This window comes from Mustela erminea, chromosome 1, assembly GCF_009829155.1.
Source record: "Mustela erminea isolate mMusErm1 chromosome 1, mMusErm1.Pri, whole genome shotgun sequence".
Lineage (NCBI taxonomy): Eukaryota > Metazoa > Chordata > Mammalia > Carnivora > Mustelidae > Mustela > Mustela erminea.
The window spans coordinates 37,941,433-38,085,611 of NC_045614.1; the positions used below are offsets into that span (position 1 = coordinate 37,941,433).

Consider the following 144,179-nt stretch of genomic DNA (forward strand, 5'->3'; position numbering starts at 1 on the left):
ATATTTTCTATTGAATGTTTTTCTCATCTGTAAAATAAATAAGAATAATGTAGTGAAGGGAAAATGTTCAGGTTCTCTGGTCAACCCTGAAATATACGCTAAGAGTGCATGGTGAAGTTCATGTGTTAATAGATGGTATTGCAATCCAGACCCAAGAAATTCTCACTCACTTCTTTCCCTCTCAGAGTTCTGACAGAGCAGGCAATACAGAAAGGAAAATAACTAGATAGGGAAAAAGTACCCCTTCAGGTGTGCGGACACCAGACAAGAAGGGTCTTTCTGGCCAAGACTGAACCAAAAAATGTGGGTTTAGTTTTCAAGGTGTAAATAAAGACTACTGCTTTCTACCCCTTGAATCCAGATAGCCCTTGGCTGAGGTCTCTTCTCAGAAATGTGAAGCAGAGAGAGTAAGATGAGGTCAGCTTAGCCGAAGGTCATAGAGTAAGCCTGGGACAGAAGGGTAAATGAGTGTTTTTCTTTGGAGCTGCTCTTTAAGCCAAGCTCCCTGACCTAAATTATACCACATTATAAAATGGGGTCCAATGAATGTCCTGGCCTCTGACAGAAGAAATAAACAAGTCTTCTCTCTCGGAGACAGGGAGCGAGCTGGAAGATCATCCCTTCCAGAGAGCCCTCTTAAATGTGGGCTCTTTTGAACTAGGGCTGCTAGACTTAGCAAATAGAAATATAGGACAACCAGCTAAATTTGAATTTCAGATAAGCGAGGAATCGTTTCTGTAGTAAGTGTGTCACATGCCATATTTGGGACATGCTTGTACTAAAGCATTATTTGTTGTTTATCTGAAATTTGAAGGGAAGTGGGCATCCTCCGGGTTCGCTGGCAATTCTATTTTCAGCCATGTTTAACAGTCAGTTTGGTGATAGTTCACTGAGACTGTTAGGAAGGCTCTCAGAGCTCTTTCTTTGTTGCAAGAGGTATCCTGTGTGTTGTGGAATGTTTACTAGCATTTCTAGCTTCTACCCACAAGATGCTAGTAGAATTGCCCCCGCTTCCATTGGGACAACTGAATATGTCTCCAGATATTGCCAAACGTCTCGGGGGAGGGGGAAACACCACACCTACTGGAGAACCACTGCTTTAGAGATAGTGGCGGAAGCAGGTATGTGAAGCATGTCAAGATGCCACCGGAACGTGGCACTTAACACAGGTTTGAACTGTGTGGGTCCACTCTTATGTGGATTTTTTTTTCCCCAACAAATACAGCGCCGTACTGTAAAAATGCAGCTCTGTAGTGTAAATGTATTTTTCTTTTCCTTATGATTGTCTTTGTAACATTTTCTGTTCTCTAGCTTACTTTAAGAATATAGCATGTCATCCGTATACAAAACACGTATTAATCAAATGTTGATATTATTGGTAAGGCTTCTTGTAAACTATTAGTAATTAAGGTTTGGGGGAAATCAAAAGTTATATGAGGATTTTTGACTGGGCAGGGGCTCAGGGCCCCTAACCCTTGCATAGTTCAAGAGTCAACTGTAGGTCCAAAAAATGATGCAGGCCCTTCCTCTGCCCCTCCCCCCACCCCAGTTTGAGCTCCTTCCCAGTAATGTTAGGGGCTATGTAGACCTAGACAGAGGATCCCAACAACACAATTCTAGTCCCATGCTGATTATAAACACTAGGCCCTCATGCTGTATTGACTTTGCCTGTCCACATAGATCGCATGAGGTTAGATATGGCAAATCTCGAGGTTTGGGCTCAGATCTCTTCTTTAGAAAACACCTAGCAAACTATTAAACCAAGTACTTAAATTTTGTCTCTGGTCATCAGTTTGTGTGGCTGGGTGAACTCGCTATGTCATGGGCAAAACTCTTAGTCAAACTACCTTACTTTTAAGTGTACATATTCTCTCTTAGTTTCATTTTGTAGAGGGAGGGAGGATTTGGAGGCATTGGATAATGAATTCTGTCCTTCAGACATTTCCACCTACACATTTATTTTTGAAAAACTTGCTGCTATGCCTTCATGTGATGTTTCCTGTTTGTAAATTTCCCCTGCCCTTTCTTACTTCCTTGGGAAAAAAATGAAGTGACTTTTGCTTTATTAATTTTGTCCAGCATTGATAATTAATTTTGTAGGCCTATCAGTTTATTTAATAAGAGGATTTCATTAGCAAGTTAAATGTAACTTTTTTTCTTCCTTGCTTCCCATATTTTGTTGGCTTTTAGAGAAGCAATGGTTTTATAAAAATCCACTGAGCAAAGCAAAGACAATGTAACTATGTTGTTATAGTGCTGCGGGAAGAGAAATCTCTGTTCTCCATTCGCTATACATGTGGTATGTTTTCAAAATTTTTTAAATCTATTGTGCTTCCTTAAATAGGAATACTCTGTTCCCAAAAAAGCCCATCCTAAAGAATAATATTGTCTTTACTTGTAATCACAGGCCTTCATCATTGCAGAAAAAAAATCCTAGCCTTTTCAGATTCTGATACCTATATTTAATCAATAACCACATTCCTTTTTCTTCTGTCTTACCTCTGCAAGTGCGTTTTCCCAGCTGTGTATGTTTTATTGTAAGAATTCAATTGAAAGAGCCATTCATGTTTGCAAAAAGGATGATGTTTTATTATTGGTTATAAAGAAAAGAAATTTCATACTTTGTATAACCGACCCTTTCTGTTATAGCACGGTGAATTCTGAAAGTGAGGAACAAGTTAACTAACCATGGAGAGACCACAGAAAAATCTTGTAGTACTCTGACCACATTATAAAATCAGACCTGGCAATTTTTAGGTCTCTAATTGACAAGCATTTGATTCACATTTGAAACGCATCCTCTTTGCACCATTTAAGGGCTCATAGACTGAAAGGAATAAGTGATGATGGCCAAAATATTTTACACAAATTCAACATGGCCTAATCAGTAATACCAGGTACCATCGTACTGGGACAGGATGCCCAGAGACCCTGGTGCTCCACATGTTGTTTTAGGGGCTGGACCATGGTGCGGTGGGATGGGTGCTTGGAGTGGGGCCAGGATGCCTGGGGGCTTAGAGGAAACACTAAGGAGGTACAAGGTAACAACTGTTTATGAGCCAGTCTGGTAGTATTTTAATATTTGGGCCATTGGAGCAGCTGTACCACTGTGTACCAGCTGGACTCAGAAGTACAGAACTAAGCAGTGAAGTGCAGTTAGAAAATCAGACCACCAGCTAGAGTTCTTAACAGTTCCATTAACTCACTGTGTGGTCCTGGATAAGTTGGTTCTTGGGGCCTCCCTTTTCTCTTATGGAGAATGAGACTATTGGATCGGAACTGTCCTAGGTTCCCTTCCTGTTCTAAGAATCAATTTCTACCCCCCCAACCCCTCCACAAATGAGCTGCCAAGTTCTATGCATAGAGTGTAGAGTTGTCCTTGAACTTCTGGAAAGCAGAGAGACCGAAGGGGTTCCTAGGCAGTGTAGGGCACTGTCATGCTCTGTGGTTTGTGGATAAGGCAATAGTTCAAGAGAAACGCAGCCGCATTAACCACACATGCGCTGTGTCGTCGGGACAAGACAGGAGCAGTTAAATACCTTTCTATAGGCAGCTTAAAAACATTTTTAAAAGATTAATAGTTTTCAGTTTTTGGAGGAATTTTTTTGGAGAGTAGAAAAATGTGCTAGTTTACTACAGAAATTAAACTAATGTTGCTTTTGCCTGAAATTACCTAAGTCGGGCAAAAACAGTTACTTTGGAATTTTTTTTTTCACTAGATTCCAGAAAGTTCCCTCTACTCTTTACTTCACTTTTGTTTTCTTTGTTTGAATATATATAAGTATATACATATATATGTACATTCAGTGAATATATTGAGACATCTCCATGGGAATATATAAGCACAGATTAGTGAGCAATGCCATGCCTACTGAAAGAAAAGAAGATGCTGAAATAACTCCAACCTAGATGTGTTTCCCCCAAAATGGTTTGTTTTAATTTGTTTGAGTTGAAAATCACTTTCCAAGTTGATACCACATCTTTAAATTTTTTTTTTGTAAGTACGAGGAGGTACACAGCATAATTATGAATTACTGTAATTATCAGAAAAGAAGAAAATATGATTTCTGAAGCACATGCTTTATTAGGTGCTGAGTAAGTAGCTAAACATGTATTTCTTTCAGGTTCCTATATAAGTAATAGTTTAGTGAAATGATATGATTCTGTTTTAATATCCTGTTGCTTATTGTACCTGACAAACAGAAATGAGGAAAATGAAGAATTGACTATCTGGGGTCATTTTCTTGAAACTTGCATATAATTCCCATTTATGCTCATTGGAATAAAGAAGAGCATTTCTGTAACAAATTAAGAACATGCATAACCTGTTATGACATAGTCATAGACGTATAATAATGTGGTCTAGAATTACAGTACTCTCTTGAAGTACATCATATTCAAAATTCACTGGAGATGTCTTAGAGACATCTGTTGTAATTACAGGAACATGGTTTCTAATTTATTTAATTCCCTTTCCTACCTAAACTGTACATATAAGTGAATTTTAAGAGACTGTATAAATAAATTTTTAATTACGAAATCATGTTATACAATACATTATTAATAATAACCAACAATGCATAATGTTTATGCATGAGTCCATTACAAAGACAAGCTAATGTATGTCAATTCTAAAAGAATGCACTAATTTGTCCTGAATTTGTGAATGAAGTTGAATCCATGACGTAAGCCAATGAATGCAGTAACCCAGAGTGGGTTAGCATGCTCTTTTACAGTCAAGAAATACCTTGTACCTATGGCAGTTAAGAGGTACTTAGGATTTGTTCATCACATGTGATCAAGATCTTATTTTTCAGCGAGCCATGCGGTTACAAAATTTGGAATGAGACCATAGAGTTGACAGTATTAGATTTGTCAGGCAGGTGCAGAATAAAATGGTCTATAGCATCCAAGAAATGTGTACAGTCCTTACATCTCGGCACATAGAAATCACAGCCTTGTTGTCACAGAATTTCCCCTTGGGGCCAGAGGGTCTGGAGGAATGTGGTTAATTTCACTGGGCTAGCGGTAACAGATTTCGGAAATCTCCATAGCTAGCTCCAGACACTCACTGGTCTCGTGGCAAGACTCAAACAAGCTGCAGTCCACGTCACAGTTGCAACTGCAATCGTTCCGAGAGTGGCTTTCATCCGAGGTGTGGTGATACCTGTGAGAGGGGCAGCACAGGTTGGTACACACCGTTTCGCACGTATCCGGGAGCATCAGGAGACAGTCCCAAAACTGGCAAAACAGACAGGTGAGGATAAGGGAGGCACACTCCTCTGTTTAAAGAAGAAGAAGAAAATGAATAGTGGCCCATACGGGGGCATCTCTGAAGGACAGGCATGTGCAGTGACTTTATAGCCAACTCTTAATTGTCCGTATTAGGGGTAATGTACATCATTATTCTCTCAAGCTTCCCCACCCCCCACGCAGGACTCCCTCTGCTTAAGTAATTGCTTTATTAACTTCCTGAGCATTTCTATTGATTCCACATAATCTGATTGTTTAAAATGCTGTCACTCTTCTGAACTCCTTTATTTACTTTGCCTGCAGAGGTGCTGGGAAACCACACAATTCACTACCTATCTGGAAACCTTGCAACTGTCTGAAAACTAACAGGTCCTCCCCAAGGGCAGAGAGCTTTCGGGAGCAATTAGGATTGGGGACAGGGAGAGAGACTGTACAAACTTTTGGCTTCTTGTCTCAAGGATTTGTCATTTGTATGGTGTGGTTTCCCAGGAATCCACCACATCCGTATTTCACATGCAAGCAAAAAGCACATTTCAAAACCCAATACAAATGATTTTTAAATAGTTGTAGTTTTGATGTTAGTTGTATTTTATTTTTAATCCCTGTGTCCTTTGTGCTCCAGTTAATGTGAGGCCTTGATTTTATGTTCATGTTAAATGGAAATGTGTCATCATAGGCCTTAAAGAGTAGAAATCTTCTCAATCCTCTTTAAGAAAATTGGTTTAAAAATTTACCACGCAGACTCGTGAAAATCTGAAAAGTATCTCCAAGGTATTGAAGGTAATTGGTAATTCTAGCCAAACAGCTGTGATGGGTTATAGATTATTATAGTTTTTGTTTCCATAAAGGGAATTAGTTAGAAGATGTAGCAGTTCTCTTGTTAAAATTATAACTTTTTTTTTTTTTTTTTAGTCACAAAGGTCTCAAAAATGTGTGAGCATTTTATAAATGGGTAGGTAAGCAATTACATGAGACATCATGTAATTAATTGAAGTCAGTATCCTGAAGATTATTGACGGTTGAAAGTAAAAATCTGGCATGAATTGGAGAAAAATTCTTCCTCCTGATGGGTTTATCAATCAATTAAAGTTAGATGTTCATCGGGATTTATAATTCTTTCACCAAGAATGTTAATGTTAATAACTTCGGGTTTTCAGACTTCAGTTGGCTGAGACTACACAAGCCTGCAGGAGTGATTTTGCTCCTGGAGTCCTCCGCTAAAGGGTTCTGAGTATTCTTAGAGCCCTGTTCATTTATTTCCAAGAGCGTTTTCCAGAAAACCTTTCCACTTTTGTTGTTCAGCTATTTGTTAACCTGTAAGAGGAGGGAGAACATGGAAACTTGCTCTAAAAGGAAAAAAAAATATATTTTGAAGATTTCTTTTAAAATACTTATATAAAGGTCTAAAGTGACCTTGCTTATAGGCAAACAAAAATCTTCCTGCCTCCATCCTGTCCTGCACCCCTCCCTCCATCCCTGCCTCACAGCCTCCTTTTTTTTTCTTCCCAATAAGACGGTGGTAAAGAATCTCACCATGACTTTTATGATGACTTTAATTGCCATATATTGTTGCAGGTGCTGTGGCCATTACTAAGTATTTCTGGGGTAGGCAGCATATCCCATAATACCCCTAGGGCGTGTGTACTCATCTCTTTGCCAGACAGGGTACCGTTTTTATTCACTTAGAGCCACTTTCTAGCATGTGGCTAACTCACCCATATAAGTCAGTGCAAACCACCCACAAAAATTCAGGAGTTCCTTAGCACAGTACCTAGACTCCGTTTCATGTATGTGTTTCTGAAGAGGGCGTGTTTGTCGTCAAAGATATGGAGCAGAAAACCTCATCAAATTTTACTAATGCCAAGAAGGCTATGCTAGCAGCCCCTGGCAAAGAAGTTCTCAGTAGAAAATATTCTCCATATCCTTCAGGCTGGACACTCGAGAGACTGACTCAGGCTATGATCATATAAAAATGATCCAGTGGGATCACATCCTTTGTAGATGGAGATGTGAGGCTGAAAATTTGGTTTGCAGGCAAGTTAGGGTGGGGGCTGGTGTTCCCTATCAAAGTATGAAATACCTATTTGGTATTGGACTTATACTTTCCTGAAAGCATATATAATCTTTTGGTTTAATTCTTCTTCCCAGCGTTTTCTCAAGCTGGCAGATTCTGGAGGTCTCCACTTCTGATGTACCCCCTAGATTTTATTTACACACACAGACACACACACACACACACACACACACATCCATGTTTGGCCTAGTATTTTTGCCAAACTGGCATTTGTTTTCGTCTACCTCTCTACTTTGCATTTGAGAATAGAAGAGCTCTTTTTTTTTTTTTCCCCTTTTCTGTGTATAAGTCAGTCCTTTTTATTTGGTCATAAAAGGCAGAACCTCTTGCCCAAAAAAACATGGCAACATTGGTGAATTGGAAACAGATTTTTCCAAACTTTCAAGAGCATTGAAAACTTTTCCTAAAAGGCATATTACATAGTTCTACATGGCCAGGCAAAGCTGTTTTGCATATGGACAATTTTTGTTTGTGCAAAAGTAGCCTAAGAAGTGGGGGGAAATTTGCAACTGTTTGAAAAGAGAGTTGGGCTTCCCCTATTCCGGAACGGGTGTGTTTTCCTTTACGCTATTTCTTGGGGCTTTCATGTTTAATAAACATGATACCCAAAGTCATAGCTCATGATTAGCACCCCTGCTCTCAGCCCATCCAAAAGAGTACGTTATGCTTCCGCTGCCTACTTTGGGTCTCGTTGGCAATGTCTTCCTTCAATCATCTTCCCATTTACCGAGGCCAGATTGCATCTAGATCTCCCCTCTCGCCCCATTCCACACACCTGTCCTCCTGACCTCCTCCTGTCAATGACTCGGGCACACTCAGATGAAATCAGCAGAAAGCTGGGACTCGTTCTTGTCATTTCCTTTTCCCCAGGATACCACCATCCTCCCTCCGGCTCCTTGCTGAGTTCTGCTCGTCCTGTCTCAAGTTGGTATGTGAAAATCAGAAGCCTCTACCCACCTCTAGGGCCACCTCCTGAGTTCTGGCCACTCTCAGCCAGCATCAGGTCAACAAGCAATAGGCTCCTATCTAACACATGGCTTTTACAGGAGCCCAGCTCAAGTTCATCAGCTCCTGTGATGTTTTTCACTGTAGGTGGGAAGAGCTCACTCTCCCCTTAAAGTCCCACATTCTTGCCATAGCCTGTGAGTCTCGTGATAGGTTCCCGCCTATTTTTCTGGCTTCCCATCCTTCTGTCCTCCTTGCTCACTGAACTAATTCAGCATCAGACCCTGACATACCCCATCTGAGAGACTTTGACCGTGCTCTCTCTTTGGCTTGTGTTATATACTTCCCCCTCACAGCTTGACCTGATTCTTACTCAGCCTCTGAGTCTTTTTCTTGAAACATCTTCCTTCTGAAAGTCTCATAGCATCCTGTTTTTTCTTCATGGTACAGACCATTGGAATGATATGAAACTAATCCGTGTATTAATACAGAGTTTCTCCCCCTACTAGAATGTGAATTACAAGAAAGCTCTGTCTGTTGTTGAGTGGATGAATGAATAAATGAGTGATGGGAGATAAGGAAAGTCATCCTCATTTTGTGGGTGAAAGGACTAACGCTTAGGGATTGTCCCTGCCTGTCCTGAATCTTTCAACTGTAGGGTGGTTGGGGGTGGGGGAAGAGAGGTTCACATCTCAGTCCTTCCGGATCCAAAGTCTGTGCTCTCTTTGCTGGTGTTATACTGGAAGCAAATGCACAGTCCTGGGCACTTTGTAGGTACCTCACATAGGTCCTGAAATAAACCAGAGTTGAGTACTATCATGTTCTTTTACAGACCAGGAAACTGTGGCTCAGGGAATTTAAGAAACACAGAAATGGAGGAGCCATGATTTGAGTCAAACTGTCCCCTCCAGAGCTCTGAACCCTGCAGCTGGCCTGCCCTTCAGAAGACTCCCACTTCTCTGTCACAGTCCAACATGGCGCAGGACATGGCTGGCTCCTGGAAGGCCTGCTACCCTTTCTCTCCCTGCTCTGCTCTGTCTTCCCAAGAAGGCTAACATCTGTTCTCCAAGTTCTGTCAAGTGGCCTCCTGCTTGCTTCAGCCAGTGAGAAGCAGTGGCAGGAAATGGGAAGGTGGGAAGAAGGGAATCCCAGGGGTGTTTCTCCTCCTCGCCCTCTGCTTTGAACGTGTCTCAGTCAGTACCTGTATCTTCCCCTTGATTTTACCTCTTTCTGGATGTCCTCCTTTCTGCGGCTCTTGTTAATGCCACTTGCTAGTTGTCTGCCTATTAATGGTTAGCTCCTAGTGGCCCATGAGTGGAGTCCAGGACTAGTCCTCTACTAGTGGCCTGGAGGGGACAAGGGAAGAGGTGGCAGAGCCTTGTTGCTGACGTCTAGGTGGCCTCACTGTTCCCTTACTTGGCTTTTTACCTCTCCTGATATCTTGTTAGGCGGTCTCTGCGTGTTGAAGCCCCTTTAAGGACGCCCCTGGCATCCTGGCCTGCTCTCAGAGTGGTGCCCATCGCTCTTTCCCTCCTCTTGCCTTGTTAAACCTGGATCAGGGAGGTTCCAGGATGAGCTAAGACCTGCAGGACAAGCAGCCCAAACTGGTACTTGACTGTGAACAAGAAGCCATGACCCCCCCCCCCCCCTCCGGTCGCCCTTAGGTTGTTTCATTTCCTTTGTATACCCCTAGGGTACATTTAGGACATCGAGGCTGTAATGTGCTAAGTGATACTCAAGTGATACTGAAGGATGAATGCAGCCTCCAGCCGTGCTAAATGTGCAGCTGGGGATTGGCTAATTAAGAGGGAGAATCTGTCTCATTAGAAAGGATCATGTTTAATTATAGTGGAAAAGGTAACGATGCAAAGACCTTCCACCAGTGTACCTGAGGTCAGCCTCATGGTCACGGTCCTGAACTCTCTGGGCTTGCCCTCCCTCCCCGCCTTTGATCCTGCCACCATGATGCCTGGGATTAAGAGGAGAGAGGGACAGAGGCAGGTTTAGCCGTCCACTGGAGTTCTCATAGCTTTCCTCAGTTCCAGAAACATAGCACCTGCTCTTTGGGGAATCACTCCCCAAAATAGCAAGAATATGGTTCCTCCAGAAGTGGCTCCAGAGAAACAATAATCTCCCTAACCCTCCAGACAAAAACCAAACAAACAAAAAAGGCAAATAAACGTGGCCCCAACCCAGTATCCTAATATGTTCATGGTCACTGTGCTGTCCCAGCAGATTCAACAGAATCCTGAGATTCATGATACAGTGACTCCAATGAACTACTCCAAGATTTTGGTCACAAAGTAGAAAAATTGGTTCCTACTTCTTCAACACTACTGATTTCTTTTTTTTTTTTTTTTTTTAAAGTCTGTAATGTAGAATAGGAATAAATAAAGTGTGACTGAATGCCTTTCTCTAGCTGGGGTATCATCCCTGAAGTTATCAATTTTAATAGCTACTTAAATATGTCAAGATCTATTTAAGTTCAGACAAGCACAACTAACGTTCAAGTCAGTTCTTTAGAATGAGGCTGACTAGATTTGGGTGATACTTAGTAAATTTGTGCTTATGTTTTTTTCTGAGCAAATGAACTGAAATAATTATAAAATTGAAACATTTTATAAGGTGACACTACTGCATTTAATTGTATGAAATTTACAGTGTAGAAAATGTAATCATTTTATTCAGTAGTCCATGGTGTAATTAAGACTATTCTTTTGAGGTATCTTGTATTTATGATTTTCCTCTTCCACCTGGATGAGATGTCTCAAATTCAAAATTATACATCAATTAGGTACATTCTCAGGCTTCTTTTTAAGGCTCCTGTTTTCGAGCATTGTGTGTATTCCTGATTTTATTACCCGCAGGGTTGCCTTTGCAATCAGAATGGAGCAACAGAAACAGAGACACAGAGAGTGCTCTGGACTTTTTCCATTTTATTCGGGAAAGGGACCACACAGGATGAGCCACAATTTACTAATAAAGTAATGTTGCAGCCCATAGTGTGTGATGTGCAGTAAAGATCCTTTTAAATTCCCATCAGAGCACACACCATGAACTGTGCTAATGGATGTAACACATTTTACAAAATCTGCATGTGTGAGGCTTTTCCATTCTGTTTTAAGTGGGGCAATGTATATAAATAATAGATATTAGCAATTAAGCATCCATTCCTATGCACTCATTTATACATTTGAAAATAAATTAACCACAAACTACATGAAAGTGGATGCAATCTTCTCTTTTCCCTTCTGTTTCCCCTGCTGTTCCTGAAAGATATTTCTGTATTTATCTCAGTACGAACAATGACCCCAGCTCTCAATTTCTGCATCCTTAAATTAATTACTATAAAAATTCTCTGACTTAACTCTTGAGATCCTTGATGTTTGCTGTTTAAGATAATGAGAGCTTCTTAGACACACTCGTGGGCCTTCGTTTGGATGTTTTGTTCTCTTTTTGATCCAGGTATCCCAAACTCTTAACTCGATGGGGGGATTTTTTTCACCATGTGGGAAGGGAATGGTGGGTTTTTACCTGTGTTGTCAGCCTAAAATCATGATTTCCTGGGTTGTGACGGCCTCTCAGGCAAGGCTTAAGAAAATCAGACTAAGTCAACTGTCCTTGTGAGTCTCCTTTGATCTTTTGAAAACAAAAAAACAAACAACCAAAAAAATTGCCCCAAAAAACCAGTAAGTCATGTATTTCCTGCATGAGACCCTGAGAATCAGTTGCCATTTCAATGGAGTGGTCCTTTGGCCCTTCCCTGAGAATACAGGGTTTCGGGTGTCATGTTAGCGGCACCAGCCCTTCTCCCTCTCCCAGAATCCCTGCTAGGACAAATCCGAGTGGTTCTGGAGGACACCGTGTTGTACTGTGTGGATGTGTGTACAAGGGCAATTCCTAATTCAGGGGTCATGACAACCAAGATCCGTTACGTGCATCCCTGAGACAATCTGACAAAATGCTCTAGTGTCACAGTGCTTTCTGGTATCTCAGAGAACTCTCCTGTATCGCCCGTCTTCTTGATTGGCATCAAACTCCAGCAAAGCCAGAAATGTGGGCATCATCTTGAATTTGAGGTTGTAACCTGACAGTCCACCGGCCAAAGTTATCCCCAAGCTGTGTGTTGTTGGGAGTGTCTGGGCTTCATAAAAGAAATCAAAGTATTGCCAACACTCAGAAAATTTGGCGATTTCACAAGATACTCTGTAGCTGGCAACTCTGAGCCTTGGTTTCCTTCCGGCGGCAATTAGCTGGAGCTGAGTAGCTGCAGTGCGCTTCACTTTATCCCAGTCCTCACCAATCCCTGTTGCTCACTGCCAGTCTAACTCATTATTCATATATCTCCTGGCACCTGCAAGCAATCGTTTCTGTAGCCTCTGGTCTAAAGCAGCCATGACAATGTTTGTTACAAGACCATAAGGAACACATGTTAGGGGGCACCTGGGTAGCTCAGTGGGTTAAGCCGCTGCCTTTGGCTCAGGTCACGATCTCAGGGTCCTGGGATCGAGTCCCGCATTGGGCTCTCTGCTCGGCAGGGAGCCTGCTTCCTTCTCTCTCTCTCTCTCTGCCTGCCTCTCTGCCTACTTGTGATCTCTCTGTCAAAAAAATAAAAAAATAAATAAAATCTTTAAAAAAAAAAAAAGAAGGAACACATGTTAGAAATTTCTCCCCTTGCTTTTTGAAGCCACAACCATAACAAAAGCAAAAATCTAATATCTATTATGTGCCAGGTCCATTATTGGAGCCTTTATACACGTTATTTCATTTGGTCTTCAAAACACCCTCACTCCATTGTATAGTTGAAAGACTCAGATTCAGAGATGGTAAAAAACTTATCCTGGTTTATATGGTTAATAAATTTCAGAGCCAGGAATTAAACAGATGTGATTCCACAGCTCCTGTTACACAAAGCCCATTTATTTATTTTTTCCTTATTTTCAAAAAGTAAATATTAATTTAAATATAGACTAGAAACTATACCCTCTTGTATTTTCCTTCGAGAAACTGCAAGCTTTCTTTAAATGCAAATGAGGATATGGAACGCTACAAAATTCTTGAATGGTTTGTGTCTCCTGTAAAGGGCATTATAAAGTCAACCTGAGTTAAATTACATATATCTTGGTGTGGTGTGCATGACTTTGAACGTGACTGCGATGACCATTTAGCACCATATCAATTTGAAACTGGATTTGCAAAAGGAATGTGCCTTTTATAGTCATATGCATGGATGGTTGGATATAGGTTGGCACTGACCAGAATGCCCAGGAAGTGATATCACCTAGAGGAATGAACCCTGTTTGCTGATGTAAGCATCGTGATATCTTTTATAGTCCACATCTATACATTCCCAACATTTTAATACCATTCTACTCTGCCTCTACTCCTCTCAGCCCAATGTCATGGGCTGAAATGGTCCCAGATTTGAGAAAACTTTACCATTCTTCTTTATCCCCTTCCCAGGTCCACAGCAAGCACGATTATACCTCACTGCAGCTATTTAAAGCACTTTGCCTCTGATTTCCAGCTTTGAGAGCAAACAATCTGCCAAGCACCTCATAATTGCAGAGTGACCTTGACATGTGTCATTCACCAGGGTTTTCAAATCGAAGTCTTCTTGTTTAATATTCATAAAGGCTCTTTTTTTTTTTTTTTCCTAACAGCATATGTGATGATTTTACAGGGACTGGGGGTTGGGGAGCTTTATTTAGAGATGGGTTGATTCGGAGAAACATACCATCAGTGTCTCTCTGATGAACTGAAGTATCAGTTTGGAGGTAGGAAAATTTCGTTTGGCATTCTTCAAGGGAGGACAGTGATGTGCTGGATTCTGACAGTTTTTTCTCACTGGGGGTTTCCTTGGCTGGTCCATCTGTGATATTGAATTCAGATACTGAATTTATAATGATAGCATTAATGGGTTTCTCGTCTGCAAGCTTTTCATTTGTGAGTTGCATATCTAGATGAAAAAAGAAAACACACATACACAAACCCACTATAGTTGACATGACCTAGTGATCTCAGAACGGACATTTGCAGAAAGTTTCACACTCAAGACGTTTGTGAGAATAAGGTCTTAAGAGATTGAAGCATCATTGAATGGAAACTTTTTGAATAAATATTTAAGTTAAGAATAGAAAAGGGCAAAAATCATAAAATTTTACACACAGTACAAGTTTCCCTATCACAGACATTTGTAACACTTACTTCCACTGTGTGTTTTTTTTTTTTTGTTTTAAAGTGATGGGTGGAGAGAATCAAAGAATTCATTCACTTGGATCAACAAAAGTTCATAGTTTGTTGTCAGCTTTTGGTCCAAGTGTTTTCTGAATCCCAGAAGCAGTAAAACGGTCTTAAATGCTGGATGGACAGTGCTGCTCAATAATGTATGTTATCGCAATCAAATGGTTTTTATTTCTTTGGTTCTACAAATCTCAGTTTCCTCCTCTGTATAAGACAAGTGGTTATAAATGAACCATCTATCCGCTCATACCTGTTTCTACCCTCCGAGACTCTCAGTTGCCATCCCTTCCCCTGCCTTAGCATTTGTTAGGTTCCTATTCAGGTGAGTGTTCATATGGCTTTTGAGGGTGTGCTTTTTGGAGTCTATTTTATTTCCATATAACCACCTGGAAGGGAACTTTTGGCAAAATCCTTGACCCTTGAGATTCTGGTTGGGAGAGGCATAGAAAAGACCAAGAAGGCCCAGGTGCTTCATGTATTTTAGAGCTCCCATATTCATTCATTCATCCATCCATCCATTCATTCATTCTTTCATTCATTCATTCTTCCATAATCATATATGGGTCTGTTATATAAGAAACACTGGGCTGGGCATGGGGGAATATAGTGGCACCTAGGACCAGCATGGTCCCCAACTTCCACAAGCATCAAAGGAGTTAGCAAAGAAATAGCTAAATCACAATATTGAAGAGTGTATGACAGAGCAATGGAAGATGAAATCATGTTAGAGTCTGGGTCATAACTTACCTATATACCCATTGCCCAGAATCCTAAGATCAAGAGAAGAGATAATAGAAGATACTCTCAAACATGCAGACCAGCTGGTTCCTGGGGACACATTAAGCCCTAAACCAACAGCAGTCTGAGTTATTTGGTGGCCCTCCTGGGAGATGGTGAAGATGCATTCCGGAGCCTTGCATTCTTGTGGCTAGCCCAATGCCTGTTTGATCCAATAATGCTCATGGAGTGACTGGAGTAAATAATACAACTCCCCAACCTGGCTTTTACCATGCTTACAACGACTCAGTGCAAGGGTACATTCTTCCCAGCATCCATTCACCTTTTCCGAAGTTGCTTTGTTTCAGGCAGATGGAAATCTCTACTGGGTCCTCCTGCCTCCTCAGTCAGTGGTTCCCAGAGACTTGTCTAAAGAGTAAAATAACCTGGGAAATCTTTTAAAACTTAAGAATTTTTTCAAGCTCAGGCAAGCCCTCCCACCCCTTGGCAGATTAGCTCACAGCCCCTAGGGGATTTCTGAAGCTCCCTTTGTGAACCTTCAAAGGTTCCTGCAAGGCATGGGAGCTGTCCATTTGTTCAGCCCACGCCATTGTCTTGTTTCTCTCTCAGCCTCCAAACAGCCTTGGCTTTCAACCAGGTTTGCTTTTTATTCCCTAGCCCTTATGTTGCTGGCTTTAAATCTCTTGGTTGTGGTTTGATTCATTTTAAACTGGACTGGTAGAAGTTACGGATCATGAAAACATTGACCACTTATTAATAGCAATTAACGTAATCATGAATAGATGGAATTAGCTCAACCGATTGGGAAACTCTAGACTTCCTCTAACCCCAGAGAGATTCAGCAAATTAATGTTGTAATGATAATGATGTCAAAATGATAGTTTATTTTGGGGGGGATATCAAAGTGCTGGGCAATCAGCTAATATTACAGATAAATATTCATTATGCTGTACTGATGTTTGGAGACAGATTATTTTTTGTCATGGGGAGATTGTAGGATGTCTAACAGCATCTTGTGTTCTATACCTACTAGATGCCAGTAGTACCCGTTGTCCTAGGCTGTGGCAAACAAAACTGTGTGCAGATATTGCCAAATTTCCCCTCCGGGGCAAAGTCACCTAGGTGGAAATCCAAACCACTGCTTTATACCCACACCCACATACTCCATGGCATGCCTTTTGTATCAGCTCCGGAGAGCTAGCGCTTACAAATCTTATTTACCCAAAGCATCACAAAGACTCCAGGAGGCAGATATTGTCAACTTCCCTCAACAGAGGGGAGTGGCTGGTGTCCCCTGCACACAGATGAGGGAGTGTAACCGAAGCTTAGATAGTTTATTTAGATAAGTTGTCCCAGTAGTCCTCATTAGCAAATGGCAGGACTAAGATTTGCATCCAGGCCCGGTGTATTCCCAAAGCTCAGCTCTCATCCTTGTCTCATGCAGCATCATCTCTGATTTGTCCTTCACTTTTATCTCTGCTTCCTAGCTGCAGAGACCGCCCATCAGCAAACCCCGCTGAGCCCAAAGTCCCGTACACCGTGCGTCACCCACCCAAAATCTAGCCTCGCTGGTTACTTAACGTTCCCGTTGCCTCTCTCCCTGAGCTCTGCAAAGCAAGACTACCTTCTTGCACGCTCAGGGAATTCTGCATCTTTGGTTACAGCTGCTGTACACTGTACATTAAAGAGCAGCTCAGAAAGAGCTGGTAGATAACGAAACCTTGATGAGTATAGAGATTGCGGCAGCTGTTTACTTACGGAATTAATTAACAATCAGTTCAAATTATCACACGTAGTCAGGCTGCATGTAATTTAAATTGCTTTTGCACAAAGTAATTCAGTAACAAAAAAAATGTTGGATAGAGGTTACTGGAATGTAAGAACATGCGGAGAGTACTGTATACAGCCAAGTGGTATATGATTCTCTTTTTAATTTTGCGACAATTTTAAGTATAGCATTTTGAATCTAAGTGGTGTGCTACATTAAGCAACCATTTGGAGCCACTGGGTTTGTACTGAGAGAATTTTGTGGCGAAGTTAAACTGCCATTCATAAAGTTATTTTAATTCTCTATCTCTGTTTATATTTTTATTTTTTTTCATTCCCCAGCGGGAACTATCTGTTGCTCATTAGAAAATCATCTGACATACACACATTTCAGACCCCAGTCTGTTCAACCCAGAATTCTGACATCTGAAGTGAGTCACAATTTTTGGGTGAATGTTACTGACATCTTCCATCTTTTATAGATGGAAAGCTAACAATAAATTTCCCCAGATTCCTCTCTTGCTGTGTTATTTGACATTGTATCCCAAGTATTATAAAGTAGCATAGGCTAAAAGGAGAAACATATAAAAAGTGGTATCACATCTCCTGCAGAAAAAAACCCGATTTTGGAATTAAATAAGGAACTCGTGAAACTATATTTGGGATGTTATACATAGTTCTTGACATTAACTTAGAGAAAATAATTTTTTAACAGAAAAAAAAAACACCCAAATTAGGACAAAAATTAGAAGCTCAACTCTATTTCTAAGGGAAAAAAATTTAAGTGTATCTTAAGTCAGTGAAATAGAAAATTCATGTTTGGGTTAGAAGTAATTGCAGAACCAATGGGCATAAACTTAAGTAACAGAAAAGACAGGCAGTTAATTAATTTTTTATTGCCATTGAGCAAATGTTATTAATTTAATTCAATTAACATTTATTGAGTGCCCACATGCAATGGATGAATCAATATGACAGGAGCTATTAATTTATTTACTTTATGTTATTAAGGAAACATTTTAATGATTTTCATTTTTGCTCACTAAATGTGACTTTATAATTTTTGCATCCATGCATTCTCTATTTGAGTGCATATATAAATACATATATTTATACATATGCATTCTAATGGTGAGTAAGTAGCATCTCTTCTTCCCAGGCTCCTCTCCTCCCATGCTATTCTTGCTTTTCTCTCCCGTCCCCATCACCTCTCCCCTCCCCTCCCTGGCCCCTTCGCTTCCCTTCCTCTTTCTCTCTCAGTTTAATTCCCCCACCTGCACAGTCTCTGTTTTTGGTTTCTTTTTTCCCTTCTAGTTCCTTCAACATGTTTATTCCCTTTATTCCTCTCTCTGTCCTCTTAGTTCCTCTCTTGGTGCCCTACCCTCCAAGGTCATATTTGTCCACACTCCCAATTTAATTATTTTTCTTTGTAAAGCTGGTCCCCAAAACTGTGCAGTTCATCAGCCAGCTGGGCCATGTTTACTGAGGGTTAGACTATGTGTCTGGCCCCGTACTGGGTTCTGGGAAATTCAGAGAAGAACAGCAAAGAGTCTCTTTCTTCAAGAGGCCCGTAGTCAGCACAAACTCTAGTCACACCCTTGTAACTGACTACTGGGACATTTTACGGCCATTATCAGCTAATCTTTACAATTAGCATATCTCTTTCTCCTAAGGCCTTATTCTTCTCCCCGAACTGGGTGACTCTGGAGATATCCCTGGAGAACCCACAATGCAATTTCTTTTCATTGTATTGTCATTTTTAACAAATTCCCAGTGCTTCAAAATATTCTTTGAATTGCCTCATCTTTCATCCCAAAATTTACCAGTTCTTTTTCATTTTTTCTCTTAAATATCTTACGAATGCATCTCAGATTTCTCATTCCCATCAGTACCACTCAAGATGAATCCTTTTGGTTCTTCAATCTGTATTATTACTGTCACCATTGGTCTCAGCTATGGTGACAACCCTCTCCAAGACATCGTGTATGCTGTAATCGGAGCGATGTTTTGAGTAATAGTCTTCTCATCATATTACTCATTAAAAAATCAAAACAAAACACGTACACACACATATGAACACACCAAATGTTAATAGCTCATTATTACTAGACTATTTTCCCATTCTCTTGTTCTGAATTAATCTATGTATTCTACTGAATCCATGGATTCAATAGAAATAGAAAAATAGAAAAAAAGAAATAAGAAAATAGAAAATAGAAAAAAGAATAGAAAAAGAAAAAAGTGTTAAGTTTTTCTTTTAAGTAGTAAACTCTAGAAGCCTACACAAACTTTGTCAGATAAGTCTTTAAAACAGGGTTATTTGGGGGCACCTGGGTGGCTCAGTTGGTTAAGCATCTACCTTTGGCTCAGATCATGATCTCAGGGTCCTGGGTGTGAGACCCATATTGGGCTCTCTGCTCAGGGGGGAGTCTGCTTCTCCCACTCCCTCTCTCTCTGTGCTCTCTCCTTCTCTCAAATAAATTAAAATCTTAAAAAAAAATTAAAAAAACAGGGTGGTTTAAATTCTGGACCAAAATGTTTAAAGTCAGTGTGTGTTTCAAAAGTATAGGCCATTTCTAAAGCTATCATGATAAATTATATTTTCCCCTGGATTTAAACTATCCTCTAGCTTAGAATTTTGTATTGTAATTATCTGGGGTTGAAATCAGATTGAAGCAGACAGATGACATTTCAAGATATAAGCTACCAAACCATCAACAAATAATTATGGTTAGTAAATGTAGTTAATTGAAGTAACACTGAAGAAGAAAAAAAAGGTGTTTTTTTTTTCCTTTGTATGTAGAGTTTATAAAGTTCATACAAATGTTGAGTAATTTTTGTTGTTAATACTAGAAGATAATGGGTTGTATTCTCCATAGCTTGGTAGGTAAGAACACAAAATTGAAGAGCATTCGACATGACAGAAATTACTGGAAATTATGAGAAAGAGCTAGAATCACAGTTTCTAGAGGTATAGAGAACTATTATGCTTATATTGAGGACAATTTTGGAAGCTGATACTTATGGCTAGAGACAGAACAAAATTAGGAAGATGAGGATTTCTCAGAACTGACAGATGCATATTGAAAGGTGACCGGTACTTTAAGAAGCTGCATTTAAAAAAACAGAAACAAAAACAAAAAGACAACCAAAACCACAAAACACATCTTCTTTTTTGGAAACCAAGTGGGGGATAATTTGTTCAAACTAAGGGATGAAACTCTTCTCACCTTTTCAAAGGACTGGAAATAAGTTATTCATGGCATGTTTCATTGCTATAGTCTATGAGATAGGACAAAATAAAATCTTGGGTTTATTACACCTCTTTTTTGGAAGGGAGTGGAATCAATGAGGTACAGATATTAGACACTTTTTTCCTGTAATTTTCAAATGCCAGCCCTGGTGAGAAGATGTCCTTTAAGGACTTTCAAGTTAAAGCAGTAGTTTTATACATCATTGTTTTGTCTTCTTGTGGTGCTTTAACTAAAACCCTGCCTCAAAAAGCATTAGATGAAATGTTTATCGAGGGCCATGACAAGGGGACATTAAGCCTTTTCAATCAGCATTAGTAAATCTTTTTTTTTTTTTTAAAGAGAGAAAAAGCAAAAAAATATTTGCTATTTGTCCCAATACAATAGCAGTGAGCGTTCAAGGTGAAAAGGATTAAAGAGGGGAAAAGAACCGAGAAAGGTTGAACACAGTCCCCTTGCCAAGCTTCCTCCACACCCTGCAAAGCATTTTCAGCCTTCTGGGACCGAAGTGGGGTTTTTGGCCTAATGCTTCTAGATCATTATCTGTTTTCTATTCCCCTGTGGTACACTCGGCACCGGTAGACAGACACAGGCTAAGTGATATACTTTTATAGCTAGATCCTAAGCTTGTAACAAGGAAAAATTCTGTCCTAGGAGGTGGCTGGATCTTCAGACACGGGAGCAGTTTGCAATTATGGGTCTCCCATTCATTTGTATGCAGTTACCTTCAGTTTAATGTTTGTATAAAGTGTCTCAAGAAATAAAGATGATGTTATCTCAGGAAAAAACAAATTGGTTAGCGGCTTTTATAGCTTGATGCACTTGGGTTAGTAATATGTTTAGGGCTTTAAAAAGCTCAGCGAAGCCAATCAGGCTATAAACTCATGCCTAATTGGTATTACATATACGGTTGCTTTTTTATTGTCAGTATTTAAATATAAATGTTAAAAATTAAGCTATAATTATTCAAAATAGTCTCTGTTATGTTAAAACCATCACAATTTATTCATCCCAACGAAGCGAATGCCACTTAAAGTCTCTTTCTTGCATTATCTCATTTGAGGCTCACAACAGTTTTGCAAAGTATTATTATCACTATTATATGAATGAGGAAATGGATGGAAGGTCAGAGATTTTAGTGGTTTGCCCAAGATTACCCTGCTGGTAAGGGGCAAAGCTGGTACTTGCACTTAGGTCTTCTAATTCCTGTGACTGTCAAACTTCATGTCCGCAAATCGCTTTCTGACACCAGGCACTCTGATAGGAGATCAAAATACTTTTCTGAAGTACAACTCCTGTATCCCTTCTGATGTTTCTCTCTCCAAGGGTAATTGACCTCACTAGTCATTGATTAAGGGAGGCACTGGGCACGTGTGCTAAAAACCAGAACTCCAACAAATGACTGCTTTTTCCATACCCCTCAGAGTCCAAAGCAAGTGTCATCCTCTATATGAAGCTTTCTGCAATGACCCTGACTCCAGCTGTAATTAATTGTTCCCCTTGGGAGTCCCCAGAGGTCTGGGTTGAGATCCTTTTTTTTTTTTTTTTTTTGTCCTGTGGTTAATTGCGGATGTATTTCTCTTCCCCTTCCTGTTGTGAGCTCCTAGAGGAAATGCATGCTCCATTCATCTTTGATTTCCCGGCACCTAGCACAGTGTCTGGCAGAAAGCAAGTGTTAAATAAATTTCAGATGACTGATGAACTGACTGACAGATTGAATGTGGGGTGTCTCAGCTTTCAGTTGACAATTGACTCATTTTCCCTGGGACAGGTTTTCTGAGCACATCTACCATCGGTCTTCCTCCCCCACTCTCGATATGCCGGTTAATCCTGATGAAAGTCTAAAAATTCTCTTTTGGGCTAAAATACATATTAATTTTTATTTTGATTTGAAGGCAACATTTGCATTGATATCTGTAAAACTGTGAAGAATGTAAAAAGGCACAAAGAAAATAAAATCCCCTATAATTCTACCACTATTAACACCTTATTATATTTGTTTCACAAAAAGACAATGGAAATAGTTGGTGTATATATATCTTTATATATGTCAGAGCTGGAATATGTCTATATTACAGATATTAAAATTAGAATAGAATATAGATGTTCTAATTTTAATAAATTATATATATCACATGTCTACTACTTGCAAGATGTGTCATTCAATTCGGTATATTATATATATTATATACAGTGCTTCCAAGATGTGCCACTCACTCTTTTAGGACTTTTCCATAAATGAACTCATTTAATACTCCCAGCAGCTCTGTGATAGTTACTACTGGTGCCATGCCCATTTTTTGGATGGGGACACTTAAGCGCAGTGATGTGAAGTGACTTACTCAAGGTCACACAACTACTAAGGGATGAAACTGTGATTTTTAACTTAGCCATCTGGCTCCAAGTCCATGCTTCTAGCCACGATGCTTTATTGTCCTCTAGAGATTTAACAAGAAAAACAGTATCGGGATTTTATTGAATACATTATATATGCTACCATTATATCAGGAGCATTTCTCTCTATCCTAAAGATTATTTAAAAACATCCTCAGGTCTCAATTCATGTGTCACTTCTTGGGTGAGGTCTTCTCTTACACTAAATCTAAAGCAATATTTCTCAATGGGGGCAGATTTTGGCAATGGCTAGAGACATGTTTTATTGTCCTGACAGGGGTGAGTGCATCTAGTAGTAGTACTAGTGAGTACTGGGTGAGTAGCCCAGGCGATACTGCTAAACATACTTCAAGGCACAAGAACTCCTTCTCCCTGCCCCTGCCCAAATAAAATGTAAAGACTATGGTTTCAAATGTCAGTAGTGCTGAAGCTGAGAAATCCATAGAGAAAGTCGTCCCAGGCTCTCACCACCAGCCAATTCCGTGTCTCATTGTCCTCATAGTGCTTTCCAGTATTCTGAAAATGTTTTGTTTATGTGTTTTTTGGTTCACTTGTGGAGTCCAAGTATCTTCTATCCTTGACTGAAATATGAGAGTTTTGTCTGTATTAATTAATTGCTATATCCTAGAAGACGACTTGGGACATAGTTGGTACTTAATGAGTAAGGGGTCAAAGAATGCATAACATTTCTTGCATGTTGTATCATAAAGTACTTAACAATTTCCCCATTTAATTAAAAAAATAGATTGTTTCCTTTTTTTGCTACTTGAGTACACTTAAGCATTACCTTCATGAATCTTTTTGTATATCTATTTGTTTATATCGGTTGAATTAATGCAAAATGACTTATTGCATTAATGGCCAGATTTCTAAAGGTCTGAATATATTGTACTAATTATTGCCTTCCAGAAAGATCATGTCAATTTATACTTACACCAATAGTAATTGGAAGAAGTTTGCTATTCTCAGGCCAATTCTAGATTTTACCAATAAATAATTGATTTTTATCAGTTTGAAAAGAACATTGAGTCAAGTTTCCAAATTTTCTAAATCCAAAAAGAGTCTTTCACTATCATGAGAGGTAGAAGATTTTGTTTTGTTTTGTTTCCATATGCACTGCCTTTCTGAGGAAACTTCTTTCCACAACTAAATTCATGGGTGATGCTGAGATCTCCTGCATTATTCAGAGTGGGTAGTAGATCAAGAACTCTTGTTGAACAAAGTTTATTGGATGATTGGCAATTGAATTTGGATCATTTAGCTCGTTCTTGCCTTTGTGTCACAAGGTCTCTGAGGTGACATATCAGGTGACAGACTTTGGAGGCTCCCGGTTTACTTCGAGACCTTGAGCAGTTAGTATCCATCAATGATACACCTGGATAAATGGAGAATAGAGACGTGTTCTACACAGAGATCCTGGGGGGGTCAGAAATCAAGCCCCACTGGAAGGAAGGGCAAGAAGTAACCAGGAGAAACAAATGACCTGTTTATTCACAACCCCTTTTTGCCCACAGTGTTTGCCCAATGTATTATGGAATCTATGAATCTAATTGAGGGGTTAAGATTTATTTTCCTGTTGGAACCATATGGTAGAAGTTGACCCTGTGGTCTCCAAAGTGGCATATATAGACCTAGCAGATTTACAAAACTATCCAATGGGACTAGAACATCTATTTACATTAATTTTTAAAAAAATATCAGTATAATAGCTATTTTTGCACATTTTATAATGTATATAGCAGTTAATATGGCAGCACATGTGTCCATTGTGTGTGCATCTACATGCATGTATGTCTACACGTATGCACACAAGCAAGCATACACACACGTGCACGTGTGTGTGTGTGTGTGTGTGTGTGTGTGTAATGGGCTTGCTATCCCTCCCCTTTTTTTTACTAATAAAAGTTTACAATAAAAACTTTGGAGGTCACTGGTCTAAGTAATAGACTAAGGTCAGCTCTCTCTCTGTCCCCCTCCACCTGAAGGGAAATCAATTTTCTTATTCTTCCTTTTGGTACCCAGGGTGTGGTTGCTGGAACATTTACAGCCACAGCAGCTGCAGTAGTGGCCTGAGTAGACTTTTCCTCTGAGTTTCTATAGTGGTAACAGGATTAACAGACTCTATTCTGGAAGTACTTGGGTGGCATAACACCTCCCAGCAGAACTATTCCTGACAAGGATGTGCAGATGGAAATGCATATTTATGTCACTTAAAGCCTACCAGAGACACAAGGATTTGAGCTATAACAATAAATAGAAAAAAAAAAAATCTCCAGCGTTTTTGGTAACCCATACTCAAGTGCATTGACTGTGCTTGGCGAAAGACCTACAGTTTGCTCTTTGTCCAAGCATAAAATATTCAACATTCACGCATGTTAAGGTAGACTATTCTGAATATATTTGAGAGTGTTAAAACAAGCTAGCACAAAGTTAGGTTAAGATTTCAGGTCTTAAAAATAACAGGACAATTCTATGAAGTGTTTGGGCCATTTGAAGGGGAAAAAAGTCTCCTTTAGAAGAAGTGTCCAATTATTCCATTTATTAATAATGATAGGTTTGAAAATCATTTTCAGAGACCGAATAGTCATTGTAATCAAAGTTTACAGTTTAAGATATCTTTTTAGCAAGCCTTGATATACCTTCTGCTAGCTTCCTTCTAAAATACTTAACGACAATAGAGAAAAAGAAAAATGTTCCCATCCACAGAATACATGTTATATTGACCTGGAGATATTTACTCTACACATCAACCCATTAGAATTGAACGGAAGAATTCAATCAGTCTGGCACTTATGCTGAGAAGGAAATGAGCAGTCTTTATTTCCCTGTTCCTGGCTCAGGAACCCAAAAACTGAGTTGCCATGGCTTTTGATGAGGTGTGCTTTGTGACCTGACCAGAGAGCTCTAACTCTTCATCACTCTAACCAATCCAGGTAGGGTTTGTGACAAGAAACAGAAGAAGACTTTCAAAAACTGTTCAGGGTTCTCATTAGGTTACACGAAGAGCTCTATGAAGAAAGGAGAAGATAATCTCAAGAAGCAAATTGAGATAAAAAGCCTACAGGACAGATCCAAAGGGACATGGTGAAATTAAAGATTCTGAAAAAGTCAAAATTGTACTTAGAGAATTAAAATCTGCCTTAGGAGCAGCAAAACACTGAATTGACACGGCAGAAAATAGCAGTAGTAATGTGGAGCACAAATATGAACAACTTCCCCATGGTACAAAGGTAAAAAAGACAGGATTCAAGCTATGATAGCAAAAATGGCACTAGGTACATGGATCAAAGCATGCTGCTGTCACCTAATAAGTAAGTTTTTCAAAGAAGAAACCAAAGCAATTTAAACGTAAGCTTTGTTCAAAAGATAATCCTGAAGTATATGTTCTAAGTAGAGACAATTTTTGAATGTGTACCTCACTGCTTAAAATTTAGGAAAAAGAGACTCACAATCCTAGAAAATATTTTGAATTACAAAAATAAAGATCTTTTTTCAAACATGCAGACAAGCAAAACTGTAGGAAAAAACTGTCCTGAGTTTGTCCCCTAATCCTTCTTGCACAACACGAAGTGCCAGAAAACAGCCACACAATATTTTCTCGATTTTGAGGGAATAAAATTATGCCTTGATCATTTTATCCTCAATCCGCTCGGCTTTTCTGTGCAGAAGTCCAATAAGTCATTCTCATCATGCAGTCTCAGGAGAAAAATGTCCTACCCCAGATAAAAGCAATGAAGACTTTCTTGAAAAAACTACTTAGAATCCTATTTTCACTTTGTGAGACAGCAAAAACAAAATCAGGAACTTAAGTTGTGAGAAGCTGAGGTGAGGAAAGGTGACAGATCTTCCCTAGGAATGACAAGGATACTGTTGGGGTGAGCTTCGGCATTCAAAACCAAGTTTCATTGGAGGATACAAAGCCAGAAACCAGGAAGTGTGTGGAAGTCTTTGGTCTCTTGTTTAGGATGGTATCTGGGTGTAAAGTAAGGAAAACTTTGCATGATTAATTTTTATTCTTGATTGTGGGAGTAACCTCGAAATGACATGTAAGAAAGATGCTCCAGTAAAACCTCCACTCACAGAAGAGTTTGCTGAATTTTCCAACTGAGCGTGAATTTTCCAATTTTCTCAATCTTAGGTTTTCTTAAATGAGCATTTCCATGCAAAGGGCTGTCCTGGAGCTTAGAAGGATATATTGCTTCATTGAAGAGATAGTCCCTTTATAAATGACAAATTAAAAATGAGGATCTTTAAAATGAGTGCCGAAACGTGCTAACATCATGATGCGGATTAGGAACAAAGATAGTTGAAGGGAAGCTTTAGTGGCTAGACTGGTCAGTGTAGTAGACACTGGTCATTTTCTTTTTTGGAAAGTGCTAGAGGTACTTCCTTTTTTAACAAAAGAAATGATGAAGGCAAGTATTGTATATTTTTATTCTTAAGTGAATTTCTCAAATATTTTCACAAAGAAAGGAGGAAGAGAGAATGAAGGAATGAACTCCAGATCATCACTCAAGACTCCGAGGAAACGGTGCTTTATTTAACAACTATTTGTCAGTTGCTACTGTACCTGGAAATCCTTCCAGGTCCTGGGAATACAAGGATGAATGAAACCCATTTCTGCCGCACAGACATCTCAGCCTTCCCTAACCTGTGAAGAAGAAGGTCATTTCTGTGCTTCCATACCATTCTGTGTTAAGTGCATCTTTCCTACCTTGGTGTCCCTGAGGCTAGCCCAGTGCTTGGCATAGAAGCCAAATGAATGTAGGTGTGTGTCAGCTTACAAAAACGGCAGGTGACTGAATGCTTTAATATGGTTCTCTGGCTTCTTCTAGTCCTGTGCACTTCCGTATATTACACTGCATCCGAATCGGGCACGATAATAACCAACGTGGGTGCAATATTTTCAGATAAAAAGTTTTCAGAGATGGAGCTCTCTGAAAACTAAATAGAATTATAGAATTTTAGATGTGGAATTAACTGTAGATGTCAGTCAGTTTCATTTCCCGCACACCAATTCATCCCTTCATTCATTCATTTAGCACCTGCTATAATAATAAAAGTAATGATAGTTAACATTTGCTTCACACTATGAGGAGCTTTGAATGGATTCTCATTTAATCCTCACAATAACCCAATGAAGAAGTTATTACAAGTTCAGCTTTCCTAGTGAGGAAGGGGGTAGTGCTTTATTCACTGTTGCATTCCTAAGCTAGCAAAATCAGAGTAAGAAGTTGAATTTAGGTTTTTGGCAACTATCATTTTCCCTCTTAACCACTGTGGTGTATGCAAGGGATGCAAAAGTGAGTGAGACCTAATTGTGCCTTCGGGGACTATGGTGTCTTTAACGGAGACTGCCCACAAGCAACCCTGGTCAACAGGTAGATTGCCCACAGGCAAAACTTCTATGCCATTTGTAACCCGATTTTTGTGCCAGTGTAATTCTGTTTAATAGCTAATGTCTGGTCAGAATTCCCCAGTGAGGCCAAGGTTCAAATAAAGGGGGGAAAAGGAGATTGTGCATTATGGGAAATAAGACAGTTTAGCTATTGTCCTACTTTCTGGGACTCTGATGCATATGATTATGTCAAGCTATCATTGTTAAGGCCATCTTCCTTGTTTACAGGTCATGGCTCAATTCGAAGATGAAGGTTGGTTCTCATCCTATCAGTTGGGTGGATTAATCACCTGATTGTCCCTTCAAGAGGCTCTAGCAATTAGGTTGTCATAGAAACAACAGCAACCACAACAACACTCTTGCGCCTGGCTGACATCCTGTAGATCTAGTAGGTAAGTGCTCTGGCTCTACCCAGTTTAGGAAATAACAATATTAACCACGCCCACCCTTTATGCTTTAGGTTTCTCTAGGTGCTTTTACATTCCACATGCTCCCCTTCAAGCTGACAGGACAAAGATGTTCTGCTGGTTCTTTTTGACTCTGGAAATTTAAGATCTAAGCTAGGAGTACAGTCATAGCAATAGAGTCTCAGAGGTTGGGTAAAATTGGAATTCTTGGCAACTGGAATTGGGGACTCTGAAATTCCCAGGTCTTCAGTTTCTGAAATACTTTTATGTTGCCATAAAGGTAAAACTAGTCATTGTAGTTCATTGTTAAGAGCTCATTGGCATTTGTATTTTTGTCAAATGAGTTATATAAAACTGCATTTTAAATAATTTTAAATAATTGATATTTATGGATTTGTTTGTGTCTGTGTGCTTGTAATTTAGTACTTCGGATGGCCAGGCTTTCAACAAAGCAGCTCCCTACTACTGCTGCATCTGCTTCGGATTAATCTCACTTTAACTGAATGCCAAATACATTTGCAGAAGCTCAAGAAGTTGAAAACAGTAACAGAAATTCTAAAGGAATAATACTTAAAATGGAACCATAGGGCCTCCTGGGTTACATGAACTTACTTACTACTTAGTTAATGGAATATTTAAACCTGAAATGAGCCAGCCATACTTTGTTTGAAGTTGTCCCTTGGTGATACAAACAAGTATAAATATACCAGGTGAGTCCAAGTCAGTAATTGTGCCAGACTGAAAGAGTGTTTTTTTTTTTTTTCCTCTATGAGAGCTCCAGAAGATACCGCTGATGTTTTAAAGAAAATACATGTGCTATTGTCAAGGTTGCTTTGAGACGAGTACCTTTATAGGTGATCAGCTTGTTGAGTCCAACTAGAATATGTAAACAGATTATACAGTGTGTTGGCATGAGCTCACTGACACCTTGTTGTAGAATACCAGGGCAGTGATTCTTAAACTTTAGCATTCATCGGAATCACCTGGAGTGCACGTTAAACCACTGATGGCTGTTATACTCTCAGGATTTCTGATTCTGTTAGTCTGTGTTAGGGGTGGACTTTCATTTCAAGTAAATTCCCATCACAGAGAGTGATGGGAAACTTGGAGTGTCTTATGGTCACGTCTGCCACCTGCTGTGATCACCACATAGTGATTCTCATGAGCCTCTATTAGTCTATTTACAGCAGGACGTTAATATATGAAAGCAAGACTTTGGGCTTAGTTTTCATTTATTGTACACCTATTGGAGTCATGAAGCAACTGAAACTGACTTTGTGCCCAAGGTCACACAGCCAGGCCTCAAACCCAGTCCACTCAAGCTTTGCTTTCATCTATCTCTGCACAGATTCCTTAAAATCCACTGAGATAAGTCCAAATTGTGGATATAAACACTTGAGTCCAATAATTGGGCCCCACTTATGATTAAAGAGTTTTAGTTAGAATCAAAAGGAGTCCCTTTCCTTTTCTAAGCAAACATTTTTTGTTGAGATTTCAAGGAAACTAAGTGTAGCACCTTGATTCAGAAGGATTGAAGTTCCCTTTCCCTAGAAACATGAGGGTTCGGTTGACAAGTTTTTGTACTACAGCCTTGTCATAAGGAGTTGTAAAGGCTGGTATCCTGCCCCAGGTTCACCTCCAAAACTTAATTCTAAGAAATTTCTTTTTTCAGTGTGTCCTAGCCAAGGTTAAGAGCACCACAGAACAGAACCATGTCAACCACAAGCTTCCACGCATTCAGCTTAATTCACATACAAATCAATGCTGGGCTGCTTTGGGGCTCTTTTGGCATTTTTTCCCCCCTCATGGGTGAATTTGTTTTTATGATCACTCTTTAAGACCTAATCTTTGTTCCTCTTTTATTGTTTTCTTTCTCTAATGCTCTTAGTCAGTCTGACTTTTGTGCCCTCCTTTTCTCCACTGACTCTTGTGGTTTTCTTTCTTTCTTGACTCTAAACTGATGTGCTTTCTGCAGTGGGTATATACAAGAAGGTCATGTGTATGGTCTGTATATTTCCTGCATGTCTTAATCTTCATTATTGATTACAGCAGACATTGTTAAAAATACCAGGTTAATGTAGAAATCAAATCCCTGGATCTATCTTTATCACTAATAGGCAGAGGAGAAATAATGGGGTGTGGATAAAACTGGCTTAGTGAACTATAAACATATTTTCCTCTAAGTGTGTAAGCAGACGTTTTGCAGATTGACTCCAAGTGCCAGCTAAGGACATTACCTGGACCAGACATACTGCATTCTTCCTGGGTCTTCCACGCACATTATAATGACAGGTGAATAACCCCAGTTCCCATGTAGCCATGACTCCATGGTGCAGCTGATGTGAAAACCTCAGTGGCTGAGCCATTTTGCTTCATTACGTTCTTCCACCCATTCTGGAAGCCCTTTGGATGAGCTCCAGGTGTCCCATAAAAGGTGGCACTTCTTTATAAAGAAAAACGCTTCGTTTTCTTGTTGGCAGCCCTTAATGAGTGTGTTCCCTGAAGATAGGAAAGCACCCTGCAGAGGACACATTTAATGCCCCACTATAATTTCCACAATGCTCACTCTTTGTCTGACTTTACAATTGCCCCTTCGCCTTCCCGAGTGCCACAGGCAGTAACGGGGTCAGTTAGAGAGTTTCCTTCAACACTTGGGAGTCTACCCTCTGAGACTTTAGCGGAGTTAAACATCAAGAGAAAATTCACCCTTCTTCTTCTTTTTTTTCTTTTTCTTTATATATATATATATGTATGTATGTATATATATATATATATATTAATTCATTTGGAAGTTCACTCAGCAAAATGTCATCTTCCATTCGGTTCTCTATTAACGGTTGATAAAGTCCCTGTAATTTTTGCAGTTTTTTTTTTCCCCCGTGAACCATCCAACAAAGAAAGGAGACGGATGAAAATGTATGTTAAGTGAAAACATAATATTATATCTTCTTTTACGTTCGCAAAGGATGTTAAAACAGATTCATTAGTTTTGACTAAATACAAGGTTTCCGAAAGGATTTTCGGTAAGTGACATGACAATGTTGATATGTGAGCTCAAGACAATGGAGGTTAAAACTGTTTGAAAATATGTTTCTCTGATATAGCTTGCATGTTGAGAAAGTTACAGAATAACTATATGGTAGATATTTTCCAATGTAAGAAAAGGATTTTTAAGACAGGGATGTCTTTTCATGAAACACCTTTTATGCCATGATGAGCTAGCCAACAAAAGAATTTTTGGGGGAGGGGTTAATAAGAGAAAGTAATTTATAATACTGATATGTCAATATGTTTTTCAATAAACTTTTCCCCAGATTTTCTCGAATTCTCGTCAGCGTAAGAATTATAATTATATGTCTTCTTCCCACTTTGAAAGTGGCACAAGGTGCTCATTTGCAGTTCTGCTGTTCAATTGTCACTAGAATAGAAATGTCATGACTCAGTTAACAATGCTTGATTATTCACATTGATCTTTTTTTATAGTGTTCTTTATCTCAAAAACATTGTAAATCAGATATCTACCTCCCACTCTTTTGTTCATTTGCAAGTTTTTATTATTCTAGTTTAAGAAAGCCACGGTGTGTCGAGAGTTAGTGCATACTGTTTATGTTCTCTGTGCTCCAGAATCTTTTCCTCTGTACGAAGGACGCCAGAAGCATCCCTAATTCTAACTTTATACACCCTCATAAGAAAATTGTGTATCTCGTCTGGATCCAAAGAGGTTTGATGTGGTTTTTTTTTTTTTTTTTTTAAATCCACAAAGATGAAACAATGGACGGAAACTATACTTTAGTGTTAAGAACAAAAGTTCTTTAGAGTTATGTCTTTTAAAATATTATTGCTTGCTTCTGACTCAGTTTCTCCCTCTCTAGCCATGCATGTGCCTTGTACTACACTATTTCTTTCTAACAATTCAGGATCGATGGTGGGGCTCTTGTGAGATAACATCACCATGAGCTCTGTTTTGACAGGTGATGCCACTGGAGAGAGTAGTGGCCTCTGTGGACTTAAAAGTCATGGCATCAAATCATTGTTCCTTCACCAACTACCAAGTTGGTTATTGATGGATATTGACAGGACCTAAAACAATGACGAAGTGGTGTGAAGCATAGCACTCCATTCCTGAATCCATCTCTAAGTGGAAGGGTATGGTAACCATGTGAGTTAATCAACATTTATTTAAGTAAAGACTACACAGTACCTCACCCAACAGAAGATTTGGAAATAAGGCAGCAACTAGAGATTCACTCACTCATTTAGGAAACATTTATAGGCTCTTTATAAAGTACTTGGCAATAGGCTAAGTGCTGGTAGATAGATACAGATAAATAAGACCTGGGCCTGCCTTCAGAGTTCACTATTCTGTGGGGCGACGGGCATTCAGGCAATTTTCGGAGCATACAATAAGTGGATAATTGAGGTATGTACACAGTTCTGTGGGTGCAAAATTCAGGAATTTGCAGTTATGCTGGATGCTATGCAGGAATATATCTAAGAGGAGATGAAATTTCCATTGAGTCTTAAAAATTAGTATTCAATTACCAGTTGGTAATTAAAAGCAGGGAATTGCATGAAGTAGAAAAAGTTTATAAAACTTCAAATTGTGGAAACCAGTGTTAAGCAGAGCATGGTAAGATCTTTCTTTAGCCTTTAGCCTCTGGGGTAATGGTTCTTGATCTGGGAGGGATGGGCCGCAAGGGAATATGTGGGTCGTCTCTTGGAAAAATGCACTATATTCAGACATACAATACAGGTGATCCAACCCTACCCCCACAAACCTCCAAGCTGAGTCTGAAATAAAGGTTTTAAGGAGGAATAAAATAAGATCTTATCTTTGTCTCAGAAAGGCCAATATGAAGGATGGATTTTAGGGAAAGTAGACTGGAGTCCAGGATTCTAGTTATTGTTATTCGACTGCTGTCTTTCAAATTAACACGTAAACCAGTTCCTACCTTCTCATTACATTGTTTTTCTCTGAGCCACTGTGATATTAGTCTCTCTGAGTCTTTCCACACCTCTTCTCCTAGCCCAAGAGAAGAAAACATTTTAAGAAAAAGAGTCTGGTTGGAAGGACCACATGCTACAAAGAAGGCAATAATATTTCCAGATGAAAAACAAATCACTGATTTTGGCAATCTGATAATGTTTGTTAAAACAATTTCAATAGATGAGTAAGAATAGAAGACAGATTAACAGGATGAGGGGAACAGAAATAAGAACATAGAAAAGCTGAACATGTATACTCTCTCGATAGGTACTAATACTAAATATTTCTAGAGTATTTTGATGAGCCGATATTCCATAAGGCTTTTGATGCTGATCTAAATCTCTACCTTAACCCAATTAACTAAACATTGTTACTTTCCACATTTTACATATGAGGAGGCTGGGGCACAGAAGGATAATATAAGTTGTGAATTCAAATGACAGATAGTAAGAGGCACGGTTGGGATTTAAACAAGGAAGTCTGGTTTCAGAAAAGAAGGTGAGTTTTAACTATTACAGTGTACTTCCTCTGATAAAGTAGATGTCATAGGTAAATAGTAACACTCATAATACATGTATTGTAATGGGTAATATTGATAATATAGTAGAATTATAGTGATTAGTAAGCAATCTATATTATATGCAAAAGAGAAACTTCAATCTCAATTTGAATAGGTTGCCACTATTAGAATAATGTTTGCTAAATATTTCATTATTTGGGACTGGATAAGGTGCTAGCCATAGTCTTCAGTTCCCTTAAGTTTTAGAAGTTTTGATGTGAAGAAAGACATTTTTCAAAGATGACTATCTATAACAAGATCTTAAATATTACAATAATGTAAAAATACTGAAGAACCGAATGTTGCATCATGTTGTGTTTCACTGTAAATGGAAAAAAAAAAAACCTTGACAAAATCCTTTGTTTCTGATGAAAGTTTAATTTGAAAACTAAACTATCTCCAGCTTAAGCATTCATACCTATCCCTCAAAAGGAGCCGTTTGTCTTATGACTAATGTTAGGTTGCCAAAAAAATAATGTTTCACTAATAGAGATTCAGAGATAGTCTCGGTTTTTGAATGATAGCACAAAAGTTCTGGGAGAAGGATCCCTGGGACCTTTGCTCCCCATCATTTGTACTTGTCTTCTAGCTAAAATACGTGAATACACATAGGAAAGGAAAATAGTTCCCAAGTCAGCATACTGGATCCTGATGAAATAGTCAAGATTTTTTACTTTTGAAAAGGATGATGCTCAATGTTAAAAATTAAAAACGGAAAAACAAAGAGTTTCATAGTTTAATAAAAAAAGTGTATCTTCCTCACACTGATGTTTTTCATGAATCATTTCTTCTTTGATAGACAGTATTCAGCTTTTATTTGTATTATGATTTTCCTTACTGAGGAAAATGTACAACTGGGTTATTTCCTCAAATGCATCCATTCGTTTGGTAAATGGTCTCGTCTACTATATAGCAGACACTGTAGCAGGTGAGGATAAACTCAGATGAAAACCCAAGTCAGGGGTGCCTGGGTGGTTCAGTGGTTAAACGTCTGCCTTCAGCTCAGGTCATGATCCCAGGATTCTGGGTTTGAGTCCTACATCAGGCTCCCTGCTGGGTGGGAAGCCTGCTTCTCTCTCTCCCACCCCCCCCCCCTGCTTGTGTTCTCTCTCTCGCTGTGTCTCTCTCTGTCAAATAATAAATAAAATCTTTAAAGAAAACCAAAGACAAAAAACCCAAATCAGTCTTCACTTATCTTCCAACAGCCAAGTTCAGTTAAGTGACACTGAGAAAGCCATGTACCAAATGCGACAACAGGGGTTATGGGGATACCAGTGAGGGATGCTCACAGCCTCCATGGTAAAAGGTCTTTCCAGAGAAGATAAGTCAAGAGATGACTCTAGAGGAAGGACAGGAAGAATGCACATTTTCTTTTGCAAAAAGCGTAAAACTTTTGGTAAAATAATTTTTTTTTCTGTTACCAGCATCCTGGCACATATTGTAGAAGAGGGAGCAGCAAAGGAGAAGAAAAAACCAGAGACCTTCAAGTAAGTTCAGTGTGTAAGAGTATTTACTGGTCAACGGCGCTAGTGTGTGTATGCGTGTGTGTGTGTGTGTGTGTGTGTGTATCTCAATGGGGCTGATTTTATATATATATATAAATATATATATATATAATTGAGAGAGTATATATATATATATATATATATAAACGTTGCATATTCAGAGAATTCCTTCTTTACATATATTGGTATATCCTCTGCTTCAAGTGTAGCTAAGGAAAATACTCTCAAATATACCATCTTTAGCTCATAAAGATTTACGTTGGTGACACATCCTGATTTGGTTGCCTACTGAGTTGAATGTACTTCTTCTTCTGGACACACAGTTACACAACATTTTCCGGTGACCTTTTTGCATCTGGATGGTGTCATGCAAATGGTTCTGGCAGAAGGGATGTGGGGAAAGAAGGATGTGTCACACTTACAAGTTTGTCTTCTAAACTATGTCACATGATTCTCCACGTTTTATTCTTTATTTAATGGACAGCTTAAAGTGAAGGATGCAGTAGTGGGTGGAGGCTGGGGTAATTTGGTGATGGGCTTTAAGGAGCACATGATGTGATGTTATAAACAACTGATAAATTATTGAACACTACATCTTAAACTAATGATGTACTGTATGTTGGCTAATTGAATTTAAAGGGAAAAAAAAAAAGGAATGTAGTAGAAAACTGAGGAGCCCCTGGTGATAGCAGAGCAAAAAGATTAAAAAAAACCTGGATCCCTGAGTCACCAGATGGGGGACAGTAACTTGAAATATCTACGTGTGTTGAGCTTTGAGTGGCTTGAGATGAATTTTTATTAAGTTAGGCCACTGAAATGTGGGTTTTGTTTGTTTGTTTGTTTGTTTTTTTACAGCCACTACTCTTAATGAATCTGGCTAATAATATGCAATACAACTCATATGTGAATTCATTAATGAATGTTTTCAGTATTTATTATAGAATAATAATTTTTAAAGTATTTAATGTATATTGAATTCCAGGATTTGAACAGAATATATTTATTATATAATCTTATCTTATAGGAAATGCTATGAGGTAGGTAATATTATTACCATGCCCACTATAATGACTGAGAAATTGGGGTCCAAGAGTTAGAGACGTTTACTTAAGATCATAGAATTAACAAGAGTGTGGCCAAGATCTGAATCCATGCAACTGCCCACTTGACAGTATATTGTGTCCCACTGGCAGATCTGATAATATGTGTTGAACAACTAATGTCACATATTACTTCTTACAAGAAAGAAAACACAGTTGAATAACAAGCAGCATATTTCCCTTTATACCATAAAATAATGTAGAAGATCCATTTCACCCCTAGTATAACAGCAGAAACTCTTTTCACCAGTATGTCCTTTCATAAAAATATGTATTTGGATATAGATTGGTGTCAAACCCTTATTTTTGACCACTAGAACCTCATTTGGTTCTCAAAACCTCTACCAACTCATTTTAATTAGGCAAATAATAGGTGAATATACACACTTTTAAGTCTAGCCAAATGGATGTTTGAATAACAACAGAAACCTCTCTTGGAATGGGCTGATAGAAGTCATTTATTTATTATTTACTGGTAAATACATCATTTCATTTAACAAAAACAAAACTAAGCTGTGATCATAGCAATCTGTAAATTATTAGTCAAGGAGTCTCATTTTTTGATGGCTACCTCCTCTCTGGTTTACTCTATGGAACAATTTATCCCATCCCTTCATCCTCTTTGAGTTTTGAAGAGAAGGTTCCATGACAAGTTTCCATGATGAATGCAAGGGCCAAGTATGCATTCAAATCCGAGGATTCTGCATGCCCGCCACACCAGGCCGGCATCATCATCTTTCTCCCAGGTGGGAAAAGAGGGTCTCAACCAACAAAGCTCTTTATTCAAACAGCAAACTTGCGTTTGAATAAAGAGACCTGCAACTTGATTACTTGTGCTACCTTTCCCAGCTCACAGGAGCTGGATTGACCCTTATGAGGGACTAGCAGCTGCGAGGCACATCAACACTGGCCATGGTTTTGCATTTGTAACAAATACATTTTTACTTTTCGTGACAAAAACAGCCCTATTGTTATCAGCCGTAAATTTATTAAAAACACTCAAGGGCTTTTAGTATGTGTACCGTGCATGAAAAATATGACTGCCTTACAGGCTCCGTGTGGCAATGGAAAAGAGGTTTTATTGAAGGAAACAGAGGTAGCAAACAGTGAGCAGTGCACAGGAAGGTAATTGTGCCTTTAACATTGGCGGCACATGTTCACTTAAGACTAAGACTCCTGCCCCTGCCTCATCCACACCCAAAGGACCTGCTAGACAAGCAGCCAGTCATCTCTCTCTGGGATCAAGCTGTCAACGCAAACTTGAATTCTTTCCCTTTTTCTGAGCTAAGCTCTACCCCCAGAGCTCCCAACGCCTTCCTGAGTGAAGGCTCTGAAAGAGCTCCCTTCTAAATTGCATCACATGCGCAGCACTCTTCAAACTGACAGAACAAAAGAGCCAAATTACAAAAGTATGGTCTGAGTGACTTGTTAGTTGCGCTGGATGATTACTTCTTAATGGGCTCTGAGAACAGGCTGTGGGTTTTGATGCTGCTTAACTAAACCTTGCAGAGTTCTTTCTAGTTAGTTACTAATTAAGGTTGATTTGCTTAATCAGCTAAACACACACTAATGAGAGAGAGAGAGACAGAGGGAAAGGAGATGGGGCAAAAGGTAGTCCCTTCTACTCTCTCTTACCCTTCCCAATTAGTGGCAATGAAATTACGTGGTTCGCGAGTCACAAAGATAAATTCTCATCTGGAAGGACTAAACAGGCCTGCTGTGATTGTGTCTGTGTCTGTGAGTGTGTGTGTGTGTGTGTGTGTGTGTGTGTTTTCATGGCTTTTTCTCTTCCCAAACTGCTGCTTTGCCAAATAACAGTCCTGTTTTCTTGAAGGCTAGTTAGTGCTGGATGCCTCCGAAGCCTATTGTCTGCTTCTTCCGCCCCGCTTCCCCCTAACCATTAATGAGTATGTTCAACTGGCCAGGGTCACTTTATTATTCTGACATAATGAACTGGGGGATGTGATTTCCAAGTTCTGCGGCTGACACTGGCAGGGTGACGATTTCACCTCGAGGTGCCCCAACTGTATACTCGACACACTTGGAAGAATAAATATTGATCTGCTTTCTGAGGATGTGCGCCATGTGAAATGTTAATGCTTTTAAACGACTTTGGACATACAAAGTAGCTATTATTACCACTATTATTATAAGGTATAAAATCTCAGAGTATCTCATCTTTACCCTTTATCCTCATGATTAGTGCACATGTGTTGAGTGCCCACTGTATTCACACCACCACTCAAGTGACTGGATATAGTGATGACATTTTAAGACAAAGACATTCATTTTGTGACGCCTTAGCAAGGAAGGGAAGGGTTACTCTCCCCAGTCATTGAATACATATTGTTTTGTGAACTACTGATAATGAATATTTATTCCCTCATGGGTCCTCACTTGTTAATGGGTTGGAGATTTTCTACTTGTCTTCCCTAGGTGATTCATTCTTTTGTATAAAGAGAAGAAAAAAAAATCCATTTAAAATCATAGTTGGCTAAAAAATTTGAAGCCCTAAGAGAGATGGGGCTAATAGCTGAGGTTTGGTTTGGCAGAGTAATTTCTGAGAAAGTTGGATACTAAAGTGAGTTTCCCCCAAGCCATGGTATAGGAGGTGGTCCTAGTTAAATTGCCCCGTGTAAGAAGAAGCTGAAATTTGTGGTTTGGTTGGTACTGGTGAAGTTTGAGAGAAATAGGAGTGTAGTAATATGGCAAGAGGCAAGATCTCAGAATGGCATAATGGCCAATGAGAATGGTCAAGTGACATAGTTAACAACATAGCTATCTAAAATCATTTTAAAATTGCTTGCTAGCTAGTACTTTGATCACAAAGTCCTCGTCCCTATGATTTTTTTACTTTTCTCCAACTGGAGTACAAATCTATTAGATATAATCTATTGTTGATGATATTAAGAACAAAGAGATTGAAATCATATCCAGTGAAGCTACCTGAGGACCCAGATAGGTGAGTGAGGTGTGGAAAAGTTTTGCAATGAGCAATTTGGGGTTGGGTAGGAGGCAATTCTCCTTTTCTCAAGGATTCTAGACAAGGATTCTAGACTCTGAAGAGATTCCTGGGATGACATCTGAGTTATATATTTGTTTACTTATTAAATGTATTTATTCAAGTAATGGTTATTGAACACCTATTATATGCCAGGGATGTTGAGAGTGGTTTGGGAATACAAGAGTGACTAGTACTGAAAAGATCTCTGTTCTTAATATAGCTTATCATCGTAAGTAATGGGATGCACCTATATCTACCTTGTAGCAATTTAGAAATTTATAGTGATTTTATGTGATCTGCCCACATACTACCATTTCTACTGTCTTCCATATGTCTTCCTTGCTTTCTTTGTTTTAAGTGAATTAATTTCTTCACTGGCTCCTGTGAAAATTTTCCTCAAGTCACTGTCATATGTAATGCCTGCCTTCTTCTCATCTAGTTAAATCCTGCCAGCTTCTCTTTAAAACCTGCCTTGAACATCCTCCGCCCAAAGAAACCTCAAGATTTTTCTGATTTAATTGGTCTGGAGGTCACTGTGGAGATTAAAATTTGTGACAGCTGCCAAGATGATTCTAATGTAGAGCCAGGGTTGAGAACCACAATCCAAAAGTGGACATATAGAGGGAATTTAAGATGGCAGTGCAGGGAGATCTTGAACTCAGCTCTTCCTCTGGACACAGCAAATCTATAGCCTCGCATGCAATAATTCTCTCTGAAGAGGATGTAGGAGCTGGACAAACATAGCCTGCACAACAAGGGACAGCACTGAGATGGGTAGAAGAGGCAGAGACATGGTCTCAAGAAAAGAAAAGAAAAGAAAAGAAAAGAAAAGAAAAGCTACACCCAAGAAGAGATTTCTTTGGGTGGGAGGGGTCTCAAAGATTTCCAGAGGAGCAAGAGATTTGAGCTCCACATCAGGCACTCTAACTGTTAGATCCTACACAAGAGAGATGAGTCCCAAAACATCTGGCTTTGAAAACCAACAGTAAATACATCCAGGAAAACTACAGAGTATAGGTAAAGGAAAACTGCTTTCAAAGCATCTGTGAAGACTCACTCACCCCAGAAACCAGTACAAAACACCAGACTGAAAAGCGCATAGACGGGGTGCCTTGGTGGTTCAGTGGGTTAAAGCCTCTGCCTTCAGCTCAGGTCATGGTCCTGGGGTCCTGAGATCGAGCCCCCCATCAGGCTCTCTGCTCAGCAGGGAGCCAGCTTCCTCCTCTCTCTCTGCATGCCTCTCTGCCTACTTGTGATCTCTCTCTGTCAAATAAAGAAATAAAATCTTAAAAAAAAAAAAAAAAGAAAAAGAAAAGTGCATAGACCATAGATGAAGGAGAACCACTTGCTAATCATGGAGCACATACTGAAGAGGCAGGCAGTACCTGGGCCTCTCTTCAGGGACTGAGATGGTGGAGGGAGCCATTTTTGCTATCTTGTTCTGCTGTGCTGATCCTGGCACTAATGGGTGCCATTTTGGAATCCTCTTTTTAAACTGTGAATGCCAGGGGTCATCCCCCTCTGAGAGCCTGGTACAAATTACACTTTAACTGTCCTCGTAGCTAATAGAATGATAATGTTGCCCACCACTGTGTCCCAGCAGTTGTGGCCAGGCCTTGCAGATAGTCAAGCCAGGGGCCAACACTGCTCACCAATGTCCCTGCAATAGTCATAGACTTGCCACAACAGAAGGGCACATGCCACACCTGGCTCTAATGACACAGGGATGGTGCTTCTGGGCTCCACAGGACATCTCCTATATACAATCACTCCTTTAAGACTAGGAGAACTAGTTAAACTACCTAATACATAGAAATAAACACAGAGTTAGGCAAAATGAGAGAATAGAGGAATATGTCCTAGGTGGAAAAACAAGACAAAACCTCAGAAAAAGAGCTAAACAAAATGAAGATAAAAAATCTACCCAATGAAAAGTTCAAAATATTGGTCCTAAAAATGTTTCCTGAACTTGGCAGAAGAATAGATAAACACAGTGAGGCCTTCAACAAAAAAAAAATAGAAAATGTTTCCAACAGGAAATTCTTCCAAGCAGAGCTGTGAAATATAATAGCAAAGAAATGAAAAAATACACTAGAGGTAATAAACACCAAACTAGATAATTCAGAAGAATGGATCAATGGCCTGGGAGGAACTGTAGTGGAAATCATCTAAACTGAACAGAAAATAGGAAAAAAGAATTTTTATAAATATGAGAATGGTTTAAGGGACTTGTGGGACAACATTAAGCATGCTAATGCTTGCATTATAATGGTCCCAGAAAGAGAAGAGAAAGATATAGGGGTAGAACAATTATTTGAAGAAATAATACCTGAAATTTTCTCTAACTTGAGGAAGGAAACAGACATCCAGGTCCAGAAAGAACAGAAAATTCCAAATAAGATGAACCCAAAGAGTTCCATAAAAAGACATGTAATAATTAAAATGTCAAAAATTAAAGAGAGAATCTTAAAAGTGGCAAGAGAAAAGCAATTAGTTACATTTGAGGGAATACCCATAAAACTTCCAGCTGATTCTGCAGTGGAACTTTGCAGACCATGAGCAAGTGGCATATATATTCAAAGTGCTCAAAGGAAAAAATTTCCAACCAAGAATACCATATCTGGTAAATTTGAAATTTAGGATAGATCAAGAGTTTCCCAGACAAGCAAAAACCAAAGGTGTTCTTCATCACTAAACTAGCTCTCTAAGAAATATTAAAGGCGGGCACCTGGGTGGCTCAGTGGGTTAAGCTGCTGCCTTCGGCTCAGGTCATGATCTCAGGGTCCTGGGATCGAGTCCCGCATCGGGCTCTCTGATCAGCAGGGAGCCTGCTTCCTCCTCTCTCTCTCTCTGCCTGCCTCTCTGCCTACTTGTAATCTCTCTCTGTCAAATAAATAAATAAAATCTTTTAAAAAAAAGAAATATTAAAGGTACTTCTTTAAGTGAAAAGAAAGAGCACTGATTATTATCAAGAATAGTCATGAAGGGAAAAAAAATCACACTGGTAAAGACAACAGAGTAAACGTAATGGATCAACCATGTTATAGCTAGTATAGCAGTTAAAAGACAAAAATGGTCTAAATCAACTGTATCTACAGTAATTAGTTAAGGGATACACAAAATAAAAAGATTTAACATATAACATCAAAAACATAAAATGTGGGAGGAGGCAGTAAAAATGTAGTGCATTTAGAATGCATTCAAACTTAAGTGAACACTAAGTTAAAATAGACTTATATACATAGGTTGTTATATATAAATCTCATGGTAACCATACACACCAAAACCCACCTATAATAGATACATAAAAAATAAAGAGAAAAGAATCCAAACATAACACTAAAGAAAGTTATCAAATTGCAAGGAAAAAGAATAAGAGAAGAGCAAAGAAACAGAAATGAACTAGACAGACAACCAGAAAACAATTGAGAAAAATGGCAATAAATACGTATCTATCAGTACTTACTTTAAATGTAAGTAGACTAAATGCTCTAGTCAAAGACCTAGAGTGACTGAATTGATTAAAAAAACAAAAAAAAAAAACAAAAAAACAAGACTCATCTGTATGCAGCCTACTAGAAACTCACTTCAGATTGAAAGACACACACAGACTGAAAGTGAAGGATGAGAAAATATTCTATGCAAATGGAAATGAAAAGAAAGCTGGGTAACAATACTTATATCAGATAAAATAGACTTTAAAATAAAGACTGTAACAAAAGACAAAAAAGAGGTCATCACATAATGAATACCCTTAAAGGAATCAATCCAACAAGAGGATATAACATTAATAAATACTTATGCACCCAACATAGGAGCACTCAAATATATAAAGCAAATATCAACAGACACAAAGAGAATTTGAAAATAACAAAATATTAGTAAGGGACTTTAATACCCCACTTACATGAATGGGTGGGTGGGACAGAAAAGTAATAAGGAAATATTGGCCTTAAGCGATGTATTAGATCAGATGGACTTAATAGATATATAATTTTTGTTTCATCTGAAATCACTGAAATACACATTTTTAAAAGTGTATATGAAACATTCTCCGGGATAGATCATATGTAAGAACAAACATTCAGTGGATCAACAAAGAAGTCAAAGAGGAAATTTAAAAAAAAAATACCTTGAGACAAATGAAAGTGACAACACAATATTCCAAAATCCATGGGATGTAGCAAAAGCAGTTCTTAGAGGGAAATTTCTAGCAATAAAAGCACACATCAAGAGACAAGAAAAATCTCAATCTCAGCTTATACCTAAAGGAACTAGAGAAAGAAGAAATACCAAAGTTAGTAGAAGGAGGAAAATAATATCAGAGCAGAAATAAATGAAATAGAAACTTAAAAAAAAGAAAGAAAATATCAATGAAACTATGATTCTTTAAAAAGATAAAAAAATGATAAACCTTTAGCCATACTCATGGGGAAATAAAGAGGACTCAAGTAAATAAAATTGGAAATGAAAAAGAAGAAGTTACAACTGAACTGAATTTTTGATACAACAGAAATACAAAGACTGTGACAAGAGATGACTACAATCATATGACCACTGGACAACTTCAAATTCCATCAGTAATAATAATTAAAAAACCTCCCAACAAACAAAAATTCAGAACCAGAAGTTTTCACAGGTGAATTCTACCGGATATTTCAAGAAGGGGAATTAATACCTATTCTCCTCAAACTATTCCAAAAAATTGAAGTAGAAAGAACACTTCCAAACTCATTCTACAAGGTCAACATTACCCTGGTACCAAAATCAGACAAGATACTATAAAAAAAGAAAGCCATAGCACCTAATTCCTGGTTAGCATAGATGCAAAAATCTTCAATGAAATATTAGCATACCACATTGAACAATTTATTAAAAAGATTATACACCATGATCAGGTGGGATTTTTTCAGGGATGCAAGAATGGTTGAGTATCTGCAAGTCAATCAACCTGATATATCACATTAACAAAAATAAAAGGGTAAAAATCATATGAACATCTCAGTAGACGCATAAAAATCACTTGACAGAAGTCAACATACATTTATGATAAAAGCTCTCAGCAAAGTGGTTATAGGAAGAATGTACCTCAACATAGTAAAGGCCATATAAGACAAAGCCACAGCTAGCATTACACATACTGGTGAAAAGCTGAAAGCTTTTCCTAAGTTTAGGAACAGGACAAAGAGGCTCACTCTCACCACTTCTATTCAGCATAGTATTGGAAGTCCTAACCATAGCAACTAAGCAAGAAAAACAAATGAAAGGCGTCCAAATTGGAAAAGAATAAGTAAAGCTGTCATAATCTGTAAGTTATCAAAACCTGAAAGACTCTACAAAAAACTATTCGAACTAATAAATTCAGTCATGTTACAGAATATAAAATCATTATACAGAAATCTATTGTTTTACTATCACTAATAACAAACTATCAGAAATTAAAACACTCCCATTTATAATTGCATCAAAAAGAATTAAATACCTAGGAATAAATTTAAATGAGGAGGTAAAAGAACTATGCTATGAAAATTATAAGACATTGATGAAAGAAATTAAAGATGACACAAATAAATGGAAATATATTTCATGTTTATGGATTGGAAGAATTAATATTGTAAAATGTCCCTACTATGCAAAGTGGTCTACACATTCAGTGCAGTCCTTGTCAAGATATCAATCTCTGCTTCACAGAACTAGAACCAGTAATCCTAAACTTTGTTTGGAGTCATAGGAGACCCACAAATGGCTAAAGTAATCTTGAGAAACAGCAAAGCTGGAGGTATTATTCTTCATTTCATGCTATACTACAAAGCAGTTATAATCAGAACAGTATGGTATGGGCATGAAAACGGACACTTCGATCAATGGAGCAGAAGAGAGCCCAGAAATAAACCCACATTTTTCTAATCAATTAATTTACAACAAAGGAGACAAAGATACACAATGGGGAAAAGAGAATTTCCTCAGTACATGGTACTGGGAAAACTGGACGGCTACATGCAAACAAAGGAAACTGAACCACTTTTTTACTGTATGTAAAAAATGCACTAAAAATTGATTAAATATTCAAATGTAAGTCCCGAAGCCTGGAAGTTTTCTAGAAGAAAAATAGTCAGTAAACTCTTTGACATCAATCTGGAGTGACATTTTTTGGATCTGTCTCCCAATGCAAGGGCAAGAAAAGTAAAGTAAAACAGTGGGTCTATGTCAAACTAAAAAGCTTTTGCACAGTAAAGAAAGCCATTAACTAAATGAAAAGTGACCTACTGAATGGAAGAGGACATTTGCAAATGATATATCCAATGAAGGGTTAACATCCAAAATCTATAAAGAACTCCTGTAACTCAATATTGAAAGAACAAACAATCCAATTAAAAATGGACAGAGGACCCGAATAGACTTTTTTTCCAAAGAAGACTTACAGATGGCCAACAGGCCCATGAAAAAATGCTCAACATCACTAACCATCAGGGAAATGCAAATCAAAACTGCAACGAGATACCACTTCATATCTCTCAGAATGGCTATTATCAAAAAGACACAAAAGAACAAATGTTGGCAAGGATGTGGAGGAAAGGGAACCCTCATGCACTGCTATTAAGAATATAAATTGGGGGGCACCTGGGTGGCTCAGTGGGTTAAGCCTCTGCCTTCAGCTCAGGTTGTGATCTCGGGGTCCTGGGATTGAGCCCTGTATCAGGCTCTCTGCTCACCGGGGAGCCTGCTTTCTGCCCCCCCCCCCCACCCCTGCCTGCCTCTCTGCCTCTCTGTCTGTCAAATAAATAATAAAATCTTAAAAAAAAATATATATATATATATATACACATAAATAAATAAATTGGTACAGTCACGATGGAAAGCAGTATGGAAGTTCCTCAAAAAATTAAAAGTAGGGGCGCCTAGGTGACTCAGTGGGTTAAGCCTCTGCCTTCGGCTCAGGTCATGATCCCAGGGTCCTGGGATGGAGCCCCACATCAGGCTCTGTGCTCAGCAGGGAGCCTGCTTCCCTTCCTCCCTCTCTGCCTGTCTCTCTGCCTACTTGTGATCTCTCTCTGTCAAATAAATAAATAAAAATCTTAAAAAAAATTAAAAATAGAACTACTATATAGTAGTATAGAACTACTATACAATCTAGAACTTCTTTTGTATGTATTTATCCAAAGAAAATGAAAGCACTAATTTGAAAAGATGTATGCATCCCTATGTTCATCACAGCATTATTGACAATAGCTGAGATATGGAATCAACCAAAATATCCATGAGTAGATGAATGGATAAATAAGATGTCATGTGTATACCCATGTGCAGACATGCATACACACTGGAACATTACTTGGTCATAAAAAAATGAAATCTTGTCCTTGGAAACAACATGGATGGACCCAGCGGACATTATGCTATATGAAATAAGTCAGGCAGAGAAAGACAAGTGCCATATGATTTTACTTAAATTAGGAATTTACAAAACAGGAACAGTTTATAGCAGCAGTGTACACAATAGCCAAACTATGGAAAGAACCTAGATGTCCATCAACAGATGAATGGATAAAGAAGATGTGGTATATATACACAATGGAATACTATGCAGCCATCAAAAGAAATGAAATCTTGCCATTTGCGACAACGTGGATGGAACTCAAGGGTATCATGCTTAGCGAAATAAGTCAAGCGAAGAAAGACAACTGTCATATGATCTCCCTGATATGAGGAAGTGGTGATGCAACATGGGGGGTTAAGTGGGTAGGAGAAGAATAAATGAAACAAGATGGGATTGGGAGGGAGACAAACCATAAGTGACTCTTAATCTCACAAAACAAACTGAGGGTTGCTGGGGGGAGGGGGGTTGAAGGAAGGGGGGTGGGGTTATGGACATTGGGGAGGGTATGTGCTTTGGTGAGTGCTGTGAAGCGTGTAAACCTGGGGATTCACAGACCTGTACCCCTAGGGATAAAAATATATTATATGTTTATAAAAAAAATTAAAATTAAAATTGAAAAACAAAACAAAACAAAACAGGAACAGTGCTTGGATGTCCAGAGAGCAAACTGATGCAAGAGAGGAGGGGGGAGATCAGGATGGACAAAATAGGTGAAAAGGGTTAAGAAGAAAGATCTTCCAGTGATAAAACAAGTAAGATGTGGAAATGAGATGTACAGCATAGGGAATATAGTAAAAAAAAATATTGTAACAGTTTTATATGCTGGCAGATGGTAACTAGACTTACTTGGTGACCCTTTTGTAATATGTATAAACATAGAATCACTGTGTTGTGCACCTAAAATGGATACAGTGTTGTATGTCACTTATCATTAAATAAAAAATAAAAATTAAAACCAACCACCCCCACAAAAGTATACATATAAAATCTGACTGGTACAGTTCGTTATGATTGTATATAATTGTAGTATTTGTCTCTTCCTTTACATTTTCTATATCCTATCAGAGGAGAAGAGGCCCTCTTCCTTTTAATGGTGAACGCATGTACCAGGGAATTGCATCCCTATGTCTTCACCGTATACAAGACCTATCTTTGTCTACCGTTGCCCCCTTCCCCTATATTTCCAGTATCACTCTACTGCTTCCTTCCTCCCTTGCATGTATGCTTACATGTAACAAAACCCCAAATCCTTCTTGCATTAATTTTTTCCATCCATTTCCTCAAAGAACTCCTTAACACCTAATGTAAGGGCCTATTTAGCCAGAGTGATTCCATCCGGTTAAACAATGATTTTGTTGTTTATACAGTAAGACTTAAACCGTCCCTGTCCCCCTTCCCCCCATGGGACTTACTTAAAAACAAGTCCCGGAAACCAGTCCCAGGTAACAAAGCCCAAATACAAGGGTGGGTCAGGCCAGGTGGAGGTATCCAATCAGTGGGGGCGCATACTGTGTCTCCCTAGCTACCAAGGAGTGTGAGCCCCACCCTTTGGGCACCTTTTGGGCGCCAATTCTGACCAAGATGATAGACTAGTTCAAATATCTACTATAGGGTAAATTGTAATTCAGTTCATTCAACTGGTCACTTATGTGTGACCTAGCATGAATGTGTAGCTTTCTCTGTGTTACAATCTCATTGGTCACCTGTGCGTGGCCAGGCCCAACCGCATGGCCTTTGCCCTTAAAAGCTAGTCTGTAAGGCAGAGAGAGGTTGCCTCTTTGTAAGGGGCAGTTTGATTCTCCATGCTTGGCGCAAAATAAAGCTTTGCTTGACCTTCGCTTTGCATCAGTCTCGCTCCTTTGATCATGGTCCCAACACTATTACTTCATTATTCACTTATTCCTTAATCCCGTATAATTGAGTTCCATCCCCATTTAGATGAAACTCCTCTTTCAAAGTTCATGTGATACGGGATACTATATGCTTTATAAATCTTTGTTGAATGAATAAAGTGAATACGGGACTTTCTCATCATCAAATCAGTGATCTTTAATCAGTTTTTCTCTTCCTTAATACATGGTTAGTCAGGCCCATGACTCTGTCCCTGTTGTCTTTAACAGAATTCTGGTTCTTCTCTTATTCTGATGTTTCTCGTATGATGCTTGACTGGCCACTTTTTTGGAAGCAGTGTTCTACTTGTTTATGGGTTGTGGTGCAGGACAAACTTAGGGTTTAAATCAGGTCCCTGATATTTCAGAGCTGTTAAAACTTAAGACAAAGTGCCCTTTCTTCATCCATAGAAAGGAGGTGATAATAGTGTTGTTCTAAAGGTCGATGTGATGCATTAAGCCCTTGCAAAGACCTTTAATGTTAGTATTTGCATTCCAGTAGCTGTAAGGTCCTTAAGGTTAGTCTCCATGCCATTTTTCCCCTCCTATTCTTTCTGTCCTCAAAACCAGCAGTGCTGAGCTTGGGGTCCTTGAAAACTATTAGTTGTGAATGAGTGAGCAAAGGCACTGTTTCCCTTCTCTTAATGGATGATCCTTCCCAAAGGCTTGGCTTTAGTTTCCCTCACCCTTTCCCTTCCTGACCTCATTTAATCCCTGAGGACCTTTGGACCTCATTCATATTTTCCATCCATCTTCATGTAGATCACTACCAAGTCTAAACTGAAATCAGATTCAGCTCATTGTGACCTCAGATCCAGATTTCCTATCTTTAAGATAACTCCCAAAATAACATCCTCAAGACATCTCTTTGATACCTTAAATACCTATGTTTAAAAAAGAACAAGTCTTCTTTCCTTCTTTTATTTTTCACTCATATATATTCATTATATATTTACAGTTATATATATTTGTTTATTATACATGTGCATACAATGGCCTCCTATATGAAAATATAGACCTAACCTGTATATTTAATTTATATATACACATATAAAATAAATGTATTATATATTTGTAATAACCTCCAAAGAATTCTACTTGCTTATTTTTTATAGGCTCCAAGATAATGCCCTCTAAAATACTGTTCATCCTAGTTTGTACCTTTAGTTATTAGCTACCTGTTCCATTGAAACCAAAAGCAATAATATTGTTAATTTTTAAAAGACCAGATTCTTTAGCCTGCTAGTGATTTGACCCTTGTTTTAATAGAAGACTTTATTTTTTGTAAGCAATTATCTATTTATTATGCAAACAACATGTAGACACATTTTTATTGTTACAAAAAAAAAAGTAACACGGAAGTGTAAAATTAAAAGCAAAATCCCCACTCCACCACTGACGTCTGCTTCATTCTTACTATTCTTTACAGAGATGATTTCTATTATCAGTTAAGGATAACTCTTTTATAGACGTTTTACCTACATTAATGAACACATGCATGTTTGATTTTTACTTTATGGGAGTGCACATTACTGTATTTATTAATGTGAAGCTGGACTTTTCCCCTTATTAATATGTCTTGGAGGAATGCCCATTTAGATCTGCCTCTTCCTTGAGATCTACTGCATAGTATTGCCTTCTCCAGAAGCACCATAACATAGTTACACAGATTTTATTGATGAATCCTTAAAAGCTACCTTGCTATTTATTTCCCATCCCTCTTGGATGCATAATCTTTTAACTGAGTGAGAAAACACATTTCATACTTTCCTCTGTTGGTCTCTTTGTGCATGCCATTTTTTGCTATTCCTTCTAGTGAAACTTCTACTTGGGCTGCAAAACCCAGTTCACGTGTGAACTTACACTTGGAGTCCTCTCTGCTAACTCAGTCTTAAAATGATATCTTTAAGAGAGTCCCCAATTTTGAGGACAGGGACTGAGATTGTTATATTCTCACAAGACTAAACACAGCATCCTATGTGTGGTGGATTCTGAATGCTTGTATTGCGTAAACAAATACATGATTTTTTCTGATCTGACATGTATGCATAGATAGGCTGTAAGCATCTTCAAGGTAAAAGCATATCTCAGCGTGCCTTGACTAATGCAGATATTTGATGGTTTGCATGTCAGGGCTATATCAGCTGTATTGTGGACGTGGGCAAAGATGGGGTTCTTCCCATGTCATGTATCAACAGTACCCACCAGTCAGTATAGTTATTATAAGAAGTAGGGATGAACCTACCAGGATCTCCAAGAGGATTTTGAATTGAGCTGGATAAACCTAAGGGAAAAGAAATGAAAAAGGATTATTCACATGGATATCCATTATTTTTGTTGTTGTTGTTTCGCTTTGTTTTTGCATTTCCAAAAATCCCTTCCCCCTCTTTTTCAGCAAAGAGAACCCCACTTTGTGGTGGAGGACCTATAGCCTGTAGCTTGAGTGGAATGGCCTTGCTCACCCCTGCTATGCGCACAGTGACATGGGAACCCACGTTCTCTGTTGGCTAGCCACCACGCAGCCTGTGGTGGGATGGTTACGAGTGTCAGGTTGTACCAATGAGAATGTCCCCTGTGACTTGAGATGAGCATGCTGGGAGTAGAGGGTTCTCTCCTCTTTTATGAGGTGGAAAGATAATGTAGGCTTCTAACTGACAGAAACCCGCTTTCCCGCCATGGATAAGTCAGAGTAAAGCCTAAATCAGGGCCAAACAGCTGAGAAAAGAAGGTATAGTCAGGACACTTAATTCATCATTTGGATCTCTTGATTGACTTACTCCTGAAGCTGGTCTACTCCTGGACATCCTAGATAAGTAAGTGAGTCTCCAAATTCCCTTTACCTAAGCGAGAGGAATTTTATATCTATAATGGAGAAAGACTCATAAAATGATATAGAAGGTTTAATTAATTTTAAATATTTCTTCTGACTCTATTTTCTTCCCGTCTCTTTTTAGAGGATGTATGGTGATGAAATTCTCTAAATTTAATTGTTTAGTCTCTGCTTTCTAACTCCCAAAATGTTCACAGAATGGAAATGTTTAATTTTGTGAAGGTATGCCAAAAAGGATCTACAAAAATGGCTTAAAATTGGAGGCTGGATCTTATGCTAAAATGACTGGTTAGAAATCAAGAAACTGAAATGTGGTTTCTGCTGACCTGGTCTTTTATCCATTTTATTCAATTTTCAACAGTGAGAAGAGTAGACAGGAACTTACATATATTGACTACCTACTCAATTCCACTATTTGATGAAATTTACCCCTTTCATGTAAACATTGTTATCCTGACTTGAAAAATTGTTTAAAAATTGCTTAAAAAAATCCAAATGATTTTCAGAGTTCTAGTCTTGCCTGATGTTCCCTAGCTAGTTAAGTTTAATAGATTTTAAGATGAGAATCTAATTGGGTCTGACTTCTAAACTGTCCTTCTCTACCATCTGGAATGCCATGAAATTAGGGTGGATATTGACTCTGTTCTCTGTTCTTAAAGCACATTTCCAGCTTTTAGTCAACTGTCTTGACATTCATGACTTGGTATTATTGTTTTGGGGAAGTAGCAGTCATTTTGGGGGGTGAAGCATATTGCTATAGGGAGAGTACAAAATTTGAATTTGGAAAAGTGAATTCAAGTCCTGTGATTTTTCCCACTACAGAGCACTGTGATTATGTGACTCAAGCTTTCCAAATCTTAGTTTCCTCTTCCATCAAGGAAAAGATAATGACCAATCATCTGTCAGTTCTGTCAGGACCTTTCTACTGGCAAATGCTTCCCTAGAATGCTGTACCTCTCCTATTAGAGATCGGATCAGCCAATGATTTGCTAGATGCAGTAATGTCTTGTTCAATTCAATATTTCCCAACAGTAAGCCCAGGGTATGGCAAGTAGTAGATGATCAATAAATATTTGTTGAATAAATAGATTAGGAAATGAAGTCCACTCACTTTTGTGTACAGAATATTAGTTTTTATTTTGATCCCCACCCCCCCAATTGACCAAAAGTACTTCCAATTTTGCAGGTGAGAGGTAAAAATAGGTTAATGATAGGTTTGAGTACTACAGTGTGCTATATATCAGCATAGATTTTAAAAGAAGACTTTCTTTTAATTGAAAGCTCAGTATAAGCCAAGAGCTAACTCAAATTTTTAAAATAAAAGATGTATTTTAAAGTGTAAAATGGTCATTTTAGGTGGCCATTGTAATTCAGCTCTTAAGACTTGGTAACTTAGCCATCCTGGTGAACCTTCTGTGTGAATGAAGCCTTCCTTAATCGGCTTTTCCTATATTATTTCATCCTGGGAAAGAAAAGCAGTAGCTAAGCCAGAAGCAAGCAGGATAACAGAAAAAGAGTCTGTGGCCAAAGCAACAGAATTACTTTTTTTTTTTTTTTTTTAATTCTTTCACTTGTGTTTGTGAAGGAGAAGAAAGAAACATAATTTTTTTGTCTTTGTTTAGACATTGAACAATACAAATCACAAGAACATATATTTTTGACATACTATTTTTTTTGGTGTTCTTTGGAATTTGGACCCTAATTAAAAAATATGTGTTTCCTAGCCCTTCTTACTGTGAAAATCCTTGGCAATATAAACAGATGCACTGGTTGGCTTTTAATTCTGACACCAGACTGTCTGAAATAATAGCTCTAAGAAAGTGTGAATTCTTTCATTCCTCAAGCTTTAATTATAAGTACTTAATTTGTTTGTCTTTCTATTGCTGACTCTCATACCAATCTGGTTTATCTTTCATCTGGCTAAACATGGTACACCTCAGAAGCCCCTCACTTTGAAAAGTTTACTGTGCATGGGAAGATGGAAACAAGCTAAAAGTTTGAGTCATTTTCATCCTCCAGGGCAATTTAACAATTAGGATATTAAGTGGTGTTCTGAATGTTCAGTCATAGAGGCCTGGAAGATGACAGAATTAGGATCTTGATAAGGGGTTTGGAAACACTTAATATTTCTCATGGAAGTTTGAAAAATGAGCCACGTTAAGAGCTTACTAACTCATCTTGACCCTTTACAGCCAAAGGCGTTCTTCATTTTTTTCTGTGTCCACCATTTTTTACACTTCAAAACCAATTCACTGTCATAACGGTTTTAGCCACGGGACTGTCCCGGTATTGACTGCTGTAATTAGATGATGTACCACAACATGGCGTGTTAGAGGAAAAAGTCAGTAGTTGCTGGGAGTGGGGATATTTTGGAAATATTTTGGAAATTGTCATATTCCACTTTTAAAACTTGACTGCGGGGAGAGGTGTTTTTGTTTTCTAAGGGCAAAAATAAAATCCAAGAAAGGTAAATCGCTGCTGGAACTCATGGCGAACATAAGGAAGAAAAGCTCATGCTCTTCATCCAATCGGTGTCTTTCCAAGTCTCCCTCTGTATGTACGTTTACATTTTGAGATACTTTCCACCACTATTGCAGAGCCCAGTATGAAAGTTGTTTATATCCCCTTTGTAAATATGACTAAAGTGTATTAGAGATCACAAAGCCCTTTATGTGTATTATTTCGGTCCCCATAACAATCCCCTAAGTAGTTATTATTATTACCATCCTCATTTCAGAGATTAAGCATTGGAGATTCAGTGTGGCTAACTAACACACCAAAGTTCCCAGAAGCTGTGGGGGCTGGGATTTGAACCTGGAAGGGCCAGAATATTTAATCATGTCCCTGCTGCTGCTGGACATTAAGATATGAAATGCTTTACACACATGATCTCATTTAATCCTTCCTAAAAACTATCAACATGGGGAACATGTACCCATTTTACAGATGGAGAAACTGAAATTTTGCCTGAGTCATTTGTCCCAGCTCACTTGGTTTGTAAGCAGCGGCGATGGGCTTAGAACTGAGGTTTTTCCGATTCCAATAACCTGGTGCTCAAAACCTTCATTCTAAACTGCATGATAACATTTGTTTAGGCCTTTCGAGTTTTCTTACCTAAATCTAGTAGATAGAAAAAAAAAAATGCCTTCAGTGTGCAATGACTGAATAAATTAAGATGCCAGTAAGACTTGAAATAAGGGTAAGAACCAATGATGCATGTTCCTGTTTCTGCCATTTTTCTAACAGTGATGAAAAAGGGAGTCGGGGGATATGTTTCTCCCTTATACTCCTGAAGAAAGAGTAACATCTCTTCAGGAACCATAGGAAAAATACCTGGGGACACTCTCTTGCTCTTTTTGCAGAAATGTCCACGTTTTACTTTTCTCCCCATAAACAGAAAATTTGTTTATGTGGAATTCGATTTTTGAGGATGTGAAATTTCAGTATCCCTCGGGCTCCATGACCATGCTTTGGGGCCATGACTTGGACAGCAATGACAGCTTCTAAGTTGTTTCCTGTTTTTCTTGGTCTCATTGCAGTCCTTGCCAGACCTTCCCTCCTTCACTGCTGCTGCATTAGTAATGCAAAATGAAATTCATTGTGCCCATTATATCTGTTAAATGGTTTCCATTTTAACTTGAGAAAAATGTATTGACGTTCATGTGTTTGGCATGGAAAATGTGTATATCTATCGAAGATAGCAACTTGTCTGTTGGAATTACAGTGCATTATGTATAATGCTGCTTTTAGCTGTGCATGTACATTTCCTGGAATCTTATTGTGTCAGAGCTTGGAAAGTTTACACAAGCATTGGTAATCTAATTTTTGTCTGGTGGGTGGCTGTGGAAATATGGAGTATTTGAAAAAGCAAATGTCTTGGCCATCTGTGCCAGGGAGTGGATTGGTGGCAGGGGTGTCTGGTCAGGTGGGGTAAAAAACATCCGTCAAAAATAAAGGTTTTAAAAATATTGCCCCAGGCCTAACCTAAATATTAATTTGCCCAGGAGCTGAAGGATAGAACAGTTATCGTGACACGGTTTTTATCACATGTGTGGTTATTATTTTTAGGAGTTCTCATTGTAAGGTTGAAGAATCTGTTTTATCTTTCTCCTGCGTCTTAATGATAATCCTTCTCTAGACGACGTTGCTTCTGATGTCTTTTGTCTTCTGCAGACATGAGTCTTTGGCTCATGAGCATCTTGTTAAGGTCTGTTGAGGATTAGGGTCTGTGACACAATTTTCTTGCTGAGTCTTTTTATTGGGGATTTTTCAGTTGGTTTGTCTTGGAGGTCTTTGAAATGTCTCCTATCAAGCAATGATTTTCATTTTTCTTTGTTCTCCTCAAAATTGGGGTTGTATTCTGCTCAACTGTTCCTGGGGTCTAGGTAATGAATTGTATTATTTAATAGGCAAGTGTGAAATTCTTTTGTGTGGCGGCTGTACTGAGCTCTGCCTCTCAGAGTTGCTAAATCCTACTCACTGCACTACTGCTGAACTGTGATGTAGTTTTGTTTTTTAGCTTTAAGTGCATTTCAGTCATCCATCTAAAGCAGGCTTTCTTAACTTCAGCACTATTGTGACTTGACGCTGGATGATTCTTTGTTGTGGGGGGCTGCTCTGGGCGCTGCGGGCTGTGTAGCAAGCAGCATCCCTGGTCTACCTACCAGAGGCCAGGAGCACCTTTCCCCAGTGTCTTCAGGTATTTCTAATGTCCCCTGGGTGGGGGAGGTGTGAAATCACCCTGTTTGAGAATCACTGATCTAAAGCAAGGTTGAAAGACAAGGCTGGCGTGATGTAAAGGAATTTCCATAAAAAGCACTGAATTCAAGCAATGCAATGACAATGCTGAGAGAGCTTTGTATCTTGGAGGACATGTGGAGGAACTGTATCACACATCCCTGGAGAAAATACTGTAATAATTGTCTATAGTTTCTTAGACTGAGTAACAGAGGAGGTAAGGGTCACCTTTTAACTGCTTTGCTTCTGATCTGCTAATTATCTCCTCACCCTGTGATGCCTTTTATCTCTCCTCGGTGCAACTTGACTCACATAAGGAAGATTCTAATTCTTCTCAGATTTTCCACCTAAGCTACTTTTCTACCCTAACCTCCCTGCTCTTCTGTTTCCCCCCCTGGTTTTCTTTGGCTCAAATGGGAACATGGTACCCATTTATTTCTTTAATCCACTTCACCACCTAATAATACACCTCTTTGGAGGACGAATTTTAACAAGATGCTTTCTACTCTGTGATGCACTCCGGTAGAGAATTAACGTTTACCGTGATGAGTACCCTCTCTTCCTCCTGAAAAGCGGGGATGCCACTGACCACTGCAGTGTAGACTTAAACATTTAACTTTCGTTTAACTTTTTCTCAGTGCCTCCTTGAGTATTACATCTGTTAAATTTAAGGGCAATCTTATGGGCCTGTCAAAAGGGCATCTGTGTGCTACTCAAATAGCAATTAAGATAACATGCAAATGAATGATCAGACTCATCTGATAATAATATTGAGATAATTCTTTATTTTTTTAAATGCTGAGAAAGCTGGAGAGGTATGCTAAAAAATCTATTTGATCAATATATGGGATGTAAAAAGACAGGATTGACTGACGAATAAAATGAAACTGACACAAACAGGCTGACAGCCAGCTGTAAGTCTCTTCAGGGCAAATGCAATTAACTTAGAATAATAGACTCAAAGTTGATGGTTAGAAATGCATTTTTATTAACAATCACAGCCTGAATCATTATGCTCTTATGAATAAGATGCTACTTATATTTTGTGCATGTGTGTGCATGCATATATAAATACATATACATATGTCTCTGTACGTATATATCCATGCCGCTCACATTCCTATGTGCTCTGCTTACCATTTGGGTGGAAAAGTTGATTTTTAGAATAATGTACTTTAAAAAGGAAATTCATTCATAAATTGTCTCCAGGTCTATAAATTCTGAATATTCTCCCAAATTACATATATAAAAATCATGCTACTTATCTGGTGCTATTAGACATAAAGCCAGTGAGCCCTGGTCCCAGAACTGCTGGTCCTTTGGGGATTTGGAATTGCAATCAGGGATTTACAGATTTCATTTTGAAGAGGAGAAGTCATTACTAGAAACCTAAGCTCATTTCCTCTCCTTTAATAGCTATTTTAAATCATTCATTTAGAAAATACATTAACTATTTAGGGTACTTGCAATGCATTTCTTTTGGCATTAGGTCTGTATTTTTATAAAAATTTTTTCCCTAAAATTATTTCGAAAGAAGAAGAGAATTAGAAAAAAAAAAAAAAAAGACCAAATGACATTTTGGTGATATAAAATTACTTTTGCATAACATTTTCCTCTCACTGCCTAAGAGGAAGCAACTTAAAACTTTAGCAAAATATTACAATATTATTAGCAAACTCTTTTAATGCCATAGAGAAGAAGAAAGGTGAGTGACCCTTAGGAAATTACAAACTGGACCTCGACTATGATTAAGAAATACCATACGGTTGACAGCCTCTTTAAGTGGATTTGCTAATAACTGAAATAGAAGACAGTTTTCATTCTGTACTAATACTCAATATTGATTTCAACCTTAACTAACAATTGGGTAATAAAAGGACAAATGATTACAGTAAAGAGTAAGTAACTTTGATTTCTACAAAGAATTCTGAATATGGAGTCTTGCATAACCCTGCAAACTGCTTTATATATATATATATTTTTCAAATGCAAAATAAAGCTCCCTGAGTTATGTAATTGCTATTCTTCAAAAGGACATCATGAAGGTTGACAATTTAAAATGTACTCTTCCTGTCACCATCCAATTTTTTTAAATGTCTACTGCTGGTGTTAAAAACAATCTCCGCAGAAGAGGGCTGCCATTGCCAATTTAGGACACTGGCTTTGTTATTAGCGTAGGCATATTAGATCATCCTTTTGCTCTTCCTGCCTGCTTTGTTCTTTTGATATGGCAGGGAACTGAAATTGACAACAGCCTACATTTATATAACAATAACTTGCATTGTTAAATATATATGTGTAGATAGACAGAGAGTTCTTTTATTCCCCAAAGATATCAAAGTTCACTACACACCATGAAAAAACCCACAGAAATATGCAGATGCTTCTGGGTGAACCATGGCAACTATTTAAAAGCATAAAGTATTGACAGCCTTAGGATTCTAGAATAGTTCATAGTCATTTTTAATTTTTGAAATTTTTTCCCCCTTTAGAAAATTTCTGTTTTCTTCTGGAGGAAGAAAAGGATAAAGGTCACACTTTGTTACCTGTGTGATGAACCAGAAGCAGTTTAGGAAAGTAAGCTGGGAACACAGTTGTTTGAGTCTGCATACTTGAACAACGGCACTGTTGTAAACACAAGGTCGAGTAGCCTGCTTTGTATCTCAGCCACTGTGGGATCCATTGTATTCATTAAAACCACACACAGTAAACTTAAAGTGAAGAGTCTGAAGATTGGACAGGCACCCCCAAAAATAGGGTTGCCAATTTAGCAAATAAAAATGCAGGATGTTCGTTTGAATTTGAATTTCAGATAAACAATGCATAAGTTTTAGGAGACATATGTCCCATGTAGTATGTAGAACATACTTAATATTAAAAAATTATGCATTATTTATCTGAAATTTAAATTCAATGAGGCATTCTCTATTTAATCTGGCAATCCTAACTATAAAAGCAAGGCTTTGTGTACTGTTTAGAAAGTAGTTTATAATTGGGGAAAGAAAGTTTTTAGAGAAAAATAAAAAGTAGCTTATCTTTTTGTTATTCTGAAAATAAACTTACTGACTTAAAATTTTATAAAACTCTCTTCCTCCTTATAGAATAGTAATTTATATTAGACTCAGCATGACTCTGCTAAAAAATTTGTAAGTATAGATCCTGGGCAGAATATTCTTGAACATTATAAGGCTCAAGTTATATCATAACAATTGGTGAATACCTGTCTCCCTGACTGCCCATGAAAGATAAAGAATTTTTTAAAATTTATTTTCCTGAGAACCAGGAAATGGTGCCAGGCAGATGGTAGGAGCTCTATCTGTATTGCTTCAGTGCATTTACTCTCTGACCATTGAATTTATTTTCTCTCCTTTCTTCCAACCTTTTCTACTTTTCCTCCTTTTCCACACAGAATGATAATATTCTCTCTACGTTATAATTTCTACTTTGAGATATTCTTCAGCATATACAGAGTGAGATGTTATACAACTTTAGTGGTAAGGTATAGACAGTATTTCTCTGGCAGTATTTTTTACAACTGTTTCTTAGATTAAGTCTGAATGGTTAAGGGTCATTCTCCTAGAGATGGAGAGAATTAGTTAAGTATTTTTATAACCCCACCAGGAAAGGTATATTATAGAAACATGAAACTTGAGAAATTAATCTATACTCTTGAGCACTTCATATATATTCTTTATTATGTAATGTATATTATCTACAATATAAAGGAGAAAATAAGAATTTTCTTAAAGGACTCTAAATATATGGAATTTTGATCTTAGGTACTGTGCTAATGTTTGAAGCACAGATCCAAGTTGTAGCTCCATTGTATTAAAGTAGTGATATATAAAATTACATCTCTTTTGAAACTTGGAATTTTATGATGCTTTAATAACAAACAGTAAGTCTTTTCATCCTCCTCCTCATTATTATTGATTTTGTTTTTATTGCATAATGCTATAGACATTTCCCAAGGAAATATAAAGTGAGAGAGGTGTGGAGTGAGTGTAACAAGAAGCAGAGTGAGATAGAGCCTTAAAAAAGATTCAAGGTTACAAAAACATAGGATTTTGGTTATTAAGAAGGCAGAAACCAGAAGTATTCATCAAGCACAAAAATAACATCAAACTTGCGTTTTCTTAAGTGTAACTATCTATTTGTGTGTGTGTGTGTTGAAAGGAAACTCCTTTTTTTTTTAGACTAGACATTATATTAATAAAGTAGAGTTTTCAGTAAAGATGATCAAAATAAAAATCCAAACAAGCCAATTTAACCTATCTTTTTATTACTTAAAAAGTAGGGAGGAGGCTGATAGAAGAGACTAACAGTTATCAAGTATCTCCTAATTTAGGAGACAATGGAAGTACTAAGCCATATCTCTGACTTCAGAACCCTTTGTTGTCTTTTGTTTGTTTTCTTAATTTTTAATTTTTTTTTTTTTTAAGTAATCTCTACACCCAATGTGAGGCTCAAACTCACAGCTCCAAGATCAAGAGTCACATGCTCTACCAACTGAGCCAGCCAGGTGCCTGATGACCTCAGGACTTTTTGACTCATGGTCTAGTGGGAGAGACACACAAGGAAGTAAATGATTGCAATGCATTGTAAGAAAGTGCTATAAAGACTTAGGATATTGTGAAGACATAGTCTCAAGTAGAATGCTACCAACCTTATAATGCAATTACAGGAGTGTCTTCACTGGGGAGGTAATGTTGAGTTTGGTTCAGAAAGAATTTATCAACTGGCCAAACAAAGTAAAAAAAGAAAGAATACACACACACGCACACACACACCAAAAAACAGAAAACAAATCATATTTTATGTAGAGGGTACAACAATTACCAGAGTGTTGACTCATGAAGCTGCATCAGAAGCAAAGTCACTTGACTAGAGGGTAAGGTTCAGGGTAGAAAGAGTTCCAGGAAATGGGACTTGAGAAATATGGATAACTCAGAACTTGGAGACCTTAAACCTCATAAAAAGGAGAATTTAAAGTAGGAAAATACGGGGTCAAATTTAAAAGGAGAATGTTGGCAGCAGATTGGAAGGGACAAGATTAGGTTAGAAGAGCAATGTTTGGACTCTTATAATCAATAATCCAGGCAAGAGGTAATGACAGCTTAAACAAAGTATCAATTTGTAATTAGAGATGGACAGGATATAACAAATTCAAAAGTTAATGAACCAAAGAATTCAACAGCTGAACATTCTGGAGAGTGGTGATAAACCTGGTTAACATAAAACAGGATTGTATTGAGTGGCTGCCATATGTGATATGTTTGTTGATGGTGGCCTGTATGACTTGGATGAAAGGAAATCAAGAGAAGGAAAGTAAATTAGCTTTTTTTTGATGATAAACCAACTTACAAGGAAATGGACTGTGTAACTTTACATACATTGTTGCAGTGGACAACTTTATAGCCATCTTTTTCCCCTGTAGGGTTTTATCCCATTTGGCTGAAAAAGAAATTGGATCTCTGAAATATTAAATGTACTGTTGTAAGGTCACAAAGCTGGGAAATCATAGTGTGGAGTTCTCTCTTCAAGCTCATCAAAGCACAGAGTTCCTGTTCTTCCCTTTAAAAAGCGTAGCATCAGGTTGACTTCAGACTTATGTGTGTGTTTGGACCAAGTTAACAAGGATTTAATTTTATACCAGGCACACTTTGAGAGATCTATCCAGGAGTAGGAAGTGGTTTCAAGAGCTTCGTGTCTTTGATATTTCCTAACCAGCTTGGAAGGACAGAACTGGATTCATTCATTCATTCATCCACTCAAGACTTCTTGAATGCCTTCCTTTTTAATTTCATCATAGTTTGTTGCTACCTCAGGCTTTAGTGTCTAAGGGAAGGAACTTATCATGCTCTCCAAGTATAAGCACTGTTTTAGATGTGTTGTAGGAGACAACCACCAGATACTATCATTGTGATAACAGTCATGTCCCAGAAGAAAAGGGAGAAGAAATGAATTTAAATTTCAATTTTTTCCCTCTCATCTTTCTTTTTTGATAAACCGTCCTTTTCTCTACCTCTTTCATGCTTGCCCTGTAAGTCTAAGTAAATTTTTTCCTAAAATATATCATTGCAGGTGCCCCTGCTGTGAAAATGGAATGAAATGTAATGTTTTTGGCCATAGGGAAAGCTGCCAAGCCCAGAGTACCAGCACGATGAGAGTCATCCTCCGTTTATTTCCCCCTTTCCCTTATTTGGATGTTGATGAGACACTAGTGTGGCATGGAGCCTGTTTGCTCCTTGCTGTATTTATTTTGTTAAGATTAGAGTTGCTAAGATACGGTAGTTATTTAAATTGTAACCACTGATGCCAGTGGTCATAAAATAAAGAAGTAAAATTTCTTTATTTGCTAACTCTAATGAAAAACATTCTTGAGGGGACTGGGGAGTTTTTGGCCAAAACAAAACAAAACAAAAAAAAAGAGGAACTGTACACCAAGTAGCCTATGTTATAGCACGTAATTGGATCTACTAGTCCAGCTGATGTTGAGCTATTTCAGTTGAAAATCAACAAAGAACTGGCTTCAAGTTTTTTTAAATTAAATTACTGTTTTTAAACAAAGAGGATGGTAAGTTTCTGTAAATTTTATGTCCCCTCTTCTATTTAGTGGTTTAAGCCAAGGGATTTTTTTTTTCAATTTGTTGCTAGTTAATCTCTTCTGTTCAATGCATAGTTTAAGAGGTTTGAAGTTTTAGGACATTTTTGCAACTTCTTGAATTGCGTCTCTTAATTCCCCCATCTCCTTCATCATCATCATCATCTTCTTCTTCTTCTTCTTTTCTCTTTAAAGCTTTTTTTTTTTTTTAAGATTTTATTTATTTATTTGAAGAGAGAGAGAGAGCAAGGGAGGGAGTACACTCGGGGGAAGTGAGAAAGGGAGAAGCAGATTTTCCACTGATGCAGGGAGCATCAACGCAGGGCCTGATCCCAGGACCCTGGGATCATGACCTGAGCCAAAGGCAGACGCTCAACGATTGAGCCACCCAGGCACCCCGATTCTTCTCATCCTCTATAGCTGATTTATTAATTCTTCTTAGTCCATAATTTCTAAATTATTTATAATTTTATTGAGGTCAATGACTTTTTTTTAGGTAATTGTAAAGAAACCACGGCCTATTTCAGATTTTGTTATTGACAAGAAAAGATTGTTTTTTCTTTAATGAATCATCTTTTTTTAAAAAAACTCAGAATGTTTTCCAGCCAAATTTAATCAATTCTGGGACATTTCTTGAACTTGGTGGTAAATATTTTCAACTAATACTTAAAAGCCATTAAACTATTTGGGTGGAAAAATAGTCTCTGAGCAGCCAGTTTGGCAAAGGTTTGTTCTGTGAATGTGTGTAATTTTAAATTACTGTATGTTTTTATTTCGCAAAAATTTCCAGCTTCCTCACAACACTTCAATTACCAATATCCAGAGTTTCCACTGGCAATTCTTTGTTTGTCCTGGAAGCATCATGCAACTTGGGACCAAGAAAATAGTATGTTCCCTTTGGATTTATCGACATAAACATATGCATTTCTTCTTAGCACACAGCTCTTTGCAAAGGAAGCTGGGTTTAATGGGCAGATTGTCAAGTAATAAGAAGGCTTTATCAAAACTATATAGTACATTTGGCTGAAAAAGTGATCTTCAATGAATTTTAATCTATTTAGAGAAAGCTAAACTATAAAATAATGATAAGTCCCAATGTGATTTGATCAAAAGTAATATTTTGTGAAATCACCATTTAAATGCCTTGCCAGAGAGATGTAGAGAATATGCTGTACACTCTTGAACTGTTTTCATTAAGCCAACTTGTAATACCCAGTGGAGCCTTAGTCCACGACAAGTTTGTGGTTAATTGTAATTCCATTAGAGAATTGCAAAAAGGTGGTTTCTGCCCACATCTTTGGAGACAAAGTGACTCCTCAGGTTCTGTGGTTATTGCTATCTCAGGATGCTGAGATGTCTGTGCTTTGTAGAGTTTCAGTTCTACCATCTGAGTTCTTAGAACTTAATGACCAGAAGGTAAAGTGATTTGCTACTGTCTTCTGTTCGTATTCAATATTGATAACTCATATTCGCCATGTTAAGGGCACTACTGGGATTTTATTTTCTCGGATTAAGCATATTGAAGTCTAAGAATATAGATATATCAGGTCTCGGTCTACTTTTCTATAATAGTTGGTATATTACATTGATTTATTGGTCTAAAGTTTTCACTCTCTCAAACACCATTTTATCTGCAAGCCCTTGCTCTGGCTCATGTTAGGTAGAATATACATCCCTGCTTCTTTTTGGAGAATTTAGTGTTGTCTAATGACATAGCCAAGATAAAGACTATACTAAGAGCAGTATACTTGCAAATAGGAACGCCTACCTTTTCCTCTGAGAATATCATGCCCAAATAGCTGTGGTTCAAGAAAGATGAGAGACATGTGGGGCAGACCTGGACCCATTCTGTAGCTTTGACCTGTGCTCCAATTGCCCCTAGACTAGATTAGCCAAACTGCAGGTGACTCAATGGTATGCAAGAAAGAAATAAATGGGGGTGCCCGGGTGGCTCAGTGGGTTAAAGCCCCTGCTTTCAGCTCAGGTCATGACCCCAGGGTCCTGGGATTGAGCCCCACATGGGGCTCTCTGCTCTGTGGAGAGCCTGCTTCCTCTTCTCTCTCCCTGCCTGCCTCTCTGCCCACTTGTGATCTCTGTCTGTCAAATAAATAAATAAAGTGTTTTTTAAAAAAGAAAGAAAGAAAGAAAGAAAGAAAGAAAGAAAGAAAGAAAGAAAGAAAGAAAGAAAGAAAAAGAAATGCTCTTTGTCATTTGCCATTAAAATTTGAGGTGATTTGTAATGCAATATTATATGGTATCTACACAAATGATACAGTGTGCCTGATTCTGCTTCTTCATCCAGTGCCTTAAAAACAACAACATTCTACATAGGTGAGAAGGTGCTGATTAAAGGAAGACATCTCCACTGTTCTTGATGAAGTCTTTTAGCTCTATGCTAGCTTGGAAGATACGGTTTGACTTCAGCCCATACAGATTTGAAAAGCTTAAATAAAGTTATGAGTTATGCGTAATTGATCAATGCCCAGAAATTTTGGTGAAATAGAACAAAATAGAAGACTTTTGCAAACTTGAAATAATTTATGAAGTAGAAATACACACAGTCTGGGTGTAACTCTTACCCAATATATCACTTAGGTTTAACATATGTGTATCACATGGCGTGGTTTACCACTGGGGTATGTGGGACATACCAGTGTTCCATAAACCTTCCATGGATCAATACATGACATTTTTTTTTAATGGATGATAGAGGGGGAGGTGAGTCTCGACTGATAATATAAGTTATTATAATAATACCTTTTAAATGGATTATTAAGCTAAGGAGCTCACTTACTATAGGTTGGAGAGTAGTAAGTTACAAGAATGGTTCAAAATTTACAATCTCAAAAGTTAAGCAAATCCAAGTGTAGAACATAAATCAATAAAGTGGGCTAGGTAATAAGAATGTGACATCCATGATAAACTGAAGAACATATACCCCATTTATAAGGGTAGCTATTTGGCTTTGACTGATTTTGTCATACAGGTCCTGTATAGCTTTTTGTTTATTCAAAAACAAAACAGAAACAAAAGCCCTTTTTTGGAACACCTGCTATCTGCCAGGAATTGTTACAGATTCTTTAGCTACAACAATAAACAAACAGAAATCTTCATGGAATTAACATTCTAGTTCATGAAACAGACCATTAAAAAAAAACAACTAAGTAAGTAAAACGAAGAGTATTTCAGATTGTTGTAAGTGCTAAGAAGAAAAAAACACAAAAGAAGAGAAAAATAACAAACCATCCGACAAGACTATGCCATAACCCACTTAGAGAAGTCTGAAACTCTTGCAAAAAATAAACCTAAAGGAAAAATTCTGCTCCAGGATGTAACAGTATTTAAATATATTAAAAATGCACAATCATGTCCAAAAAGAAAACAAAACAAAATCCAGAAGAGTTTCTATTCTGGTTGTTGGTAAAATAGAGGTTAGTAAATGCAGAAATAAGACTGATCTGTATAGTCTGATTCAAATAATAGGTATTTAGTAGGCATATTTATATTTTTAATAATCTTTTCAGAATATTTAATTTTTGGGGCAATTTTACACAACAAAACCTAGTTTTGGTTATAAAAAGTGCATGCTAAACAATAATGATAAAACATTAGTGTCAAAAGGATGATTTTAACAGTTATAAATCCTTTATCTGAATTCTGTTGAATTTAATGGATACATTAAAATCATATTTTAAGACTACTTAAAAGAATCTTTAAAAAAGGTCAGTCCCAAACATTCAAAAATTGCTTATCTTTATGCAATCTATGGAGTTATTCTAAATTATTATGTTTTATACAAGTTTTACATTATTATAAACAGATGTTGAGTATGAACAGAAATAAAATAACCCATCTTATATACAAAAGATGTAAAAGTACAAAGAGACATTCTTAGACTTCCCTTCCACCAAACATTGGGGAAAATTTATTTCCACTTAGAAGTCTTTGGAACAGTAAATACAACTGTATTTTCTCTAATGGTGAGGTGACAGAGGTAGTGCAATGAAAAACCAAAAAGTGAACAGCAATTTTCTTCTGTGAAATCAGGCATCAAGAATCTTGAGATTCTAAAATGAAATTAAAAGTCCTGTCATCACTCAACTACTCCACCTCAATGGAGATGTCCAATCACCTCCCCATAGTAGTTAAATTATGCAGTTTCTTATGCTTTCTTCTATATGTGATTTATGCATATATAACATCCTCCATTTTTATTTAAAACATGAGAGGTTATTATATGCAATGGTTTCTTTTCTGTTGTTAAGTGGTATTTAAAGGATTAGGTTTAGGACTGCCAGTGGTCATTTTTTCCTTTGGAGACAAACTGTTTGTGGCAGAAGTCAAAGTCAATATGGCCAAGAAGGAAAAAAAAAAAGAATCATAGACAAGCAGGATGAAAGATGGAAGGAAGAAGGGGACTGAGAGAGGAGAGGGAAGGAGGGGAATTGGAAAATAAATTTGAAGAAAATACCACTTAATAGCAGCATCAAAAACCATGAAGTAGTGAGAAATAAATTTAAGGATGTATGTGTAAGGCCTTTACACTAAAGCCTAGGAAATGACTGATTTTTGACAAAGATACCAGTGAATTTGACACTGATTTTGACCAGTGATTTTGACAAAGATATTCAGTGAAGGAGATGGTTAGTCTTTTCAACAATTGGTACTAGACTATCTGGATATTCATATGGACAGAGGAAATAAATCCCAACTTTCACCTCACATTATACACAAAAAATTAACCTCAAATTTGACTTAGGTATAAGTGTAAAAACTATCATTTTCTAGAATAAATCATAGGTGAAAGGCTTTGCAACTTGAATATTAGAGTAGGCAAAGGACTACCAAAAGCATGAACTATAAAAAAATGAATAAACTGGGCTTATCAAATTTAAAACTATGCTCTTTGAATCTTTTAAAAATCTCTCTTTGAAAGACTGTTAAGAAAATAAAAAAGAAAGTCATATATAAAAAATATTTTAAAAAAGAAAAAACTATTAATGGTATATTCACTTGACAGAGAACTTTCTTTGAGGAAAGGAGCACAATATATATAGAAACATATATAGAAACATATCTATATATATACATATATAGAAACATAGACAAACGGGTACATATTCTCATAAACTCTAGATGCATCCATAACTGTAGACCAATCCCTAGACTGTCCAGTCATAGGAGCCAGTAGAGTCTCATTTAAAAGTTAGTAATTCTGAATTTCTGTCATTTGCTGATGGAGATTACTGATTGGGACAATCTTTTAAAATATTCATATGCTCCAACCCAACTCAACTACTGGAAATTTATAGAAAGTAAAAAGAAACTTGTATGAATGTGCTTTGAAGCACTGTTTAAATAATGAAAATTTAAATTATATAAATAGCCATTAATAGGAAAACAGAACCTTACAATACAGTGTTGTTTATCTAATAAAATATAAAATTAGAAGAAATTACACAGAAATGCTGATAGTGGCTAGCTATCATAGTTGTAGTTGATATTTTTCTTTTCTTAAAAAAGTTTTAGACATAGCCTTACAGTGAAGTTGTTATTTTTATAATTAAAATTTAAATGTAAAATTGAGAAACAAAGTATAAAAAAAAAAGGTGAAGAGATAAAAGAGAAAGTCCTGAAGTTTGTGCTAACAAACTAGATCACGATCATGTAGGTATCAGGTCAACCCGTGCTTAAAAGATGTGGCTCCCAGTAGCTCTCAGTTTATATGCCAACTTCCTCATGATGGCAGACAGGGCCTTTTATCAAGTGGCTCTTTGATCTACAGCCCCAACATTAGCCATTTGCCAGGATGCACTCTATTCATAGTCAAGGCTAGAAATCTTAAAGAAAGAGTAAGGGCTAGAATTTTGCATTAGCTTTCAAGAAAACTGAACTTTATCAGTTGAAAGTAATGAGTCAAATCTTGTACTCAGGTCCAGGTTATGTTAGTACAGAAGCTCTTGAATGGCAAGGACTTGTCTGCTTTATTCATCTCTGTCTCAGAAGTTAGAGCTGAGTAGGGTTTTCTAGATGATCTCTCTGCTGAATACTTTTTATTTTTTCCTCCAGACTTACTTTTTTACTCTTTTCTAACCATCCTGAACCCTGAAAGTCCCATGTGTATGGGCTGTATCTGTGAGCTTCCATGTCAGTTTCCTGTGGCTGCCCTTAAAAAAAACCCACAAACTAGATAATTGATTATCTCACAGTTCTGGTGGCTGGAAGTCCAAAATAATGGTGCTGGTAGAGCACAGCTTCCTCTGAAACCTGTCAGGGAATCCTTGCTCTTTCTACCTTCTAGTATTTTGCAGTTTTCCATATTCCTTGGATTACAGCTCCATAGTTCCAGTCTCTGTCTTTTTCATCATATGGCATTCTCCTTGTGTGTCTCTGTATCTTCACATGGCAGTCTCCTTACAAAGACACTTCTCATATTGGAATTAGGGACCCATGTTACTCCAGCATTACTTTTTCTTAACTAATCACACTTGCCTGTTTGTAGTCCAAATAGCGTCACATTCTGAAGTACTGGGGACTAACACCTCAACATCTTTTTAGGTGGGGACAAGATTCTCAAGGGCATAAAATGTACAGAACTTGTAGACTCCAGATCTCTTGAGAAATTGCCTTCAGCACCAAACAAAACCTGTAGAAGGATCTTACTCCAAAAGTAAGAATATAAGCACTTGAGTTGTATTTAATGTTCAATTCCATTAATTTTGGATGGAAGCATGAATTCAAATGTCCATGAGCAGAAAATATTATATTTCAGTTTAGTTTTCTTTTCCATTGTTTGAAATTTACCCAAAGACTTTGGTTGGTCCAAGCTTTAAATTATTTACTTGAGTCAATCCCAGATTCTTAAAATCAAAAGCATGGCTCTTGCTTTTAAATGAAGGGAGTCAGTACAGTGTAGCTTTTTCCTGACCACTCTGCTGGCTTCTCCCTTCTTCATCATATTCTCACATCTCTCTTCAAAAAAGTGCATGTGAATATATATATGCTAAATCTAGAACCTCAGTCATTTCACTTGCTCTATTATCTGTGGCCTTTAAGTATCTCAGATGCAACTTCCCTTGACTATCTCTGCCTCCTGCCCATTAATGTAATTTGAATTTTCTTCTCTTGGTAGTGATGATACTATTGTCCCTAATGTTTTGTGATTTTTACACTCAAGAAACCAGCATGTACAGAGACTGGATAAGATAGTGGTTAAAAACAAGACTATTGGAGTCAGGCAAAATAAGTTTGAGCCCTGTGAACTTGAAAAGTTCCTAACCTCTCAGAGCCCTGTTTTTCTTCATCTGGATGACAGAATAATACCTCTGACACTGTTGCTATGAGGATTAATGAGAGATTGCATGTAAATAAAGTCCTCAGTACAGTCTTTAGGGTGTAGAGGAGTTCAGTGAATGAAAGCTGTTTACATAAGATCATACTGAATGAGGTTTCTTCATCACTTTTAACAATTTCTACTTTCAACAGAACCATCAATAAAGATGAAAAGATCATATAAAGAAAGAGTGGGAATGGATAAATAGTTGTACCAGGAACTTTAGAGTCACAATAGGTACTAGGACTTAGAATAAAATGTAACACTGAGATTCCTGGGGGCCAAAGCAAAATGGAAAATGATGCATTGTTAAGATTCATCACCTGATAAAATAAGCTGTGATGAGGAAAAAAAAAATCTAAGTGGAATCTAAGTAGCTACTTATGTTTAGGTTGTTGAAAAGCATAATGGACAGTGACTTCAATAAAAGCTTTTTTAAGAGATGTAGAAACATTCTTAGGTAGTCTCTCTGTAAAATGAAATAAGAGCATTTTTAGGAAATGCAGAGGAATTTATCATGATGGCTTAGGGGAATTTGGAAGGTCATTTCATGTACACCTTATTTACTGTTAAATAAAATAGTTTAAAAGTTTTTTCTACCCAAGATTATATGTAACATATATATAGAAAATGTACTACTAGGTTCAAAACAAGTAGTTATTGATTCTGTAGTTTATGCTGTGTCACATAACTGGACTTTTTTTTTAAATTTTATTTATTTATTTGTCAGAGAGAGAAAGAGAGAGCACAAGCAGGGAGAGAAGCAGGCAGAGGGAGAAGCAGGCTCCCTGCTGAGCAAGGAGCCATTGCGGGGCTCTGTCCCAGGTCCCTGAGATCATGACCTGAGCTGAAGGCAGATGCTTAACCAACTGTGCCACCCAGGTATCCTGCATAATGGAATTTAGATTAGTACATGCATTATGTCTATCCTGCTTGGCGTTATTTGAGATTCTTAGATTTTAGCTTTATATACATATTTTTAAATCATACTGGAAGGTCTTTAGTTATTATTTTTCAAGTATTTTCTTCTGTCTCTCTCTCTTTTCCTTTGTAACTCCAGTTGCACTTATGTTAGACTGCTTGATATTGTCCTATTGGTCAATAAGCCTGTGTCATTTTTCAGCATTTTTTCTCTGTTTTTTACTTTGGGTAATTTTATTGCTATATTTTCAAGTTCATTACTTTTTTTAATCTCCAGTGTCTAATCTACTGTTAATTATATCAGTGAAATTTTTATTTCAGATACTGTATTTTTCACCTCCAGATATTTCATTTGGTTTATTTCTTTGCAATTCATTTCTCTCCTAATTCCATTTATGTTTTCCTTTAAATTTTTGAGCATGTGAAGCAGCTTTATTATAATTGTTTTAACTCCCTTGACTGTAAAATCCATTATATTTGCCATTTATGGTTGTTTTTAATCAATTGATTTTTCCTTGTGGTTATGGATTACCTGCTTCCTCATCTGCCTAGTAATTTTTATTTTATGCTAGACATTTTATGTAAATAAAATAAATAAAAATAAATAAATTTACATAAAATAAATAAATAAATAAATTTCCATAAAAATAAGTTTTTGTATTTTAAAATAAGTTTATGTATTTTACATAAAAATAAGTTTATCTATTTTAAAAATAAGTTTTTATGTAATTTTATTTATTATTTTATTTTATTTATATTACATATAAAAATAAGTTTTTATGTAAATTTTATGTCATCAAGGGTTGGATATTTTTATATTTTTCTAAGTGTGTTAGAGTTGATCTAGTGACAACTAAATTAATTATGATCAGCATAATTCTTCTAAGTTTTTCTTTAGATTATTTTAGGGTGGGCCTATAGTAATATTTACTCTCAGGTTTATTTTAGCCCTTCTTCTGAAATGTGACTCTCATGGAGTCTCTCCTGATTGTTGATGTGTTCATGAGCTTTTTCTACTTTGACAGGTGGAAATTCAAATAATTCTCAGCCTGGAAGAAATTTCTGGAAAATGTTTGGCTTTCATATCTCTAGTAATTATTGTCTTTCAGAAAATTTTTCATGCCTAGCTTCATGGGGTTTTCATCCTAACACATATAGATGGTATGTCTCCAGGGACTCCTGTGTAAATTTCTCAAATATGTCTCTGCATATGTCCTGTCTTTTGGGCTCTCTGACCTACAAATTCTATCCTTTTAGGCCTCGCCAGTCTTCAGTCTCTAGTTCCTCAACTCACTGACATTACCTGGCTCCCTTTGGTTTCCTCTTTCTACAGCTGCAGAAATTACCCCCAAGCAGAAGGTCTGCATAATGGTTGGATGTACTTTGTTTCTTTTCTCCCAGGGATCAAAATCATGAAATTCCTGCTATTCAATATCTAAAATAGTTACCGCCTATATTTTTTCCAGTTTTCTAGTTGTTAGTATTAGGGGGAAGGATGATTCAGATCCTCTTATTTCCTCAAGTCTAGAAGCAACGAGTTCACTATGAATTATTGCTACTTTTAAAATTCTGTAATTATCTTGTAGCTAGCACCATCATTTTGCATTTTATCTCTTTACATAAAGCATTACTTTGAAAGTGATTAAAAATATATTTAATACATAGCATAGATTTTTTTCCAAAAGGTCTTGGTGTTTCTTCATAGTTTAGAAAAATATAGATTGCCTTGGGGGAAAAATGGCAATGACTTAAGGCACACCTGAACCCCCCTTAACCTCTAAAAGGCCTTGCTTTTGTCAGAGGAATACTAGTTGTCTCCTTAGTTGAGTTTGTTTTGTAATTTTTCATACTGCAGTATTCTGTCATCTTTACGTTCTTAGAAATGTGATTTTGTTTAATGTTCTAAGAGTGGATTTATTTTTCAGGGACCTATTCACAGCAATAGGCTTGTCAGATGAATGTCTAAGAATTGAAGTTCAGTTTGCTAATTTACAGACCAACCATGAACATCAAAGTGCCTTAGTCTACATGAGCAGTGCATTCTCTCCCTGTAAGAAACACAACCTAAAGACTCATTTATGAGCATGGAATTTGAGCAAAGTGAATTAGGTCAATCAAAGAGTTTCTGACATCAGGCCATACGTTGTGTCACTCATCTGTATGACAAATATTTACTCAGTACCTACAATATGCCATTACTTTGCTAAGTGCAGTAAACAGGTCAAATGCAGTATCATGCTATCAGAATTCTTGGGTCAAACATTAGAGAAGGGGTTAAAGCACTGTATAAATCTTATGGTAGTAAATGTATAAGGATCTATGGGCATCCTTGGGAGCTGCGTATCAAGGGAGAAACTAAAGTAAGCTAGAATAGGTAAAGCTCTCTGGGAATGTCATATTAAATTGAGATCTAAAGGTTTAACAAGAATGATGTAGATAGAGAAAGCAGAAAAGCTGACCTAGTTAAGTATTCTTAACACGTGTTATTTTTCTCACTGACGGTACGCAAGAACAGAGTAGGGTATAGGTTTTTGAGTAGATGTGAAGGAAGAAAGAGCTAACAGAGAAATCAGTCATCTCTTTTGACTGTGGAGCTTTGATGAACACCACTGCACCTTTCCTCAGCCCCACGTCATGCTATCTCACCCCTCCCCCTCCGTGCACCCACTAACACTTAGTTCATAAATGAAACTTCCCATCCATCTGTGACTTTTGGGGTGAGGTTGAACCATCAAGAGTAGGGATAGTTAGAAATAGTAGTTCTGGTATCCCTCTATGTTAAAGGGCCCCAAACATAACCATTTGTTTAGAGGGCTTGGGAAGAATCAGGACGAATTGTAGCCCCGAAGTGTGATTCAGCAGAAGGCAATAATTAAGAGCATAATTCTGGAGTTGAAATAATCATTATGTGTTGTATGGCCTTAGGTGAATCTTGGTCCCAGTATATTTAGGTATATAGTGGGGATAATAATAGTGCCTATCTCTTGTAATTATTGTAATATTTAGATTAGCTGGTTAAATGAGATTGAAATGAGGTATGTTTAAACACAGTGCCTTCTTATTTCTTTGTTAAAAATATTTATTTATTTAAGAGAGAGAGAGATAGAGCATGAGCAGGGGGAGGGGCAGGGGGAGAAGGGGAGAGAGAGAGAGAGAATGTCAGGCTGACTCCCCACTGAGCAGGGAGCTGGGTGTTGATTCGGGGCTTGATCGCATGACTCTAAGATCATGACCTGAGCCAGAATCAAGAGTCAGTTGCTTAATCTACTGAGCCACCCCTGTTCCTCCCTAGTGCTTTATTTCTAATGAGTAGCTAATAAATGATAGCATTATTATTTTATACTGCATCAGAGATAATACCCCAAGAGACTTGATAGAAAATACTTTAAACTTATTCATTTGTTAAGCAGTACACAAATAAGAAAAGCTTTTCCCCTCCTCTGAACTACTTTACCATAAACATATCTAGGGAGCTATGTAAAGATACCTGGCACCTTATGTGGAGACACTGGAAAAACACGATCAAGGTGCTTCACTGATATGGAAAAAAAACAACAGTAAGTGGATAAGGGACATTTCCATAGTGTCCTTTGGACCTTTCAAGATGAGTAGGCATTTTGAAAAGAAAAAGAGAATGTGAGATCTGTTTGCCTTTTGACCCAAAATTTATTGAACAGAAAAGGCTTTTATATTTATTTGGTTTTTATATCTTAGATTTCAATTAAGTAGCCTTAAACAGAATGTCCCTTTATTACAAAGTATTTATAAATACTTATGTTCTTTTCACTGAAGAACTTATTTTTAGTTATGCATTTTTATAAGTTGATTGCATCCTTTATCATATTTAATTATTTATACATGTCAAATTTTTCATTTATAAAGTTGAATGACATTTTGTTTCAACTGTAGTTGCTTTTTATGTAAACATTTTACAACAATTGTAACTGCTTTGCTGTTTTGTTTATCACAGAGATATATAGTTTCTTTAAAATACATTCATCTAATTTTTGAAACAGGAATCAGTTTTAAAGCAAATTAGTAAATACTGGTCCAGATGTTACATGAATATGTCAAAAAAAAAAGCAAGTAGAAGTTTGGGAACATTGATCTTACACATCTATCCTCATAAGAGCCATGGTCTGGCAGTGGGATAAGATATTGGAATTTTGTTGGCTGAGAAGCCTTCACATATGGACATGCTTGGATGAACACTGCCAACATTTGCCTCTCATAGTTTTTCTTATTCAAGCTTTCATGAATGACCAAGTCTATCCTTCTGAGTGATGTGTCAGTTCATTTGGGTCACTCCCCAAAATTTCTGGCTTGAGGTGGGGGGAGGGTAAAGAAGGGAGTGTCAGTTATAAACCAGTTTATACATTTTCACTGATCAATTATACAATGATTTTATACTTTATTACCCCCGTATTTCTCATATAGTGAGGGAAGTTTCGTTTTTTATTAAGGGCAAAATGTTAGATATATCTTAGTATTGTGGACGTATTTCTATTCTATCATGTTCTAAAATAATATATTCTAACTTTATAGGATTGTGGACTTTAATCTCTAATACAGATTTTTTTTTTTAATAGCATTTTCATGGAAACTTCTTGGCACACAATTTAAGATAAAGACCCTCACCAGGTGAGAACTAAGTTGTTTTTTAGGAAACAAATTCTGAAGTAAAAATAGGAATCTGATATGAGTACTAATCCAGTCAAGGGATTAGTGCACCTTCTGAAAAGTGGACTTGGAAATTTGAGCATTGGTTCTAATTTCTGAGCGTTCTCTTTCAAACCATTAAATTCTTAGTATTTCTCCTTCCCCTACCCCACTTTTTTTTAGGCTGGTTAGAAAAAGAGCTGTTGATTCTGACAACTCCTTTAGAGAACTACCTCAAAAGTGTCCACTTTATCTGCAATTATTTGTTTCAGAAATATTTTCCTTTCATTTATTTAAAAAACCCTCAAACTATTATTATAAAATATTTAGTATCAATAGATTTATAAACTCTCAATTTATGAGAATTATTTTTATAGAAGCACACACAGAAAATGCTTGCTATTACTAATTAACAATGGAAGCAATTAGAATATAGTGTTCTCCATTGAACCAGAAAAAAGTTTCAGCTTCAGTTTCAGGTCAAATATAAAGAGAAATTAGAAAAATACTATCGTCATATGAAATCTTAACATCCCTTATTGATCTGTCAAAAGTTAAAATTTATAAATATTTATACATAAATAAAATAAGGATTGGGAGAATAAAACTTCCAGGATGGTATTATGTCAGAAAATACATATTCTTTTAAAATATCTGTGAAATATTTATTTGGAATATCCACATTTACTACAAAAATTAAAAGTTAATTATGTATCACATACTACATTATAAGAAAATACTGATAAACCTCCCAAAGCAGAAAACATACAGGCTGTATTTTACTACAGTGACATAAAATTAGAAATTAATGGCAACAGTTTAAAAAAGAAATGCCCATCCAATTGAAAGTTTAGATACTGTTCTCCAAATTGTTGTCAGGACAAAGAAAAAATCAAAACAAAATTACACTGTTTTTAGGGGGAAAAAAGCAGTGATACTGAATATCCAACCTTAAGATGCGTTAAACATTAATTTAGGAAAATTACTATTCTCGAGTGATAATGACTCACTTCAAGGAAATTGAAAAAGAAAATGATCCTAAGGAAAAGAGAAGGGAGGAAGACAGATAGATAAAAGCAAAAAACTTGAATTGAGTAAGAATATGAAGAAAAGTGAATTCAAGAGTTTATTTTTCCTGCAGGGAAGGAAAGATACTGAGAATACAAAATTCTGAGAAATATAATAATATAAGCCACAGAGTTATGTAAATAAATTAAAAATTCCAGATTATTTTAAAATTTGGAATATGCGGACAAGCAGAATAGATGAGAGAAAACAGTTGAGGTCTCAGTTCCCAGCTGATTTCACAGATGAGTCCTTTCGAATGTCCAAGGTACTGCTAATGCCAGCACTTTATAAAGTATTTCAAAGTAGAGAAAATGAGAAGGAACAGTTTCCAATTTTATTTTATAAAGAATACTAAATCCTGAAACCCAAGGGATGAGCTGAACAAAAGAAGAAAAACAGCCATCACATAAAAAACAGGATCTGCAGGCCTGAATTTTGTGTTTCATTCACTTTTTGATCAGTGGTTGATGATCATAGTGTAATTCCTGGGTTATTTTAATTACTGAAACTTTCTCTAGTACACATGGGGCTGTGCATCGTCCTTTTCCAGGGTTTGCTAAAGGTTGGCTGGAACTTCATAGGTTGGAGTGCTTTCTCTGTGTATACACAGGAGTGAGTGACTTTGCAGGACTGATGTTTAATACATTAAAAGTTCATCCCTAAAATTGGATCCTAGGTCATTTATCAAAGCTTGGAAGTTGTATTTATACCTTAGGGAACTGCTTATTTATCATTGTTCTGATTTAGGGTTTCCAAATGACCAGGGACGAGGCAGGTATGTAGACAATGATAAGGACCACGTAGGAACAGGCAAACTGGAGAATATTACACATGGGTAAACAGACGTGTGGTTAATCAGTTCTAGCTAGCTGGTGCCATTTGGGATGCCGGTTAAGTCACATCAGAGATTTGCTTTTCGACAGAAGCCAGAAGTCTGGAATTTTATGAAATTTTTCCGATTTTTAAGAATTTGTAATTAATTCAAATATTTAAAAATTTCACTGTAAGAATCACACTGCACCGGACTGGCAAAGGTTAACCCAATGTGTGAACCCCAAGGTCACCAGTTTGTAAATTTGGCCGGGTCCATTACCTTCATCTTACACTGAGAAAACTGAGACCCTGGTATGTTAACTGACCCAGGAGGTCCCACAGACAGCGAGGGACGGCGATAAGCCTTGAATCACAGTCGCCAAGACTGTTTACACTAAAAACCTATGAGAATACAGAGCCAAGTGACCTGCCAGCCCTTATTCATAAGGGTTAAAACTGTGATGAGTCCAACATTTTTTTTTAAAAGCCATAATGATAATCCCCATCACAAGCCAAGAGTTGTGATTTATTTTTGTTAAGTTTATTGAAGTGTAATTTATATACAATACAGTGTACCTATTCTAAATGTATGGTGGAGTTTTGGCAAATGAAAACACCACCAGGATCCAGGTGCAGGCCATTTCCATCTCCCCAAAAAGCTTCCTCCTGCCCCAGGGAGCCCCAGGGAACCAGCAATCTGCTTTCTGTCACTATAGATTAAATTTGCCTTTCTTCGATTTCATGTAAGGAGAGCCATTTCATGTGTACCCTTTCGTGTCTGTTTTATTTCACTTGACATAACATTTCTGAGATTCATCCATGTTACTGAGTTCATTCCTTTGTAATGCTGAGGAATAGTCCATTATACGAATAAACCACAATTTTGTTTATCTGATCTCCTGTGATGAAAATTTGGTTGTTCCCTGTTTTGGGATCATATGAAGAAAGCTACTAGGAATATTCGTGTGCAGGTCTTTCTGTGGACATATGTCTTCATTCCTCTTGCGTAGATAACCTAAGAGTGAAATTGCTGGGTTGTATGGTAATCGCATGTTTAACATTATAAAAAAATATATTTTTAGTATATTTTATAAAATATAAATATATATCACATATTATTTCTATGTATCTATATATATCTCACATTCGAATTGTGAGTTTAGATAGACTCTGTAGCATGGCTGCAATGCAGAAACCTTCTTATCCTTTCTCTGAATTCTCCCATGCTTTCCTCTAAGTTCTCCTTGACAAGTATAAATGAATATTTACTGTGCTACTGAGTTAGAATTTTCTTTCAGCAATGTTTCAGAATCAATGTTTGCAGAAATGGCAAAGAGATCTGAGATCACTCCAATAAAGAGATAGCTAGCAAGGGCCATGGCACAGCCTGTCAGAAAAGGCTTTCCTAGGCTTGTGCCTTCTGACTGGGGCCATTAAGGTCCGTGTCCAGTAGTGTCCTCCATCCTCGTTTTACCTCCAAATAATCTTCTCCACAGTCCTGCCTACCTGTTGCCAAAGCAAGTCCAGCCAGACGCCCGAATTTTGTCTGAGAAAGGCTGTCTTAAAATGGATAAGATCCTGAGGACTGCCAAAGCTGAGATTTACCCCAGTGATCAGAGACATGAAAGGTATGCATGAGTTTTCATGCAGACGTGAATGCTGGTCCCAGAGGTGGAATAACAAGTGTGCTAAGCCCAGCTAGTTCATTAAAACTTTCTTGACTCAACAATTTCTCTGAAGATTACTCTAAAGAAAATATGTGTTTATATAGTACTTATCACCTTTTTTTTTCTTCTTAAAAATGAGATGCTAAAACCTTTAATCCAAAGGGAAGTCTTAAAAGCTTCAGGATGAGTTCACAGAATTGTTTCTCTCCGGGAGTATTTTAGGATGATTGCCATCACCCGGGAGATGCTCCAGAAAAATCCTCCCTAAAACAGTAAACTCCAGATAATACAATAATGTCATCTAATTGGGAAAAAGTCAATACTTGAGTAAAGTCAGAGTTATAAAGATACTTTTTAAAAAAGAAGTGCAGGGTCTTGTTTTTGGTTTATAAAAGCATTTTGATCCTGTCCGGGTGGGGAGAAAGGCAAAGCATAGGTCTTTGTCCCATGGAGACGTTGCCATTCTCAATGTATGGTGCCAATGGCAGGCATTACTAATTGATCACAGTTTCTAAAGGATGGTGTTTTTTGTTTTTTGTTTTTCCTAGAGTTGTTTAGTAATGAAATGTATAATGTGGTTCAGAATTTGCTTTTGATACCAAAATTTATTGGTCTTTCAGAAGCAAGAGATTGCTATAAATATTATAAGTACAATGAAAAGCGGCCTCTATGTGTATGTGCACGCAGCACATACATGTCTTGGAAAGACAGTAGAGTTCTTTTGAATCTCACAGATTTTGATGAGGCAATTCAGATTATAACATTTTGGTGCTTTTGATTGCAAATAAATTATGACTGTTGAAAATAAAACAAGGTTCAGAGTCCTCATAAAATATAGAATAAATATCTGACAGAAACGAGTCCTGATATGTAATTTTTAGTAACATTGTTCATAGTTGATGCACAGTTGGTGAACAACATAGTTGATGAATAGTTAACACCAGTTGGGTGTTACAGGATATGTTTGGGGAATATTTTCTGCAGATAATTACTGTTAAAGTGACTAACTTAGAAGCACTAAGGAATGTTGTAAAATGTATTAGATACTGCTAGTGATTTAATTTTTAAATATAAAGCTCTTACTACTCTTTCTCTGAACTCTGGGTTAGTTCCATTAGAGATTTTTACCAGTTTTACAAAATGAATTATATAAAAAGGGAGAAGAAAATCTATCACCATGCGGAACTACTTTTCTGTGATAACAATGATTTTTGTCTTCGAAAGCTCATTGCAGAAATAAGCTGCCCTTTCTGGGTGATTTAAGTCTGTAGCTGTCATTGATCACTTCCCAACCAAATTCCTATAATTGTCAGAAGTATTGCCTCATTATTCTCACGGATCTTATAATTTTAAAAATGTTAGAATTTTAACTTACAAAAAAGTTGAATTAATAAGTTATTATCTGCTTTGTATTTTGTGTTTCCAAATAGGATTCATGATGATTGCCCTAGAACCGTTTAGCTTGGGTCTAAATTCTAGCTTTGCTATTGGTTAGTTTTGTAACTTTAGGAAAGTTACTTACCCAGGTCCTCATGCCTGAGTCTCCTCTTCTGTAAATTAGGGATAATAATAATACTTACCTCATAGGGTTGGTGCAAGGATTAGGGAAGTTTCTATTTGTGAAGTACTTAAGTGGTGTGTGTGTGTGTGTGTGTGTGTGTGTATAAGTGCTATATGAGGAGCTGGTAAATAAAATAAATTACATTTGAAATAAGGACTGTTTCGCAAAAAAATCCCAAAATTTGTGTCTTATCCTATGAGTGTTTAATTAGATAATAATTACTGAAAATCAGATTATTTATTTATTTATAAAGATTTTATTTATTTATTTGACAGAGAGAGATCACCAGTAGACAGAGAGGCAGGGAGAGAGAGGGGGGGAAGCAGGTTCCCCGCTGAGCGGAGAGCCTGATGTGGGGCTGGATCCCAGGACCCTGGGATCATGACCTGAGCGGAAGGCGGGGGCTTAACCCACTGAGCCACACAGGCACCCTCAGATTATTTATTACTGGTGCAATATGTATTACCTAACCAGTTTTTATTAATATTTTTAGTCAAAATGTATAGATAAAATTACCCATGATCTCACTTGCCCACAATTAATTTTAAAAAATATTCTGATGAGGAACATTTCCAACTTTACAAAAACATTTATACATATATGCTCTTTTTAACAAAAACACGATCATACTTATTTACAATAGTATGACATAGGCTGTATGTGGGCAGGATTTTTGCCAGTTTAATTACTGTTGTATTTCAGTGTGTAGAATAGTACTTGGTATAGAATAAGTGTTCAATAAATATTTGTTTAATGGAAAAAGATTTTTATTGTAATTATAATTGTACTTCATGTATTTGAAGATATTTTAATGGTGTTAAATATTATTCTTCCAATATTCCATATAAAATTTAAAGAGTGATTAACATCCCATCTAATTAATATAAATATTTCTTCATCTACTTTCACAATGTTAGACATTATCACTACTTCTGCTGTCTTGCTATTATAAACAAGTAATGTGATGAAAACTCATAGCAAAATTTGTCTTCACTTATGATTATTTTCTTAGAGTAACACCTAGAAGTGGTTGACCAATGAATTAGATGAAATTTTAAGGCTTATGACTTATTCAGCATGTATTTAGTAAATATTTACCAAATATCTAAGCCGTGCCCTCTACTAGATTCCTATTTGGGAATTCCATGGTGAATTATAGCAGGTATAGTCCCATTGTATCGTATAGTCAAGTGCAGAGGTTGGTAAACTATCATCTGCGAGCTGAACACACCTATTGCCTCCCCCCCAATACAGGAAGTTTTATTGGAACACAGCTACATTTACAAGTTTATGTACTGTCTGTGCTCTCACATTGCAATGGTGGAGTTGAATAGAGACTGTAGGGCCTGCAAAGCTAAAATATCTGGCCAGTTACAGAAAAAGTTGGCCAACCACTGATCCAGTCAATTTTAATGTTGGCATGTTACCCTCCAGAAAGTTTATGTTCTCAACTATAATCCAAGAAAAGTCTTCACATTAACAAGGCAAACATGTCTTCATTTTTGCTGGATTTATTTATTTTTTCTGAAAGAACTCCTTACAGCACAAGTCATCTTCAGTATTTGACATGCCTGAGTCACTACCAAATCTGAAATTAGTCTGATCAGAATTATTGAGATTTACTTTAAATGAGAAATATTGGCTGAGCCAGTATGATTGACTGAGCCCTCAGAAGTTTTATTGGACTTTCCTTATATGCTCATAGGGACCAAGAAGACTTGAATAACTAAAGCCATCCATATCTCACTGCCTAGAAATAAGAGTTAAAAAATGCTGGGATTGTGGAAAGCGATAGTATGTCATTTTACATGTGAAATCCATTTTGTTTATTCTGAAACTAACCTACATTACCTTAATGACTTATGTAAACGGAAATATCAGTTATTTGATTTTTTTTCCCCCTGCACTGGCCTCACACAGGCACGCTAATGATTATTTGTCAAAGTCACACTGTTTGCTTACAAGGTATGAAGGCTTTTTAGACACTATAATGACGGCTCTTGATTCACTTGATAATATTTAGAATAAGCCATAAAAGCCGATCTCTGAACGAACAGACCGCTTTTATTGGCTTTTAGTGCTATTACTGCTGTCATAAGTGGAAAATTGGCCTAATGCAAGCAATACTGCTGTGTCATACTGCAAAACTGCTGCTTGGTTTTATAGTTTATTTCTTCTAATGAAAGTATGGCCAGGTATGGGGATGGTTCTATCACCTCCTGGGCTGCAGGGTCTGCTCCCACCATGGTCTACGGTTCATATGAGGAACAAGGATGGATGCACTTGAAGATGGGTGGGAACTTGGGTAATGTCACAGGCCTGTGCTCATTTGTTATGCAAATTTTTGCTGAGTCCCAGTGTGTGCTAGTTACAAGTGATGAAAGGATGACATAGATCAGATTAAGATGGAACTCAGTTTTAGTAAGAAGATAACTATTGATAGCCTGCTGGCCAGATTTTATTGGCTCCTCAATGTTATAAATTAAAATTTTATTGAAATATTACTTATGTATAATAGAGTTCACAAATCTTGAGCATACAGATTGATTTAATTTTTTGTGTAGGCCCAGGTAACCACTACCCTTCAAAATGTAGAACACCTTCAGCACCTTAGACAGCTCCTGTCGCCCTCACAACCCCCCACTCCCAGTCAGCACCTTGCCCCAAGAGTAACTACAGTACTGTTCTGACTTCTATCACTCTAGATGACGTTTGCCTCTTCTTCGTATGAATGGGACCATATAATGTGTATTCTTTTATCTTTCACTTCATTTGCTGAGTATCATATCAGTAAGATTCACCCATGTTTTTATAGGTACCAGTGGTTCGTTCTTTTTATTGCTGTGTAGTATTTTCATTGCAGGACTATCCCACAATTTATTTATGTCCTTTATTGTTAGGAGACCTTGAGGCTGTTCCCAGTGAATGGCCATTTCGAATAAAGCTTCTTTGAGCTTTCTTGCACATGTTTTTGTGCAAGGGGCATAACATTCATTTCTGTTGGGTATAAACTTGGGAATTAGAATTGCTGGTTGTACAATGGGATTTTGGTTTTTTTAAGACTTGGGTGGATACTGTTAAGTAGTTTTCCAAAATGTACACTCATCAATAACATATGAGAATTCTAGTTGCTTTGTGCTGTTGCCAGTATCTGGTGTTGTCAGCACTATTGTTTTAATAAATTTAAATGCTTTTATATGTCGCATGTATGGAAACTGAAGAAAAATACACTTGGTTTTGACATATGTTTTCCATGTACACTTGAGCATGTGTGGATAATATAATATGAGGAATGTAATGAGAACACAAATTTTGGAATCACAGGGATTTAGGTTGACATCTCTATCTCTATCAATCAATAAATGTGGTCCTTGGCAAAGTAACTTACGTTACCTTATGCCTCAGATCCCTCTTTCATAAAGCACAACAAAACACCCCAAGTCAAAGGGCTGCCATGAAGACAAATGAAATGACGCAAGTAGCAAATTAGTGTCTTGGCATGTAGGTAGCCATTCAGGACCTCCTGATCTGTTCTCCTATCTCTCAGATTTCATTGACTCTTCTCAATCTAATAATTAAGATCAGAGTTAAATCACATTTACTTCAACTCTGCCTTTACCACTTAGTAGCTAAGTAGTCTCGGATAGCCCACTTAGTTTCACTGAACCTCACTTGCCTTAAAGCCCCTTTTGTGCTGATTGGGGTGATAAAATGAGACAACATATCTGTCTGGCACAGGGTAAAAGTTAAAAACAAAAAAGTCACCCCAGTGGTGTCAAACTATCATATGATATCAGATCCTATCAGATAGGAATCTAACGATCAGATGACTCGATGTCTCGAAGTGTTTATCCATGATGGCTCCTCCCCTTGAGGGATCCTCCTCATCATTACTTCCTGCTCCCCCGCCCGCCTCCACAGCTGGGCTCTTTCTTGTATTTGGAACTCAGCTCAATAATTCTCTTCTTTGCTAAGCTTTCCTTTACTTCGCAGTTGTCCAAAATTTTTACCCTCATAAGTCTCTAGGGCACCTTGTTTGAAATGCAAATTCTTTAGCTCCAGCTGTAGAAATTCTGGTTCATCTGATCTTGGGTGGGTCTTGTGAAATCTTCAGGCCTAAAAAGCTCTTTGAGTGATTGTAGAGCAGGAGGCTCCTCAACCGGCTCCAATACCCTGTATACCCTACATGGCAAGTCCTGGCTTGAAATTGAAGCCCTTCTAGCCAGACACATGACTCAGGAAGATACATCTATCCTTTAGAATCTGGTGTGTTCTCCTATCAAATTCCCAAATGACCACCTGTATCATTCCCACCACCTAAATTTTATGAATCAGATAGTGTTACTTACACGTGCTAATGATTTCTCATTCCTCCTTGACTAAAATCTAAAATCCTCTCTCATACAGCCTCTGAGTCTCTCTGGCTTTCCCTCTTACCGCTCAATCTGGCTCATCCTTCATCTTTGGCCTTGAACATGGCAAGCAGTCTCCTGACTCAGGGACATTGCACTTGGCTCTTCCTCATGCTAGAAATTCTCTCCCTGTGGGTATAAACATGACTCTTGCCTCATTTCATTCTGGTCTCTGCTAGGGTGTGAGCTAATCAGAGAAGCCTTCCTTGACTACACAATTTATAACCTACCTGCTTCTACTACTTAACACTTCTCAGCACCAGGCATTCTGTATACTTGTTTGTTGATTGCCTACTATTCTCTAAACATATGACTGTTTTTTATTCCTTCCACAGAACCTAGAACAGTGGCTGAAAAAATGAGGTGTTAAGTAAGTATTTGTAGAGTGAACAAATCTGCCAAAATTTTCTCACCAGTACAAAACAGGAAATGGGGAAATAAAAGAGAAGTCTTATAACCTTTTGGCATCCAAGATATGCCTGTCACCAAGACTAACTCTGGTAACGAGACAAATGGAGCAGGAGACTAAAGAAGCAGTTGAATATCTCAATCATCAAGGATTTGGGAGCTAGTGCTTAGAAACCTCAGTAAGATTCTCTCCAGCAATGGCTTTGGGGTGGTGAATAATCAAATAATTGGATCTACTTATCCTGGCACTGATATCAGCAGTAGGCGGTCAGGAACACAAGCAGTCCTATGGCAGGAGATGCCTGTGAATCCCAGCTTTATTAGAAGGGAAGACACTGGACCAGATTTGTAGAAACCTTGCAAAATTAGGAGGTACTCTGAGTGATTGCTTTTTGGTTGGTCTGTGTTTTTAATGCACTGTGCCTGGCAGATAGTAAATGCTCAATAATAGTGGAATAAATGGGACCTTGATTTGGCAGTAGCTGAGTCTGAATAGTTACTATTGAGACTGATGGATATCATTATTCCTCCTGGGTACTATGGACATATGCAAAGAACAAGGACTTTGAGGACTAGTCTCAGTCTCTCTTTGTTCCTGTTACCTAATCTGTCTAAGGAACATAATTGGGTCACCCCTTTCCCTCTGTGAGCCTTGCACAGATTAAAGGGATTGGTGTTTGGGTCAGGTTCTCTGTAGCTATTATCATGATAAGGGTCAGGGTTTGGATGTTTGAATTTTAAGGGGGTTGTTATTTAGAGTCCTGATTTCATACAGAGTAAGACAGAGTAAAGAGTATGAGATACTTATTTCTTAAAAAGAAAGAGAAAAGAAGAAGAAGAAAAAAAAGAAGGATCTGAGGAAAATATGGCCAAATGTTAACATCTGTTAAATCTGGGTGGTGAATAAATAATGTATTTTTAAAAGAATGTGTAAAATGTCAAAAATCAAGTAGTTAATATATGTGCTGTTAATAATCTTACAAGATTATTAATCTTAGCTCTGTTTCTGATCCTTGAATATTAGTAAACCCCCCTTAAACAGATGGCCTTTACATAGTCTTTGGGTGGCAGAAATACTGGCTAATGGCTTTTTAACGTCCTGAATAGAACTTGATTTTAAAGCCCAATTAGACTGGTTTTCATGAGTACAACTCTTAAAACTGTAACCTTGTTCTAGTTTAAAGTTCCATGAAAGCAAGGGTCATGTTGTGTTTCATTTATAGTTTTTATCTCGTTAGACAGACATAATGAACATTAATGAGCAGGAAAAGTGACAAGGCCAAGATATTTGTACTTGTTCATTCCTATGATTTTTTTTTTCTGTAATTTTGCCCTAAATTTTCTAGGGAGGTTAGTTCAATTCTAAATTGTAAACTATCAGAATTTGTATTTGACTCTTTATTTATGTTAACCTTTTTGGAAATGAAAACAAAAGCAAAAAAAGCAGTCTTTGAAGAATGACAAACAACAAGAGCAAATGGAATTGGTATAGCTGATCCACATTTTTGAAGTTTTACTGACAGTGTTACAAGGGTTAAACTTAGTCACTATAGTTCTAAACTACTTGTTTCTTACCAAGGAAAATAATATTCTTGAAGTAGTCTTACCTTCCTCTGTAGAAAACATACCCTGGGGTGGGGGGGGGGGGGAAGGAAGGAAGGAAAAAAAAGTATTTTTCACCTATTTTAATGATTAATAACGAGGGTTCTGGACCATAAGGGGTCAGCACCTGACTTTCCCACTTACCACATATTGATCTTGGGCAAATTACTTCTATTTTTCTAGAGCTCATTTGCCTTATTTGTAAAATGGGGGAAATTCTAATAGTCATCTCGTGTGGTTTTTGAGAGAATTCAATGAATTCAAATGTGTATGTGCTTAGGACAATGGCAGACAAATTGTAAGCATATGATATGTGTGCACTATTATTTTTGTTAGGACTGATAAATCAAGTTACTAATTTTTCCATGCAGAACTCTTATCTCCCTTCCCTGGACTGGCCCACAATCCTGAACTGGCTGTGTCTGGCACATGTCACAGTATATAATGCTTTTCCTGTTTCTTTGCCCTGATCTGCCAATATACACAGAGATTCTCCTGAAAAGGGACACTATTCTTAGCACAGAGCAAGGACATGAGTGGACCCAAAGGGCAATTCTTTGGCAAATGTGCTGACATTCTTCCCTCTGATGCTCAAGACAATGTTGCTCCCCTTGTCCCACTCAGAAGCCTCTTCAACACAGCATTCTAGGAGATTAGGACCAAAGAGTTCAAGATACAAAATATTTGTTACCCACAGAATACTTGCTCATCAAATGAGAAACGTAAATTTCCTTTGTCTGTTTATTATTTTTTAAATTTAAAAGCAATTTTGAGAGTAGTATTAGGCTTATGAAACAATTGAGAGGGAGGTTCAGAGATTTCCTAAACCCCCAGCCTCCACGCATGCATGGCCTCTTCCGTTATAAACATCACTTCCATTATAAACCAGATGGTGCTTTTTTTTTTTTTTTTAAACTAAAGATGAACCTAACTTCGTTCCAAGATGAGTAGTTTGCATCTGCAGATCTTGTCGTTGACTTCCTGGCAAAATTTAGGGGTATAATACTTTCTGTTTTCCCATTCTCCATCTCTTACTTAAATTTGTCCCATGGTTTATTTTTAATTATGAGTCATTCCTTTGTTGAGCTCTATCTATTAAATATGAGACATGATGGTTTTAAGATGAATAAATGATCTCTTTCCCCAAGAAGGTAAACAATAATATTATTAATTATAAATGTAATTATAATTAATATTATTAAGTACTAAGCTATAACTGTATGACTAATTTTGTGTGTATTAATCTCCCTGTTATATTGGCAGCTCTGTGGCCCCCTTAGGACATGGGACAAATATCCCCATCTCTCTAAATACAAGCTTCTTTTTACAAAATGAAGATACTAGTACCTATCTCACAGTACCTATCTCATAGAGTTGTTGTAAGAATTAAATGAGAATATACACCCAGTGATTTTCTCTTATAATATCGATATCAATTGTATTTAATCAATTATTTGTAATATGTAATATCTGCTTAACTCGACTGGGGCCTCTGAGTGTTATTATGCGTGCCTTGTTCCCCTTGATAGCTGTTGTCAGCCACTATGTCTGATACATAGTGAACTCAATTACTGTTAATCACTATTAAGTGAATCTGGAAGTAATTGCAAAGATGGGATTCAAGCTATGTGTATGTCTGGCTCCTTTAGTTTGAGAGACACTGTGAGAAGAAAGTTTACAAACTTGTTTTGTAAATTTTATTATGTAGGAGTACTTTGTATCTGCTATACATTTTAATGTATTTTTTATGTAGGAGTGTCTTGTATTTGTATCATTTTTTCTTTTTTTGAGCAATAGCCCTTATATGCCACCTAATGACTTGACAAAAAATAAAATTCATTTCTGTTATGACATCTATGAAATATTAACTTTAAGGATACACAGATGTTTAAAACTATATATTTGATGATATATATCCATATAGCTATCTATTATCTATTACCTATTATCTATCTATCTATCTATCTATTATCTATTATCTATTATCTATCTATCTGTCTATCTACCATCTATTATCTATCTATTATCTATTATCTATCTATTATCTATCTATCTATTATCTATCTATCTGTCTATCTACCATTTGTTGATGAAAGGAAGGATTCCCTTCCTTTTCATGATTACACAATGGAATTGTACAAAAATTATTTAAAAAATAGCAGTTTTGTTCAGATTTATTTTAGGGGGAAGATGGCAGAGGGAGAGGGAGAGAGAGAATCTTAAGTAGGCTCCACAGAGCCTGATCTGATGACCTGAGCCAAAGTCAAGAGTCCATGATGCTTAACCTACTGAGCCATCTGCCTCTCAGATTTTTCCTTAAATGGCTAAATTATCCTCATGGTTATATTTCCTACATAAGCAACTTTTTCAAAATGAGCTTGGTATATTTATGACTTAAAAGTTTTTGATAAGAGAAACCATGTATCATCGATTACTAAAAATTGAAGTGATTATCTCAGAAGACAGAAGACTGTGTTGGTCATGTAATCTCGGGCCTTTGATTTGTGTTGTTTGACAGGAAATCAGTAGCATATTATATAGTGGAAGGGGCAAAAGTTTAGTGTTACCCAACCCAGCTCCCTGCCCCTGCTTTTCAGATTCTGGGAAGAGTACTGCTTGTTTGCTCTCCTTTAGTGCAGGTGTCCTTAACAAATTTTTTGCACCATGGAAGCCTGACGAAGCCTATGGACCCCTTCTTAGAATAATGTTTTAAATGCATGAAATAAAATACATAGAAAACCAATTACATACAGCTAGCAAAATATTTGAAATTTTTTTGAAAGAGCAATCTATGTACGTATTTATCAATAAGTTAAATAAGACTTAGAAATTGAATACAAATAATAGGTAAGAGTAAACAGTACTGATACTAGTACAACATTGTATGTTAACTCTACTGGAATTAAAATAAAATTAAAATAAGAAAGAAGAAAGAATATTTTGAGATATCAGTGACAATTATAGTGTGATATGAAAACACCCGTGATTTCTGGTCTTCACAAAATCACAGTTGTTGCCAATACTATGATATTGCCTATATTTATGATTGAAGGGACTTCTAAATTTTAGTTAGAGATCAGTGAAATCAAAATAATTCTGCTTTAGTTAGGTGCTAGAGGGAGATAAGATGGTGTTAGCTTGGTTTTTGTCCCTACGTAAGACATTGAATACGTCTGTTCCTTTCCTTCCCATGTACCCATTCGGCAGAACACTTCACTTGAAGTAACAGGATTTTTTTAATGACATTAATATTCAGCCAGATAGTGTTAAGGAAAAAAAAAAAAAAAAAAGATGAACGAGTATCTGGACCTTACTAAAAAGAAAGAAAAAAGACTTTCTTATGAGCCTGGTTATGTTTACTTATTGTAAATGAACTGTACCAAGTTCTAGTTCATTACTGCATTTATTTTTGTGTTATTCACTGAGACCTAAAGAAGCTTTTGGAGCCAGAGAAAGAGCAAAGTTATCTGATCAAGGAGGAAGCATACACACAGTCCAAGCTATCACTCAGCAATATGAATGTAAGATCAAGAATGGTACTATGGGCAAGAGTTGAATGAATTTTTAATATTTATCTATTTTTATTAAGGATGCAGCTTGATTTTGCGAAGACAATGTCATGTTTCAAGTATTTCCATCTCTGTTTCTTTTTCTCAGGGCTCTAGAAATGTCAGTCGTTCAAAAATAATACTGCCCCACCATTTACAACTCAGTTCATGGGAATTTATATTTTTCTTTAAAATGAAAAATATATCAATCTTAAGAATGAAAAATACATTGATTAATCTCTACTATTCTTTAAAAGACATGTTCTCCTTTTGCTAATGAAATCTTATCATACAGCATGAAGATGCTTAAATTCCATTTCATTTTAATTTGACAATATTTATGACCACTTACTGTTGCCAGACACTGTGTGGATAAGTAGGGAATCAGAGAAAAGAATAAGAAACCACACATTCCCTGGTGGTTTCAAAAGGGTCAGGTAAAAGGAGGAAGAGACCTAAAAAGTAAGCCATAAGAAAAAAAAAATTAGTAATAATAATAGTGGTTATTATCGGGTGCTTGGTACTTTTCATTCATTTTTGCCCATTCAGGAAAGTAGACTTCACCTGGAAATAACAGAAAATTCCAACAGAAGCTGGCTTTTAAAATAAGGTAATGTATTTCTCGTGTGCCAGTTCATAAGTAGGGTGGTTCAATGATGATCAAATCCATGTCCCAACATCTCTTATAACAGATTTCTTCTCCATTTTTTTGGAGAGCTAGGTGTATAGCTCTGTTATCTGTCTGGTAACAAACTTTAGGTTGACAAGATGGCTTCCGCACTTTCAGGCATCACATGAAACTTGACAGTATCTGGAGGAGAATTTAGTGGCCAAAGAACAAAACCAAAATAAAATAAAAAGTAAAATAAAGCAACTAGCATTCTACCTTCTCCCAAGTGAAATGAAACAAAATAAAGATCTTTACTGGAATGATGCAGATGGCACCCGCCCTGTGTCTTACTGTCCTCCTAGCCTCTTTGTCCACCATTTAAGTGAGTGTCTAAGCTAAGCTAGGGGGCAGCTTGTTGAGGACACCAGGAGAATTCTAAAACTGTTTTACATCTGACAGTACATCCGAAGCAGAAGCATTTTTACTGATGGGGAAAGGGGAAAAGACACGTTTATCAAAATATTTTCCTCACTTTTAATAAGGGAAAGATAAAATGAAGGAGTTGTTTGCATCTCTTACAAACCTTAGATTTCCTTTTCCCATAAACCCCTAAATAAGTTGTAGTTTAACACATGGGATGCAGAGAGATTTAATTTATACCCTATGCTGCTTTTCCTTTTCTAAATGGTCAGCTGATTGTCTCCCTAAGAGATGGAAACAAACTACACATGACAATTTCTCCCTAGCAACTACTGCTTCCAGGACCTACTAGAGAATACGATAGACCTCGTTTTAGTTCATCAAAGTCCGAAAAATACTCAGCCCCAATTCCTCGACCTATCACTTCTAATACTTTGACGTTAGTTAACATACTTCCCCAGATAAAGTCATTTAGATTTTTTCTAAAGGTAAATTTAAAAAATTTAAAAAAGTTATTTAATTCATGCCAGTGGCGTGTACACGGTTTCTGTGTTTCCAGCTGAGCAAAGAGCTTGATTGTTTCCCCAGCAACCTGGGAGCTATCCTTGAGGTCTCTGTCTCCTTCGTCCCCAGCACCAATTTACCAGGAAGTCCTAACAGTTCTAATTCTCATTGTATTCTCCAATTTCTCTTCCCATTTACATTGTCATTCTTTTAATTCTTACTTGGACTGCCATAAGCCCTTCTCCTACCTGCCACCCACCAATCAGCTTTACCTCCTTTCCAATCCACATTGCTCCCAGGATGGTCTTTTTATTTATTTGTTGAAAGATTTTATTTATTTATTTGACAGAGAAGGATCACAAGTAAGCAGAGAGGCAGAGAGAGAGGAGGAAGCAGTTTCCTTGCTGAGCAGAGAGCCCAATGTGGGGCTGGATCGCAAGACCCTGAGATCACGATCTGAGCCGAAGGCAGAGGCTCAACCCACTGAGCCACCCAGGTACCCCAGGGTGGTCTTTTTCAAAGGAAATCCAATCATGGACCCTCTGTGGTTATTGCCATTTAGCATTTTCTTATCACCCGTAGCATAGCTACTTTCACATGCTGTTTAGTACCGTGTTCTGCCCCTCTGGTTTAGTGTGTTACCAGGCTCTGGTCAATGTCCCCCAGTGTGTCTTTGCTTTACCAATGTTTGTTGATTATGTCTTATGAGACATTTCTTCAGAAATGATGTAAACCTATTTTTCTCTAAGCCCTGCTTACTTTAAAAAAGAGAACAAGGATTGCCTGGGTGGCTTAGTTGGTTGAGGTTGAACGTCTGATTTTTGATTTTGGCTCAGGTCATGATCTCAGGGTGGTGACATTGAGCCCCACATCAGGCTCTATGCTCAGTGCGGAGTCTGCTTGAAGAATCGCTCCCTCCACTCCTCCCCCTACTGGGGCTTACTCTTTTCTCTCTGTGTCTCTCTAAAATAAATACATCTTTAAAAAAAAAAGAACAAACCAAACTTATATTGAAGCAACACTTCTCTTATTGAATTTAACATTGGAAAATTTTAATAACTGTACAAATTCTTTTGCCTGGCTCTGGATCATTAGTTACTGTAAAATAAGTCCTTATGAAAACAAAGTGAAAGAACCAGAGAGCCTACCTGTTTACTTAAATATGCTAGGGAAAGTTGAGATAGAGGTTGTAAGGTAAATGCTACAAACCACAAAAAGACTGAATGTCTTGGTGGAAATTAACAGTTCAGATATTTGAGCTACTAAAGGGCTGTCATTAGACTGTACCTTTGTTTAACCCCCAAGTTATTCATTTGGTTTCTCTGCTTGGTCATGCCAAATTAATGTAATGTCTATAGTTTCAACTGGACAGAATTACAGATGCTTATTATTACATATGTCTGAGTACCTTGAGGTACAATAAGCGTATTTGGGTAATCACAATTCCTTGAGCTTCATTACATTTCTTCTTGGATACTGGAAAAGTATTTGACTTTGTTTTCTCCTTATGTAAAGTGAGGACTTAAAATCCTTCCTTATGCACTTTGTTACTGCCGTTTTCCTTCTGTGAGGTAGATGTTAAACATTCAGGTAATTTGTAAAGTATCATTTGACTACCTAGCTTTTCTGAACTCCAAGCTTTATAATTTTAGGTAAAACATATTATTATTGTAAACTCACAGGCTTCTGATCACTGATGTATAACTGAGATTAATTCATAATTGAAAAATACAATGGATGCATACCCGGAATGGCTATCTGAAGTATATTTGTTTCTGGCTTACAGCTTTTACAGAGTGCTGTCTTTTAGTCTTTGCTAAATCCTACTATTTAAAGATTTAAGGGGACAAATTTTTTAACATTTTAAATATAACAAGGAAATCAAAGTCATGTCTAGGGTTGATGGTGGGGATCTACTTGCTGAATATGAGAAACAGGGCTGTGTATAATGCAATTTTCTTGCTGAAGAGATGGTATGACCAGATAGGGATATTTGAAAATTAAAGTTAAATTTGACATCTAAATACCCTTTAGTTTGCAGATTTTTGGTCTGTTTACTGGCCATGCAAAAATATGTTGCTATTTCATAATTGATCTTAGTTGATTCTACCATTAGAGTTATCCCCCACCCCATGTTTGAAGTGTGATATGTTTTATTTTCAAGTGCTCGTTTCACAAAGATCAACAACAACAACAAAAAAAGATATCTACTTCCTCCCTCCATGGTTCATATTTTTTGTTAACCAACTTTAATAGGACAATATTAAAATGATTAATCCTTATAACTTGCTTGTGTCTTAAGTGACTGGAAATTATAGGAGCTGGACTCCAACTGCTATCTCTTAAATACGAATGCAGTATATTACAGACTTATAATTCATCCTGAACGATTTAATCACTACAATCTGTAGATAAGTTGGCTTCTGAATTTTTACCTGATGTCATAATTAAGTCCTCCTTCCTATTCGAGTCACCATGACCAGCTGAAGATAGGTGTTGAGAGTAACTAGGTAAATGAATAATAATTTTAATATGCATCATCTGCATGACTTCTCTAAACTTTCCCCAGCTCCTCCAATTTCAGTTGTCAAAATGAGTGCCAGTGAGGGGTTATTGGTTATCTACCTTCAAGTGTATTTCAGAGCAGAGACCCTAATGGCAAAGCACTGGATTTGGAATCAGAACACCTGGAATGAGACCTAGTCCTGATATTCATTACCCAGAAGACTTAAGACTGATTATCTAAACATCTCTGACTTAATGTTCTTCATCTATAGAAAAAAAGCATGCTAAGACCTTCTGCACATGGCTGTCATGTAAGCAAATTGATGAACAAAACATTGGAAAAACTGTCACCTGTAAGCCAGAGGTAAGGTGTGAGGACTCTGTAAGATGCTTGTCCTTGGTTCACTCATAAGGAACTTCTAGTAGATGTTGTAGTGTGAAATTTAAAAGCACAAAATTGGAAAAAACCTGAATATCCAAAAATAGAAATTGGTTGTATATATCTTATTACTTTGCTAGTGAAATGCTATGTGTATCATCATCAAAATGATGCTATACATCTATATTCATCTGGAAAGGAATGCATATTCATTTACAAGTAAGAAAAACACAGTATTAAATATAGTACAGAATCAGATTTTATTAAAATTACTAATTTATTACTAATTGCTAATTTTGTATGTGTCCATACAAACACACATACAAACGTTGACTCATGAATATAGAAGAAAGATGGAAATTGGCTATCTCTTAATGTTGGGATTTGGAATGATTTGGGCTATTCACATCTTCTGAGTTTTCTGAAATAAACATAGACTATTTACATAGACACACACACACACACACATACACACACAAGAAATTCCAGTTTCAATCCAGAGGCTTTCTGTAATATCTGATAACTCCTTCTTTCTCCTACCCCTTAATATCTAGTTTATGGTCAAGGCATGGGGGCCAGCCCTTTCTTGGATGCTAGGACCTTTGTTTCCATTGCCCTGGCAACTAGTGTCCCAATTCAGAAGTCATTCTTCCTCATCTGTGGACACAACAAGCTTCTAACTAGTCCCTCTGTTTCTACCCTTCCCCTCAATTTGTTCCAATCCATCTTCATAAAGATCCTCAAATCACAAATGTTTTCTAGAGCAGAGAGTTGATTCTGTTACCTTTAGGTCCTGCCTGCTTTCCCGACATCAGCCTCTCATATATCTGATCATATCTCTCTGTCTTAGGGTATTTGGTTTATGCTCTTCAGCCTGGGATTCACAGCCTTCTTAAATACAGCCAAGGTTTATTTCCTGCTCTCCCATACATACCCTTCACCCAGCCCAACATAACTACTGTTCTCTGTATGCCCTGGAATTTTCTACTTTAGATCATTGGATTCATCAAGTCTATAATGCTAATGCCTATTAAAACCCTACAAGTGATTTATATAGCTTGGCTCAATTCCCACTTTTTCAGAATTCTGCGTGTATTTTTTCCTACCCCTGAATCTCTTAGGATTTTTGAAATTTATTCATATATTCATTCATTTATTCATATCTTTTTTTTCAGCAGCTACTGTGTTTTAGGGGCTATCCAGAGATGCTCAAATACAGAGGTAAACAAGTCGGATATACTCTTGCCCTTGAGCAATTAACAATCTAATACTTAAACATTTCTGCTTTATTTAAATCTTTTGACTTATGGTGAACTTGCCTTAGCTACCTACCACCTTCCCCTGCAATCACTCATACATTGACTGTGGGCACCTTGAGGGTTATATATGTTTGCTTCTCCTAGAAAACTGTGTTGTCTGACAAATAGAAGACAGTCAACAAATGTATTGTTGAAAGGGCAGAGAAAAGAATGGAATAAAGTATTTTATTCAAGGAACATTGTTTTTTATATATATAATGTATATTTATGCATATCACATAGTTATATATTATACATAATTTTATATAGTACACATATAATTTTTAAAATATGTAAGTTTTTTCTGTTCAGGGTTTTTAAATTTAAGTTTAGAAAAAAATTAAAATTAAAAAATAAGTAAGTAAACAAAATGTAAATTTGGTTCTTATGGAACGTTATTGACCTCTCAATGATGAGAACAGGTTCTTTCTGCTGGTTGGTTCCAGGGGAATCCAAGATGAGACTAATTTCCTTAAGTTAAAACTGAGGCAGAGCACATTCTTTGGTTAGCAAGTTACGTTACAGTTCTCACACTTGATCATTTAGCCTGAAAGACCAAGGCTAGAGAGTCCCTGTCTTTTAATAAGTAGATGTTCACGAACAAGAATTAGAGGCTTAACTGAATACTGAATTTGGACACTCAATATATTTATGACCTATAAATACACTATGCCTCTTGGTTGTGTTGTTACTTTAATTTTTTAAAAAGTCCTTAGTGTAATTTTCCTTCTTCATGGAATAAGTTATTCCCTTAAAAACTTCCCTTGGAAACATGAACTCCCTTACTATCTCTTTAATATCTCTATCTCTTTATGTTACAGTTTTTCCTCATTTTAAAATGAGACTCTCAGTTGTTCTCTCTCTCTCTTTGAAAGGAAAAGGGCTGGTAATACATTAGAGGATATTTACACAAAAAGTCTGTTCTTTTAATAGACTATGTAGGGAATCTAAGTTAATATTTTTAGATGTATTTGACTGTTTTCAAATGACTCCTTAGTATAACTGTTTTAATTCAAATCTGCTAAATCCATTAAAGACAAGACAAACCAAAAAGCACTGTTAAAATCCTAAGAGAAATCTGTATCTACCTAAGGAATTGGGTAGACCCATATGGTTTGGTATGTGAGAGACTTGGTACTGAAAGATTCCATCCAAATGGTTTGCGTACATTCCACTATGATTCAAATACAGCTTACTTACGAGCTCACTCCTGTCTGAATCATGTGGCAAATAGGATGTACTGTTGATGCTTTGTTTTCCCCAACTGAATTGTAAGGTCCTTGGTCATGGGAGGCATAGTATATTATTTGTTTAAGTCTGTGCCTTGCAAGAAATCAAAACATTTATTGTTTTTGGTTTACTTAATTTCATATTATATTGTACTAGTTTTATGGTATGAATGGCTTATCTTATCAATCTGATTTCTCATGTATTGTAAGAAATCAGTTTTAAGATACATGCATAGAGTGGCGTTTTTTTTCCTTTTTATTAACTGTGGCCAGAATATAACTTTTGATATATTTTTTCCTCCAGAAGAGGTTATTTATATGTACTTTGTATGTGTTTTTGCAATTTATATTCAAGATGTTTAGTATTAGCACCTATCTTTTGGTAACTCCCAAAGAAATTTGTTTTCCTATTTGTCATGTTGACTATTCTAAATATTAAAGAGAAAATAAAGTTGGTAAGTGAAGAGAGCTAAAATGCAGACTTTTCCTTTCCTATTGTCTGTTACTTGAGATTGGACAACACAAAGCACCTTTCTTGCCTTCTCCAGTGTAATTATTTCTTTCCAAATCCCTATTGGTGTGGAAATTCCGCTCAAGAGAAGAATTTTCTGATGTCTTATTTAATATTACGCCTCTATGAGTTGTCCTCTCTATTTTTTCTCGAAGTTAGACACTGGCAAAACTACTGTCATTGCCCTTGCTTTTCGTCTTTGCTGCACATTTACTTTTAGACAGGCTTAAATAATGGCTAAAATGGTTGAAGTGATTTATGTCTGTAGAGTGATGTCTTCATTTGCTCTATTCACATTTCTTTTTTTACTAATGGTCTGGTGAACACCTAGTGTAGGTGCGTTTTATTAGAGAGTATATTCCCTCTAAATGCTGTTCCTAAGCTGAAAGAAATGGGCCATAATCATATAAAAATAAAGTATCTCTTTGTAGAATTTACAAGAAATGGAATGTCCTTATTCCTGAGGCATAGAACATAAGGGACTTTTTTCTCTCACTCGAAGACTGCTCTTTCTGCTAATGTTGATTAAGTGGACCACGTCAACAGCTGTTGTGATGTATAGAAAACGAATGTGTCTATTGAACATCTCAACTGAAAGGAGTAAATCTCTTGAAGTTTCGAGTTATCTACAATTTTCTTCTTCCTGCTAAGACAGGGGAGATGGCTTCCAGTCTGTACAGATTGCTTCACTCCTAGTTCATAAAATTGCAATTAATAATGGTGAGCTAAGATCATTCTGGACTTGATGTACTGCCCTATCATGGTTGAAAGAGAGTCCTTAAATCTGCTGTTTAACAACTTATAGGGACTTTGCTTTGATTAATTCATCTGGTCATAGTCTCAAGGCTGACACGGCATCTTGTAGGCCTTCCATTCCATTGGGATCAACATCATCATTTTATAAGAAATGAGTTTACTGCTTTATAGGCTTAGTTGGAGAGAAATTTCAAACGTCAGCTGTAGGACGTGCCACTGGAATTTAATTTGTTGACCTATGAGAACACAGAATATCTCATCTTTTACTGAACTTTCTAAACATAAAATAAGGTTATCAGAGAATCAAAATGATTCTGACCTCTGAACTTCAGTAGAAGGCCAATACATTTAAAGTAAGTACTCTCCTTCCTGAAATGTTCAGCGCTCCATCGATAGTACACGTCAGGTTCTTAAGAAAATACGCTCCCTTATGGAGAAGAGCACTGGAAGTCAGATCATGCGTACTGGCTCGTGGAGTAAACATCATTTGGGGGCCACATAGTATCTGTTCTCCCTCTATTCTGGTGCTGATTACCTGGAATTTCCTTTGAAGAAGCATCTCCATCCCTCCATCCAATTGGCAGTCAGGGTTCCCTGCCTTGCCTAACCACAAGGGGGACTCATGGCCAAAGGTATTGAACTTTCTTCGTGGGATTTGGACTCCTGAGTGTAAGAGGACAGAAGAGTATGTAGAGCCAATTTGTTCTGGAAGTGGTGACCCAAGTATGTTTTTCAGTCTTGCTATCTGGATCACGAGATCTAGATTGGTTTCTACCCATTCTGAACCTGGACTTTCCCTCTAGGCTATAAACTACCTCCAAGCCTCCAGTAAGTTCCTCATTTTATTAGTTTAGCTAGAATCACTGTCTGTTACTTTTTCCTCAAGAACGATGTGATGAATAATTTTATGTGTCAGTTGGCTAGGCTAAGGGATACCCGGGTAGCTGGTAAAATATTATTTTGGGAGTGCCCATGAGGGTGTTTCAGGAAAAGATTAACATTTGAATTTGTAGTCTGATTTTTCTTTTTCTTTTTAATAATCTTTCACCAGGGTGGGTAGGCATCATCCAACCTGTTAGATGAAACACCAGAAGAAAGGCAAATTTGCTCTCTTTATTTGAACTAGAATATCCATCTCTTGTGCTTCGGACCCTTGCACTCCTGTTTCTTGGAACTTGTTACTTGGACCAGGATTTGCATCATTGGCTCACAGAAATTGCGAACTGGTTGAGCACCTTACTCAGGAAAGGTTGGCTATATACAGAAATTGAGACTTGGTTGAACACAATACTCAGGAAAGGTTGGCTATATACAGAAATTGAGACTCGGTTGAGCACTATACTCAGGTGAGGTAAGCTGTATACCAGAAATTGGGACTTGGTTGAGCACTATACTCAGGAAAGTTTGGCTGTATACAGAAATTGGACTTGGTTGAGCACTATATACAGGAAAGGTTGGCTTTCCTGAGCCTCCAGTTTGTAGACAATTGAACATAAGACTTCTCAGCCTCCATAATTGTGTGAGCCAGTCCCTCGTCATAATAAATCTATCTATCTATCTGTCATCTATCTATCCATCCATCCATTCTATTTGCTTTGTTTTAATGGAGAACCCTGACTAATAAAAGCTATTAAAGCTTTTTTGTAATTATTTTGAAATTATTATTTTTTGGAAGTAATTGTGTTGTCCTTCTTTTTAGTCTCTTACCTTACATTCTTTTGAGAATAAAATGTAGTGGGATATTTTTACTACAATATAAAATATATCTTTTGCAGGCATTTCCAGGGTAATAAGTGCATTGGAATCCAAAAGGCTGACCAAGGTCTATGAAAGATTTGAAGCTCTGTTCCTGAGCAAACTCTCCAGACTCATTTAATGCCAACCTTCCTTTGGGTCAAGATGTTCCAGACACTTTTGTTTTCATTCCCTTAAGTCACCAAGAACATGACATGTTCTTTCCTGCCTTAGTCCTTTACCTGCAATTTTATTTTATTTTTTTCACTCTCCCCATCCACAAATGCCTTTTCATTCTTAGGTCTAAGCAAAATCTGTAGCAGACTTCCCCCATCAGCCTTAGTCAGAGTGAACAACTGATCTCATATGTCCTCTTGCTCAGCTGATAGTCTTCATGGGGTTGCCTCATAGACATTTCACACTTAATCTGACCCACCCAGATCTTCTGATTCTTTTGCTCTCAGCCAGTTTTTCTCTCATTCTTCTCCATTCAGTATTATTGTCATGTGTCTCAAACCAGAAGTCAGCCTTGACTCCTCTCTTTGGATTGCCCCACGCGAACGCACCACTGAGTTCCGTTGGCCCTATCTCCCAAATAGATCCCCACCCCTATTCTCCCACTTTCACCTTCCAAGTTTTATCCTATCCCAGTTATCATCTTTTGCTTGGTCAACTGCAATGTTTTCTAATTTATTTCTGCCTACACTCTTGGCTTCATACAATATAAGGGACTGTATGTTCCCCTGCTTGGAATCAACATATCTTCTAATTCCAATTAGGAAAAAAAGACCCAAATTCCTGACTGTGGCCAACAAGGTCGTACATTATTTCCAACTGACGTACCTTCCTTTGCCTCGTTCCCTCCCTCTGTCCTTTCCTTCCCTGCAGCCATGCTGAGCCATACTCTTTAGACAGACTCTTGTCCCTCCTGGAATGCTTTTTCCAGATTCGGCACCACTGGCTCCCTCTGGTCTTTTAGGTCTTGACTGAAGTATTTCTCCCTCAGAACTTCTCCTGATTATAAAGAATAATTCCCATGCCAATCTCTATCACATCATCTTGCTTCAAAACTTCCAAATAGTTACCCTTGTAAAATTAATCACGTTCTTGTACTTAGTGTTTTCTTATTTATACGACTGGCGAGGATATAATTTCACATCGGATTTTCCCTTTCAACTATGTTTAAAAACAAAACAACATTCTAGTTGGCTGTTACTTTTTACTCACCTGTGTTTTGGTTATTAGGGAACACGTTTTTATAAGCCAATGAAGAGTACAGGAATAAGAGCTAATGATTCCATTTTGTGGGTATACATAGTACAAGGCCTTTCAAGATATGTTATTTGTGGCGGTCAACAATTGAAAATGGATGTTAGCATGTCTTAATTTTTAAGGTAGATGAAAGCCCCTTTAGAAATGAGAATTATCCGAGAGAAAGAATTAATGTCAATTAACATTAATCATTATAGTAAAGCACCTAAATACATGAGCCCCTGGGGGGCAGAGACTGTCGCTTCTTCTGTCTTTGGCATCTTTATTTCTTTGCCTCACATACTGTCTGTGAGTTCAAGAAGAGCTTCATCAAATGGATTACTGAGTTGAATAAAACATGCATTTTTGGAACTGTTCTAATGCCCATGATCTGAAATTATTTTTTGAGCAAAAGAAGTAAACTGTCTTCACTTAGAATCAAGGGAAGGGCAGTGAATGTGTGAATGTCAATAAACATAAGAGTCTCACTTGTTTGCTGTCTCATTTGCAGACAAACATTGATCAGGAGTGAGATGGGATTCTTGGATTATGGATTTGAGGTTTAGCATTTTATTGAAAAGGGAATTTGGGGAACATGGCTTTGGGGACCTCTAGGCTGTTTTCAGTATCTTGGATTACTAACCTCTAATATTCATGAATTCTGATTAAATGATAACCAGTGCTGTCAAGTTGCCAAGTCATTGGTGACCTAACCCCTCTACTTCAATGCTAAATAAGTTTAGGGACGCTTACTTTAAAATGTATTTAGTAATGATTTTGAAATCACCAAAGAGCATAGTCACCGTGTAACTATCTCTAGGAAAGGAGTGATATTTAATTCAAAATAACTACAGAATTCTTATTTTTCACGCTCTTTTCTTCCTGGGATTTATGGAAGATGAGAGCAAAGCTTGTACATTGCCTTCCTCTCTCCTGTTATTTGACCACACCTGATTTTGAAGTGTGTAATTTCTCATTGGAGCTTCTCCCAATTTAACCACTGTTGGATGGAGTGAACACCCAGTTAGATTAGGAAACTGTGCCTTGTTACACTGAGAGCACACTTACAACTTGGTTTAATTCTGTTCTTCCCTCTTCTTACTACAGCCATGAAAAGAATGTTTCACTAAAACAATTACAGACAGCTCTTCTTTCGAAGGACAAAGTTTTATTTCAAGGTTCTTAATTTTACCTTTTTTAGGTCACACACTTGTCTTTGTTCATACCTATAAATCTGTGTGTTTATTTAGATAGATCTGTGCCAATGCAGCAATTTTTATGGGAATGTGCCTTTTAGGAAATTGTAATAGATTTTGTTTAGAGACACAAGCTCTTGGGACAGAAGTTCCAAACTGGTAGCCTCCGGACTACAACAGACTCACAGAACCTGCCTTCCCTCGTCCTGCCCAGTGCTTTTTTATTGTTGTTGTTGTTATTTTTACTGCATCTAGGGAAATCTGGAGATTCCACATAGAAATCCGGATTTCTATCTTCTGAAAAATCTGGAGACGCTGTAAAAAATTGTGTGCCATTCAAACACTGGTGATGCTGTGATTTTAAACTGCAAATGGCAACAATTTAAAGGCTTCCATCCCTTCATTTTGATGTTTCTCTTCCGTATCAAATGGTGTAAGGCACAAGCACTAAAATGCTTACCCAGAATGCTCCCTGGCCTAATGGGGTATTACATGCCATCTTATTCCACCTGTAATTTTCCCCCCAATTTCTATGTTCTATCAATTTTTCCTTCATAAAGTTTTTCACATTTGGGCCTATTTTCTTCCTCTCCTTGTTATGACTTTTATCTAGGTTGTTTTTCTCACTTCCGGGCTACTGAATGAATACCTTGCTGTCTTGGCCATTACCATCTCTCCTGCTTTAACCTTGACTCTGCCTGTGCCTTCCTGCTCTGTACAGCAGTGACAGATCGTATCCCCAAATCCCCCTTCAGTATATTCGTCCCTGCCCTGAGGCCTGTCGTGACAACCCAGAACTGGCATCCAGCGACTTAGCTTGTATTGGGAATTCAGTCTGTCCGTTCCCCACAGTTTGTGTTAATCCATACACAGACGACTAACCAACAGGACCATTTCCCTTGCACCAAAGCACTCGTCTTCCAGCCCCGAAGCCCCTGCTCCCACGTGTCTATCTCCCCCTCCCCAACTGTGCAAATAGGCCTTGAGCTCCTTTAAGACCTCCTTTCTCACCTATTTTGGTCCACACTTGTGTATCATGGTTCATCATGCTTCGCACATATTTCAAAATTATATTGTGCTCCTCTGATGGTCTTAAAACCGAGTGTCTCCACATAAGTTCTGTGCACACCTTACTTCAGAATCACCCATCTTTCTCTTCAGCATTTTTTCCTGGGCTTCCCATATTTCCCAGATTCTTTAAGTAGGGGCCCAGGAATCCAATAAATCTCAGATTTGGAAAGTCTGGCATTTAAAGGCAAGATGACGAATAGTGGTACACAACACTGCCTGATGGTTTGATAAAAAATCAAATAAGATTCAGTTAATTTTACAGTGAGTGCATTTTCAGGCCTGCCAGCCTGTTTCTCAAAACCTTTTTACTCTAATTGTTGACAGCAGCTCTGGGTGTGGCTTTCACCAGCTCTTTGACCCCATGACTGAGGCCTTCAGGCACCGGATATCCATCCCCATCTGGAAGCAAGTGGAAGGTAAATATGAGCCTCTTTGCCTTTCAGGCAAAAGCAAGACAATAAGACAAGTAGATAACCCCCACTTCTTTTTTTTTTAATGGTTCTTTACCATGCTTATGCCTTGTCTCCAGTAATGCCATGAATATGTAATGTGAATCACGGGGCATCTGGGTGGCTCAGTGGGTTAAATCCTCTGCCTTCGGCTCAGGTCATGGTCTCAGGGTCAAGGGATCGAGGCCCACATCAGGCTCAGCAGGGAGCCTGCTCAGCAGGGAGCCTGTTTCCTCCTTTCTCTCTCTCTCTGCCTACTTGTGATCTCTGTCTGTCAAATAAATAAATAAAACTTAAAAAAAAAAAAAGGAAAAGAAATGTGAATCATATAGGATGAACTAAATTATGTTTGAAGTTGAGAAGTTATTAGGACTGTCAGTTCTCAGGTTGGCAATGACTGTGGTAACCCCTGTGGGTTACAAGCTCACTCTTGACGCCAGACACTGAGGTCATTGTTTTCTGCAGGTGACCCCAGGGCAGGCTTGCCCCAACCCAAATTACGCATTGCTAGGGTTCCCTACATTGTAACAACAGGGAGCGGTCAGCAGGATTGCAGGGGAAGGCACGGGACACAGTGATGTGAGAAGCAAGTACTTTTGTCATTCGTGGAAAAAAAATTTTTTGAACAACTTTAAAGCATCAGATTTCATTTCTTTGAAAGTGAGGGGTTGATAAATTTAAAATATGGATTGATAACCACTGGAGGAGTCACTGTGACAAAGTGCATGAAGGCCAAGGATGGAGTTTAGAACGGGTTTCAAGATTCAGGTTGCCATGGGTGCCTGGGTGGCTTGGTCGGGTAAGCATCTGCCTTCGACTAGGTCCTGGGATGGAGTCCTGCATCTGGCTTCCTACTCTGCAGGGAGTCTGCTTCTCCCTCTTTCTCTGCTCCTCCTCCCTGCTTGTGCACTCTCTCACTCTCTCTCAAATAAATAAATCTTTAGAAAAAAAAAAAAAAAGAAAGAAAGAAAGATTCAGGCTGTCCCATATTTATTCTGAAAGTTTGAACAGCTTCAACATCTCTCTCTGAACTTCAGTCTTTTAATCTGTAAAATGGGGACAACGCTGCAACCCCACCAATTATTGTAGGGACTAAATGAAGGAATTTATGTGCAATACTATAAAAACATACAGTGCCGGTACTCTTGCAGATTGTTCAAAGTGTGAATCAAGATCTCAAAAAACATAGTTACATTATTTTGAATCATGCTTTAAAAAGGGAAAGAAACCCCACAGTAGTAATAAACTCTCATGCCCATCATCTCACCAAGCAGGTATCTTGGTCCCTGGCTAAGTAAGGAGTCTGAGGCTGGCGAGGTTAGATAAACTGCCACAGTCACACAAGCTAAGGAATAGCTGAGCTGAGATTTAAAAACCACACCTGCCTGCTTTAAATGCTCTGTTCTTCCTATAGCACCAGTTTGCCTTAAAAAAAAAAAAAAAAAAAAAAAAAGCCAGCACATATACTTTTTCTTAACATTAAAAAAAAAAAAGACATTTATGTTCGAAAACTAACTCATCCTGATAATTCCCAATTAAGATGTTGTCATCTGGCATCTGGCTCAATTTCCTTTTATGAAATATAGTAAACATAATTTGAGTATAGCTTAAATGAAGTGTCCAAATGGGATAAAACAGGTCACCTGGGAAATTAGATTTTATAGATTACAAGAATTCAATGCCTAAATCTCACTTAATGGATGCAATTTAAAAAAAAAAAATTCTTCAGGACACAATTGACTGTTCTATCAATTTTACCGTTACTTCTATATGAGACAGGTATAGCCTGGGGCAACGAAAGCAAAAATAAGTAATATAAACTTCACTCTAAGTAGTAGCGAAGAGCACCCGTGTCTTCATGGGTGTGGAGTTCACAAGCAAAACCAAGGGGGATCTCGGACTCAGGTTTAATTTTTTTATTTCCCTATTGTATTTTAAAACATTCTCTTTAAAAATATTGAATAAAAAGAAGTTAGAGAATTTTCTTGCCCCGTGGCTTTTTGGAGTAGTTCTGAGTCTGTACTAGCCCTTATTCAGAGACAGAGTCTGCAGGAGAAATGAGCGCCAGCCATTGATTTCCATCACTGGGTCATCCAGCGGCGGGGGGGTGGGGGGGGGGGGTGGGGGGTGGTGTTGGAGGGAAAGGGGGGAAAGGGATCTTTTTTTACGAAGTCAACCCTTTCTGAATGGGAGTGGGATTAAGAATAAGAGCAGATGTGAAGGTATGAAGGGGAAGGTGTTGATTTAAACACTGTAGGAAAAAAAAAACATCTGAGCTCTTCTACGCCCTGAGGAGTAACTTAAGTGTCTTTCCTTTGAAACGCTGTGCAAGGCGGTAGTAAAATTCATATACTATGGAGTCCCCACATTCTGGGATCAAATCCCAGCTCTGTCGCTTGCTGATTGTGTGATCTGAGGCAACTGTTCTTGAACTCTCTGAAATTCTCTTCCCTCATCTGAAAATTAGGAACAGCTACTGCTTCCTCAGGTTGGTATGATGACTCAGCATAATCCTGGATACGCATTGTCAGTGTGGTTGATGTCATTATTATTGTTTGGGTATCCTAGAGCTTCCTCGACATAAACATTCAAGTCCCCCATGACCTTAGACAACACTCTTGAGGAATGACAGCTACTTAAAAATCTCTTTACAGTTGGATAGATTCATGCAATAGTCTACAAGGCTCACATCTATAGAGAAAAAATATTAATTCAGTTTCCTTTAAAAGGCATTAAAGATAATCATAAATGGATAAGATTATAAAACCATACCTTCTAGTAAACAATCACAAGCTTCTTCATATTTTCAAAAGTGGATAAATTTGTACTCATCTTAGGAGAACATATCGATTTGTGTGTGTATTTCAAGCAACCATCCTACCCATGCAAGGCCCGTGGCGGACAGCAGTCTCCCCTGGGAAGGTGGCTTCTCTAATTGCAGTGAATGGTGATTCTATTTGTAGACATTACTTCCTACAGCATGCATTTCTTTCTGTGATTATTATTTAAAAAATACTTCTCCTCAAATTATTAGTCTTCTTGGCTATAAAGGAGGGCATTCTCCAGCATAAGACACTCACAGATTATACATATCTAGCTTGAAAATGTATATTCTCTATTGCTTCTTGGCCTTTTGGCTAAGATCAAGTGAAAATGTATATTCTCTCATCAACAAAATAATCAGTGTTTACTGCAGCATAGGGAATATAGAAAGCATTTCAATACTAAAGACACTCAAACTACCACTGAGGCCCCCCCCCAAAAAAGGAAGAAACAAAGAAAACCCAAAGTACTAACATTATTTGAACTTCTGGGACATTCTCCTCCTTCTGTCCCACACTACCTCTTACTAATAAACAAAAGCACCATTTTTTCACATTGATAGAAAATCAACATCAAGAGGACTTACCTTCCTTTAACCAAGAAATGTTATTTTTATCATTTTCGAAATGCTCAGCTGTTCTTACTTTTATCTTTTCCAGCTCAGTTTCTGACATCTAAGTGGAAACAGAATTTGTGATATAAAAAATTCATTAAGAACCTGAATTTATAACATTGAGCTTTATATTTAGAGACTACTGCAATATTATAGGAAAATTTGATCTCTATATTTTTTCAGCTCGCTGTCTAATGTTAAGTCTTACATTTTACCCATTTGTAGTATTTTAAAACATTGACAGTGAGAACTAAACTTTATATGATGGTTCATTTTCCAGCAGTAAAGATGGCTATAAGATCTAATAATTTCCACATACGAAAGAATAACAGATTAACAACTGTCACAGATTTGTTTAAAAAAAAAAAATCAGTTGCTGTTTTAATGTCTTTTTTTATAGTCTATAAAAAAGCATGCTGCAAAATGATATACAAAGATATAACCAATAATAAAACTCAAAAGGACCTTTTCAGCAATTTACTGGATCCAGTGAGAACCTTACGACCTAAGTCAGGCCAAGTGGAGCTCCCGGAAGGTGCTAAGGCCAGTCATGCCCTTTCAGTGCATTTGTACTTGACTTGAATGGCTTGCTTGCGGTGAGCTAGGACGCTCCACTTGAATTAGCACCTCAGTGTAACTTACCTGCGTGTTCCCAAAGGAGGAGGCCCAAGGCACGGGACGGGGGAGCAGCCTGGAGATGCTCTGGGCAGTCTTCCTTGTTGTTTCTGGATGTCCAGCATTCCTCCACCCTGGCAGAAGTGAGCAGAGAAGCAAATATGCTGCCTCCCGGGGTGGTGCTAGATTTGTCTTGCTGCCAGAAACATCTAACTTGCGGCTGAGAGGTTTTGTGTGTGTGTGTGTGTGTGTGTGTGTGTGTGTTTAAAGGTAATAGAAAGCCTGTGGTTCAAAACAATAAAAATCTTTTCCAGGCTAGCACTTATTTAAAATGACACTTTGCAAGATAGGGTACAATAATGAACTCTTTTCAAATTGACTGTTTCTCTAGTCCCTGTCCTTCCATACCCACCATTCATCACTTAGGGGGTTAATTGTAAAGGATGTGGGGAAAAAACATACTGAAAAATAGACATAGACTATGTGGGTTAAAAGAAAAGGAAGGGAAATCTCTACGAAGTTTTATTCTCTAGAAGTCCATCCTGTAGCTGACATTTTGAAAGGCAAGTTTTTCTAACATTTTTTAGGCAACAAGAAACATTTCAATTTTTTTTTTTCTTCTGAGAGTCTCCACATAATCCAAAAAAGATTTGGAGAAACATTCTAAAAGAGGATTTGTCATTAAATTCTTAGTCAAAGATCATACAGTTTTCAACCACAAGTTAACAACACAATGTATAATCCTTACTTACACATGATGATAAATGGTCCATCATTCCTAAATGATGTCTTTTTTTTTTTTTAAAGATTTTATTTATTTATTTGACCCAGAAGAGAGAAATCACAAGTCGGCAGAGAGACAGGCAGAGAGAGAAAGGGGGAAGCAGGCTCCCCGCTGAGCAGAGCACCCTATGTGGGGCTCCATCCCAGGACCCTGGGATCATGACCTGAACGAAGGCAGAGGCTTAACCCACTGAGCCACCCAGGCACCCCCTAAATGTTGTCTTTTTTTTCTTTTCCATCATGGAAAATAATCTTTATTTTTTGGCCCAAAGTGGTGTTCCTCCTCCAGCGTCCCCGGACAACTGTCTGCTTTCTGATCACCTTGAACCCATTTCATCACCTCCACCAACTACATTTCTTGTACTTTGCTTCCAGTTTCATCATCTTTAAAAACTCCCTTGATGATCCAATTTTCATACTGTGACAACTTTCACTTCCTCCCATTAGCAATGACATAAAATTCTTCAGGCAGCTAAGGAATACCTCGAATGGTCAGATTCTATAGAGCATCGTGTTTAAACTGTGGCTTCGAGTTTTAAGAGTTCTCCAGGTGCCTAACCTTTTACTCCAAACTAATTGCAATGCTCTTATTCCTTAAACTTGCCCATTTCTGTTATTAACATTCCAGAAATATATCCTCAAAATTCCATTTCCACTCCCACCTTGAAGCCTTCTTGATGCCTCTCCCCTGGAAATGACTGCTCCCTATTCTGATCCCATTTGGGACTCCTGGTATAATCATATCCACTTTGGTCTCACGTAAACCCGTCTTATCTTCCTCCCAAGACTGTGAACCCCGTGAGCACTCAGCCTAGATCTCAGCATTTTCTGTATCTTGTTCAGTGTGTGGCTTCTCTAATTGCAGTGCATGGTGATTCTATTTGTAGGCATTACTTCCTACAGCATGCATTTCTTTTTATGATTATTATTTAAAAAGTACCTCTCCTCAAATTGTGTAGTCTTCTTGCCTATAAAGGAGAGCATTCTATAGCATAAGAGCCTCAACAGATAATACGTATCTGGATTGAAAATGTATATTTGACAGTAATAATGAAATAAAACCAACACATACAATTGATGGTGTTTTCCTTTGTCCCAAATTCTTAGGATACACCCATTACAAAATGCCTTTAGGTTGTCTCTTTCCTATAGTTAGGGCACTTCCCCCCCCCCCCGCCCAACGAGGTTGGATTTATTGGCCTGTGACCATGAAGAAGAGGGCCCATCTTGGAAAAGTGGGCTTCTCAGTAAAAGAAAATTAAAATGGACAATGGACTCATTAAATTGTTCAGGAAAGTGTTAGGTTAGGGGAGAGATGAAGAAAGAAGATTTTCACTGTTAAATGGGTGTGTTCTGTTGTAGCATCTTATGTCCCTTAGTCATTCACTGATGACCTCATCTAATTTCCTTAATATTTTGGCATTGTCCTTTGGAAAGGGACAATTGCTTCTTGAGATAGGCCCGTATGGTAATATATCTAATTTATTTAAAAGCTCATATATTAGTGGGTCTGGAAGAAATTTGATAGATAATAGTTATGGTGCTCTTTAAACAGTGAACAGAGACAATGTGGAAGGTAAGAAAAAGTAAGGTACAAACAGCTAGTGGAGGAGAGAGTCAAGCAACCAGAAGAGAATAATGAAAGAGCAGGAGCACTGTTTGAATGTATTATTCCTCCCTGCTTATTTTCAGTTATATTTTTGTATCAGACTATATGGTTAATAAAACTTTTTTTTTTTCCCTTAAGATTCAAAATGAAGTTTGGATCTTTCTAGGGTTATAAGTCATCTAACTTCTTTTTCCATGTAGTTCTAAGGCAGGGAACCCATTTTAACCTGTGAGCCTGTGATGCTTCCAGGGTCAGAGTCTGTGGTCATCTTTATGTATTTTATTTAATTTCATCTAAACTACTTTCTAGTTATCTCTCCCAAGGGCAGTCTATAACTCGAACTCCTGTCTATGTTTCTTACTTTGGAGATTACAGATTACTCCTGCTTCCGGTTTATTCTCTGATCATCCTTGCTATCTACATCCTTTCTACTCACTTCATTTTTGCGGTTACTGTGATACAATTATTTGAGAGCCAGTGTTACGTAAATTGCAAACTTTAAAATCCCTTTGCAAGAGTTGTCCTGAGGAGGGAATTTTTATGAAGATAAAATCCATTTCTAATTTGGAATTACCTAATTTTGGCCAATTTTATTTTCAACATGTTCTAATGCTTAGAATATGTACTATTTTGTTTTTTTCCATTTTCTTTGCTGAGCCTCTCACTGCCCTCTGATATTGCCTTTGCCTTTTCAGTTGGCTTTGATCTTTAAGAGTGTTTGACGTTACTTGAATTTTCTGTGTGGAATTTTGTGTTATTTGGAGGAGCACCCTTTTTTTGAAATCAGACAGCTCATTTCAAATTCTATTCTTGTCTTTGTTTCAGCCGTCATCATGAGACCTGTAGATGTTAATAAGTATCATATTCAATTTCCTTCATCTACTTTATCAGTAAAGATGGTAAGAATAAGCAGTTCTTTTTCTGTGTCAAACTGTGTACCCCTAGTGTCCTTGAGAGCAAGACGTTGCATTAGGGGTAGTGCATACCCATGCCAACCTTCAAACCATTTATTCATTCATTCACCTAGAGATGTCCTTGGGCCACAAAACAGTCTCTTGAGTTGGACTGAGCCTTGGGATGAATGGAATGAATCATAATTGATGGTAGGAAGTGAAGAGAGACCAAGTCTAATGAATCTCAGTCCTGGCATGGAAACAATAGGTAGTCCAAAATGAAGGTAGAAGTGACAAACCAGCCTCAGAAGATGGGCTGGTTTATCTAGAATTCAAAGAGAATGTATTTGAAAAAGAACTCCCCCGCCATTGTGTTCATTGTGTCCACTTAAAATAACGAGCTAAACAATTCAAACAGAAGGATGTGATTTCGAGGCTCAAGTTGTCTTGTTAAATTCTGTTTGGGTTTTCTTTTCTAAATAAGGATAGTGTGAATGTGCTCTTCTTGTAATTCCATTCCTTTTATTTTGATCGTGCATCAGTATTTCTGGTTCCTGGTCAAAATCTGATTAAAGGAAGAAACTTAAAGGACAAACTATCCAGCAAAAGGCAATCTTTGCCAAGAGAAAAACCTGTAATCATTGTAAGTTTCATGTTCTTGTTTCTGTAAAAATAAAACAGTAAAATTGAATGTATGAAGCTGGAGACTTCCTTAACAGACGAATAATTATGTGTTATCAGCAGCAAAGGCAGTCCTAAGAGGGAAGTATATTACCACACAGGCCTATCTCAAGAAGCAAGAAAAAGTCTCAAATGCACAGCCTAACTTTACACCTTAAGGAACAACAAATAAAGCCTAAAGCCAGCAGAAATAAATAATATAAAAACAAGCAAACAAAAATCAGTAGAATGGATTAACAAAACTAGGAGTTTGTTCCTCAAAAGAATTAAAATTATTGATAATGCCCTAGCCAGCCTTACCAAAAAGAAAAGAGAAAGGACCCTAATTGATGAAATCGTGAATGAAGGAAGAGAGATTACAATCAACACCACAGAAATACAAATAATTATAAGACAATACTATGAAAAATTATATGCCAACAAACTGCCCAACCTGGAAAAAATGGGCAAATTCCTAGAAACTTACAAACTACCAAATAATTATGTGCTGTCAGGTTAGTCTTTTTTGTTGTCTCTGAGATCACTATATTGTTACTTGCTGTTTTTTCTAAAACAATGAAATTGTATGTTCAATGGGTCACTATGATATTAATCAATGTGGAGAGAAGTCACCAATGCAGATTTTTGGATTTAAGGTATATAATTTGTAGAACAGAGTTTTACTGAAGGATTAGTGGATTGGATCCAAATAGAAATGTGATAGGAAGTTGTGCTATTCTTTGGCAGTATGTTTTCTGCTATAGAATGGAATCTCTATATTATTTAGAGAATCTAAATACTCTAATTTATAATTAATAATCTAATTTAGAATCTCTATATTATTTATACAGTTACTTAAAATGTTTTCAATAACTATTCTAATGATCAATATATGCCATCAAATATTTTGTGTTTTTAACATTCTCTTTGGGATTTTTTGGCCTCAGTACAAAAATGCACATGGAGTAAATAAACACTGGTTCAAAACATCAGAGGCAAGGTAAATAAAACAAGAAGAAAGTTCCATATTTGAAACACAGGCTTTTCCAGAGAAGGTTACAGCTAACACCACAGGCATACCAATTCATGGATTTATTAGATGTTACATCTCATCAAAAGTTAAGGTTTAAGAAATAACACTCAGGGATATAAAATACATTAAGTTTTATCCTCGTTTCATGCCAGATCATTAAAAAGAGCTGTTTACCTTTACCAAATTATTTTTATACCTTACAGAGTTCTTTCTACTGACTTAGATGTTGTCTGGCATTGAGAAAAGATTCAAATATGTCAATGACACTCACTAGTGGGTTTATTATGAAGATTTTTGATTCCTCAGAATTATGATATGCATCCTTAACTTAATGCAGCCCACTTAGTGTAAATATTGTTCCACTTCATGTTAAATGTAACAAATTTATAACCGCATAATTCTGCTTACACACTCCTTTAAACTATTATTTTCATATATTGTACTCTACAAATGTGACGAACTGACAGGCAGTGTGTGTGTGTGTTTAAATGGTCAGTTTTGTCTTTTAAAGAAATTAGGAAAAGAAAAAAAAAGATGATTCTTTTAATGTTAACCCACGCAGTTGTCATTTTTGTCTTTCAGTAGACCTTAGTTTTCATTTGATTTCATTCTTCTTTAGCCTATAGAGCTATTTTGTTGTTGTTTTGGTTTTGGTTTGCCTTTTTTTTTTTTTTTTTTTTTTCAGTTTGTTTTTGTCATTGTTGTTTTTTAACCATTCCTTGAAGTTCAGCTCAACTGGTGACAGACTCAACTTTATATAGAAACCTTTCAGTTTACTCCCTTTTGTGAAGGATATTTATCCTAGATATAGAATTCTTGACTGCCAGTTTTTTCCTCCCCAACTTCCTCCCTCCTTTCCTTTCCTTCCTTCCTTCCCTCCTTCCTACATCTAACATGCTTTTTCCCCTCTCTGATCACTTTAATTTTCTTTTCTTTTTCTTTGGTTTTCAGCAGACTGACTATGATGGTTAATTGGGGCCATTATTTCTTCAGATATTTTTCTGCCCTCTTCCCTCTTTTCTTTCCCTCTAACATTCCCATAAGTCTAGCTTATGTTAGACTTCTTAATATTTTCACACAGGTCACAGAAGCTCTGCTCATGTTTTCCCAGTTTTTGCTCCCTATTCTTCCGATTGAATAATTTCTGTAGATTTGCCTTCAAGGTCAGTAACACTTTCTTCTATAGGCCTTAATCTACTCTTAAGGCAATTTGATATATTTTAAATTATAGGTATATCTTCATTTTAGGTATACTAGAATTTACATTCTATTTGGTCATTTCTAACAGCTTCCACTTCTTTGCTGATAACACCTATCTGTCATTATCACCATCTTTTCCTTCAATTTCTCGATTGTATCTGTTATAGCCAGTTTAAAGTCGTTGTCTGGTAACTCCGACATCTGTAACTTCTAATGACTGTTTTCTTGGTTATAGGTTACATTTTCTTGATTCTTCAAGTGTGCAATAATTTTTTATTATACCCTTGACATTTTAGATGATATGAGAGAGTCTTATGCTATGCTGTATTCTGTGAGAGAATGTTGAATTTTATTCTAACAAACAGTTAAATTCCTGACACATATTTTGTATCCTACAGGCTTGGTTTTATGTTTTGTTAGGGTGGGTCAATTTCAGTTCTCTTCTTAGTTTCATGATGTAGCTCATGAAACTAAGATCTGGTTGTTATGCTACTTTTATCTGGTTGTTATGCTACTTTTAGATCAGCTAAAAGATCTGGTTGTTATGGCCAAGTTATGTGCTTTCCTAGGTCTTAACTAAATGTCCAAAGTGGTCAGTGAGATATGTCCACTCTAGTTGGGCTAGGGACCTTCTAATGCTATATTAACCATGGTAGCCACATTAATTGCTCAGCCCCATAAAAGTTACTTTTTGCAAGATATTCAGTGTCTTATTCTGTGCATGCATAGCCAGGATCTTAACCAAGAGTACTAGTGTTGAACTCTGTTCCTTCCCTACTTTATGCTGCTCACTCATCTCCAGAATCCTGCCCTGAAAATTCTAGGCACTTCAATAGTCCAAACTTCAGTCTCTGCCTATTTAGTTGAGCACATCTGCTACTCTATGTGCATTCCACCTACTTGCACTATGGTAGAGAAAGGGCTGCCAAGGCAAGAGATAGAGCAAATGTATAGTTATTTTTTGTGTTTTCCTACTTTCAAGAATTACAGTATAATTCTGCCTGTTGTCCAATGTTGGAAAATAGCTTCCTCATTTATTTTTTCTGGTTTTATAACTATATATGAAGTAATGCAAGTACAGTACCATTTATTCCATTGTGACCAAAAGTAGAAAGAATTTAAAAAATTCCTTTACCTCTGTCCTTCTAATCAAGAAGACATCAGAGATAACTTTCTTTCTCATCTCCTGGTACGGGGCAGATGAACCTAGAACAAAGGGTGACTTATCTTTGTGATTCAAATTTCACTTTATTTTAAGTTCATAGAAGAATCAGTAGTTTTGAAAGCAAGTCCTTTTTATGATAAGTACCAAAGAATTAAGATCACATTTAAGCCATAAATCACATATTAGGTAAAAATACAAAATTGCTTAAAAGTAGTGCTTGAGCTAATCACCCCACCAAATTAAATTTTGACAAGTGAGTAGGAAGGAAGTTTGAAGAGGATGTGTGACTATGGTTTAGATGCTGAAAGTTCATTAAAAAGGAATTTGGAGCATTATTGTCTTAGATAGTCCTAGAAAGATAGGGACAGTAGGATCTCCAGGTGATCTGGAGAATAGTAGCAGAATAGATTTTTGCCCACTCTCCTAGAAGCACTCTAGTGGTTTTCAAGACTTAGGGAAAAAAATCTCTGCATCCAATGTGCCATCTAAGTATCAATAGCAGATGGAGAACTAGGTGGAAAGACTCGAGTATTTTTCATCCTATGATGTATTTGGAGGACAACCTGGAGAGAATCCCTAACTTCCTCCAAGTCTGAGAGAAGTGCCAAGGGCCAGCAAATAGGAGCAAAGCCTTTAGTCACAGTAAGTGGTGCCATTAGTGGATGCTGCATGAACAATACAAGCTAGTGGCAATGGAGGGGTTACTAACTTTGGGAGAAGAAATAGTGAAAAATGAGATGATCCCCAAAGGCAATCAGGAAGTGCTAGCTAAGTGAAGAGCAGCAATGACAGAGGACTATCTTGTACTGTATTTCCTCACAGAGGGAAAGCCAAAGGGAATTGTATATAGCCTGAAAGCCTCTCTTTGAAGCTGGAAGAGACTGAGCTAACTTGAATTTGTAAGTTTGTTTTTCATTGTCATCAGAAATGTGGGCCCAAAGGCCTAGTTAATATATCAGTGATGGAAAAATAGGAACATTATGTGTTTTGTTGTTCTGAACACATAGCCTTGCTCTATACCTCCATTCCCTCTACTCTCCTGAGAGCTGCAAGATGAGTTAGTTTACCAATGTAGTCTGTACTTTGGGAGCCCTGTTTAGAATGGCTTTCTTCCTAGATAATGACCTCCATCACTTGCAGGGGTGGGTCTAGCAGCACTCGGTGACCTTGTTCCTTGGCTATAATGGATTATGTCAGAAATAGGTGATTCAATCTGGTCAATCCAATATCCTCACTCCCAAAATTTGAATTAGGATCCAGTCATTAGGATTTTGCTGTTTAAGTCAGTGAGGGTTGTCTGAATCATATAGGGAGGCCTGTTTGGCTTGTAGGAAAGTGGAGAAATTGGGCAGCTGAGGGAGAGCAAAGCGGGCAACTTCTCCATCCCATTTTCCTCCTCTGCATTATAGAGGTAATAATAATGTTATGTACCTCAGAGTTGTGTGGGGTGGGGGGTAAATGTTAATGAATATAAAGAACTTGAAAAGGAGCCTGGGCTATAGTAAATGTTGAATGAAGACTTAGCAAGTATGTTTAATTTGAGTGATTTGTTCTTCAACTTTATTGAGATATAGCTGAAGTTTACAACACATGGCACATATTTAAAACATGTGGTAGTCAGTTTTGACTACATATTTACCCATAAAACTATCACTGGAATCAAAATAACCAACATCTGCATCAACCTGGAAGTTTACTCTTTCCTTTGTAATCCAACCCTCCCTTCACCGCTATTGCCACACAAACACTGATCTTCTTTTTCTCATTCCCTGCAGATGAGTTTGCATTTTCTAGAACTCAATCTAAATAGAAGCCTACAGAGTGTATTCTATTTTGCTAACTCCTTTTTGTTCAGTTCAATGATCTTGAGATTTATTCCTATTGTTGTATCAATAGTGCATTTATTTTTATTGCTTTCCATTGTCTGGGCATAACAAAGTGTGTTGATCTGTTCCCCTGTATGGGTATTGGAGTGGTTTTCCATTATGGATAGCACAGATAAAGCTGTTAGAAACCGTTGTATGCAAGTTTGTGATTTCACCATTTGTGGGTTTAGCCTTTATCAAATTTAAACATTTTAAGGGAAAAATGAGAAAGATCTTAAATAAAACTGTGATTAGAATATATATGGGGTGCCTGGATGATTCAGTTGGTTAAGCATCTTCCTTCTGCTTGGATCATGATCTTGGGGTCCTGGGATTGAGCCCTGCATCTGGCTCCCTGCTTAGTGAGGACCCTGCTTCTCCCATGCCCTCTGCCACTCCCCCTGCCTGTTTCACTCTCTCTCTCTCTCAGAAAATAAATAAATAAAATCTTAAATAAAATAACATAAAATTTTGGGGCACTTGGGTGGCTCAGTTGGTTGAGTGTCTGACTCTTGGTTTCAGCTCAGGTCATGATCTCAGGGTCCTGGGATTGGCCCCATGTTGGACTCTAAACTTAGTGCAGAGTCTGCTTGTTTTATTCCCTCTGATACCTCCCTCCCAGCTTGTGAGCTCTCTTTCTCTCAAATAAATAAATAAAATCTTAAAAAAAAAAAAGAAAATACAACTTAAAAAAAAAAATACCACCCATTAGCTTGCAGAGTCAATTTTATCCTGTAACATACAAATTTACCTTTAAAGGACTAGTTGGTATCCAGATGGAGTTTACAACTGTCTCATCTTTATATTTGACTACTATGAGGTCTTTGATCAGCTAAAATCTGCTGGAAAACCCTCTAAAGGAGAAAAAGACAGTAAGACAAGACACTACCCCCTTAACCTCTCAAAAATATATCGTAGAGATGAAGAGGCATACTGCCTTCCTGTAAATGTAGACTATTGTTTTTTTTTTAAAAGATAGTGAACTTTTAGTACATTTGCAAACTCAGTTTATTTTATTTAAAAAATCAATTACAGGAATGGCAGCGTTGCTCTCTCACTCAAAACCTAGATATTTTGAGATACTTGGATGACAGTGATTGCAGTAATATAGAATGTTGTTTACTGAGTTTGTATTAGAAATTACTTTAAAATTATTTATTAATAAGAAGATATTGATTTATTGATTCTTACAGTACAGTAGCTTTTGCTAAATTCTTAGTAATTATTTAAAATGGTTATGCAAACTAATAGATATTATTGATGGAGGTATGACAATGCTTAAAACGTAGTCCTCTGTAATCAATACATTATGTCAGTAAAATTTACCCTAAATGTTAACATCTGGAAATGTTTCTCTTTTTTTTGCATGCAGTTCTTTTCCTCCTGTTTTGCCCCATTCTTTGTCATCTTTTGGCTATGTCTCTGCTTTTGTAGTTCCAAGATATTCTCTGCCAAGTAGGGCAGACAACTATAATTTCTTTCATACTGTACTTGGTCTTCTATCTACATCAGTGAGGGACAATTTTTTTTTTAAACCCAAGAGAGAGAAAGAAAAAAAAATCTTATCTTGATCAGTCTTTTCTCTAGACCACCTCTCATGAGTCAGTCTTAAAGCAGGACATTTAAATAAACTGAACTTCAAATACAATTTCAGTTTAACAGGACTTTTGGATCCAAAGAGAAATTCTAACATTTGATCAGCTATTCACAAATGATGTCTTTGTATCCTTTAAAGAACTATAAAGCAAATAAAAAATTGTAAGCTGTTTTATTTGATGTTATCTCAGATAAAATAATTCTTTGAAGAGCCATAGAGACTAATTGGAAAAGAATATCAGTATATCCATGAATTAGGAAATTAATAAAGTTAAAACCACACAGGTCCTCCATAGGTAATGCCACAGTGATCTAAGAACACATAATTGTTAATGTACAAATTCTAAGGGGGAAAATGGGTTTTCCAGACAAGAGATAAGAAAATTATTGGGCAGAGACCTACAAAAACAATGGTTGCATATGGGAAGGAATAGGTGAAGGTGACAAAAGGGGAGATTTCTTCTTTCACCGAGTAGATTGAAGATGTCATCTTCTTTGCTTTGGGGGGAAATAAAAAGTACCAGGTTCTTCTTCTTGAATTGTAAGTCACATATTTAAGAAAAAACCCTTAGATTTTTTGTTATTGTGGAAGGTGGAAGGAAACAAAATCATTATGAATTTGTTCATTTCATACTAATAAGCGGCAGAGTTGGGATTTACATTCAGGCCTCATGGATCTTTAAGTAGGATCACTGAAAGGGAAACTTTCATCACTACCAGCTCATTTCTCCCAGTTGCCAACTGGCCCACTATGAGTGCATGGTGTCATTAGGATGGTCTGTTCCATCCCAGTGTACTTCCTCTTTGCAGCTCTTATCACGGTGGGAATGGAACCATTGTGTGGTTGATGGCCTCAGGCCGGTCCATGCAGTTCTGCAAGCTGGGCACTTTAGAACTTCAGGGTGCCTGAGGTGACTGTGTAAATATGTCAGCTTAGCTATGCTGAACTCTGTGTCCTAGAACTCCTTTCCTTGTGTATTTCCAGTTAGAATGGGCCACAGAAGATATTTTTGTGGGAGATTTGAAAGACCACCTTTCACTGGGAAGGTTAGAATAGCCACTGGTACTGTTTGTACCTGTTTGTTCCTCCGTACCTGCTGGCTCACTTCCTTGGTGTGGACAGCCGCCGTTCTGCAACCTTCCATTTTCCCCTACATCTTCCTGCGGCTCCACCATGTCCTGGGTGGTTGTGTGTTCATCAGTGACCACTGATGGTCAGGGGCACTAACTTTTCCTATAGGACAGCCCCTTCATCAGGAGGGAGTGAGAACAGACACAGGTACTCCAGCTTATCCTGTCCTCCTCTACTTCACATGGACCCTTCTCTTCCCAGCTACTCTCTCTTCCAACTTCAAGCTACGTGAGAAGCAAAACCAGCAGCTTTCTAGAGTTTAACCAGCTCACCAGATTGTGTAAGGTCAAATCCTGGAGACAGATTCCTTACTATATGAGCCTCCTGGCAGTTCTCCTCCTTGGTTGATCTCTGACTGAAAGATAGCATCCTTTACATTGCATCGTATAAAAGGCACCACCTCCTGTAGTCATGTAGTGCATGGCCTGGAGGCTGCCTCAGCAGCCCTGAAAGTCTGCATTCCCATAGCTTAAATGGCTTAGAGGACCATAGAGACTAGAATCATTTGTTTCTTGTTTATTGTTCTAGTAATAGGTGGGAAAGTTGGCTTCCTGGCCAAATACATTTGGAAAACACTGAAATCACTCCGTATCTCTGCGTTGAGAGCCTACCACACTCACACAGTAAAGACTCTATAAAGCTGTGCATGCACTAAAGTAATTTGTTCAGCCCAGCCTTCTTCAAACTTACTTGACAACAGAATTATTTTCTCGGTAGTGTCTGTTAGCATAGCCTTGGACCTAGTGGTCTACAAACCACCTTTGAGAAACACTGGGATACATTCTGATAATATCAGTTATTTATCATTTGGCTCTCATCATTTCTAAGTGCCATCTGAGTACAGAGTTAATGTATTTTAAAATCCTGTATAGGCTGTCAAAATTAAATGCAAAAGAGGATGTGATAATAATAATATAGTGAAGAACAGTGTGTGCTGATATGCAGTGTAATTCATTCCAGCACTTCTCAGAAGATATTGAACCACAAGAGAAAGGCTGATGGCAGAGAACATATCCTGCATAGGAAAGACAAAGTGTATTGCACCATGATGATGAAAAGAGGTAACAGAGGAAATGTTTCTTCTCTTCTCTCCATTCCTTTTCCCTCCTAGTGTTGAGTTAGAGGGTGAATATGTGAACGGCGAAAAAGGCAATGAGATCAGGAAGGAAAGATATTGGATATTGAAAGTTGGAACCGCTTTAGCTTGACTGGAATGGAGGAAAATCAGGCTCAGGACAGTCCCCATACATCCTTTGTATCTTAACTAGGGAATTTACATGTCAATGAGCTATTTCAGGGGTCCAAGAGATGGTTTAGGGCCAGCCTAGACAAAATTGCAAAATATAATAAACAAGGTTAATTTTTGATGTACTTATTTTCTCTTGATAAAGCAAAAGGTGGGTCTCAAGAGGAGTCCTTCGGGTTGCCATAATGACTGGGCGGCATCACGACCATATGAAGGAGAGGAGCCCAGGGTACTAAACATGGTGTTGCACAAGGAAGATCCTGCATGATAAAAAAATGACCTACCCAGAATGAATTGCTTCACCATTGAGAAACACTGAGAGCCCATCATCTGGTTCCATGTATTTCCTCTTCTTTTTCATTCATTTCCCCCATGAGGGCTGTATCTCTCAACTAGGTGTGGATCTGATTAGCTGGTAAAAGTTATTGCAGACAGATTGAATAAAACTCAACTTTCAAGTGTTCATTTACATTTCAAAAGAGGAAATAATCAACTTCAGAGAGTCCCTAACTAATTGATGCTCTAAGAGGAAAAAATATTAAAATATTTTATTAGAATAATAGTGTAGTCCTCTTATATGGAAAGAAATTTTGCAATCTCTTCCTTTCTTTGTAATTTGCTCATTTCAAATGCTGTCTTCTGTCTGTCCAGTCACAATAAACCCTTTCCAAGGAATTAAATATATGTGGTTGATGTTACATCTGCACAGCACCAACCTTTAACCTTTGTACATACGTATTCATAAAAACAAAAGGGCGGCCCTTGAAGAGAACTGGTAGATTCATTACAGTGTAAATCGTGTCTCTGTCAATGTAAAGGAAGTCTTAGCTGAACTATTAAACTCTCTGCAAAAAACAAGTGATCAGATACAATAGCAGCCTCTGATTTTTCCTCTTGCCTACACATGGCCAAAACAAAAATATTTAATTTTCTTGTCTGGTTTATGGCATAATAATACTTTTCTACATTACTTTTTCGCACCTTGGGCTAAAAGCTTCAAAGGTAGTAGAGTAGGAGTAACTGATGAATTATAGCACTAGCTGTTTTACCTTTGTGTATATAGAAGATCTACTCTCTGAAATGTGCCACTACCACCATCCTAAAGATGGAAACCTGAGGCTTAGTGGGCTTGAGTATATGATGTGTTCCGTGCAGAAATAGCAGAAGTCAGAATTGACCTCAGGTTAGTTTAGCATCTAAGCTCCTACTTCATTACCATACCCTGCAGTATATAAGTCTTTTCAGTTTGTTTTATAGCCCTTCATGGATATGCATGTTCTAGATAGCTTGAGAGATGTCCTGCGTACAATGCCACATGCACATGGAAAGGTAGCCAACAAAACATGACATAATACTCATCAGTGCCAGTGGAGATGCACATTCCGTAACTCTGCAGGAGTTTAGTAGGGAAGAGCTCAAAGTTGACAGAGACAGGGAAAAAGCCAGTGCTGGTTTTCAGACTTGATGTGTGACTAATAGTAGCCATGATTTATTTTTTAAAAAGGTGGCAGGCTTTTGTGTGAAGATCTGGACTAGGCCCTGAGAATACAGTGGTGTAGGGGTTGGACAGGGACCTTTTCTGTCCTGTGGCCCCTTCCTCCCCAGGCCCTCCCTGGCATATCACATGCCTATAGAATCTCCTGGATGTCTCATTAAAATATAAGTTCACATTCAGGAGGTCTGGAATAGGTCCTCAAATTTTGCGTTTCAAGCAAGCTTGCAGGTAATGGCCAGGCTCCTGCACAGACTGTAATTTGTATAGCAAGACTCTAGAGGAGGGAGTGGATTGGCAAATGAAGAAATAAATGGTGAGCATATAGCTTTAGCAAAAAATAATTGAAGGTCCATTAAGGCATGTAGCCATCTATGCCAACCTTCAGTTCCTCTCTCCACAAACAGATAGGCTACCATTGTCACTTTTGGATAGCCTGGGTAGGTCTAAAATATTGGGTAAATCCCTTTGGCTTACCTTCTTCTAGATGGATAGACATCTTTCCTTCTGTTGAACTGTTATCCCTTACAGATTTACAATCCAGTTGATGGTACAACCTTTTTTCAGTTCATCACCTTTTCTTTTTTTCTTTTTCTTTTTTTTCAGTTCATCACCTTTTCTATGGCCATTCCCCAAATCCTAGCAACACTGATTTGATATCAGCCGCACCCTGGTCTTCTTGGAATCAGCATCATTACAGAGCATTTCTAAATTCTGTGAATTTCTAATCTCATTTATAATGTGCTTTCTCTCTCCTTCCTCCCTTTTCCCTTTCCTCCTTCTTCCTTCTTTCTTTCTCTATCCCTTCCATCCCTCCTTCCTTCTTTCCTTCCATCCATCCATCCATCCATCCTTCCATCCATCCATCACTCTTTCCGTCCTTCTTATTTACTTACAGCCTGTAACATTTGTGAATTAGTGGGGATTCTTAATATATCCCTCAAATGATGAGTTTGATGTCCCAGCTATGTCACTTATTAGTTGTCTGACTTTGGGCAAGTTATTCAATCACCCTGTGCTCTTCTCATCTATTAAATGGGGATTAATGATAGTATCTATATCACAGTGTCATTGTAGGATTAAATGATTACTAAATGTTAAGTGCTTAGAACAGTTACTAGGACATAGTAAATGCAATATAAATGTTTGTAGATATTCTTGGTGCTATATAATCTTCTCTTCCCCTCTTTGGGACAGCAAACTTTCTTTTTGGTTTGACAGTGCCGAAGTCCATGGCACTTATGCGTGAAGTTCAATGTAGTGGTCATTTCTTATGTTCTGAGGAGTTATATAGGAGAGCTAAATATATATATATATATACATATATATGTATATATATAATACATAATATGTAATATATATTATATATGTGTATATATATACACATATATGTCAGGTGATATGTGGGAGAGCTGTATATACATATACATATACATACATATATGTATGATAGAGACTTATACATAAGTCTTTAGTCCTCTGTGTCTTCTTATTCCTTTCTTATCAAATTTTGGACACTTTTCCCTGTTTCATATCATTACCTTTCCCTCAGTCTTGTTATTTAATTTTCCCATAAATATCAATTTCATGACACATCAATTATTCCATGATGGCAAGGCAGTCATGCATGGAAGTTGTTTTTACTATTTTTTAGGCCTCACTGTACATATTTGATGCTGCTGCTGCTGCTGATGATGATGGTTATTCCTACTAAGAGTGTTAACATTCAACAGGTATATAATAAAGGAATTCAGTTTCTAGTCATAACTGAATAAGAAGAACCAGATTTACCATGTCCCTCTCCCCAGTTGGAACAACTAAAACAAGCAAGCAAACAAACAAACCTGGAAAACCATGGTGATCAGACTCTGGAGAACAAGCAGTTCAGGACAGTGACCCTTGATAGAAGTAAAACAAACAAGATGATTGCTCCAGCCTGCTTTCCAGGAGGATTTTACAGGTTCATTGTAGGTTAGAGGAACTGAAACAGAGACTGACATATCACAGAGTTGAGGAGACAAATTTGGAGATCAGAGAATCCCAAACAGAATTTATAAGGCAGAGTAATGGGTTAAAGAGAACTATACACAAGAGAAAATTGTGTAGCTTTTCTCTTGTTCAACTAAGTATCACTCAGAGCCACCATGACAAACCACTGGAGTTCAGGAAAGGCTATTAGAAAGGAATAGGCAGAACAAGACCTGGAACACACATAGGGCTAGGAAGAGTTTGTATTATCATCAAACAGAGTGAAAAGTCCTAACATACTGGGCATCAAGTAAGTCTTCAGCCAAACCAATTGTTGAAGCAAGCCACAAAAGGATCAAGCTACTTCTAATTTGTCCCAGAAGAAAGATGAAAAATGCTTAAAATAAAAAGCATCCTCCAGCACTCAAAGATGCAAAAAGACAATGTCTCGAATCCAATAAAAAATTACCATGCACACAAAGATGCAAAAAAAACATAACCTGTATACACAGGACAAGAATCAATCATAAATAGACCCAGAAATGCTGGAGATAATAGAATTAGTAGACAAGAATTTCAAGACAGTAATTAACGCTATATGCTCTGTATATTCCAAAAGGTAGAAGAAAGCATGCCCATAGGACAGACATGGAAGATCTATACATACATACATACATACATACAAACAATTTAAACATCTAGAAATGAAAAGAATTATAGTGACTGGGATTAAAAGCAAACTAAATACTAAAGAAGAAAAGATTAGTGATCCTGAAGACAGAGCAATAGAAGTTATTCAAAATACAAGACAAAGAAAAAAATGAGGCAAAAAAAAAAAAAGAAAAAAAAGGAACAGGAAATTACTGAGCTGTGAAATAACTTAGTGTAACTTAGTGAAATGGAGGCTCAAAAAACATAAAGATGAAGTGGGGAAACAGAAAAATAAAAGTATCTAGGAAAAAAGAACATGTTACAAAATAGACTAAAAATTGGTAAATGACAACAGGCAATAGAAATCAGAAATAATACAAACTGGAGCAACTTTTTTTAATATCAAGGGGAAAAAATCAACCTCAAATTCTATACCCACCAAAAGCATTTCTTTCAAAAATGAAGTTGAAATAAAGACTTTTCAATCATACAAAAGGTAAGAGAGCTCAACACCAGCAGACCTCCATTACAAACATGCAGTACAATATGTGTTAAGCATTTAATGTGCTTTTCTTCATCTAATCCTTTCCAAACATACAGATACATGCTGTTGGAATCCTTACTTTATGGAGTAAAAAGCTAAGGTTGTGAGATCCCAAAAAACACAGCGTGGGATAGCCAGATTATAGAATTTGCACTTATAGAGTTCAAGCCAATCTGAAGGGCTGCATTTTGGGTGAGTCCATTTATATGATAACCAGAAAACACAAAACTATGAAGACACCAAAATGATTAGTAGTCATGAGGAGATGGCAGTGGGGCGATCAATAGGTGGGCCACTGAAGATTTTTAGGCCAGTGACTATACTCTGTATGATATCTTAATGATAGATACATGTTCATATGCATTTGTCCAAACCCATGAAATATAGAACATCAAGAGTGAACCTTAACGTAAACTATGACTTCATGTCACTGTAGGATCATCGCTTGTATCAAATGTGCAGACTGGGAGAAGGCATTGATCCTGGAAAAGTCTGTGTATGTGTGAGGACAGAGGTTATGTGGAATATCTCTGTACCTTCCCCTCAATTTTGCTGTGAATTAAAAACTGCTATAAAAAATTAAATTAAAAATTTTTTTAAAGTCTGCTATATCTATATTTGTTTCACTGGTCTAATTCGTAGTTTGCAGCCAGGGAATAGTGTGTTTTGACATTTGGCAGGAGGTGGTGAATTCAGGTGTTGGGGCATCTGGGTGGTTCAGTTGGTTGAGCATCAGACTCTTGGTTTCAGCTCAGGTCAGGATCTCAGGGTTGCGAGTTAGAGCCTGCATCAGGCTCCACACCTGGTGAGGAATCTGCTTGAAATTCTCTCCCTGCCCCTCCCCTGCCTCCCCATCCTGCCCCTCTCCTGCTTATGCCCATGCTCCCAGCACATGTGCGCATTCTCTCTCTCAAAGAAATAAACACATTTTAAAAAAACAGAAAGAAATCCAATGTCCAAAAAATGCTATGGCAATTAAGCTATTAATGTTATTATCATTTTAAAGAGCTCATATTTACTAAAAATCTTTGTTATAAGAAGAGATATTTAAAGAAATCCTTTTCTTATGTTTTAGACAGTAAAGATACAGTACAAATTTTAGGCAACACAGTATAAAATTCTAGATAATCACTTATTGCATATATACAACCATGGTCATTTATCTTATTAAAATAATAATAGCTATAAACTTTTTGAAATATTTAAAATTGAAAAAGAAGAAGACTCACAGCACTCCTTAAGCTTTTCAGTAGAAACTTTCAGAATAGCAGCGAAAGATTAAACTTACATCTTTTATAAGTTATGGGATTTTAGAAGCTCTGTTAACAGTTTCCTTTGTTTTTCATTTAGAAAACTTCGAAAATGCTATCTATGAGCAGGTTAATGGTTAAGCTTTTTTACTGTTATTTGACTCAATTTTTCTAAACACTATTAAATTGGAAGTACTGTAAGAGAGGTTTGAAACTCAATTTGTGTCCAGTTGTATTAATCAATCAGTGGTAACTTCATCCTACATACTGAATCTCTCAGTAAGGATTTGTGCAAAAATATTGTTAAAGTATTGCATCACAGGAAAAAATCCGTAAGCTTATATCACTGAAAATATAACTTCCATACAAAAAGTTTACAGTTTTAATAACGAAGTTTCTGAAAACTTCATTGAAATGAAAGGCTTAATTGAATAATAAATATTTTGAGTAAAGACTTTCACTATGTCTCTTATAAATGATCAGACAATGCCTAGATGTACTGCAGACATCTATCAGGTATTGGCAGATCCTGAAATAATTTTATAGGCAATAGAAATAGACAGTTACAAGGTAGGATGTGAGCAGGATCAATTACAGCAGCTATAATACAATGTGGAAAAGGACTGCTAATCCTGTCTTGAAAAAGAAAATGAATAATCTGTAAAGAAGAACATACATTCCCTCATTAATATTAAGTGATGGGAAGCCTAATTTTGAAAGAGTATATGAACTTTAAGAGAAACTTCAAAAGTGATAAAAAAGAATAACTAGTCATAGGGATAAATGTGTTTTTACATTTTTAAAAAGTCAAATCATTTAAAAATCTTAATGATGAAGTGATAGTTGATCTAAACCTTTCAAAACCCACATACCTTTTTCTATAATTAGTTGTAGAACTTTGGGAACATATCAGTAATCTGATGTACATGAAAAGTGAAAGGAACAATTAACATTAAATGGCATATTCAGACGAATTATCTTTATCTTTGTGGTATATCTATATTTATCTTTATATAATACCATTGGGTACAGCATTTTGATTTCCTGAGGTCTTTTATAGGTAAGGGGGCATACCAGAAAATAAATTGGGGGGGGGAATCAATATTACAGCACTTGCTTATTTACTAATTCTACCATATTTTCATTTATTTGGTTTTTATATCACTCAAAAATAGTTGTTTATATGTTTGTATTTGGTAATTATGCTATTTGAGTCAGTACTACTTCTTAAAAAGTTGGTCATCTATAAGGGGGAGTATGAGGTTTTTAAATTAAATATAAAAATAATAATATAGTGAATGGTTAATTTAATGCTGTGATTTCCTTGCTTCTCAGTAAAGCATTCCAAATAGAATCTAAACAAATAATTTCAACTTGTAAAGAAATACTATAAAAAGACACTCATTGTGTAGAATCTGTATGATTGCAATGATTAAAGATGAATTACAGACAATGCATTAGATGTGATTTTATATACTTATAAAGTGAAAACAAAATGTAATTATTTTTAAATTAGAGTGTAAAATTTTACATATCTTAATTAATTTAGTTTTATGTCAGTTGACAACAATATGCTCCGGTAGCCTATGGTGATATGAAACTTGGGAAAATGAGGATTTTGAAGTTGAAGGTTTTTCCTCTTGGACAAAACACAGATACTTCAAACCTCTGAGCACTGTTTAAATGTGCCCAGTGACTCTCATCCCACTTGTCGGGAATAGCTCCTATAGCATTTTGTTTATTTCTATTGCTCTTCTATATATTTTTTTCTCCGCAATGCCTGATTTCCTGCTACTCTCAACACTCCTACTTGGCCCAATCAAAACTTAGTCCCATGAAGTAATTGGTACTGGTGGATGATCTAATATTGTGGACGGCTAGAGCTTATGAGCAGCTTATCACATCATGGGACTCCAGGGGAGAAATGTGTGTTTTCTGTTTCCTTCTTATCAGAACAAGACTTGGGGCCACCTGATATCAGACCCTAGATTTTACCTCCCCTACAAATCCAATTTATTCAATCTATTTTAGACTCAAGCATTCCACATAACCCTCAACACCTCACTGTACTTTATGACAGATAAGGGGAAAATTCAAGGCACTGTTGATGAAAATAAAACAACAAAGTCTGCACACACAAATCTTGCCAGAGGAGTGAATTTAGCCATTTTAAAATGTGGAACTCATCCACTTAAACTTTTCAAAGCAACTTGTTTATATAAATGATGGAGTAAGGTGCATTTATTTTTATTTCTAAAAATTGTCAGATAATTTGCATCTATGCCCTTTATCTCTACTGTTATTAAAGTATTGGAGGAATAAAATTCCATTTACTTCTATTCACAGAAGACTGTCATATTCAGATAATGGCACAATTCAGAATTTATCAAGTGCCAGGAGATTATAAAAGTTAATGGAACAAAATGGTATTAGCATGAGATTTTGGGAAAATCTCATGAGATTTGGTACAGTAACTTCACAATTAAATTACTGTATCACTACTGTATGTGCAAAGAGAAGTGGGGCATTTGTGAATTCCATATTGATAGATCTCATGAAAGATCTAGAAATGAAAACCTTCTTTGTTTAGATAGCTGTGAATCTTTTTGGAGTGTTGCTTTCTCTTTCACTGTCCAAATATTCAAAGTGAAGGACACAGCAATGTAAGTCAACTAAGCAGATATTTTTGGAGAGCTTTCTTTAATTCAAAACACACAGTGTTCTAAAAGAAAAGATGGGTTTGGGGATACAAATGCTATTACCAGAATTTCATGTCAGATTTGTGTTATTTTCTTCACTAAAACTCTCCCATAAATAGGCTGACTTTTGTAGAATTCCTTCGTGATGTTAGAGTAACTCTATTTTCCTCCTGGGAACTCCACGCTAGTAAACTGTGTAGGCTAAGCTGCTTCTGAATGACTCCTAGGTCTCTTCCTCCAGTTCTCATCCTGACTGAAAGCCTCAGTTCCTGTCTTCACTTTCTTGGTAGGTGTCCAGGTGTCATCTCAGACCTAGTATCCCCCAGCTAGCTCCTTACCATCTCTGGGAAGAGGTTACTAATCATTGGAGGGATTAGCATGTGAAATTAATGAGACAAGGAGGTCTTAGCTCCGTGTCTGGCCTGGTGGAACTTCCTAATAACTATTGATCGATGCTATCACAAGTAATAATAAATATTGTTGGATCTAGTGGTTCCTCCTGTGTTCCCTGTTGTATCTATGTTATCTTCCTTAATCACTTGACCTCAAAACCTGGAAGTCATTTCCATTCCTTTCTCATCCTTACACAGGCTGTCTGACTTGGTCACAGATTCATGTACACACGATCTTTTGCGAATTTCTTTTTCTCTTATCAACTGTCATCCTTTAACCTCTTGCTTCAAATGTTGCATAAGCTATTATCGGTCCCTACTTTTTGTTGACAGAACATATTTCCCGCTTTGGAGGCAGAACTGCCATAGACTCACAGTCCCATACTCCTTTGCACCCAGCACAGAGTCATATGACCCACTCCTGCCTATGAAATGACAGGCTTTTAGGAAGGGTACTCTTCTGTTTAAAAAATAAATTTAAAAATAAGTAATTAATAGTCAGAAACAAATGACAAAATATTTTAAAATACCAAAATAATGAGAAACTATATAAAAAAGACTTTAGTGGAAACTTCCATTGTTTTCTTCACTAGAAGTTGTCACACTTACATGTCATCCTGGAACTGCTATGGGAATCCTGATACTAGGCAAAAAAGTACACTTTTGTAGAGAATGAATGGGCTGGGCGGGGGTTGCGGGGGATAGATGGAAGTCATCTGGATCTTGATTTTATTTTATTCCTTTCAAGCTTACATGGATGCTAGAGTCTAAATTCGTTCTCTAACTCGTCTGCTTGACTCTTCTTTTATTGTTCCAAACTATCCTATACATTGCTGCTAAATGGGACTCTTTAAACTTCCCATTTTTTTCTGTCTTAGTCGTGATTAAACAACTTTAATAGTTTTTAGTGTCCATAATAATGGTCTTCAAAAGGGGTGGGGTAAGCAGGATAATCCAATGGATCATGTGAAGAAACCATAAAAATTATATATTAAGGGGAGAAATTAAACTTTGCTAATATTTTCTACATTAGTTATCAATGGCTTTCTCACTAGTCCATTTATCTGATGGTCGCATATCAGACATGAGGTAGGAATTCTATATGGGGCATCTATTGACAATGTACCCTCACTTGTTCAATTGCTTTCGGCATAATTTGAGATATTGAATGTAATTGGAGCTTGGTTAAGTGGATTTGTAAATTATATAATTTAGCTTTTTTCTAAACTAACTCTAAAAAGTGGCTTAGAGTGGTTTCTGAAGATAGTGTGGTTATGTGGGCACGATTCCACCATTCAGCACATCAGCTCTTTTTCAGTCTCACTGTGAGGCAGAAACAATAAGGTAATCCCTTTCAACATGAATCAGCCAAAAAACTCAGAATTATCAAGAAGGCAATTTAAAATATTAGTTCATATTCACTATTATTAATGATAATTAATAATTATCACCACCTCTTGAGACAAGAACACTTTGAAATATTAGCCCATGATAGAAGTATATGTGTGAACTATGTAAATGATTATGCATACATTGGGGGCAGGGCACAAGCTCAAGACTGTGTGTGTTTCTCTAGTTCAGATTTAAGTGAGAATAAATTGGACACTTGTACCTACAGGACAGTAACTTCCTTTTGCTGATGGGCTAAATCCTGCTTTTTCTTCAATAGTGTAAAATAATTACAAATAAGTGCTCTCATTATTAAATGCTTAATTATATGCCTGGCACTGTGCTAAGTCCTATGCCTCATAACATTTATTTTGTTCAATACTCCTTGTAAGTAATTTTGTAAACTGAATACTATTCCTTATTTTTACAGATGAAGAAACAGATGTTAAAAACTATCCCAAAGGTACCCTCCTAATAAGTTAGAGAACTGGAATCCAGTCTACAGTTAAGCCCCACCAACTGCTTTAAACTATTTTTTTTAATTTAATTTTATTTTTTTAAAGATTTTATTTATTTATTTATTTGACAGACAGAGATCACAAGTAGGCAGAGAGGCAGGCAGAGAGAGAGGAGGAAGCAGGCTCCCTGCGGAGCAGAGAGCCCGATGTGGGGCTCGATCCCAGGACCCTGGGATCATGACCTGAGCCAGAGGCAGAGGCTTTAACCCACTGAGCCACCCAGGCACCCCTAAACTATTCTTTATTTTGTTTCAACTCTCATGATACCTAGGGGTGGCAACAAACAAGCCCCCCATATATATATATATATATATATATATATATATATTCACACATATACATACACACACACACACACGTATGTATAAAGTAAGGAAATTAAACTAAGCATATACTATGTATCAGAGAGCATACTAGGTATTTGAAATACTTTATAATAAACATTTTCAGTAATCCTTTTAGCTAGTTGGCATTATCCCCTATTTTTTTTTTCAGATGAAGAAAATACCACATCTTCCATCTCACTGTAATCTTACCTCCTCCTGAAATTTATGCACAAACAGTGCCTTCCACATTTTTTTTTCATTTGATTGTCTCCTTCCTTGTGACATAGTTTCAGTAGCTGGTTTTCCTCATCAAAGCCAGTGTGATGTAATGGGGGGAAATGGATTTGGTTCCAGGCTGACCTGACATCTCATCACTGTGCCTCACCCACAAATGAGTCATCTTGGGTAAGAAACCATGGTTCCTTCACATGTAGAATGGATAAAAAAGACATTCTTCTGATAAAGAAACCCCAGCATAGTGAACTTGCATGTATATGTATTCATGTGAATGTCATTTTCTCCCCTGGTGGGTATCTCACCTGCAGCTAGACTGCAAATTCCTTGAGGCTGAAGTGTGGATGCTTTGCTATTTTGTTTCCCTCATAATATTATAAACATAAGTCTGCTCAATGCATGTTGATGCAATATTGTCATTAGCTCCCAGAGACCTCAAATCTCCATTGTTTTGCTTTGTTTGGGGTTGGTTGTGAAGCAGAACAATGTATATGCCCAGAATTTGTCCCCTTGACCAGCATATGATAATCTTTGTGAAGGTTTTCGTCAAAATACTATGTAGAAATATTTTGTAGAAATACACATGGTATTTCTAAGAAAGAGATCAATTGGAATGGACCATTCTGGGGTTGAATAACCGAAGTAGCTGCTTTGAAATAGACAGCCTATTTATTTAGCCACTGTGGGACTGTCCAGGGCTATCATCATGAGTGACATTGATGTACTGCAGGTATCTTGAACTTGTGCCCACTCCTATCTGGGCAATTTTTAGTCAATACCACACTTGTTGTTATTGACACAATGAAGTTAAATTCACTGTGTCAATAAGAAAATATTTTTATTAGGTCATCAACAAAGTGTAAAGGGGCATATTTTGTTTCCTTCAAAATAGGGATCCCTTTCTTCAAACTCCTCAAATAATAGATTTGAAATATGCTGTAAGTCTCAAAATCCCCCATGTTATCATTACTGTACCAAAATAGGGAGCTCCATCTTGGAAAACAAAAAAAGAATTAAATGGTTAAGCAGTATCATGGTCTAGGCATTCTTTTGGAAAAGTATCAGTTTCAGGCTGAAGTTAAGAATTGGTATCACCAACAAGAGTGAAAGTTCTTACCCAGAAGGCAGTCTCAAGTTTAAATAAATGAACAGAATCCAATCAAGATCTTTTATTTATTTTTTTTAAAGATTTTTATTTATTTATTTGATAGACAGAGAGAGATCACAAGTAGGCAGAAAGGCAGGCAGAGAGAGAGGGAAGCAGGCTCCCTGCTGAGCAGAGAGCCCAATATGGGGCTCGATCCCAGGACCCTGAGATCATGACCTGAGCCGAAGGCAGAGGCCTAAACCACTGAGCCACCCAGGCGCCCCCAATCAAGATCTTTTATAATTTAAAGAATAACTATACGGGGGAGCCTGGATGGCTCAGTTGGTTGAGTGTCTGACTCCTGGTTTTTGGCTCAGGTCATGATCTCAGGGTCAGGAGATTGAGTCCCGCATCAGGCTTCACATTCAACAGGGAATCTGCTTGATATTCTCTCCCTCTTCCCCCGCTGTCTCTCATAAATAAATAAATCTTAAAAAAAAAAAAATCACTGTACAAAATATCTCCCAGCACCCAGAAAATATGTGAGCCTGGGCATCTCCGAATCTTGCAATTTGAATTGGGAATATATATTGTGGCTTTAACTTGAAAGTTGTGATCAACTTCTTTGCATATCTAAGAACTGCCTGTAAGTTATATAAAAGGGAAAAAGTAAGTAGAGCCTGAGTTTTTGAAGGCAAGTACCAATTTGATGACATTCTATGATTTCATTATTGTTTCTTTGAAAACTGACTGTTTCACTGGTACTTTATCCTAGGGGTTATAAGGTGAGAGTAGTCAGTGTAGCAGTGGGTACCTCTAAAGTTATACAAGCATTTATTTCCTTTCTAGAGTTTTTCATGTTACACAGAGTTCCCTTTTCCCACACAAAGACTTATCTGTCAATCCTGGAGGTCTGTGGGAGAAACTTGTGGGAGTCAGATAAAGTCAAGCTTCAGGAAACTAACATTTTCTGGTTCTTCTGATTGGTATGGACATCTCCTACTTATGAACAGCTTTTGCTCTTTATCAGTGTTGTACAATAAAAATAAACCACAGCAGTATGCTGCCTGAGTTGGGACTGGGTAGAATCCTGCAGTTGAGCTGAGTTCGCTAGCAAATCCATACCTCATGAATCCTTTCTTTAGAGAGAATCATCATCTTTTCTTTGTCATGTTTTGTTTTAGGAGTTAAACATAATGGAGTTTTGTTGTTTGCTAGTCTCTGTGGGGCTGGGGGGAGGGGGCAGGGAGAGAGAGAGAGAGAGAGAGAGAAAGTTCATTGTAGAGTCCCTACCAAGAGGTAATAGTTTATCTATTGCTAATTATTCCCAGACCATCACCAGTAAATCAAATATTCTTCCTCAAATTACAGAAAATTAGAATGACTTAATAATAATATCTAAACTTAATAGGGAGTTTTATAACTCATGATCTTAGGTATTTAATTTAAAAAATAATTGCTTTGGTGTTCCAGGATTTAGAACCACAAAGAGAGTCCCAGTTCCTCTTAGAACCGTAGCTTCCTGCTCTAGGAGTGGTCCAGTGAAGCTGGAATGCAGTTACCCTGTTAAGTGTTTGTTTTCCCTATTGTATATTCTGCATTATGGCTACATTTCAGCTGTTAGTTTTCCCCAAGGAAAAAGCAGCAAGCAAAGAATATGAATAAATAAATGCTCAACATCTTGCATGTCCAAACTTTATTATAATTTCTTGCAATGATGATAGACATTTTGCAAGCTTTATTTAGGGAGATTTTGTCATTCCTTGGCATAACCATATGCTATAGCGGATATTTGAAGGTGCCTCTATTCCTGCTGGGATATGGCTTGAATACTAACTTAAATAATGATTGTGCATTTTATAAACTGACTTAAAAATATGATTCTTTAAATGGAATTCCACTAGTCATGCACTCAATGAAAATTTACAAAAATAAAATTCAAAACAGTAACATTTGTCATGTTATCTTTTAATCAGTAATTACTTTGGTTTTTATATTTTTCTCCATAAATCACATGGCATACTATAGCTGTAAATTAATCTCTTCATCTTTATTTAAAATCCCATTCCATTTTATTTCTCTTAGTTCCTCTGCAATATATCAATTTGTAGATACCTAAAATTATTGTTAAGGCATTAAACTCTTTTGATTGTATACCTCCCAGTATAAAGATTAGAATTGTGTGTTTTTTATTACTGTGGGATATGGTTCAGTAAATCAAAATGTGTAATACATTCCAAATATATTTATTACATGATGAATTTTTTAAAGCAATGTGTTTTCATGGGGGAAAATTTAACTTCCACATTTGGACCAGCCTGTGTTAGAATCCTAGTTCTGTAACTCCCTCACAAAGATTACTTTTCAATATTGGGCAAGAAATATGAACTGTCTGGCCCCCTACTTTCTCATAGCCATACTTAGATGCAAATATCCCTATACCTACATTTTCTTAAATGTTATGGATTCCCTTATTATATTCAAAAAGAAAAAAAAGAGGTTTATGGGATATGAAATCAGAAGGTCCAGGTTTGAGTCCAAGTTTCACAATATTCTAGGTATGTGGTTGTGCATATAAGAGTTAGTAGCAGACCTGAGACCACTGTCCTTAGAAATTCCTGCTTGAAATGTTGGCCTTTGGCTGGCCTCCGGAAACTTGGATTTGGGAAGGGATCCCACCACCCTAAAAGATAGGAGTGACTGGCTGTGCCTAGATTGTTTGTATAAACAATGTGGTTTATGCCAAACACCTGTTTTCCTTCGGCGAATCTGGAATCTTGGTATGCACCGGGCAGAGGATGCTTACATAACCCATCCGCACTGAAAACCCTGAGCACTGAATGTCTTCTGACCTTTCCCAGAAGACAGCATTTCATACATGCTGTCAGGACTCGTTGCTGGGAAAATTAAACATATACAGTATGGTTTCACTGGGAAGGAACTCTTGGAACCTTGCACCTGGTGTCCTCCACATTTCATCCGTGTGTCTTTTCCTTTGCTGATGTTTCTTCATATCCCATCACTGTAAGAATCAGCTATGACCATGATGATGAGCTGAGTTCTGGGAGTCCTCCTAACAAATCACTGAACCAAGGGTGGTCTGGGGACCCCGACCAGGGATCTTGAGCAAGTTCGTAAGCTTCTCTGGGTTCATCTTCTCTTCTGTTACATGTGTATGATGCTGCCACATCTCCCTTTCTGGGTGACTGTGAAGTTAAAATGTGATTGTGTACATCTGCACAATATCTGATGTAAGTAATTTGGTGCTGTTCTTCTTATCACTGGCATTCTTGTCATCAAAGCCTTGTGTTAGACCTCTTTCTGGAGGTCTAACTTGTTCTTTCTTGATGCACTGTAAGGGGAGAGGAGAAGCATCAAAGTCACTCCCTCTTCTCAGTGTGGTCCTGATGTTTCCATAATTAGTCTGTAAGACACTATGATAAAGCTGAAAGGACTTACTCTGGATTCTTGGGTGGCTCGGTCAGTGAAGCCGCTGCCTTCAGCTCATGTCATCTCAGGGTCCTGAAATCAAGCCCCCCATTAGGCTGCCTGCTCAGCAGGGAGTCTGCTTCTCCCTCTGCCTCTTCCTCTGCCCCCCCCCTTGCTTGTGCAACCGCTTCTCCCCCACTATCATCTAGAATTATTTGGGTTGTTTTGTTTTGTTTTTGCCTGCTTAACAGGCCATCAGTATCATCGTTATTGATGACCCTGGTTTTTTTTTTTCATGGGGAGAACAAGGTTGCTTAATTTCAGGGCAGGTAGGTTTCCACCTTCATCCTCAGTCCAGAGGATGGATCCTGGTTGGTCATAACAAATCATGATCAAGTCACCTCATTCCTCTTGACCACTGATGGGTATAAGAGTTGATAGGTGACTATGTTGTGATTCATGAGATGAAAGAATAAGATCACCAAGGAGTGTTTCCCTTCTGACATAAGAAGATAAAACTTCATGAGGCAAAAGCCTTTTCCCCCTTGACTCTTTTTCTTTCCTGCCAAGAACATGAACGTGATGACTGGAGGCACAGTGGCCATTTTGCATCCATGAGGACACAGATCAGGAAAATAAGGATGTCAGAGCAGAAGGATGGAAAGACCTTTGCCTTTAATGGAGCCATGGAGCATCATGATATTTCCTTACTGAGATATAGTATTTCCTTTTGAAATACTGATTTATGGATATTCAATACATGCAGCAGTATTTACAGTATATCAGTACTATATGAAGCCTGTTAATAAATACCCCTGGGAATCAATGAACATGTCAAATCCAAAGCAAACATTTGCATATGTAGGAATCTAAGCCTTGCTGTACAACTGTCCTTGGATTTTTACAAGGAAAAGCAGACTTCTTGGATTTTTACAAGGAAAACAAACACTTTTAGAATAAGAGCAGCAAACCATATTCTGGAATATAGCCTTTAATAGAAATGATCATTCTGTTTATATCATTTCTGTTTAAAAACTACTATTACCATTGAGTGTTTGGGGTCAGTTTTTTTTTTTTCCAGGCAGAAATAGTGATGACAGAAAGCAGGTTTTTGTTCGTTTGTTTGTTTGTTTTGTTTTGTTTTTTGTTTTTTCTCTCTGCCAAAACTGGGGAGAAGATTGCATGGTATCTATAGTAAGAAACTTTAGGTGACTCACTTCAAGCTCAGATCTCCAGTAGCTGCAGTAAACACCTGCTGTCATAGTTGACACTGCTTGTTAATAAGTGGAAAATTTTTAAAGTATCTATATCTTAGCATAACTGCTTAGCTGGCTTCGAATTCGTGAATAATTGATGACAATTTTGAGTTGAAACGTATCGATGGCGCGCAGTGGCATAGTTGGCTTTACACTCTCCCCTTTCCAAAGTATTCATCTTAGTGTCTCATTAACTTCCGAAGAACCCAATGCCACTTCTCTTTCACTAAATTGATTGATTAATGGATAACTGTAAGCTGCATTTCCAAAGGAATCCCAAGTGTCCTGTGGTCTTTTATGAATTCTGCCGCAGAATGTAGGAGAGAGTTTAGGAGAGGTACATCCCTAATTTCCAGAAACGTCGTCTTTATGCAGAGATGGACAACAGTGGCCAAGGCCCAGTTAGCATTGCATGAGATCACTGTTGGTGGCCCTGGCACCTCCAACATAATTGTGCCTGCATGGCTCTTTCATCATCAAATTTTCTCCTTTTCCCTACACCTTTGGCCCGTGTTTGTGAGTTGTGGTGGTTGAGAGTGGAGAGGTAGCTGATTCCTCTTAACTTATAATTCAAACTACCAGCGTTTGGCAAATAGAAATAGTAGGAACTGAGAGTTAGCAGTGGGTGTAAAATGCTCTGAAGAGTTACAATGACCAAACAAGATGGAAGTGGGGATGGTACCCTTTTAAGGAAGCCAGTTTGTCCTTGAAGCCAACTCCTCATTACTTTTTAAAAATAAGCTTTTATTTTAGAATAATATTAAATTTACAGGAAAATTAAGAAGACAATGTAGAATTCCCAAAATATCCCATACTGGGTTTCATTTTTAATTGGCATCTTATATTAGGATGGCCTACTTGGCGTAATTCACAAACCAGTATTGGTGTGTTATTATTAACTAAAGCTTATAGCTTATTCAGATCTCTGAGTTTGTATCCCATGTCCTTTGTATGTTCCAGAATCCCATCCAGGAGAGTACATTACATTTAGTTGTCATGTCTTCTTAGGCTCCTATTGGCTGTGACTCTTTCTCCAAGTTTTTGCACTTGATGACCTTGACAAGTTCAAGGAGCACTGTTTACGTATACTGCAGAGTGTCTCTCAACTGGGAGTTCTCTGGTGTCTTTCTCATGAATACACTAAGACTTTGGTTTTAGGGAGGAAGACCACAGAGGGGAAAGGGTGAGTCTCTTCAACTTACGTCATGGGTGTACACTCCCAGTTTGGCTTATCACCATTGATATTAATCTCAACTGAGGTCATGTCTGTCAAGCTTCCACTATTGATTTCAATATGTCAGGTTCCCCCCACCTTTCCACTTAAGGAGTGGGGAGTTTTGCTCCACATCCTGGAGGGTGGAGTACCTACAAAAATTATTTGAAGTTCTTCTACAGGTGGGGTTTGTCCTTTACCCTATTTATTTCTTTGGACCCATGGACATTTGTTTTGTACTTCAGATTATAAGCTAATAGTGTTTTATCTTGTTGCTAAAATTGTCCCATCACTGGCCATCAGGAGCTTTTCCAACTGGCTCCTATGTTTCTTAGACATATCTCCATCACTGTGGGTATTTCTGAGCCCTTTTTTAGCTTCTGGCACTAGAAGATGCTCCAAGGGCACCCATTATATTTGCTACCCGAGTCCTAGATTAGGGGATTTCTCCAAGAATCTCTGGTTTTATAGAGAATGGTATCAGAGATCTAGACCAAGTTAACAAGACCTGCTTGTTACCAGGATATCTGTGCTTCTAAGCCTTCCTTGCAGACAGAGCAAGGAAATAGATGTTTGTGTACTAACAACTTTATACCTATAGCTATAAATATTCCTACATATAACAACCTATATGTATATTAAATTCAATGAGTTCATTCTGATGTCTCCAACTGTAATCCATTTTCACATGGTTCATGCTAACTCTCTTCTTTCTTATCTGTAATCTCCTACTTCAACAGTAAGAAATATACCTCCCAACATTTGTCATCTGTTTATTTAACTGTTCATTTACAGTATACATGCATGGTGATCCCAGAAGGAATAATCCACGCTCCTACAGGAAACAAGATCACCAAGTACGGTTCAGTATGTATGAACAATTCTTTTTACCTTTAGTCTTACAGACTATAGTTGTTTCTAAAGTTCCTTAGGTAGGCCCCTTTCTCCCTGAGCCTTCAGTACGGTTGTCTCCTATGCTTATAATACACTCAGATAGCTTTGTCACATTTTTCATTTCATCCTTTAATTCTCTGATCTCCTAAATCATTTTTTTTAATTCATGTACACTTAAATTTACTCTTTGTGCTGTAAATTTCTATAGATTTAGACAAATGTGTAGTATCACATATAGACCACTGCAGTATCATACAGAATAATTTCACTGCCCTAAAAAATCCCCTGTACTTTGCCTGTTGAAAGCAGGACATTTTCCCATCCTCTCCAGAACCCGTGGACCTCACCATCTACATTATTTGGACCTCACCATTTACATTATTACTGTCACATAATTGGAATCATCAAGTATGTAAGATTGACTTCTTTCATTTAACAGTAGCATTTGATATTGATCTACATCTCTGCCTGGCTTCATAGCACATTCCTTTTTATCGCAGAATAGTATTCTGCAATGCAGCTTGGTTACTTACCAAGTGAAAGGCATCTTGGTTTTGGTGATTATGTGTGAAGCTTCCACATATACTGCAAGGTATTGTTGTGCAAGTTCATGGAGATATGGGTTTCTAATCAACTGGATAAGTATCAAGCAGCACAGTTACTAGATCAGTGATAAAACTATCCTTAGTGGGGCGCCTGGGTGGCTCAGTGGGTTAAGCCTCTGCCTTCGGCTCAGGTCATGATCTCAGGTCCTGGAATTGAGTCCTGTTTCGGGCTCTCTGCGCAGCGGGGAGCCTGCTTCCCCATCTCTATCTCTCTCTCTGCCTGCTTGTGATCCCTCTCTGTCAAATAAATGACTAAAATCTTAAAAAAAAAAATCTATAAAGTAGACCAAGACTTTGTCTTTAAAAAAAAAAGAAAAAAAACTATCCTTAGCTTTTTTTTTTTTTTAAAGATTTTATTTATTTACTTGACAGAGAGAGATCACAAGTAGGCAGAGAGGCAGGCAGAGAGAGAGAGAGGAGGAAGCAGGCTCCCTGCCGAGCAGAGAGCCCGATGCGGGACTCGATCCCAGGACCCTGAGATCATGACCTGAGCCAAAGGCAGCGACTTAACCCACTGAGCCACCCAGGCACCCTATCCTTAGCTTTTTTTAAAAAAATGCCAAACTGATGTTGAGAGTGATTGTACCAATTTGCATTTTTACCAGTCACGAAGTAAAGTTCCTGTTGTTTGGTGTATTCCTCAACACTTGTTAGAGTTTTTTCATTTTATTTCAGCCATTCTAATAAGCATGAGGTTTCCAATTGTTTTAATCTGCATCTCCATAATTAAAAATGATTTTGTGCATATTTACATATGTTTATTTTCCATCGGGGTGTCTTCTGTGATGAGGTATCATTTTAGATCTTTTGTCTATTTTATTTTATTTTTTTTAAAGATTTTATTTATTTATTTGACACAGAGAAAGAGAGATCACAAGTAGGCAGAGAGTCAGGCAGAGAGAGAGGGGGAAGCAGCCTTCCCGCTGAGCAGAGAGCCAGATGTGGGGCTCGATCCCAGGACCCCAGCTGGGATCATGACTTGAGCCGAAGGCAGAGACTTTAACCCACTGAGCCACCGAGGTGCCTCTCTTTTGTCTATTTTAAAATAGTTTTTTTTTTTTTTTTTGCTCTTGGTGGTACATACAAACTCATCACCAAACTCAAGGCCAAGCAAATTTTCCCCTGTGTGTTCTTCTGGAAGTTTTATAGCTTTGCATTTTACATTAGTGTTTGGTACATTTTGAGTGAATTTTGGTCAAGGTCTATATCTGGAGTTATTTATTTGCATATGGATGTTCCAACACTGTTTGCGGAGAGGACTATCCTTGCTCCGCTGCATTGCCTCTGCTCCTTTGTCAAATATCAAATGACTGTATTTGTGTGAGTCTATTTCTGGATTCTCTCTTCCTGTCCATTAATCTATGTGTCTGTTCTTGCACCAATACCACCATTTCTTGAATATTGTAGTTTTATACTAAGTCTTAAAATTGGATTGTATGAGTCCTACAACTCACTTCAATATTGTATTGGCTATTCTAGGTCTTATATCTTTCCATATGCATTTTATAATTCATATCAATAAATGCAAAATATCTCACTGTACTTTTAGTTGGAATTATGTTAAATATGACAATCAAATTTGGGAAAATTGACATTAAGTCTTTCAATCAATGAACATAGAATATCTTTTCATTTCTTTATATATCTGATTTCTTTCATTGTAATTTTCCACATACAGAAGGCTTGTATATATTGTTAGATTTATACCTTATTATGTTAATTTTAGGTGCTATTACAAATATCTATTATAAATGTAAATTATATTATTTTTATAACTTCTAACTTCAGTTATTTGAATGCCATTGCTTTTATCTAGGAAAGCAATTTATTTTTGTATTCTGTGACTTTGCTGTGCTCATTTATCCATTCAAGAAGTTTTCTGGTAAAATGTTTGGGATTTTCTAGATAGACACTTACGTCATCTGTGAATAAAGACAGTTTTCTTTCTTTCCTTCATGACTTCTTAACATCAGAAAATTAAGAAGTCTGAGAATGTAATAGAAAAACACAAAAGATCCTTTTTAAATTCTT

General features: G+C 37.3%; 1 protein-coding gene across 1 annotated transcript; it reads right to left on the minus strand.

The window, feature by feature from the left end:
* Positions 1 to 5,022: 5,022 nt before the first annotated feature.
* On the minus strand, positions 5,023 to 109,144 carry MDFIC2 (MyoD family inhibitor domain containing 2). The gene is made up of 5 exons (XM_032340695.1): positions 109,047 to 109,144; positions 92,435 to 92,567; positions 91,408 to 91,510; positions 14,010 to 14,231; positions 5,023 to 5,282 (listed from the first exon to the last, which is right to left on the minus strand). The coding sequence occupies exons 1-5, from the start codon at positions 109,142 to 109,144 to the stop codon at positions 5,023 to 5,025; spliced, it is 816 nt and encodes a 271-aa protein (XP_032196586.1).
* Between the last annotated feature and the right edge of the window lie 35,035 nt (positions 109,145 to 144,179).

Excerpts from the sequence above, each read along its gene's own strand:
- MDFIC2 (XM_032340695.1), bottom strand. The coding sequence starts at position 109,144 with ATGCTGGACATCCAGAAACAACAAGGAAGACTGCCCAGAGCATCTCCA. Across the intron at positions 91,511-92,434 it reads GAGGTCTATCGTATTCTCTA|GTCTCTTCCTCCTTTTACCT; the intron begins GTAGGTCCTGGA and ends CTTACTTTTTAG. Across the intron at positions 14,232-91,407 it reads CCACACAGTGTCTGGCAACA|ATATGCAACTCACAAATGAA; the intron begins GTAAGTGGTCAT and ends TTTTTCATCTAG.